This window comes from Hyalella azteca, unplaced genomic scaffold (genome assembly GCF_000764305.2).
Source record: "Hyalella azteca isolate HAZT.00-mixed unplaced genomic scaffold, Hazt_2.0.2 contig7099, whole genome shotgun sequence".
NCBI classification, from domain to species: Eukaryota; Metazoa; Arthropoda; class Malacostraca; order Amphipoda; family Hyalellidae; genus Hyalella; species Hyalella azteca.
The window spans coordinates 1-111,131 of NW_025937231.1; the positions used below are offsets into that span (position 1 = coordinate 1).

The 111,131-nt window shown below is 37.1% G+C and overlaps 4 protein-coding genes across 5 annotated transcripts; 2 read left to right on the plus strand and 2 right to left on the minus strand.

The window, feature by feature from the left end:
- Positions 1-14,612: 14,612 nt before the first annotated feature.
- LOC108664826 lies at positions 14,613-28,189 on the minus strand. The gene is made up of 8 exons (XM_018151520.2): positions 27,837-28,189; positions 26,273-27,274; positions 25,558-26,025; positions 24,806-24,975; positions 23,083-23,212; positions 21,700-21,840; positions 17,102-17,179; positions 14,613-16,187 (listed from the first exon to the last, which is right to left on the minus strand). The coding sequence occupies exons 1-8, from the start codon at positions 28,143-28,145 to the stop codon at positions 16,047-16,049; spliced, it is 2,439 nt and encodes an 812-aa protein (XP_018007009.1). The 5' UTR covers positions 28,146-28,189; the 3' UTR covers positions 14,613-16,046.
- A 21,153-nt stretch (positions 28,190-49,342) lies between these two features.
- LOC108664827 lies at positions 49,343-98,041 on the plus strand. The gene is made up of 30 exons (XM_018151521.2): positions 49,343-49,734; positions 50,359-50,505; positions 52,450-52,536; positions 53,141-53,343; positions 58,039-58,219; positions 59,146-59,340; positions 59,853-60,032; positions 60,802-61,016; positions 62,845-62,947; positions 64,136-64,249; positions 67,585-67,644; positions 67,847-67,943; positions 68,463-68,545; positions 70,855-70,929; positions 71,111-71,208; positions 71,779-72,112; positions 72,424-72,549; positions 73,189-73,292; positions 73,872-73,984; positions 75,250-75,318; positions 77,612-77,787; positions 79,193-79,348; positions 83,162-83,308; positions 83,634-83,770; positions 86,197-86,701; positions 87,153-87,225; positions 87,907-88,112; positions 95,083-95,284; positions 96,543-97,006; positions 97,377-98,041. The coding sequence occupies exons 1-30, from the start codon at positions 49,405-49,407 to the stop codon at positions 97,530-97,532; spliced, it is 5,136 nt and encodes a 1,711-aa protein (XP_018007010.1). The 5' UTR covers positions 49,343-49,404; the 3' UTR covers positions 97,533-98,041.
- LOC108664830 lies at positions 91,394-93,844 on the plus strand. The gene is made up of 3 exons (XM_018151523.2): positions 91,394-91,931; positions 92,218-92,438; positions 93,259-93,844. Exons 1-3 carry the CDS (start codon positions 91,565-91,567, stop codon positions 93,415-93,417), a joined length of 747 nt encoding a protein of 248 aa, XP_018007012.2. The 5' UTR covers positions 91,394-91,564; the 3' UTR covers positions 93,418-93,844.
- Positions 97,998-106,758, minus strand: LOC108664829 (TBC1 domain family member 13-like). Of its 2 annotated transcripts, none has more exons than XM_018151522.2 (5): positions 106,151-106,758; positions 104,741-104,802; positions 104,077-104,150; positions 103,614-103,739; positions 97,998-103,002 (listed from the first exon to the last, which is right to left on the minus strand). In XM_018151522.2, the coding sequence occupies exons 2-5, from the start codon at positions 104,755-104,757 to the stop codon at positions 101,855-101,857; spliced, it is 1,365 nt and encodes a 454-aa protein (XP_018007011.1). In that variant the 5' UTR covers positions 104,758-104,802; positions 106,151-106,758; the 3' UTR covers positions 97,998-101,854. The 2 variants fall into 2 exon arrangements, with proteins under 2 accessions (XP_018007011.1, XP_047737075.1); XM_047881119.1 differs by lacking the exon at positions 106,151-106,758 and adding an exon at positions 105,409-105,425.
- Positions 106,759-111,131: the final 4,373 nt, after the last annotated feature.

Below are 111,131 nucleotides of genomic sequence, written 5' to 3' on the forward strand. Positions count from 1 at the left end.
TATATTATATTATATTCCACATTGTATTATTAATCAAGAAACACTCGGAAACACTGTTGCATCAGAATTATTCATAACAACTGTAAAACAATGCAGGAAACGGTGACTCCGGGATATCGGATCAAATATTGAAAAAGATTATTTAATTGGTATTCACTAATTTGATTTTAAATCAACAAGGTATTTTTTCTGATATTTTGAAACGAGAGTTGAATGGGATTTCCATGTTGCATTTAAACTGTAGGTTTGAAGAGACATTTTTTAATTAACATTCACAAGTCTAATTATTAATGGGATTAAGGATAACAGAAATGATGGAATTCTAAAAGTGCTGGGATTATCGGGCTTGGGCAACGCCTGGCGGCTAGGCTGCTAGTTAATAATAAAATATCAGCAGTTTGATAATTAGGAATTCGATAACGACGATAAGCATTAATCAATATTTAGTTTATAACTTAAAAAAGGATTGTAAACAGATTTAATTTTTGAATAACTTGCGGACATAACCTCGGGTCATTCAATTTGCATAATAATTATCGCTATTTTCCCCATAGTTGACTCCTCAGTTGACACGGTGGACTCAGTTGGCACGGTTGATCACGAATTTATTTCGTTGAAACACCGTTGATCATTAGTTTATTTCGTTGAAACACCGTTGATCATGAGTTTATTTCGTTGAAACACCGTTGATCATTAGTTTATTTCGTTGAAATACCGTTGATCATTAGTTTATTTCGTTGAAACACCGTTGATCATGAGTTTATTTCGTTGAAACACCCTTGATCATAAGTTTTTTTCGTTGAAACACCGTTGATCATGAGTTTATTTCGTTGAAACACCCTTGATCATAAGTTTTTTTCGTTGAAACACCGTTGATCACGAGTTTATATCGTTGAAACACCGTTGATCACGAGTTTATATCGTTGAAACACCGTTGATCATGAGTTCATTTCGTTGGAACACCGTTGATCACTGAACACGAGTTTATTTGTTGAAACATCACTAAATCAACGTTATTTCAACGTGAGATGCCAGTTATGTATGCTTTTAACGAGCTGACTGCCCGTCACGGCAGCGACAGCGGCAGCGATCGTCCAACTGTCAGCCAGCGCCGGCATCGCTTCGTCAGGGCTTCCAATTAACGCAATCGAAGCTCCATTAGTTCCATAGCCATCTTGCTGGGAGGATTACAGAATTAAATTATTATAGGCTTATCATTTCCACTCGGCAGCCGAACATGCAAGTACAAGCCATCTTCAAAATATATATAACAGGATTCTTTACAATGTTAAAGAATCTAGGACAATATTTTTTTCTCGGTATAACTCGTGTTTTAATTTCACTAGAATGTTATTAAGTAATCATAGGATCCAAGACACGGTAGGTCCCTCATTTACATTAACATTAAATTCATTCACATTAATTAGCAATTAATTGGCATCAAAAATATTTTTGACTCGAACAAAGAGAGCAATATATCAAATTAGACGCCCTCTTTTATTGTTGCACAGCAACAAATCATTTCAAAGGACTTTAGCTTGAGCTTCTTAATGGAATATTCGCTCGTGTTTTGTTGCTGTGAGGCATCACATTGAAATTAATTAATGTTATCTAATTAATTGCCTGCGAATATTCATTAAACTTTGAGCCTCGTCAATTTGTGAATATAATTTACTATTAAGTAAGACAGATGGTTATTTTATTCGTTCATAGATATTTCAGCTGTCTTCTTGACTCCCTAATTAGGTTTTTAATTTCAACATCGATTTCAGTAAATTTATTTTATTATCCAAGCAAACTTATAAAACGATTTCGCTCAATTTGACTTTAAGTTCGGTGCCTGAAAATTTCCTGATGGTTAATTACTTCCAATTATTTTTCGTCTTTTTTATCTGTCAAACAGTCTCAAAGTTTATCGCTTCATTCAGCCTTCTTTTCTAATTTCATCGAACTCTGGAATTGCCTCTCCGTAATTCAGGACTCCTTTGATTACATTTTTATAGATTATTTCTGCAGGTTTTATACCTAAGATTAAATTGGTCGATTATCCAATCAGGTGAAGATACTGCAAATACCAGGGATTAATTTGACACGGCCTAAAAAGCAGATCAAACTACAAGCTTCGATTCCTTTTTTGCCTTATATTTTTTTCTATTTTGGTGAGTTTCATTATGCTGATATTTCAATACAGACAAAAATAATGCACGTTTAAAAGGGCTTCTTTCACGTCAGTTTTCTCACAATATGTTCGCGTCTTTTATTAAATAAACTTCCACACCTGCTGAAAATTCTATCTCTAATATTCTTAAAGTATTAACGAAACTACAATCTTCAAAAAAATAATCTTGCCCACAGATATTTTTCATCTTTTTTAATAATAACTCGTACCCCAGCATGAATATTAATTTCGGGTGTTTGAATAATGACACTTTTTATACCTTGATATTTTTGTGAATTTTTTCGAACGCATGAAGAATATGCGAGCATTTGGGCCCCACACTCGGAGAAATGAAGGAGACATTGTCCAGATATTGATGCTTCTTTTGCATTTGTGTGGGTCATCTTGACTCAGTTTATCACGACAATAAAGCGTATCAGTGCTACGTCCGCTCTCTCCTCGTGCTGTGTAGGTAAGAAAATGTGTCAATATTTTAACATGATGACATATTCCTTTTTTAGTGCAACACATTTTCGCCTTGTCCTCATGCTGCTGCTCGGCCTTGTCCCACATTGACCTCATTAGCAACTATCGCAGCGTTTGGTCGTTAATGAGATGTCCTCGCCGCCCCTCTTATCGCCATCATTTACACCAGGCTTGCCAAACCATTTTTTTGACAATTGCTGGAAACCATCGGCAAGCGTATGCTTTGCATCGGATAAATCATGGAGTTTAGTCCCTCTATGAACGTTCAAATGTGTACACCGCATTGCCGTCGTCATTTTTCAAAGCGGAGATTGTGATTTGATTAGATTTTCGAACATCAGTTCAGTGCATTTTTTGTCGCTCTGTCTAACTTCGTTGGGAGCAGAAATTTCTTTTCGTTTGTAGCTTGGTTCCGTAAAATTGCGTTTTCTACCTTTCCCTCGAAGAAGTCGTGGTCGGTCCAATCCGAAATCATCCCATGTCTTGGAATTGACAGTTCAGTTGTTCTCCAAGGAACAGGACAGAACTTCCATGTTCGAAGTTAGCTGGCAATGTCGGAACATTTTGAAATTTTCCTGCTCGAGTCTCCGCAGCCGCGCGCTGACGTAACTCGGATGAACGGCTGGCCGAAGAAATTTCCTTAATCTTGCTTGAGGTTGGAGCCATTTTACAGTGGGAGGTTCCATGGTATCTTGTACAAATCATCTTTGCGTTATGGAATAATAATTTTGCTTCAAATTTTGTTGCGATTTAAGTATGTTATTTAGCTCAAAGGATACTTTGTTAATGTAATACCACGTGTATTAACTTTCTATTGAGTAAAATTCAGTAAAAATTAGTAAACTCTTTTATTTACCGAACAAACCTTTTTGCTTGCTATTACTTTGTCTAAATTGTTAATAAATTTCTATTCTTCCTGGTTGAGATCGACATTATGAACTATTTTAGCATGCATGCACAAATTAATTTTTACTGCTTGAATCAAAGTAACGGTGTAGACTGTAATGTTCATGAACGATTTTCTCTACGAATGCATTTAAAAACTTTACTCAACAACTAATTCTACATTACCAGCATTTTAGCAGCATCGACGCGTTTTTACCGACCATCCCATGCAACTTCATGTTGCTCCCTGCATGTTAATTGAGTCATGGAATTTTCTGCGTATAGTTCCTTGTGAGCCCAACCTGACGTGCAGCCTCAAACGCTGCATGGGAAGCATTCTAATCTCGTACAGAGCCAGCAGCCGAGGTTGTGTGCTAAGTTGATAAAGTTTCGATGCAAGTTGATGAGCTTTTGATGCAAGTTGATAAAGTTTAGATGCATTCCAAGTTTCAAGTTTGATGTCAACATGCATGCGGCTTCATGACACGGTTGCGTGCCATGAAGCCTCATTAATGACTGGAGGAAAGTCGGACTACAAAAAAGAAGGAATTGTTCCTGTTTCTTGTGTGATACCTTGATAATTTTAACTATGAGTTGTGAAATATAACATTGAATAAACTATAGAATAGAATACGGAATAGTGGTATATTTGTGCCTAATATCATTCATACCTCATTATTCGTCATCGGAAGTGGTGACATAAGCATTTGTGAATATGTATGGAGTCTTAGACATAGGTTAAATTTAATATCAATTACAGTAATTTTTATACTTCTATCATTAGTCTGCTTAAATCACACGTACATCAAAAATGTCAACACAAAGAAAACGTTTTAACGATTTTATTCAAAGAAATTTGTTTATATTTTTCGCGTGTATTTAGATTTTAATTCACTGCTGATTTTGCTTGAATTGCATAGAATTTTTTAACAGTTGATCAAACTGGTCTCCAAATCGTTGTGAATAAAGACATGTTAAATTTTCTTGGCGTTTTCTTGCTTTTAAATTCTTTGTAATTTTCGTGCATTGCAACACAAACTTTTGGAAGTCAAATTATAGTTTTTATTCTCGAGTATCTATTCACACTTCATTATTCGCCATGTATTAGATTCTATATTCATGCATTAAAAACAGCATGCCAATTAAATACCATTTATCTGGCAGTCTAAACTAAAAAGAATCTGAAACGTTATTTCCTTCCACTAATTTTCCGTCAAATAGATTTAAATTTTCATTTTCATAAAGGAAAAGTACCCTCAACTCGGCATAAAATACTCATTTCTCCAATTAGGGAACATTTTTCCCTGTATGTTCTTTAAAATTTGTTCACAATTGACTCAAACTTTGAGCTGTGCAATGGAGGTAATGCTACATGACTTTAATTAAGTTTCTGGCAATATTCTTTTCTATATTCTTTATTCATAAGATCTGCGACAAAGTTCTTCAAAGCCGATTTGTTTTATGTGAGCTCCAAGTGTTCTTTGAACACAAATTCTCTATAGCTTTATTAATTCCCACAGAAGCCGGGAGGTTTTCTTCAAGGGCTTTCGATTTCTCATTGGTGGTTGAGCATCAAAGCTTGCATGCTTCGTGTAGCACTCCGCTGCCCCGGCCTCCTCCACAACCTCATTACCTTTAAATTTACATCTATATGAAAAATTCAACGCAAGACTAAATAGATTTTGAGCGACCGAGATTAGTTTTCTCGTAGAAAATTACTCGTCTCATATTCCATGCAAGTTCAGGCTCGGCTGTCTCGGTAGAAATTTCGACGAAGATTGTTAAATTGTTGCATTTTCCTTTAATGAGAGATTATAGGCGTTCAAGAATTTTTAGCTTTTATGTTGAAGCGAATTTGCATACAATAAAGTGTACAATTAATCATTGCGGAAGTCTCTGAAATTTACTTTAATTTTCTTAAACATTAATTTAAACTTTTAAACTTTAACTTTAATTTTCCGCTTTAAAAATAACTAGTGTTTGTTCGAAATCAATCAGACGGACACTTTAAGGAAAGGTCATTGAATACGAAACTTTAGAGGAAATTTGCTACTACTCTCGGAAAATATGCTCTAATGAATGCATTGTGCTTGTAAATTAATTTATTTATAATCTGTACAAACGTCTGATTGTACATATGCAAAAAAACGTAACTCTAGAAATGTGTGTTTTAGTATGAAAAATTCTGAATTATTCATAGTGAAAACAGGAAATGATATTAATATCGTCCGACAATAAATGTTAAATGTTCTTATGTACGAGTATTTAATTAAGTGATACCTATGTATTTCTATGATTTTTCGTTACATGTAATAATTATATAATAAGTATATATGCCTGACTTCAAGAAAAACTATCATGACTTACTTCGAGTGAGATTTTAAGTATAATAGTAATATATTAATAATAATAATAATAATAATAATAATAATAATCACATCGTGATCGTTTTGTGTGACTCACTCGTGGAACGATCCAGCATAGGTTTTGCCTATATTTATTAAAAGGATTTTCAAGTTTATGATTCTGTTTATTCGTGATATGTACATTTTATGAGTTCTGCAATATAAAACATTAAAATTGTGACTATACGTTTTTTCAAAGGCTTCTCGACGCATCTGAAACCAATGGATATTTCTACGTCTCATGATGAAATAACATTATTGTTTTACACTGCTACGGTGCAAGGAAACCAAAACGTTGTACGTGACGTAAACGATACTTTCGTTGAAAACGTTACGGTGCTGTAACGCTAACGCTAGTAATGCAACTGGCTTCACAGTAACCAATACTGGTGCTGAGGACGTTACTTTACAGTAACGCTAACGCTAGTAATGCACTCGGGCTTTACAGTTTCTCTAAAGTGTCAGAGACGTTGTCTCTGTACTCCGATATCGGGAAGCCATCAGAGGCAAGTTTGAGCTTATTGGGGCTTTGGAGATCCTTAGCTTATCTCTTGTAAAGCCTATAAGGATTTACGCCGTCTTAAAAAAACCTGAAGAATTTCCGATGAATTGAACTGCGCTGCAGGTTTGGCCAATTTATAAGAGCAATTCGTGTGAAGAAAAGTTTGAAAATGGTTTTGTTTTCGGTCGGGTATACGCGTATTGTGATCATCCAACGCCACAAGTTTGAGCAATTGTAGCTTCATTCAACATTATGCGCGATGCGCGTAATCTAAACCTTTGCTTTGTGGGGCGCGCACTAGTGGAGATATATACGCGAGAGTCTTCCTTGTGGTGCACAAAAACTACTTTAGGTTTGAGCGATTTACATCTTAGCTTTAACTAACAAAGGTTATGACATGCGTGACTCAATGTAATGGGGTAACGATTCACTGTATGCGGGTAACGAGGCAATGCAATCTGGTAACAATTCAATGTAATTGAGTAACGATTTGCAAGTGTTGCCTCTCGCTGCACATCGGGGTTCAGTGGCACGACAAATTCACATCACAAAAATCACGCTTAATTAACGCTATACTTATTTAACCTAATTTAAGTAATTGAATTCGTGCTTTAACCGAGATAAAACACTACGGATAATACATAATAACAGCTAAACTGTATGTTTAGCAGTATATTTATTCTTTGCAGACTAAGTTTGTGAATCGTACAGTATTTTATCGAGTCGTACGGCATTAAGTTGAGGCAATATCAACTTTTTTTACGAGTATGACAAAATTTTATCTAAATCGAATATTTATGACTCAGTGATACATCATTCATTTATTCATCTCATTTCCAGTCGTTGTTCCATTTGAATTTCACGATCTGGTACACGTTTGTTTATGCGCTTGCATCACTGCTAGCTTTATATTTTTTCAATGGGGGTTTTTCTTGGGGTTGAATGTAACCGCATTGTAACATTTAAAATTGATTGATTCCATTCGTTGCCGCAGACTTGTCATTTCTTCATTTAATAGCCAATTTCTTATAACTGGTTATTCCTATTCTTCACCTCAGCCTCAAGGCTTAGAGACACAACAATCTTGTACGCGTCACTTATTTCGAATGAATATGCCATGGAATTTATGCAATTGGCCCTTTAAATAGACCTGTTCAGTGTAGCTAGAAAGTTGGCTCTGAAATTCGTTGAAAGATTGAAGTTAAACAAGGATATTCTGGACCATGTGGGTTAATTGTTCGTACGTGTGTCAAGTACGGGTATAATATATCAACTTCTTTATTATGGGCCTGTGATGTGAATTTAAAACGGCAATACGTTAAAATTCATGCATAATAATTATGTGCGCGCTTGCCTGAAACGTCGAATGTATTTTTCTGTGTTTTAAATGCTCATTGAAGAGAAGTAATCCTAGCATGCCTTCGGGCGTGTGGAAATCTGTATAGATCATATCATCATAATATGTATAAAAATATGGAATTAGTTCTATTTTTATTCTGAATCAAGTCCACACATAAGTCCACGCAGAATGTACAGGCAAAATCAAGTTCAGAAACTTTTTTTTTTTCATGAGAAATTTAGCCAATGAATGTGTCGTTCCTGACCGATATACGAGCTTAATAGAGTTTGACTTCCTCTTTCTATATGCAATGAAAACTTTTCGGGATACATTCAGTAAAAATTCGGTCTGCGAGCTTTGTCCGAATGAGATCGTTTGGGCATCGACGTATTATCTGGTGAAAAAAGCTCTGTGGACCTCAGATCACATCACTACAGGAGACGAATTACTTTGCGCATGCGGCAGGTCCCGAAGAAAGCACAAAGCTTCACCCGGTCTATTTTTTGTACAAAGACGCGTTTGCTGGACTCCCTAATGCTTTGGCAGAGCCAACGCGTTATCAGGTTACCAGGAAGCTCAGGTTGCTTCCATTAGCAGAGAGAAATGTTCCAACGAGTCGGAACTGAGATCAAATGAAACGCTCTCCTCTGCTGGACTCGTACATGCAAGTCGTTTTTGGGGTCAAACGTTTGTTGCGTCCGAGTTGCTTCACGATGTAAGCGTTGCTGTGATCCCATGAAATAATTTTTGCTAATTCTCAACGATGACTTTATATGTGATACCACTAACATTTCCGTCAAATGGGCATTTTTTTGTACGGAGCAAGACAGTCTATCTTAATTCATCACCACTCAACACTTCAGAAGTTCAGAGTATTTAGATTGTTGGTGAGAATTGTTGAATTTTACCGTAATTCAAGTCTTACGCACCTGTTTTTTCGGTTTCTAACGAAGCTGATGCAAGGTTATAGTCTCCAGTCTTTAAAAATAAGCTATACCGTAGTATGAATCCGTCATTAGATGGCAAGTGGTATCCTATCTTTCCAAATCAAGTTTGCGTTGTAATTTGACTAAATGCATTATTTATTTTCAAGGAGCTTTGTAAATTTAGAAAGCCAAATCAATACTTAGGCCAAATCGATCGAGCCAAATCGATCGACAAAAAGTTGCAATCAAATGTGGCAACATTTCGTAGCGAAGTTTCTATAGCAAGTTATTAGCAAGTAGCGACATTGCCGCAGCGTTGCCAGATGGTATATTTCTATACCAGATTTCACAAATCTGGTATTTTCAGACGGTGTCTGGTATGAACATTCTAGATCTGGTATATTTGCCCTAATCTGGTATTTTTCTGGTATTTTCTGACTTACTGCAAATTTACTGCATTAAGTTCCACCTCTGAAGTTTGAATTTCCTCCAGCGTAGGCGTGAATTATATAGATTACCTTCAGAGTGGCGCGACTAGAGGTTTCCCGCCATTTTTGGAACCGCAAGTTTACCGCTTGATAAAATAACCCCAATTTAATTGTTAACATTTAACAGAAGTGCTTGGTGCAATATGAGCATGAGAGTGATGATCTTCGATTGATTACTGATCAGTGATGAACTGATGATATGGCCTAGGACGAGTGAGGATGTCGAACCGATCTCTGCGACGCAAGCTTCACCATTTTTGTTTGGTGGTTTTGAATCCTAGATAGTGCCACTTGAATTCTGGGGTGCCATTCAACATTTCACTGATCTTGACAATTATCATCCATTCAGAGAACTGGCTGCCTACTGCATCACTTGTCTACTTTGACCTGTCTCCAAAGCATTCGTGGTAAAATGAAGATGACCTGTTTCCGTGGCTTGCTCATGTTGAGCGAAGAAGAAAAAGTGCCACAATGACACTGATAAAAAAAGGAACAAGTGTCAATGTAATCAAACACAGGAAAAGAAAAGTGTCAAAATGTTCCAAACAGAGGGGAAAAAATATAGCGTGTTCAATTTGGCTAATTATCGTCAAGCCAGATAACTGCACAGTACATAAGGTAATTTTTTTTCTAACCAACGTTTCTGACGAATAGTTTCATAAAATTTGGAGGTATTCGTCTTTTTTTGAACGATAGAATTTCTGGTATATTTCTGGTATTTTGAGCTAGGCAATCTGGTATTTTCGCCAAGAAAAAACCTGGCAACACTGCATTGCCGACATCCACACTCACAGGCGGGCAGCAGAAGTGTCGGACGTGTTGTGCCTCTAAGGCGTTGCATGACCGGTAAATTTTAGTTTGCCTGTTAGTACCATCGAGAAACAAATAAGTATCATCAGAATACTAGCGAGTTTTTGTGTTACTGTTGACAGGCTGTGTGAATGTTTAGAATTTCCCTCGTGCAAATCTTTGGTATCTCATACTGAAGGATGGACAAATAATGTATTGCATATTAATAGGTTGAAGGTGATTCTAGTAGATTCAAGTACAATCTAAAGATTGTACTTTATAGCTTATAAATCGATTCTTTTATGCTGTGTATATGGCCTACTACAGTTCGTGACTTCTCACGAATCTAAGCTGTATTCTAGAAAATTCTCGTAACTCGAAATTCTTTAGTAGTTTTAACTTTGAAGTGGTTTTCTTGATGGCGAATGGTTGCTCCATCAATTTATCAAATATGGAACCCCATTTTCCATCTTTCTTTTGTTTTGTTCACGCTAGGTTTTTGCATGGGTGGCAATATTTGGAACGAAGATTTACTTTCGTAAAATTCACAAAACTTAGTTCCTAAGAATTCCGAATAAGTCGTTTGCTTTAACGTAATTTCAGACCCTGTTCATGACTTGGCGTTTGCAAAATTTTCATTGGTTGTGTTTGAGATTTGTTGAATTTATACAAGTTTTTGTGCTGATTTTTAAGTTTTATTTTGTAGTTCTAACACGCTGCAATAAATTTGTGGCTAAATTGGAGGATTTAGTTAGTATAAATCTCTGGCTGCGATTTTTCCACAGATAGCGGCATAGCAAGTCCTAATTTGAATGCAAATGCGTTACATTTCTTGCGCTCACTTGATATAAGAGCTTTTGCCAAGTAAACGCATGAATTCCATTCCACTAACGCGAAACTAAGCCCTTGATTTATTTCATTTGGAATGACCTAGAGGCCGTAGAGTAGACCTGGCCTAACTTTACATTGTAATCCACTACTAATAATCCATCGCATCGAATTCCCTTTTGCCTCATGTAGGCACCGTTGCAGAAAACACAGTTGAAAATTTGTAAATTTATGCGTTTTGTTTATGATAACTATCTGCGAGTTCTGTTCATTCATGAGCACACTATTAATTTTCTCTGAATTCGCAGGTCTGAGAGGAACTGGAGCGACGACGCAAGCAAGGCACCGTGGCGGGCTTTAGTCCTGCCCACTCCAAACTCTTGCAACTATTCACCTCACATCCTGGATCGTCGTCTGTAAGTTTAGGTTAGTTTGTCCTGCAAAATTTGGTGTAAGAGATACGCGTTAATTAATTTCGGAGCGCTTTTCCAAGTTAAAACTGTTGTACAAATAATTCTATTATCACCTGGCATCGTTTGAACAAGGGAAATGAAATAGGAATTGACCTCGCCGGCGTTAAATTTAAATTTAAAGTTGAAAGGGGTCAGGGGCTCGTCGGTGTAGCAAGTCTGCTCGACTGTTTAACAATTACGAAGTTTAACCAACTCGCGCGTGAGGGCCGTACAGGCAGAAGTATTTACGTGATGTTTCGAGGTCGGTACATTGTTCAACTCTTGATAAACTTGTTTAGAGCGCCATTTTGAAGAATTAGTTTATATAATTTAACAAATAATCCATTTATTAGAAGCGTCACGTCGACAACTAAATACAATAGAAGCGATAACTTGTTTCCTTCATTTACGTTTATTGTAACTAAACGGCGCGGGATTTAATAATGTCATGGAACGCATTTAATTCAAATATATTTTAGTCCCTATATATGTTTAGTCTCCTTAATAATAAATGTATTTATTAAAACGAAAAATATTTACGCTCTCTTGTAACGTGTGGTTTATAAATAGTAGACTATGTCGCTGTGCTTATAAATGCCAATTCTGGCCTGACATTAGTGAGCACCTAAATTCTGAGTAACGATGCTCGGAACAGCGTTAAAAATTTTGTTTAGGAAGCTAACTTTGTGTTATTGAAGCCAAATGGTCTGCCAATTGGCCAAGTAATGTCTCTGAACGGGGGTTTGAGCCAAGCAGGTAAAAGATAAGAACCACCTAATACGCAACTTCCTAATTCAAGTCTTAACAACTTCGAATGATAATTTTTCCAGGATTAATAAAGTTATGCTTCAACAAATTTTGATGGAATCAGTAGAAAGATTTAATGTTAATGCTTGCAAACAATAGTTACTTGATTCGCGCTACGCTATCTATATTCTGAACAGAAGACATTTTATTAATAAGCTTGCTAATCACCAATTATAATCGTTTAACATGTTGACTCCGAAGCAGTCTATATGCGTACCACGAAGTGTAATGCTCCAGGACGTAGTGGAACATAATTCAGGGTTGCCAGATAAACTAAAAAAAAAAAACGGCCAAGTCCGCGAACAGAAAAGGCCCATAACTCAATAAACGAGTATTCTAGTACATCTGCAGGTTCCGGTGTGAATATCCTTTTTTTGCAGGTTTTAAAATTTAATTAGGAAGTATCAAATTAATTGTATCATAAATTTTAGCTGGCAAACGCAATTGAAAAAAACTGGGTCGTGGAATTCGTCCGCAAAAAAAAAAGACTTTATGGAAACCCTGTTTCATGAGTGTATGAAAAATGAAATAATAGTACAAGATGAAGCTATCGGAGTCAACGTGTTGATGCTCTAAGTTTTTTTTAGCTCATTTTCTCATATATGAAAAATTTGCACTATTGTGCTCACCATGTCTGTCTGTCTGTCAGTCCGTGACTTCATGTTTTCGTCGATGAGAAAATGCGCTCTCTGTCACTCACTGCAGTGAGTACTGAGTTATATTTTTTTTCAGTTAGACTAGTGGTAAATACCTGGTCGGGATTCAACTCACACCAATTTATTTTAAGCACGATATCAAAACTTTTTCAACTCAAATGATCACTTTATAAATTGGGTGAATGTATTAGTGGGTGAATGTATATTATAAATTGGGTGAATGTAGAATGTATTACTTATTGGATATTTTTTCATGCCATTCAAGTTATAATAATAGTGTTCAAGTTATAATAATATCCTCATCAGTCATCACGAATTGAATGACACGAGTTGTTAACTCAGCAGCAGCTGTATTCCAACTACCATGGTGGCAGGAATAAAATGATGGCCAGATTGTGGCAAGAGAACGACAAAAGCGGCCCAAAAAGAAGCCAAAACGGCCCAATACATGCAAGTCAATTTCAAATTTACTCTTCGCACTTTCAACTTTTTAGACTTCTTTAAATTTTGATAATTACATTAGGCTTACTTCGTTCTACCATACAAGACGTGAGAAAGAGCGAAGTTGTTTAAGAAATTTCGTGGCTTTTTATCTCAGAGACACGTATTAATTTGAAACGTTATGACTCAATCGCGCAATATTTCCTACCTTTTCTATCATATCTATCTCCTACTTTTTATACCAAGGGTCCATGGCGGATAAAAATCTTTCCAGCTGAACTGAAAGACGGAACTTCTCGTGGGTCAACCTCACGGTTGAATTAATGGTTTCAACCATGGGTCAACCTTATATAGTTCAACTATGACCACGAACAGCCAGAAAGAATGGAGCCACGAAATTCAGAAGCAACCTCTTTTCAAATCTGCTTGAGCTAAATAAATCTAACGGAATTTTGAAAATATAATCTAAAAATTGTAATGGGCATCGACCAAAGTTAAGAATAAGTGTGAATTGCGACAACTTTAGATGATAAAATTCAAATTTATTCATGACGAATCATCATATAGCAATGGTTATCATAAATATCGGTTAATAAAAACACCTACCATAATGATCTGTTTTGAAAAATATTCGCCATAGATGCGAATCGTAACTGTAAACTCGTGGTATGTGAAACGTCTTTAATATTTCTACTCAAGTGTCGTGATCATGTTGACATACACCTTCACGCAACTAAGTCTCCACACTCTATAGAATAGATAATCTAAGTTCTATTCAGTTTTAACGAATGGTGGGCGAAATCTTGCTTGATCGTCGTTTTTCTTTTATATTATTAATGTGACGACTGATATCGTAAGCCACTTGCATGTTCCCAAACTAAGCTTGCAACGTAAATTTCTTACTTCATAAATTGCTGTTGCATTGAGCCAGTTCTATTGGCTTGACGGATGACTCAGTTCTCGCATTCTTAATCTATAGTTTGATCGCTGCTTTTCTATCGGGATATCAGCAATTGCAACTGAAACGCGAGGAGGTTCATGGTAGAATTTGAATATGTGTTAATTCAATGACCGCATGATAAACATAAAAAACTTGTGTCATGGAGGCTTTATGGCTACATTTTTCGTCAAAAAATAATTGGCTATTAGCAATGTTATTATAACTAACTTAACTGACCTTTTACTGCAAAGTAAATCATATTCCTTTTAACGTATCGGTGAGGAATTTTTTTCAGATGCGAGTGATAACCATCTAGAACAGTCGGCAGCATCCAATGGCGGCCTAATTCAAAAACCGTCAAGCGTCATCCACGAGTGTCCAATTGGAATTAATTTTCAATGATGCGAAGACTAGGCCGTTGGGTAATTTATAATTAAGTTAAGTCCTCTTTGGCAACTAGAAGACCTCGGTGGCTTTGCAGCAAGTGATCGATTAGGCATACATATCACAAGACTATTTTATTTTATTGACGGCCTTGCACATGGCGCTCAACTTCATTGCACATGTTAATGTAGCTGCTACCTCTGGCAACTTTAATAAACTCTTTCGAGTCAATGTATATTTTATTCATACGAGAAAAGTGCCTTACGTCGCTTTATGTTAGCATAACTCGCAATCTTACCCAACAGAAACGATGTCATGATGACATGTAAAAAACATGTCACGCCTAGTAAGACCCGTGACTTGTCTCAATCACTACACAGAGTTATGCCTTTTTCCACTATAATACAATACTATTCTACCATTGTCTATAAGAATTATTACTTCCAAATATTAATCATATAGTCGAGTACCTACTAATAATATAGCTTGACGTAACTTTTCGATCTGTTTATAATTTTTCGTGACCTTACGTTTAGAGAAAAATGAATTGCTAATTATGTTGGACCTTTGTTTATCCTTTGCAGACTATCTTCATACAGAGTGCTTCAAAAGAAAAAAAATTGCACACATAAAACATTAGTGAAAAAGAGTGATTACATTAGATTAACAGCCTGCAATAACGAAAGTTGGAAGGCTGAAAGTACTTTCATTGCGTCACTTTTTCCCTTGCAGCCAATTACCAAGATGTCATCACGCATTAAATCGTGGGTACTCTTAATATATGAAAGTCCCTTCCTTATGAAGTGCCTATTGTAGGGACCCTTACACTGGTGTGATTTACCAGCTCAAAAAGCATCTTGTATGTAAAGAACAAATCAACAACTCATTTACCAGCAGAAGCATAGAAACAGAACAGGCGAGGAAAGCGACAAAAAGAAAAAAGTATCAACAAGTTCCATACGTTCACGAGGCTGGTTGTAATTTCGCGAGACACAATATGTCGTCACACGTTACTACGTTTGGTACTTGTGGTAATTGCCAGAAGCGACAAACGTCTTTTTATTCTCCGAATTTGATACATTTTGTAAAAGTCCAATGACTCGTTTCAAAAAAATTACCTATGTATTGATGGCTGACAGAAAATACGAGTATAAACAAACGAAAAATGTTACAAAAAAAATAAAAAAAACTGCGGGGTAAATTCCTTTGACGTTAGGTAATTCCAATATGCTAACTAGGAGGTCCACCGTTTTTACTAAAGCATGTCATTAGTCATTCGAGCAATCGTGTTGAGTGACGAAATATGCCGGTGTTCTGACAGACATGAAGCACTAAAGCGACTAATATTTTGCCATGAGGTCGATGTTATTCAAAAGCCACAAAAGTAGCTTATAGGCCATAGTGCTGCCTGGTGCCATTCATAAGCAATAAAGGTAGCTTATTTTCCATGGGGATCCCTAGTATTGCGACTGGTGCCATTCATATGCCACAAGGTTTGCTTAAATGTCGTAGAGCTCCCTGGTATTGCGCCTGGTGCCATTCATAAGCCACAACGGTAGCTTAAATGCCATAGAGCTCCCTGGTGTTGCGTCTGGTAGCGACGAGGATGTCGTCCACGGACACTCCTCGGAGCCGCGCGATCTCGACAGCGACGTGCAAGGCGTAGCCAGGATGGGCGTTACACTCGCCTTGTTCCCGCACCTGTGCGACAAATTGAAATGCTAAGCAAATTCACGGCGTGCGTACTAAATTAGACTTGCAAATTATCAGTAAATTAAAGACCGAACAAAAAGTTAAAAATAAATTAAAATCAGCGGCATATGTTGTTAATTAGAAGTAAATTATAATAAAGGTTAACTTTAATCCCGATAAATAGATATAAACAGTAGGTAAATTTAAGGCATCTGTTGTAAAATATAATGATGGTCTAATTTTGTGTAACCTAAAAAATTAAAAATGAATTCAAACAGCAGGCAAATGCAGATCATTTGTTCTGAATAAGAATAATTATTTAAATAAGAGGAACCTGAAATGGTACAAAATAAATTAAAAAAGTTGGCAAATACATAGTAGCATTTGTTTTAAATAAGGATAATGTTAGAATTACCAGGAACATGAAGTAGGAAAAAATAAATTTAAACCGTAGGCAAATACAAAGCATTTGTTCTAAATAAGAGCAATAATATAATTACGGGTACACTGAAGACCGAACATAAATAAAAACGTAATTGCTAGGCAAATTGAAAGCAATTGCTGCTAAATAATGTTATTACATTGGATTAGAGGATTGAAGAACTAACTTGAGTACTTGTTGAAGTTTTGATCTTTTTAATCAAGTTTTTGATCTTTTAAAAAGATCAAGATGAAAGATTTCAACTAATCATAATTTAATAGTATAATTCTATTTAATAAAAAACTAAAATAAGCAAAATGTTCTAATTTATCACAGGGAGAAACAAGAATAACAACGTTACTTTTCTATAGTTGAGTTCTGATAAAATGGTGTAGGTGATGTGTTATAAAGATCTGCTTAAAACGTACATGTAATTTGACATTTCCGAGCAAAAGCAACAAAGAATAACAAAGTTAAGGAAGTGTCAAGAGTTGCAACTCACGCAGTCTGGAGTGAAGAAGGGAGCGTCCGTCTCAAGAAGTAGACGGTTCAGAGGCATCTTCCTTACCACGTCACCAAGCTGATGGAAGAAATTCATCACATAAAATCACGTTATTCGCTTCAACAAAATCAGTTTCCTAACACAGCTTTGTAACCGACAACGCGTAGCTAAAATCACAGGCTCAACTTCTCGTAACTAATGCTGGGCCATACCATATGGTTATGCGCAAGGGTTTTTGTTAGAGCGATTATTTAATGAAGCCCATCGCCGATATTTAAACTAATCCACCTACTGGCTATTACTCTTTCAAGCCACGATCTTTACCCAATCAATTCTTCCACACCAAAAAAATTTTCTTTGATATTCCAACACAAAAAACTGAGATCTCGCCAACTATCGAACACCTTTCAAGACGAATGAACCTCAAGGTTTTGTTTAGGTAGAGTTGATCAATCACCTGTTGTACAAATAATAATTAATAGTTCAATGGGATGGTCAACAAACAAAACATAATTAATAGTTCAATAGTCAACAAACAAAGGAGTCATGCCAACACAAGCGTTCCTCAAACATCAGGCAAGGAGAGCTCTCTGTGGCAGTCACTAGCGGTCCACCAATTGTAACGGACATAAAAGTGAACAGCAAAGAGCCGCAGGAAATTCACGCAAATAAGATCAAAATGGACAATACCATAATCTCGATAAGTATGAAGATGATGCAGGTGTCAGGCTTGTATCATTCTCAAATACCAACGACACGCAAAAAAAGGAAAAATATTGAACTTTATTATCCAGGCCATAAGGAAATGAAATTCGAAATGAAGCGCTACTGCAAAGTTGGTAGTTTGAGTAAAACTATTTTTCCGATTTTGTGGAGTTCATTGCTGTACATATCTTTATTTGCATCGACATTATCGCTCATCCAGCTTTCATTGATGTCACCAACTGGTGATGCATTCAACAATATGGGTTTGATAATATGGAACGTAAGTTTTGTAATCTTATTCAATTTTGACTATGTGTGGTACAATTTTTGGAACTCCACAATTAAAACGATAATGAGGAGTATTGAGCTGAATCAACCAAGCCATAGTAACCTTTGGCAAACTTTCGTTTTTTGGCAGCACATGGCGTACCTTTTACTGGGATTTGCGGCCCTTCTGTCCGATTTCAGTTTCTACGTCAACGACGATCCTCTGTCATTATTTTCTGAAAAGCTCAGACTGTTACCAATGGTGCTGCTCTGGCCTTATGTTTTCATCCTGGACGCTACTGAACAAATGTTCTTCATGGCTGCAACATGCGACATGTGTAAAACTTACAAAACCAGACTGGATCGCATCGATGCAAAACACAGCAAGTACCACAGGTCCTACCTAAATATCTATGGAACGATTAACCGATCAAAACATGAACCGCCTCCTGAATTCTCTAACAGCGCGCAGAACTTATCAACCCAGAGCTCACATGGTTCTTGTCATCAGAGCTTATTGTGCGAGTGGGCGGAAGATCTCAACAAAGAAATACAGCATCTCGACCGCGAGGCTGACGAAGTGCATGAACTAGCAGGTCACCTCATGGCTGTCATGGGATGGCCTATAATACTACGGTTAATTTACGACACCGCCTCGACCAGCATCTCGCTGTACTTCATCGTCGATTGCTTACTCAGCGGCGCCCCTGGGCTGACAAATTACGTGCTGATTTTTCTATGGCGCACCGTAGGCGCTTTCCTACTTGCTACGAATGCTGATGAGGTCAATAACGAGGTGAGTACAAACGTTCGTCGAAACCTTAAATAACTCCGCATAAAAATAGCATGGATTTATCACATTAATTCTTTTGATCCGAGAAGCTCTCAAAAATCCCAAAATAAATAACATATTATTCTGCTCAGTTACTACTAACTTTAAACAACATGAGTTTCAGAAAATTTGTTTGATGTGTAACTAACAAAATTAGAAATCAAACGCAATAAAAAGTAGGTTTTACCCGTAAAATATAATACCCAACCGTCCCAAGAAGGTTCAAGTTTAATAAGCTGATTTGTCATAAAGGCTATACAAAAGAGACGTTGTGGTGCTCGGATTCTAATGTCACTTCAATAAAAAATTTGCTATAAAAATAATGACTATACTAACAACTGATGGTATCTGTATTCTAGAATTTGCGAACAGACGATGGAGCTGGAGACGATAGAGTTTTTATAAAGAAAGTGAATATTTGCGTTTTTTCTTTGCTTTTAAATTTCAACTAAATGAAAATATTTCGTTGAAGCGAACATTCAAGATAAGTACTCTCAATGTAACATCAACATTAAGTGACATCACGACACAAATGATCAAACTGCGATGTTGCTATTCTAGTCAACAGAAGTCAAATCGATTCAAGGTAATGACAAAATCAACAAGGTTTGCCAAGCATAATTGCTGAAGAGCGCTTTGTTTTTACTGAGCACACGAAGCCAAGTTCTCGATGATTAATAAACAAAACAGAGAATTAATAAGAGCAGAGTATTGATAAACGACAAGATACTTTGATCGTTAATGCATGAAGAGATGAAGTATGATGTTCTCAATGAGTGCGGGAATTCATAAGCGCTGCATGAAATGATTCGCAACTTTGAGCCCTCATCGGAATAGCACGTCTTTTTTTAAGTGCTTGTTATGACAGTGTAGAACTGTCCGTAAAATAGAAAAATGATCGGTCCGTGCAGCTTATTTTCATGCCCACGTAACCGTCACAGCAACAATACGCTTACAATAATTCCTTTACAATAAGGTGGATAATAAATCAATTCTTACTGGGACGGTTAGAACACACTGCCCGTTCAATTACTGAATAGCTTTGTGTCATCTTTCAGAGAGAGCAAGCTTGCAGAAAACTGAAGCGACTGATTAACACCAGCCCTACATTGCAAGCGTCCAAAATGGTGGGTCTGTGCAGATCAATGAAAATTTCGAAAATTTTTACACGCATCCGCCCGGGTGTGATTAGTCAATAAAGATACACACATGACCTTTTAAACAAGCGTTTCTGCCAACTAACATGATTTTAATGAACTACAGAGACCTTGAAAATTTCACGCTGTTCACCTGTCAATACAAGTAATAAGTAAAATTATTATACCAACACTATTAATTTTATTTAATTAAGAATTGATTGTTTAACAGGCAGCGCAGGTGCGAGTGCTGCTCGAGAAGCCGGTGGTGTTCAGCCTGGCCTCGTTCGCCTCACTCGGCCGCGGCACCTTCGCTACGGTGAGACTTTTATTGTGATGATATTACTGAACTATTCCTATTACCCTCCTATTGATAATATTTCCATATTAATCCATTAAATAGGTTCACATCAACTGTCTGAGTAATTACTCTGTATCAATATCCGCAACAGTGATTCTTGAAATGTGCTTGACGAAGAACACTTCTTGGCCGACATAGAAGGCATTTTATGAACTGCATGTAAGAATAGATACTCATTTTAATGAGATACATAATATTGTGCAAAATTCTTAATAATAAATGTTACAGTTGGCCGGCTTCGCCGTCTCGTACACGGTGGTGGTGCTGCAGTTCAAGACGAGCGCACCGACCTGCGATACTCCACGATAGAGGATATAAGGATACGAGTTCACGATAGGGGATATATATATATAAGATAGCGAGCACGGCAAGGATAGCGAGCACGGCAAAGATAGCGAGCACGGTAAGGATAGCGAGCACGGCAAAGATAGCGAGCACGGCAAGGATAGCGAGCACGGCAAGGATAGCGAACACGGCAAGGATAGGGAGCACGTTAAGGATAGCGAGCACGGCAAAGATAGCGAGCACGGCAAGGATAGCGAACACGGCAAGGATAGGGAGCACGTTAAGGATAGCGAGCACGGCAAAGATAGCGAGCACGGCAAAGATAGCGAGCACGGCAAAGATAGCGAGCACGGCAAAGATAGCGAGCACGGCAAAGATAGCGAGCAAAGGATAGCGAGCACGGCAAGGATAGCGAGCACGGCAAGGATAGCGAGCACGGCAAAGATAGCGAGCACGGCAAGGATAGCGAGCACGGTAAGGATAACAACCCAAACAAACCTAACCAAAATATTCATTTTGACACAAGAGTTTAGTGCAGAAACGAAAAGAGTCCCCAGAAAGTAACCGCGAATAAACTTTTCACAGATGTTCTTTTTGAAATTTCTGCATGGAAAACTATCTTTTACAATACCCATTGCAGGAGAAATGTTTGGAATGCGTGATGGCTTCAAATACTTCTGCAGAACAAAGATGAAAAATAAAAATTTTTCATAAAACGTCTTCTGAAAATTTGCATATCTACTGAAAGAAGTACGACAAAGCTCTAGAAAATAGAATTTTTTTTTTAATTTGACTCCTGCAAGCAGAGAGAGATTGCAAGGAATTCTTTGGACGTTTTTTTAACAGCCGAAGTTTGAGAAAACAATGTTACAATACAATACTTCTACAGTAGAATATTCTTTGAATATAAAAGAAATAATTTTACCAGTTTGCCTCGACAATTCTGAGAAAAATGATGATTTTCACTTGTCTTTCCTGACAATCCCGATGAAAAAAATGGAATAATATTCACCAGTTTGCCTCGGCGATTCCTAAGACTGATGATGTTCGTGAAGCCGATGAAGCAGTTGGGGAACGCCTGCAGCCACTCGTAAGCTTCGTCCCAAGTGTCTGTGAAGCAGTGACGGTGCATCGGAGTGTCGGCCGGCACGTGCTGTAACATAACCCAGCAGTGTTATGTCTCTCAATTATTTGGGACTTGAAGCAGTTCGTGGCGCTTGAAAAACGAAAACACGGCCAAATAAAACAAAGCCTGGCGTTGTACCAATTTTACCAGCGCCATTCGGGCAAAAACAATCACGTTTGAATTAAGCGTGATTTCAAGCAAACTGAAGCCGATGAGATTACAAACAGAAAGAAACAAGTATAAGAAGCTTCTGACTTAAAGAATCATGTAAATAACAAAAGTGAATAGATAGCGTGTGGTATAAAGCTTCATAAGAACATAAGATGTACAGGTAGCTGCTCGCCTAATGAGCCAACTTCAAAGGACTTCTTTTTCTGGTAATAAATGTAAATTAGGCCAGGCTCGAAGTATACCCAAACATTGGTTAAAGAACCGCGGCCATCGCGGTGTAGGAAATGCCCGGCCCAAGCCAGGATTATTACTAGCCTATATATTGACTATATTGACGATAGTGAAAAAAAGTGACGAAATCGAAATGAATTGTAAAAGCCTACAAGCAGGGATAATATTAGCAGACAGTATTGGCTGATAATATAAACCTGATGTACTTTTACCGGCCAGTAAGCATCAGGCAAGTATAAGATGACAGTATTTTCTCCTCTGTAGCCGCCAGTGCATAGTTATTAGTCTTGGAGAGAATTAAAAAGTTTGCGCTCGGAGAAAGAATATCGAACATGACAAAGATAGTGAGTTTGAGGAGGTTTTTGATGAAGCAATTAGTGCAATTGTTGTCACTATAGCTGAGGAGGTGAAAAACTTTGTCAGTCAACATAGAGTGTGGGTGAAAGAAAGACTGGGTAGGACGGAAAGATAATTTGGCACCATCAATAGACTTGGTTGCGTTAACACACTATGGCACAGAGGCGTACACTGCGGCTGATTCAGCCCTACAAGACGCAAAAAAACTTCAAAATTTTTGACGTCATGCTCGCGCCGCTGCTCACTCCACGCCCCCTAAGGCTGAAGCCTACTCCTAGTACTCTTCTACAAGTGCAAATAAGCCCGACAATTACCATTGGCGAATATTAGCCAGATCTACTGGCGGTTAGTATCCCTGTGTGTACAGGCACCTTAACGCGTAGATCACAACTCGCAAGGTGACGTTTGAGGCTCGCAAACCTACTTGAGGATCTGCAAGGCGTGGTCGTTTTATCGAGACAAGTTAACCTGCTCGAGGATCTGCAAAATATAATATCAGGACTCGTTAACCTGCTTGAGGATCTGCAGAGTGTCGTCGTGGGCGTCGCGGCAGTGTATCACGAGCGGCTTCTTCAACTCCACGGCGATGGCGAGCTGCATCTTCAGAGCGGCCTGCTGCACCTCCACGTCCACGTTGTTCCTGCAACGAGGCAGCATGAGTACAGCCTTTACAGTTAAAATTCCTGTACAAGTACAGCCTTTACAGTTAAAACTCCTGTACAGCAACATAGCAGGATTAGTACAGCCTTTACAGTTAAAACTCCTGTACAGCAACATAGCAGGATTAGTACAGCCTTTACAGTCAAAGGAAAAATGAACGAATTTACGAACTCAAAAGCGGTACGCTCAGAAAAATTAACGCGGAATGCGCAAAAATATTAAGGACGAATAATAAGGAACATGACGACGCAGTTCAGGGAAATATGACAGCGATATTTTTAAAACTATATCAGAGATTCCATATATATGCAATCTCCATTTAATATTATAAGAAAGACAAGCGAGAAAATTGAAGAACGAGTGGCAGTACGAATACTTTAGATGAAATATTATTAACCCTATTGTATTACTGGTAGAGGTACAATAAGGGACTCTGGATGCTGAAAAGCTTAGCATGTAGAAGTTCAATACAAACGAGACGTCTAAAGCGACCGCTCAGTTACGTGCGATGCCACATTGAAATTTGTACGACATTGGATACCCGATCGCTTTCACATTTGATTTTCCAATCGGTTTTCTATTTTCCCATTTGCGAATAAACAAATTGGAAAAAAGTATATCTGATATTTTTGGGGGGTTTCATTCACTAAATTACACATAAAACTCTTACGTAAATCAGCGGGTGTAAATCACAAGAATAATAAAAAGTAAGTTACGATGGCCATGGTTGTAATCCCCGTCTAAATTTCATAGGAACAGTTGTTATAATAAATATTTATAAGGGATACAGGCAACTGTACACCAACTTTTTACGCTTTGCTAATTCCATGTCTTGACAACCCCAGGCTTGTCAGCATGAGAATGTGCAAGTTAAAGGGATACATCATTATATAGAACTTTTCTATAGAAGCATCAAGATCCATAGGTCAATAATTATCCTATATGAGGTGCTCACTCAAAGGTACAGATTTAACCCTCCGTCCACGGATACACATTCACCTTCGTTAATGTTAATTGTAAGTAAAAGCTTCGTAACTAACGTCACTTTACAACAAGTAATAAAATAACTTGTGAGAGTAGTCGAGGCCGATCTCGCCTAGCAGATACATTTACAGTTTTAATATTATTCATGTGTAAATTCTTCTTCCAGGCGAGTGAAGTTGAAACTACGTTGATTACCAGTTGATATCGTTGAAACGACGTGATTTCAACGTCATATGCCAGGTGGGTACACAGAGTTACAACAGCTTATGGCAGTAGTCGAAGTTGATTTCGCACCTAAGGATATACATTTACCGTGTTTTGTTATACATGCATAAAGTTTTCGTATCTACGGTCACCATACAATAAGTAATAATAACTTATGAGATTAGTCGAGGCCGATCTCACTGCTAAGGTTATCATTCAGCGTCGTTTGTTATTCATAAATAAAGTTTTCGTATCTACGGTCACCATACAACAAGTAATAATAACTTATGAGAGTAGTCGAGGCCGATCTCACTGCTATTCGCCGTCGTTTGTTATTCATACATAAAGTTTTCGTAACTACGGTCACCATACAAGTAATAATAACTTATGAGAGTAGTCGAGGCCGATCTCTCCGAGGGCGACGACTTTGGGGTGAGCGAGCGCCTGTTTGAGGTGGTGCATCTCGTGCTCCCTGAAGTGGTTGCTGAAGTGCGGGTGACAGCCAAACGCTCCCCACACCTGGTCGTCCTGCAGCAGACGCTTGTACCACATCGTCTGCACAGCAGCACTTGTGCTTATTAAGTGCGATATTCATATTATAAATATATTTTATATTCATAATATAATTATATTCTTATAATTATAGAAAAATATATCATATTTTATATAATAATATAATAGTTATGACAATTCAAACATTAGAATGAGTCTAATAGAGCAAGTACATTTTCAAAGTGTTTGAAAATGAAACGTTAGAACATTAGAGAACACATTAGAAAAAAATGTAACAGATCAAACTTTTAGTCTATTGTTCAAAGATGGTATATACTTTTATTACAGGCGAAATAAATACAAAAAATATGGACTACCATTACATATATTTGTAATATAATGGATGGTAAAGGTAATATTATCGATATAATATTATAACACGTATGGTTCATACGGTTGAGAATTGCTTCAAGTATTGTTGGAATTCAAATATTTGCTGTCAGTAACCTGTCGCAGTGATTGATCAGAAAAAGCCTCTCCGATACCTGCTGAAAGGACCATAAACCACAATCCAATACTTTGTGAAAGGACGTAAAAACGCCACTCCAATAACTTTTTAAAGGACAATAAACCATTACCCTTTACCTTGTGAAAGGAGTCAGGTTGACAAAACACAGCAATGCAGCCCTCGTAAGAAGCAGGAAACTTCAGCTCTTCAATGCTTTTCTTCTCCATCACGATTTTAAAATCAGACAAGTTGCCAGAGTGGTTCACCTTATTGAACAGGAAGTCTAAGTGACAATGAGTATCAATGAAGCCAACAGAATAAACTTCCTTTGATAGCGATGTAAAGTCTTGCACAGATCTGCTATGTGACGTGTTCATACCAGGCGATGCCATGTCAGACGCTGTGTCTGAGGAGGAGTTCATGTCACTGCCGTCAAACGAGGCGGTCTGATTGGCGCGTTTGCGTTGTAAGAATTGGCCCAAACTGAAGGCAAAACTATGCTTTGCATTGGATTCAAGCGGCGTCTTGTGAGAGACGTTCACAGACTGCTGGTGGCGATGAGCGCCAGCTCTTAGGTCCACTTGAGACCAACTTTTGAATTGGGTCTGAGGAAAGGAAGTTGAAAAATTACGTCAAACATCACAGGGGTTTCACATAATATAGGTACCACTACCGGTACAGAATATAGTCTTATAAATTGTGCACATGTTAACAAAAGTTTATCACAAACATACCACTACTGGCAAAGGCCAAATAATCTAACTTGGTTTTGAATTATACTTCATTATCTGACAATGAAATAAGTGCCATTAATATGACTTTCAGCATACAAACTTATATTAAAAGTCTCACGTGGTGATCAAATCCCTTTGAACTCTTGTCGTTAGTAGAACAGCCTGGCAGAGGCGGACACGATTTCGTAAGACAATGACCAGCTCCAGCAGACACCATAGAAGATTTTACTGGAGTCCTATCAGCTGAGGATTCATTGATCCATTCACTACTTTTTTCCTGATATGGTTGGGCTTTGGCAAAGCTGGAAATCTTGAGCTGCATACCCAGGGCAGCAGGAGAAACTTTTTCTTGCATATTAATTCTTGTATTATTCCGAGACAAGAATGGGAGTCTTACTTTAGGGTGAGACTTGCTTTCTGAAGTAACAGGGTTCCACTTGTCCCAGAAGGATTTTTTACCATCTATTATACCAGCAATTGACTTAGAAAGTTTGTCTTTTCTATTAAAGTTTAATTTTCTAGGAGAAATAACCTTGTCAAGAGTTTTATAGTTGTTGGCATGAAATTCAGGAAGTGAAGCCAGAGCTACAGTATTTGGAGATCGAGTTTCTAAACTTTTCTTCTTGGACAATTCAGAAATATGCACAGGACTTTTTAAAGAGATATCTGGAGGTAATGGGATCTCAGAAAAACATATTGGTGACTCGTAATGAAGAGATTTTCCTGTATTCTCTTGAACTTCCTTCTGATAGTTAGTTGATGAAGACCAGACTCTTGAGTCAATGTTATTTAAACTAGTGCCAGAATAGCTAGCTTCATCAAAGCTCCAGGTAGCACTGGCAGAGAGAGCTTCTTTCTCAGGGTCAGTCGAAGACTTTGTCAGAGGCACAAAAAATGGTGGAGGTTGAGTGACATCCACGAAGAAGCTTGCCTCACTCATGTAAAGCTGATCAAAATTACTAGACGTGTTCATTGCACTTGTCTGGAGAAATGAATGTTCAGCGGAATCAGAATGTACAGGAATTTTGGGCAACTTGGTGATATCTGAAGAGTCATCTTCTTCTTGAGATTTGTAGGATAAATCCAAAGACATCAGAGAATCAGATCGATTTGCATCATCCTGTGAATAATTAATTGGTCAATAAATGCATGGTTTTGAACAATGATATATACCTAATTTAAAAAGTGCATATCAGTGATGCTTTAGAAATTGGCAAAAGAGCTAGAGTGCATATAGGTACTGACTTGTTGTCAGTCTTGTAGACAAATTGTTGGCACAGACCCATTAAAATTGGAGGCACAGAAACATTCACATTGTTGGCAGAGACCAATTAAAGTTAGTGTACATGTTTTCATACAAGGATTTGAAGTTTTTCCTTCCAAGAAGACAAAGGAATATTATTTTTCAATTAAAATATATTCAGTTGAATAGTATATAATTTTCATTAGCTAACATGGGTCATTTGGCCAAATTTATATGTACAAGCACCATAGCAATAATTTTATGAAATTTGAAATGTTGAATAGGACATAATATTTTCTCTTCATTGCATCCTACTTTGATCATTCTTGTAAGGTACGTATCACAAATTAGTTAGGACCAACAATAATGTATCATTATATACTGTATATATACAGTAAATAAATATAAGAATGACATCATGAATTCACTTTCATCTTACTTTCACATCAGAAGGACCACTGGTGACTAGACTTTTGCACAAGGTGACATCCTGAGATATTTTCAGAGGGGAAATTCCAGGAAAACTTGATTTAGAATTCCTTTCTTGCTCTCTGGATTTGATCTCATTCAGTTTCAGATACATTTTTTTCCTGTTACCTCGGCTTATAAGAGGCAAGAATTTTGGCTTGGAGACTTCAGCAGTATCATCAACATCCCTGCATTTTGAATGAAACTTCTTCAAAGATTCCTCATTCCTACTAGAAGAATGCCTTTTCTTATTACTTATAGATGACCTTTTGGAATCCATTATAAGACAACTACAATGATGGTATGGAACTTAAAGCATCTGCTCAGCTCTGAAGAAAAACAGTCAAATTAAGAAAAAAACACAACAATTTACATAAATTAATAGCAAGAGTATTGTGCACATTTTTGAAGATTAAAAAACCTATAGAACCATATATGTCTTTAATTACCCATTTCAAGTATTAAAACAGAGAACCAGTGTTTCAATAAAAACATTTTAACCTAAAAATAAGGTCTTACAAAATTGGAATACTACCTACATTTTTCCTTTAATTCTGCCACTTAATTTAAAATAATTGACATATACCTAATTGGCATTTGGCAGTTCAAGCCCATTATTGCCTAGGCTTGAAAAGTCCTGCAATTTTGGTGTCCTGTTTTAACAAACCATGTCATTCCCATAATCCTAATAAAATCTAATTTTCGAGTGGCTTTCAAAGCAGACAATTTTCAAAACCTGAAGACTGTACAGGTTAACCAAAGTGGATGGCTTGAAAGAGCAGGTAAACATACATAGAATTGTTTAAGTGCCGAGATCAATAGTGACTCCTGAGAAGTATAATATGCCTTTGACAATAAACATGGACCAATGTGCTGTGAACAAGATTAGACAAATAGGAAAGTAGAATGATGTTGACAAATGATCATGATTTTCTAATCTTCAGCAATTGGATCTCAGAGAAGGCTCTTAGTATTTTGACTAATGATTATTGCAGACATAGATTCAAATAGCTTTCCCTAAATTTAAAATACCTACTTGTATATCCTAGATGTGTGAAAAGATTGAGAAATAGTAAGCTAGTCTTTCTCTGCTACAGAAAAATTTTCAATGAACAGACACATTGCTAGCAGAAGTCAACTAGACTACAAACATCACACAAAAATCCTCCACACACATCACACAAAATTCCTCCAGACAGCACACAAAAATCCTTTGCACACATCACAAAAAATCCTTCACACACATCACACAAAAATTCTCCACGCACATCACAGAAAAATCCTTCACACATAACACAAAAATCCTGAACACAAATATCCTTTGCACACAGCACACAAAAATTACACATATAAATAGCGCTTTGAGCGTTTTTGCTAATAACTTCTTACCATGAAACATTTCATAAACAAGTTTAGGCTCATTATAAAGCTCTTTGCAAGGGCTATCGAATGGCATCTCCGAAAAAAATTCCATATGCTATTCGTAAGGTTCCAGACACAAAATAACAGCCTCCTGAATTACCCCTGGAAACAGGGTAATTAGGGACACTAGAAATAAAACAATTTTAAAACCTATGAAGGATGAAGGGTGTACTCATCCATGACTAACAGTACTCTGAAGTCCTCCTCTTTCTTTGTAGATGATGTGGACACTGGACATAGGTATAATAAATGACATTTTATGTGATTTTTACTTGTTTTTCTTTTATTGATATTACCATATCCATATATTACTATATTATTGATGCGATATTGCCGTATCCATGGACATGCCATTGAGCATTGACAATGACCTTGTTCACTGCAAGCTTCATACCAGCAGTCGTACAGCATTTCTTTTGTATCTGTAAGCTTACAGGAATTTCGCACCATTTTAATTGAGTCAAGTGAATTCAATATAATAATAAAAACATACCTGAAACAGAAAGGAATATTTTACTGACAATCATCATATTTTTTGAAGAAATAAATCATAGTTTAGGTGAACTACTTTCCATTCTATGTTGCCCGGTGCACAATTCTATCAATGGCATTCTATGCACAATTTTTTGATGACCAATGATGCATTAATTTTTTGTAAAGTTGGACTTTTTTTGCTGAACAAGATAAATTTAATCAAAATTCATTGTTGCAAATTGATTTTTTTGTTGACTGGAGCCTTTGCTACCTGAGGTTCTACTGTAAATGCGTTTTTAGGGGTCCCTTATTACGCCAGGGGGGTGACCCTTATTAACCAGTCATGCAGAAATGGCCACCAGTTTTGAGGGGAATGAGCTACAAAAATTTCATCAATCACGTTTTTAAACCAACACCTGTGTGCTACTTTTTTTAAGTAAAATTGTTTAATATGGCAATTTTATTTGCTACAGACTTTAGCAGAGGTATTTTTTCAAAATCTCACTTTTCACACTTTTTTTTCATGGATTTTTTAGAGGTAGTAAATGTACAATTTCTAAACTTGCTTTATGCTACATAGATAGGAAAAATGTTGAACTTTATAAGACTATTTTTATTTTTGCAATATTTCAATTAGTTAAGCGGCTCCAACATCTCTACGAAATGTTGGAGGACTGTCCCTTATTACCCCATTTGACAGTAGTAGTACATTAGTCTATCCCCCAACACCACTTCTCTTGGTGCATCTACACAACAATAACTAACTAAACTTGGTGTATTAAGTTAGGTTATGATATATACATGATAAACAAAACATGCACAGAACATAAAAAACTAGGGTGAAACCATTGTTTAAAATTTGCACTAATTTAAATTAAATGCATTTATTAAATTGTTTTTTAAATAATGTCAGGTCCTGTAACTTGCTTTTCACCATACAAGGCTTATTTCAGTGATAAAAAATGAAATAAACAACCACAAAATTTCCCTTTCAAATCGGAGTCAATAACATAATTTTTGCAAATATGTTAAAGTATTTCCACTTGTTTTAATCAATTGTTTCACAAAGGTATAAACTGTGTAGCAGCTATTTATTTTAGGCCATTTCTTCAAGTTCAGCAATGTTCTTCAAAGTGAAAATCAGGCAGAAGTCACCTGGGCATGAGACAAAATAAAGTCCTGATCGCAGACAGTTTCACACGCTTCAAGGGGAGTGTCTGTTTAAATTTTTTAATTTTGGCTTTTCCGTTTTTTTAATCCCGTCTTAAAGCTGACATTCTGCTCTATTCAACGGTACCAAAATCATTTCTGTAAGTTGATTTATACGTTCACGACAGATCGCGAAAGGGTGTGGGGTGGTGGAGTTCTTTCACATTTAGGATAGGTGAAAATTCCTGGTAGCGTACTTAAATAGCTAGTCCACATAGGATGTGCTTCAGTTACCCGCCTTCAGTTGTACGGGAGGGTTTGCATGTCGTCGTTCACACTATCCTTGATAGGAATTGAGCTCCAGTATTGCCTAGTCTTGCATTCTTGCCAACTTGAACACTTATTTCGAGGCGCCTGCGACTTTGTCAGGCTCTACTGAACAATTAACTTATTGTCACGGCAAACCTATGTCCTCCTAGAGTTTTTAAGCTACAGCAATGAGACATATACCATTCGATGTGCAACAAAATTATCTACAACGGAACACGGGCGTTTTTCTAATTTCGTTATAGTTTGGCTTTTATTCCGCAAAAAGGGGGGTGGCAGGGGGGGAAATCGAAAAATTTTCCGAAAATTTACGAAAAAGGCTCCCACACCCACAAAATGAGAAATCCTAAAAACCGTCGTGTTCCATTTTAGATATGGTCTTTACGCATCGAATGATATGTGTCTCAATGTCGTAGCTTGAAAATCCTAGGAGGAGATAGATTTCTATGGTACCGTACCCCCCTTTGTGGCCGTTTTTAAAGAATTTCACGTTTTCTTTCATTTTTGTCGAAAAATTCACACGAACAAAAATGTCTTAGAATTCTGTTTTACATATGTGTACCAAGTTTCAGAGTGATCCATCTGTAAATAGCTGAGATAAATTTTACCCCAGACGCTCCCCTTAAAAGCCCATGCCAGGGGCCAGGGACACAAGACCCCAGCCAGTGATTTTGGGCAATTATGTTTACTAAAATTATTTATTAATAAACTTAAGGCTGAAAAATTTTCTAAATACCAATAGAGGAGGAAATGCTTTCATACAAAGCACACATTAGAATAACAGCCTAATCTTGTCTTATTATTAAAAGATTGCTGTTCAATACAATAATTTCTAAAGGGTAGATAACATGTAAACTTTTAGTACTTCGTTCATAAACTTTTAATTCTTAAATTCCTCAATCAAATTAGGTTGTGTTTAAAAGGATATATGCAGATAAGATGCAAGTTGTAATTATCCTGAAAAATCAACTTGAACATTGATACTCTAATTCTTAAGGAATCCCCTACATAGAAGTCACATTACCTATTTGCTCTGAAAATACCATAGCACTTGTATTGCTGCCTTTAATAGAAACATTCTATTTTATAAATAAAACTGAAAACAAGTTTCTAACAAGTCTGAAAACAATTTGTTGTTATTCTGCTATAATTTAGCCCTACAAATTAAAGAAGATACTTTTAAACTGTATCAGATGAAAGCAATGCCAAAATATGAAAACATGAATAATGGTAGTAGAGGTGTGGACCTTCTGTTTTGTGCGAGGGCAGGGGCACTTGGTGTGAATGGATGTACATACAGATGGAATGAGAAGAGGGAAGATGAATGTTTTATGTGTGATGGGGATGAGAAGGAAACTGTGGAGCACTTGTTGATGAAATGTGGGGCGTATGAGAGAGAGCATCAGTCTATGATGGAGGTGATTCTGAATGAGGGAGGTAAGATTAACAAAGTGGGGTATGAGAGAACAAGTGTAGAGTGGATGGCAATGATTGTGGGTCTGTCTAAGGGAGCAACTGTAGCTATGTTTGAGAGTATGAAGAGATTTGGAAAACATGTGGAGGATGAGGGAGAGGAGGAGGATGATAAGAGTGAGGTCTTGAGGAGTGGAGGGTTGAGAGAGGGGAGGTGGGAAGGCAAAGGTGACCATGCTGAATTTCAATTTTTTTTTTTTTGAGATGCAGACATGTACGTATACCTGTATGTTTTAGTCTTTTAGGATTATAATGATTACTTATTGATTGAACTTTTTGTTACTGCCAACTGTGACATGAACTTTTAATTTTTTCAATGCTAGTAAAAGTTTTTATGCAGTGTGAATGACCAATTTAAAGGTCTTGACTGGAGATCAGCATACACCCAATTTCAATTAAAATTTCAATTAAAGGCCACAGCTTACTTCCAATTCCCTGGTCTAGTTCAAATAATTTTATTTGACATCCCTATGATAATGCATGTATTCACGATACATTACTAGTTTACTCATAGGACTCAAAAATGAAGTGTCCAAAGAAAGCATGGCCACTGCACTATGCAATGTGCCATGGTTGGCCACCCATAAATAACTTTTTAGGGCAAAAATCCCATTATTACATTCAATTTAAACTTGCCCTTATAGCTCTTGCCTAGTATCTTGTGTAAAAATTAAGAAAAATTATACTTGCATGCCTGCAATGTTTAATAATCATATGTCACACAAACATTCCAACTGACAATTTAAAAAATATTTACCAAGCATGTTCTGCACAGAATGTGTGCAACTTTGGCCTGCACTTGCACAGTAAGTGTTTGACAGTATGGATGGCCTGCACAGTGTGTGATAGGTTAGGTACATAGCGCAATATATCAGATTGGTTGCAGCCTAATCATAAACTATTCTTAACAGTTAACAATTAGATAGGAGATAATTCACTTAGCAGCCTAATAGCAGGAATTTCACAGCCCCTAAATTTTCAGGAAAGCTATTTTAGGGAATGTCAAACATAGTTAAAATAAACATTCCAAGTTTTCAAACTGACATAGCTTTAAAAGGTTCTGATTCTCAAAGCTTAATCATGGACCTTTATTCTCAATTATAAACTAGTATAAGGTACAATTCCAGCATGATTATCTTGCAATTCAAAAAGTGCTTAGTTGACAATTTGAGCTTTACAATAACCTAGTTTACCTAAATTGAAAGTCTAGATCAAAATTCTATGGTAGTCCAACTCCTAGACACTAGATGCAGGTGTGGTGTCACTGGTGTGGTTGTGGAATAAATCTACTTTCCACTATGAGTCTATGACTGGGCCCTCATGCTCCTCAAAGTCAAAGCCTGGAGGACTAAAGATTCCCATTCTGCATTCCCCATGCCCACAGGCCATGGCCCACCATTTTAATGGTACAACTATGAACTATTGAAGCTGAAATTACACAAGGTTATTTACCAGCATAGTGGCAGAGCAGTGAGTTTTTTAGACCCTTCCTCAAGTTCAACGTTTGATTTTGAGTCCTATAAGATAATAAGTAGACTAGCAAAGTATCATGGATACCAGTATTATCATACATGATACATACATAAGATATTGGTTTTAATCTTGCATAAATAAGGACACTAGTATAAAAATCACTCGATTGCTTAAATTGTATTAAGATTGGAATTTTACTACCTTTTCTGAAATTTTGTGGCTCAAATGTGACCAATTTTTAAACCATTTGGAATTTTGCAGCCTGATCATGCACTTTTGTTAACAATTAAAAAGGAGGTAAGTCATCTGGTGCGGAAATCTTGCAGTTCCAGAAATGGCAGGACAGGAAAGCTTTAGTTGCAGCCCTAAGCCTAGAGGTAGTAGATGTTTTCCATGCTTGAATTGTAAGTTTATCAAGAATTTAAAAGCAAAGAAAACAGCCAAAAAATTCACAATTTGGTAAATGAAAGATAGGTAAAGAATGAAAACATTTTGGACTTTGGAGTTGGAGTCCAGCTCCATTGTCAGTTCAAAACTTATAAGACAAGAAGAATCAATTAGAAAACTAAAATTCACATTGAAGATAAAAACTTAAATTGACTAAAGAAAAAAAAATACACATGAGTGATGAGGATGATGAGGTGACAGGCAGACAGGCCTATCTATTTACCATTTCGATTTCAATGGGTCAGGTCAGCCAGTCAGGGGATGGGGGCTGAAGAGCCATTAGGAAGTGAATGCTGCATTTATGATTTAAACAAGCTACTGTTTGAAATTATAAGGTATTCTAAAATTATTAGCTGATTTCTTTGCTTTCAAATTTTTGACGGGAAAATTAAAAAGTAACTGATTCTAAAAAATCTCTGGTTTGGCAATATGTTTAATAAATTACCTTTACCAGTTACCACTTACTAAGTTACCAGTAGGCAGTAGTTAGTGCTACTGTCCACTTGTAGTCTGGTAACTTAGTAAGTTGGTTACCACTAAGCTAATTAGCTATAAAGCTATATCTTATGAAGCCAGTTAATGTAAAGTGTAAACTGAAGTGCAGACTGCAGAATTGCTAGATTGCATGGTCCATAGTGGCAAAGCAGAGAGATTTTTAGACTCTCCCTCAAGTTCCTTTTCAAGTCCTATATGTAGATTGTAGACCAGTAAAGTATCCTGGATACCAGCATTATCGTACTTGAGAAATTGTTTTAAATCTTGAGTAAATGAGAAAATTAAAAATGAACTGATTCTAAAAAAGCTCTGGTTTGCCACTATCATGATTGCACCTGTGAGCCGAAGCCGTGACCCATGCCACACAACCACTAGATTCTGAAGTTACTCAATACTCATACTCTTATCTACTAACTCTAGTCAGTAGCATAGTGGCAATTTGGCAAAGCAGAGATATTTTAGAATCAGTTCATTTTTAATTTCCTCATTTATTCAAGATCTAAACCAATTTCTTATGTATGATGATCAGATGATGCTGGTATCTATGATACTTTACTGGTCTACTTATAGGACTCACAAATGAACTTGAGAGGGAGATTCTAAAAAAAACTCTCTGCTTTGCCACTATGTTCAGTAGTCATCATTAGTCATAGTCAATAGTCATGGTCCATCATCCATGGGCTCATACCTCATAGCCTCATGGGTCCTTCCTAATTCTGAGTTTCTTACTTCCTCTTTCTATGTCTGGTGACAAGTGATAACTAACAACATTGTCGCTACTCACTTGCCATTGCCAGTTTGCCCAATGCCCACTGCATGGTTGAATTAATAACCATGTTACAGTTCAACCATGGCCGGGCCGGGGCGCATAGTGGCAAACCAGAGATTTTTTAGAATCAGTTCATTTTTAATTTCCTCAAGATTTGAACCAATTTCTTATGTATGATAATGCTGGTAGTATGTGATATCCATGATACTTTACTTGTCTACTTACAGGACTCAAAAATGAACTTGAGGGAGAGTCAGGGTGGAATTCTAGAAATGGAGGTTTACTTATAAAAAAGCTTTCCACCCAAGGTGGAATGCTTTCCTTAGCTTAAGTTAGCTACAGTGCTCTGCCAGCCTGCCAGGTGACTGACTATAAATGAAAAGGAGGATCAATATTGGACAAACTGTTTCAATAGTATAGTACCTCAGAATAGCTCAGATTTGTTATAAAATTGTTTGAATGTCTCTTGTTTGAGAGATATTCTCTATTTTTCTTTTATTTAATGGATTTTTTTAAATTTTTCTAGGCTTTTTGTTTATAATGATCAAGTTTAAGTTAAGTATTTAGTTAACCAGTACTGTTACTACTGTAGTACATATACCATATTTGGGGGCGGGGCTTATGGGCACAACCAATCATAGTGGCAAAGCAGCAATTTTTTTAGACTCTTCATCAAGTTCATTTTTGAGTCCTATAGGTAAGTAGACCAGGAAAGTATCTTGGATACCAGCATTTTCATACATAAGAAATTGATTAAAATATTGAGTAGATGAGGAAATTAAAAATGAACTGATTCTAAAAAAATCTCTGGTTTGTCACTATGCAACCAATCACAGCTGGAAAGCATCCCCATCAACCAATCACAGCTTGAAAGCATCCTCAGCAACCAATCACAGCTAGAAAGCAGATAACATTACAACTCCATTAACCAATCACAGCTGGAAAGCTGGAAGGGGCTAAAATCACAATCCCATAAACCAATCACAGTTGAAAAGTGATAGGATATGTATAATGTATATAATAAAATGGACCGGAAGTGGAAAGTTCCTGGACTTTCCAACCTTTCAGGTCCTGCTTTCCAATATGCTATGTGTACTGGTTAATTTAATATCCCTCTAGAATTCCAAAACTCTCTGCTTTGCCCACAGTGCTCAGTGCCGCATTAGTGTAGGTATGCCTGTAGTCAGTCAGTCAGTGTAGTGTATGGTCACAGCTCACAGGTCACGGTGACTCGGTGAGTTGGTGACAGTCTGACACCATACCAGCATTACCATACATAAGAATTTGGTTTAAATCTTGAGTTAATGAGGAAATTAAAAATGAACTGATTCTAAAAAATCTCTGGTTTGTCACTATGTCTGACAGACAACAATTTTAAGAGGCAACCATATAAGACGTGCAACACTCGGAAGTGGAGATTTGAAACTTACAACCTAGTCAACTCAAAATGATGGTATCATAATCTAGTACCTAGGTATTAAATGAAGCTACCTAGGTAGGTAAATGTTTTTACGGTTCATTGAAAAGCCAGCTTATGTTATTTTTCGAGTCCAAATATTTGATATAACTACAGTCTACCGGTTTTCAGGAGTGGCTGGACTACCAATTACAGCTCGGGACTTGGGGAGTGGTAAATGGTAGGTAATGACCATTGAGATTATTGAGTCACTAGCTTAAGTTGACTTGGCCGGTGCGTAACCGACTGACCGTGCGTCACAGACGGAACACGGAACTATTCAGTTACTGCCCCCACTTTTCTTCTTCCTACGTTTCTTGAAAATCAGGAAGATCATAAATGTCGCCTTATTTCAGAAAGGGTGCCCTGCAGCCTACATGTCAAAGCTAAACGGTGAATTAAGGTAAGCGGTAAAGAAGTGTAACTAACGTCAATTTGCAGACTTGAATATTAATTTTGACGTTTCTTCTAATTCTCATTCAGATACTTGTAGCCATGGCTTGTAGGTCAGTAGGTGATGGGCAAGAAAAGTATTAAAAATGATTCTACGTAGTACAATATCCCACAAATATAAAATTGCTCTCAGTAGTACCCAATCGAGGAAGTTACAATTTCTGTTTTTTTTATTGGCTCGACCAAATCGACATTTCTGCGACATTCATTACGCAAGCGACAAAGCCCGCGGATATCAAGTTTCAAGTACCCCCAAGTGTATCATGCATTCCACTCGGAAATGGTCACGTCGAGTGAACTATAACCCTTGGTTAATTGAAATGCCGCACTCTACATGTAACCGAATCACACCCATGGTTGAACCATGAATCACACCTAGGTACGGTATTACGTTATCTTTTTTGGAACTATGCTATACGTTACCATTCAATTACTTTATCATTTACGTAATATATCATCACTACGCAACGAGATGAGCGTTTACAGAATTTTTTGTCATCATTTCCAATTCAAACAGAGATTGCAGAATTCAACGTTTCTATCACATTATTTTGAGTACGAAAACGTTCAGCTGCTGAAAATAGTACACTCTACGACTTTTTATGTACTATGTCAATCAATGGTAATACTAGGCTATTGCAATAAGACGGAGAGACATGAGCACATGACAAGTAGGGCGTAACAATTACAAGGTGAACGATTTTTTACATTCCATGTCTATTTCAAAAGATTTTCTGCAAGGAAATATACACAATTGCGGTTTGCAACTACTATTAATGGCAAACAGCCAGACACAGCCGTAATAGGAGCGCCAGGATCTATTTACCGGTTATAATATTTTTCGCCAGATTACATTATTCGAACTTGAAAATACCAAATTTTAAAAGGTGATTTTGCGAGTTTGGATTTGAGTTAAAATACTTATTACGTTTGTCTTAATCTCCTGATATCCAGCCAGTTGAAGCTTCATTGATGTTGAATTCAAATGATTTTAACATAAATGGGTATTTTGCCATGGATTGTTACACTTTCTGAAATAAGGAATTCAAAAGCAAAGAAAACACCAAGCAAATTCACCATATCGATATTGAAAACGTTCGGAGTCCAGCTCCATCATCAGTTCGAAAAACTAAAAATGAATAAAATCATATTATTATATCAAAATTCTAAGACTGACATAAAACCTAAACAAGACCTTACATTATATCAAAAAAAAAAAAACAAGACTCGATTGGAACAACTTAGTCCTAGGGTTCACGAAAAGAATAAGAAAGCCTAGTTTTCTTTGCTTTCAAATTCCTTGTGAACTTGCAATATAAGCAGACTGATAATATAAGTACTTTCTGAAATTATATAATTGCTTACTGCTGGATAAGAAATAAGTACAAAGTAATCATAGTCAGCAGCAACAAGTCCGATTTACATCATCATTTACATCATTTGTGGACCTGCTAGATACTTGGTAGGTATAAGATAAAAATAGCCAAGCAATCGGTATCGGATTTTAACGCCTATATAATGATTTTGTTTTCGATATTCTCAGCTACATAATCGAAACACGACCGCTCATGGTTTGAGGTTGTATTTAATCTCGTGTGCCTTGCGATATACCTACTGTAATACACTTTCTTAAGTTGTTAGGTTCACTGCCATTAAGGATAATGATAACAATAAAATGAATTGTTAGAAATATTAAAAAATGAACTGAAAAAATCGATGAACGCAAGTGTGTTTGTTGTTTTATAACTTGATAACATTTTTATGTAACTCTGTAAGATTTTGAAATTAATCGAATTAATGGGACAGATGATAGATGAAGTTAGATGACATATGAACTGAATAATCTTGGCTTACGATGGCGCATGAACTGACGACAAATGAACTGAATAATATCGTATATTTCAGTAATACATTAGAAACAATAATCTTCATCAATATATCTGCGTGATTGGCAATATATATATCAGCTCAGAAGTGGTATAAGAGCTATCATGCCGCTGTAGTGCAGTGCGACCACTTTTGATGAGACATCGAGATGAGAGGAGCTAGCAGTGGGTTCGAGCCTTAGGTCAGTTCATTTTTCGATATCGCTGGGGGCGGCGCATGGCTTTCGTCAACGGTGGTACTTCTTTCCACAATGGCCTTGGGTTGGTGTCCGTAAATGATCGATGGGTACCTTATGCCTTTTATGTATGGAATTTTGATGTCTTTAGTCGTTAATGTATACGCAACGCGGATCGACAAGCTGTAATACCTACAGGGAATCTGGAAAATGGTTCTTAGTCGATTCATTCGATTTCTCTCTACCAGATGTTTGACCTCTCACTACATGCTAAGCATTACTTTATCTATATAGTATAGAGCTGACCTAGGGCCATAGTAACTCCTTCATCTAAGCACTGGCGGTTTAGAAGGAGTCTAAAAGTCTAAAAAACCGGTCTAAATCGGTTGCTGTGAGCGATTAAACCGGTCACGAAAAAGATATGACTTCACTGCAATGAAACTGCCAGACTGTACACCTACCAACGTTGCTATGAAACTGTATGAAAAATATGAAACTTACAACTATTTAATTTTTGTTAAATAATCCTTAATAATTTATTCATAGATCAGACAACTTGTTGCGACTAACGTTTGTACGAACTCAGTATAGAATAAATTCTCAATTTTTCACCATTTTACCATCTAGAATCCGTTTTCAGCACTAATCATGCCTCAAGCCAGTTCTGCGATGCATTGCTGCTTGTCATTTAAGATATTTTTGACATGTCATTCAAGATACCTCTGGCATTATTCTGCCTGCCATGAATTACATTTCCGAGGGCCATTCATCGTCTAAAGTTTATGCAGCAGCGGTCGCTCCAGACATCCGTCACCGGGTTGCAGTCACCCTCTTAGCTGAGAAGGAGATTGTTGTGCGGCGTAGTTGCGTTAGATTTCGTAAGCCCCTCATCCCTTAATACGAGCTGGATTGATGCTGTGAGGGCGCGGTCCTGCAATTAGAATAAATTTGCATGCTGCTCCTGTTTGGTCGATATTTGCTTGGTCTTTCGTTAGTTGTGCATTATGTTTCAGCTCCGGACTTCAGCTAAACTTTGAACGTGTGCTTAACTTTCATACCATGGCAATTTTATGTTCTTTGACTTTTTAAATTGCAGATTGATTCACGGTCACTATCGACGAAAAAGATAATTTCTGTTCATCGAAAAAACTCAAATTTTTCGAAAAATTTTTATAGCACAACAAATTTTTGCCTTGAGTTGCATAACGCTTGTCCGCAGCTTCTCATCAAAAAAACTTGTTTGTCCGACAACAGTATTCGTTTGATTATTGTTACCAGAAAATGTTCCAGGAAATCATATCGCCCATGCACTTAGTGTTGTAACTGAAAGCTTACGCTCGTCGCTCTCATCGGAACTAAGAGTGCTTCGTGTTGACGACTATGCAACAAGAAGCTCACGTACAAGTAACATCGGCAGCTCGTCCCATAACTTCGTGGATAAAACGTTCAATTTGTCGATATTGTTTCGTTTCGACGAAGAAAACATCGGATTGCTCGTAAGCGGTGCCTGTTTTATGACGCGGCATTGAGGACCTGGCAAAAGGCGTCCATTGTCGCTTCAAGTATTTAAATTCAGGACAGAGAGCATTGCGCCATTAGCGACAAACTCCGAAATGCAACAGTAAGGAACATTATACAAAAAATGTTACGTAATGTGACAAACACTATGAAGAACATCGGATGCGTCAAGTATTCTTAGTGAAAACGTCTGCAATTATAATGAACTTCGCAGATTTCAGAAATTTTAATTGATTTCTAATAATGCCGAATGAATAATAATTAATTAAAAATTAAAACCTAAAGTGTTCATATTCCTGAGCCTCTTATACTACTGTTATTAAGTAGTTAATTAGATACCTACTTCATTTTAGCTACATAGGTACTACTTAAGTCCACTATAAGTTATTATCAATGCTGTGACATTTATCAATATTTTTAGCGCATTTTCTCATTTATGGAAAAAACGCCCTATTGTGCTCATGTCCGTCCGTCCGTCTGTCTATCCGTCTGTCTGTCTGTCTGTCCGTGACTTCACGTTTTCGTCGACGAGAAAATGCGCTCACTGTCACTCACTGCAGTGCGTACCGAGTTATATTTTTTTCGATCGTTGAAGCTTCTACTGAATGAGTGCTGATAATTTTACTTCATATATGGCGAATTCCATAAGATTTCGGCTGCGCTAGACCTTTCTTAATTGCAATGGCCTGCTCTTAGTGCTTGTACTCACTCATGAACATCAAAGTATTCAAAAATTTGACGTGAAATATTGCCATAGCGAGGAAACCAAATTATATCCTAGAGGAAATAAAATAGAATGTATATTTATTGAAATAAAACATAATTTAATAGTAGTGAATTTATAACAATCTAAGAATTGAAAAGTCAATATTATAACTTTTCTGGTAGGTAAAATATTGGACCCTAATTTACAAAAAAATTTATTTATATATTGAAAACCTGAGTTTAATTTTTCATCCTAATCAGTAGGACTGAATGACGAAATTAACTCATGTTCAGCCATACACATCAAAGCGGCCAGAATTTGAATGAACAACGGACTAGGGAATGTGAGGGTTTGGGGTCACGTGAACATGAGAAACGTTGACGAAATTGCATGAGAGAAAAGCAAGTCTGAAACGCAATTCGGAAACGTAACTCTAAAATACAACTCTAAAATACAACTCTGAAACGTAACTCTGAAACAACTCTAAAATACAACTCTGAAACGTAACTCAGAAACTCAACTCTAAAATGCAACTCTGAAACGTAACTCTGAAACTCAACTCTAAAATGCAACTCTGAAACGTAACTCTGAAGCGCAACTCTAAATACAACTCTGAAACGTAACTCTAATACTCAACTCTAAAATACAACTCTGAAACTTAACTCTGAAACTCAACTCTGAAATGCAACTCTGAAACGCAACTCTGAAACGCAACTCTGAAGCGCAACTCTGAAACGCAAATCTGAAACGTTCAGTACGTAAATTGAATTCGGTTTAAATTATCGAATCGTAGGCATTCAGATGGCTGCTGCTTTATCCGGACTCTTTTTTGAAAAGGAATTTAATTTTTTGGAACTTTATTTTCGAAAGAGACCGGCCGCCTGGTCGCTGCCGGGCCTCTGTGAGAATTCAATTGTTTTTAACGCTCAAGTTACAAAATGTGATTACCTATTTTCTGGGGAACGAATTAAGTCTTCTATTTCATGCCATCACTGCGATGAAAAACGTACAATAAAAATGTAAGAGCATTTTTCTTTAGCCTTAGATTTTGCTCTGAAAAGTTAGAAGGATTTCATATGCCTGCGAGTTTAGCTCCAACATGTCCAAAATGATTAAAATAATTTCCTTGACCTTTACTACTTATTTTAAGGAAGCAGGCAATTCTGAGACGCGGGAAAATATACAAAAAGCGTCGATATTTATCCGGCACAGAGTGAGTAAAGATAAAACGCGGATTCAATAATAACAAATTTTAGTGCAAAAGTTGTCTAAACTTTACGTGTGAAATCGATTATCAAATGCAAACTATTTTTATATTACCGTTTAAGTAAAAAAGGCTTGCTTTACAAGACACTGCAGCAGTGACTGCATGCTGCTGCAAGAGTGACACTGCAACAGTGACTGCATGCTGCTGCAAGAGTAACACTGCAGCAGTGACTGCATGCTGCCATAAGAGTGGCACTGCAGCAGTGACTGCATGCTGCCATAAGAGTGACACTGTAACAGTGATGGCGTGGCATGATGATATAAATTAAGTCATGCCTCAGAAGCCAGACAGGCGACATGCCACTTGATAGTCCGGCAGCTTTGCTCTGTGATCGCGCGGTGACCTGATCCGGTCATGCACCCTCGATCACCTCAAGGCAATTTATTACAACTAATTCAAGATATCTACATAATATTTCAATATCATTGATTTCTTGATTGAATTATTGTGGCTGCTTTAACCAATCTTTAGAAAATAATACGAGCTGTTATTCGAAGATGATCCCCGAAATAAATTACTCGAGCTTCACGGTTGTTGTGGGTTTTTTCAAACTCGCTCTGATTGCGCTTCTACTCACTAAATTTCGATGAAGGTTCGCGAGTGTGTTGGTTTAAACATTTGATTGATACGTCTGTCTGCTCACGACATTTGATCCGTGCTTGATCAGACACAGCATCTGGTCATCACAGTGCATTGCAGTGTTCGACGACACTCCAGTGCATCCCGGGCACCGCTAGACACCTGTCGAGTACTGCGGGCTGCTCACATGGTATAGGTAATATTATGGGATGACTTTTTATTAAATGAGGCAATCAAATCTCTACGTTGTGGATACGGACATTTTTTAACGAACTTGCTCCCGAAAACGCAAGGTAATCTTAGGGAATTTTCGGTGAAGGTCATGCCATGAATTTTATCGTTTATATTGCTGGGTCGGAAGGTGCTAACAGGAGTTTAGTCCTGCTGGACCTGACAGAATTGGGCTGAAAATATCCTGTCATCAAAATATTTGAACATAAGATCAAATATTCAGGATAGTTGTTATGTTAAGACGGCATCATGAAGCCAACATCTGACGAAGTATTGGATTGAGACCAACAAAACGGGCGAAGAAACTGTATAAGAATAGATCAACGTACCAATTGCGGTGAATTTATAAACATTTAAGCAGTCTTCTGACTGCCAGTTTTTTGTGTGGTACCTGATAATTTGAATGAGATGGCCTATACGTTCATATCGTCATATGACCAGTGACATAAAAATCATGTTTCAACATGCTTGAAGAGTGGGACGATTGGTAAAAATCGAGAATTACATTATATAATTCAGTCCACTTACTGACTATGAAGCAGCAAAAATAATTTCGGCTTTTAACAAAGTAGTCTAATATGTCGTTCCACTTAAACACGTGTTGCAAGTTTATGGTGCAATACATTTCAGCTGCATGTAAGTGTTGAACTCCTGAAATACGTTAGCACTGTGCAGATATCATTAGAATAATATTTTTTTTTCACTTCCAGAAGCCAGTAGTAGATGAGATTAGCAAGCGGTTCGGTGAAGCACAAGTCGATATTTTGGCTCAACAGCTACCGGGAAAATGCAGTGGTGGCTTCTGCTCAGCTCGTTCCTGCTCTGCTCTCTCGGTGAGCCGTAATATCAGCGTTTATATACATCACTCTTACCATTGCATCCCTCATCCATGGTTTCAGTACCATTCCTCTTACCCTTCATCCCTCATCCATGGTATCAGCACCATCCCTCTTACCCTTGCATCCCGCATCCATGGTATCAGTACCATTCCTCTTACCCTTGCATCCCTCATCCATGGTATCAGTACCATCCCTCTTACCATTGCATCCCTCATCCATGGTATCAGTACCATCCCTCATCCCATTGCATCCCTCATCCATGGTATCAGTACCATCCCTCTTACCCTTACGTCACTCTCTACCATTAGCAAATCGTAATCACCTTCGTGACTTTGTTTGTGAGTGTGAATCTATAATTGAAATATGCAGCAGCTATTTGAGTGCGTATTCAAAATATATTTGCATCAAAAAAATTATGTATCTCTAATTCCTTGTGAACAATTGTAAAACTTGCTTGATGTTGATATGATAGTGATGAGTTGATATAACAGTGATGAGCTGATATAATAGCTATGAATTTATATAATAGTTATGGATTGATATAATAGTGATGAGCTGATTTAATAGTGATGAGTCGATATAATAGTGATGAGTTACTCAATAAAGAGCTGAGACGGTACAAGGCTTGAGTACAATTGACCATTACAACAAGAAATAAGCAGAGTTGTTATATGATCATCTATTAACTTGTACACCGAGAGTTGGAGCTTTTGGCTCTATTTTAAAGTATTAACGCTGAGCATCTCTAAGTACCGGTAAAAACATTAGGAACATTAGAAACTTTCCTGAAAACTTTGCCTTAAACAAAGAACAATATATCTATCCCAAGTTGCGAGCGCGTCCGACATGAAGCTTAGATTGGCACACCAATTCTTCTCCATTTAGATTTTAGAACAAGAAAAAATGTCGAGTTCCTGCACAGCATATGTTCAAATATTACTATGTTCAAATATTACTAAAGCCGTTCTCTTGGACTTCAAGAATTAAACTCTTCTTGGACAATAATACTGATTTTTAATTACTCCGATACGATAACTTAACCGCGGGTCCTTGAGAAACTCGTGTAAATCAACGCTGTTAGAAATTCGAGAATCATGCCACCAAACCACGTAGTTCGCGCAAGTTTGCAAACTAATTTGCTTTTAACGGCAGCCACGTCTCAAAAAACGTCCGATGTGTTCTAAAGAAAAGTTAGACCGTTAGTAGAGCTACAAGAAAAAGCTATCGAGCGCTCCAAAACTGCAGTGTTCCCTCGAGAAGACTTAGAGAAGATGCAATTTCGGCGAAGGGCCGCACTTTATGTTTAAAAAACGAGGAATGATGTCAAATAAATTCAAGCTGTGTCACATGCGCATAATGGCACCGATGACCGAAAATTGTAGGAACATTGAACTCTAAGACTGCGTGAGACTTGCATCTTTATAAATGTAAAACGATGCGTGATAATACGTCGTGAGATCTGAGATCTTAGAATTTCGTGTTCTGCAATGGAGGATGGACCTAAAAACTGCTGCTGCTCTCGAAATTTGTACCGGTAATGGAACGCAATTGGCTCACATTATGAAACGAGCAATTATTTTTTCATTTTAGATTAACTGAGGCTGGAAAGTATATAGTTCTTCTAAACGAGACCCAGGAATTATTTAGAAATTTTGAATAGTCAGTTAGATAAAATTTTCTTTTTACTTTGCTTTGTTCCGAGTATAAATCCTCGCATAAGCTCTACTGTCACATAAATTTCCCCCTGAGTAACAAGTCCCTGTTGGAAAAATACGGAAATGCTTCGCTAATTAAAGATTATGTTGAACAAAAAAAATGGATATTTGGGTTTACTTTCTGTGAAAGGTTTAGACGCGTTCGAAATAAACGAAAATCTAAATGAAAATAAATAAAAATGAGAGTGACAAGAAGACTACTGAAAGAGACAAACGATAGAGACAAGTGAAAGAGACAAATGAAAGATACAACTGAAAGAGGCAAATGAAAAAGACAAACGATAGAGACAAATGAAAAATGCAAGACAAAATGCATCGTTAATTAAAGATTATGTTGAGCCAAAGAGGCGCACTTTTCAGCAAAGGTTTGGATCATAACTCACGTGACGTGTTCGTAATTGCAGCTCGTTGGCTTCACGGCATAACGAGCTCCACTAACTCAGTCGCTTCGCAATGAAGCGACGCTTACAACACCAGGGTTGCCAGATGCTGGCAAGAGAAAACGGCCCAATCAACTCACTAGAAAGGCCCAAAAAGGCATTAAAAGAAATTTTTTAGTGAATTTGCGATTCGCAATCTATGAATTGAATTTTCCATGTTTAAAATAAGCTGAATTCATGTTTCATTTAACGAAAAGTATGATACGTTTCAATCTTTCAAAGATTTTTATCTGACAAATTGAAAAAAGGCCCAGATCGTCGAATTTTGGCCGGAAAAGGGCCCACGCTGCTCACAATAACAAGCCAAGAGCTGCACCCGCTGCAAAATTGGCCGTAAATTAAACCCGTTCAGACGGTTATGGAGTTGCAGCAAAGACTGCAAAAATAGCGCCTAGCTGTGATGATGAATGCGATTTCATGCCGTAATGCCGTGTTCGGATGATTATGCTCTGTTTTGATAATGCAGTTCCGAATTTAAATTTCTTTTACTCGGGATGTTGATAACAATGCTGAAACTCAACGACGGAATTGATATTGCAAAAAAATGTTCAGTTCAAATACTGACAAGTCTATCCATTCAGCTTTAAGATTCACTATCAGGACACTAAGATATTAATAAATTTTTATTTCTTTTAGATTAATTTTTCTTTAATTAATTTTTAGTGAATACTTTCTTTTGGGTTTAATTCAATCCAATCTTAAAGTAAATTATTTAATCCACAAATTATTCATTATATCAAGTTACTTAATAAACCATAATGATAACTATGTATAGCCGGTGTTGGATGCCCTGTTAAGCCTGGAGTTTTATGCCCCGTTAAGGCTGGAGTGTAATACACATTTATACCTCTTTAAGGCTGGAGTTTAATACACATTTATACCTCTTTAAGGCTGGAGTTTAATACACATTTATACCTCTTTAAGGCTGGAGTTTTATGCCCTGTTAACGCTGGAGTTTTAAACACATTTATACCCCTTAAGGCTGGAGTTCTATACCAGGCAGGAGTTACGGGCTGGAGGCGCAGGGTTTGGACGAGGCATTGGAGTACCGCCACCGCTTTGAGGCTCGTGTGGCGGTGGACCTTGGCGGCGTTGGTGGCCGCGGCCACGCCACGGCGGGCGGGAATGTGGCGGGCGCCGCCATCCGTGGCGTGTTAACGCTGCAGAAAACTAATAGCCAAAACATCGGCATGCAGGTGGCCATGTGATGCCATATGATGCCATGTGACGCCATATCATATTATGCAATGGCAATGCAATATGATGTCAAATAATATAAGATGTTGTCAATTTATGTCGCATCATGCCATGTGATGACATATTGTGTCATGTGATGCAATAATGTATTGTATAATACATGTTTAGAGGATGAAAATGTGAATTGATTATGTAAATTACATAATGCGATTGAGTATAAATGTGATTGAATACACAATGTGACTTCCAAATGTTGTAATGTTTATCACAAAATTGGCGTATACTTGAGAACATCAGCGTTTTGCTGTCACGGTTAACTTTGTTTTCACTTTTCCATTTATAAAATTATATAAATGACCTTTAAATGAATTTAATTATATTTCGTTAAATCCAATACAGTGATTTAGAATTTTTCGAAACTCCCTACTATTCAACATTTTCTCCATAGTTTTAGAAGTCAATTGCCATTGTAAATCGTTGAAACATAACCCTATCGCTGCTTTGCAGTTGTCGGAGCTGGAAGTTATTGGAACATAACCCTAGCGTTGCTTTGCAGTTGTCGGAGCTGGAAGTTATTGGAACATAACCCTAGCGTTGCTTTGCAGTTGTCGGAGCTGGAAGTTATAGCAACATAACCCTAGCGTTGCTTTGCAGTTGTCGGAGCTGGAAGTTATAGCAACATAACCCTAGCGTTGCTTTGCAGTTGTCGGAGCTGGAAGTTATTGGAACATAACNTGCTTCTGTTATATTACTAAAAAATATAGAATTTACAGATTGAGCTATAAAATACACCCTTCGATGGCAGCACATTGAACTGCCGGCTCCAAAACTTGCTCTTAATATATTCTTTAAATTGATAAATAAATTTTGGTATAATGCTTGAAAATATTTGCCTAGCAAATTGAATGGTTTAGTTGGAAGGGTCTTTATTATTATATGATTATATATAAGAAACCAACATTCATCCGACTTATTGACAGGTACATTATTGAGTCCGCGGATGAAGCATCGCTCGAGGCAGTCCGCAAAACTCGTCTAGTTCACGACATGCAAAGCTCGCGATACCAAGGACGTAAATCACCGCACGGCCGCCGCGTTTCCTCTTTCTCGTCTGATAAGATCATGAAACTCACACGTGTCATCGACCACGATGATTGCATCAAGCAGCCTCGTCTTATTAGATCAGCGTTTTCGAATTTCACGGATTTCGGCAAGCCGAGCATGGGTCGGGGCTTGCAGAGGCAGAGCACGTATACTTACTACGTGCGGGGCAACCCGCTTACCCGCTACAGGGTTGAGCACGTCAGCGTTCAGGGCTTCTTATCCTACAATCCTTACGGCTACAAAACTGATCAGCTCCAGATGCTCACTAACCAGGTGGGTGTGGTTGCGGTTTGTATTATGTTTGTTTGCTGTTTTATGTGTACTTGCGTTTTGACATATGTATGGTTGCCATTAAAAAAATTAGGGTGCAGTTTTTTCTTTCTAGAAAAGACTTACTTTGCAGATTGTTTGATATTAATCTACAAATAATTCCGAGGATTAAAGCGACGTTAATTAAATATTGTATTCGACGCATATTTTCTGACGTGCAATATCAGCGATGGTTCAATAATATATACCCTTATAATTAATATTACTTTTTTGCCACCGCGATTGAATATTATTTTATATGCGTGCCTCTATTTAATAATGGAAATTCACTTTACCAGTACTTGAAGTAAGTAAAGAATTAGAGATCGTTAATGAATTAATTGATGAACAATTAATGCGAATAATTGCAGTGGTGATCGGTGATAACTTACCTACTTCTGTATTAACCTTGCAGCAGATGTTTTATTAAACAAATTATGCTACTCCGACGTAATTTCTGTATAATTACTGTATAAAACTGAAACTTTTAGATACCGGTGCACGAATCGTGGCGGTGTTTTTGTATCGATGAACTATGATGTTACGGACGTCATTTATAAATCCTTAATATAAAAAATTGCATTTCAGACGCTGCTGCTGGATTCGGTGGTGCACGTAGAGCGCGTCCTGCAACCGCACGGACTCCTTCGCGTGTTCCACACCCTCAAGCACGAGGTGCTCTCTCCCTATCCTGAGCCAGCGAAGGATCCTGAGGACTGGATCATGTACACTCCGGTAGGAATTGGGATATTTTGACAGAAATTGAAATCTGAAGTAGGGTGGTTGAAGAATTGAAGTACAACCATTGAAGTACATTAATAAATTGAGTATATGCGTACAATTTATGACCAGAGAGTGCATTTGAATTTTCAAGGAGTGGAACAATTCTTAGATGACGTTGGTAGATCAAAAGGCAGATTTAGCAAATAATAATATATTAACGACGTTTCGAATGTAGCAACATTCATTTTCAAGTTAAGAGAAGCATTGAATAGTGAAATTTAGATTGCTGGAACCGTCTTAATTTTGAATTGGACCCCAGCTATCGATTTCCAAGCTACCGGATTTGTCTAAAATAAAATTTGAGATTGTTTGCGTAAGGACTTTCTGGCTTGAAATTTTTCTGTTGTATCCTATTTACGTGTATTATGTACTTATATGTCCAACCAAATTTCACTATTCAATGCTTCTCTTAACTTGAAAATGAATCTTGCTACATTCGAAACGTCGTTAATATATTATTATTTGCTAAATCTGCCTTTTGATCTACCAACGTCATCTAAGAATTGTTCATTTCCTTGAAAATTCAAGTGCACTCTCTGGTCATAAATTGTACTCATATAATCAAGAAATTTCTGCCATCTTATAATAATAAATTGAGGTACACTTCGGTAGTAATTGGAATAGCTAGGCAGAAGTCGAAGTCTGACGCAGGGTTTGTTGAAGTATTGGAGTATAACCATAGAAGTACATTGAAATAAATTATCGTAAACTCCGGTAAGAATTAGGATAGCTTGGCAGAAGTTGATGTCTGACGCAGGGTTGGTTGAAATATTGGAGTACACCCATAGAAGTATATTGAAATAAATTTGAAGTACACTCAAGTTATGAATTAACACTAAATTTATGAAGGGTATGAATTAGGATAGCTAAGCTGAATTGAAGTCTGAAGCAGGGTGGGTAAAGTATTGAAGTACAACCATTGGGGTACATTTAAATAAATTGAAGTATATTCTGGTAAGAATTGGGATAGCTAGGCAGAAGTTGAAATCTGAAGCAGGGTGGTTGAAGTGTTGAAGTACAACCATTGAAGTACATTGAAATAAATTGAAGTACGCTCCAGTAAGAACGCGAATTGCTAGGCAGAAGTTGAAGTCTGAAGCAGAGTGGTTGAAGTATTGAAGTACATTAATAAATTGAAGTACACTCCGGTAGGAATTGGATAGCTATAAGCAGAAGTCTAATTCTGACGCATGTTTTGTTGAAGACTAAATAGTAATTGATAATACCAATTTTATTACTGATCTTCTTAATTTAGCGGATTTGAATTTTTATAGGACTTGAAAGTTAAACTAAGAAGTTTCCCATTGATATTTAGAAGTAATATTACGACTTTTCGAATGCACAATTATTACAAGTAAGGTAAAGGTTTAAGAACGCATAAAGGCATTTCGAGACTCTTCATTCGCTTTATGATTAATGATGTACACGCTTGAATGATTCTTGAGGTTTGAAAATAAATAATATAAATACCAGAAGAAGTAACCGTTATATCGTTTTTCATTTTTGTGTAGCTAGTTATTTATTAATGATTTTGGAGCTTTGGATTATTCACCTTCTAGGAATGTAACATTCAACACGCCTTGTATTTTCGATGTAAAATCACTAATTCACTTTTAAATGCGTCAAGGGTTGGATCATCTACTCCTCAGTATATGTAACTATGAACTAAACGGATAATTGTCTATTAAATAATAAATTTTTACTGTATGGAATGACATATTAACCACCTAGTAACTTCCCATCAATAGGATATTAATGAAAAAACTTCCTTATCGAAAACACAATCGGTAGCACTTTTAATGAATTGTACGACGATAATTCATGAAACAATTTGATATAAAGAATTTTTCTTTCGGGTACATGAATCTATTTGTATTGGACTCTCCATACATTCAGTTCACCGCACAAGGCATCCAGTCTGTGTATTGGGAGGAAGCTCTCACAGGCAACAGAGTTCCTGAGCAACTGCTACGCAAGTATCAGGTGAGATGTTCAAGTATCCTGAGCAACTGCTACGCAAGTATCAGGTGAGATGTTCAAGTATCCTGAGCAACTACTACGCAAGTATCAGGTGAGATGTTCAAGTATCCTGAGCAACTGCTACGCAAGTATCAGGTGAGATGTTCAAGTATCCTCAGCCACTCCTACTGTACGCCAGTATTAGGTGAGAATAAAATGGTAATATAAACCTCATTACTCTAATGGAATAATATTTAATAGTTTTTACATATGAAATATCATTCGCGGTCAAGTCATAACAAGTTTTTATTAAATTCTAAATTTTATTAATATCTTATTAAATGATATGGTATGATATAAATAGTAAATAGGATAATGGTGATTTCGAGCTTATTATTGTCATGAATCACTAAATAAATCTCGTACAAAAATTTTTAGACTAGATCTGAACGTCTATTGGCTGGATAAAGGTTTCTATTCAACTGAAACTGCAAAATGTCAAAATTATTTGCCAAAGTATATTTGTAAGCTCCTTCTCCTGTAACAAAATAAAATTCATTCGAAACAATTTTTCCTAAAAAGTTGTTAAGACAATCAATTTAAAATCGAAAAATTGTAAATTGAGCAGCAAGACCTGAAAAATCATGTGAAAAGTAGCATGGAGAAGCTGCGCAGTCCCACGACGGTGTCTGCAGCAACAGAACAAACAGCTGTAAACGGCAGCTCTGCAGGCGAGGCTGCTGCACAGCTGCACGCTGCTGCAAGACTTGCTGCAGCTCTGCCAGTTACTGCTCTGCAGCAACTCTGGCGCGAGGTTGCGGAGGATGAGAAGTGAGTTATGCTAGAGTTATATCTCTCTATAGTGAGTTATGCTAGAGTTATATCTCTCTATAGTGAGTCTGTCTCTTATACACATCTAGATGTGTATAAGAGACAGCCCTAGCGTTGCTTTGCAGTTGTCGGAGCTGGAAGTTATTGGAACATAACCCTAGCGTTGCTTTGCAGTTGTCGGAGCTGGAAGTTATTGGAACATAACCCTAGCGTTGCTCTGCAGTTGTCGGAGCTGGAAGCTGGAGAGCATTTAGGAGAAGTTGCGTGCAACGGAGCAGCGAAGTTGCCGGTGCAGTACAAGAGCTTGCCCGTTAATATCTCCAAGCAGCTGGAGAAGCCTTTCTTCTTCTCCTTCTCAGAGAGAGACAGCCCGAACGTTAGTATCATTATGGCTTTAACTTAGTACAAATGTTCGATGAATTTCTGTATGCACATAATATTAGTAAGATTTATGAGTGTCATTAAGAACAACAGTTTGGGCCCTATATACTATTGAATTATTTGCCCTATATTCTTTGTTTTTAATTTTTCACTGAGCCAAAAAATATCTTACAGAAAGTGTGCCCATTATATAAATGCTTTTGCTATAATAATTTTAAAGGTGATCTAAAGATAATATTAGCTTATTCCTTACATATTACTTGACGACTACCATCTCTCGGAAATGTTTATCCCAATAACAGCTATGATGTGAAGAGCGTGAACACTACAGTATATTATTGCGTCAAAATTACATTATGTGCGCCGATATATTGTCTCTTTAGACATTAGACAACTGCACTTAAAATTATTATTATTACTAAAACATTACTGTAATTAAAAAATTTTGACTTGTTATGGCAAAAAATTTTGAGATCTTGCCATCGTTCATTTTGAGCAGAACTTTCGACTGGAGGTTCCAATGGATGACTTGCTGTGGATGATCAACTTCAGAAAAAGTTTAATCAATAACATCCACAATTACTTGGTCCCTGCCCTCGAGAAGTTCAACGAGAATCAGAACTTTAACCTCCATCAAGCGGACAAGCAAGCATCACTCATCCGAGTCCCTGGTCAGGTTCAGTTAACCGAAGACACTCTCTTCGGCAAGTGCGGCGTCTGGTGAGCGGTTATAGGCTGCTTTTTGCTTAGAATCATTTCTAATTGTTTTTGTGCTCTTGGCAAAGGTTTGAGAATTTACGCTTCTCTGCGTAGATTTTATTATTATTATTATTATTATTATTATTATTATTATTATTATTATTATTATTATTATTATTATTATTATTATTATCATCATTATATCTCTCTATAGTGAGTTATGCTAGAGTTATATCTCTCTATAGTGAGTTATGCTAGAGTTACAGTACATCTCTCCGAGGCTGTGGTTCCGGAACGTTTTTGACCCGTTGCCCAATTTGAAAACCGTGTTAAGTGGCACGTTCAATTGGGGGATTTCCAGTAAATTAGGGGTTTAGATAATTTACCTTAGATAAATGTTCTCATCGAGAATATTTATGGCTTAAATTAGAGCGTTTCTCCCACCATTACTCTTGAAAATTGATTAGTCTATCAGAAAGAAATTTAACCAAAGGTTTTGGATCATTGACATTAAAGTTTAAAATGACCATATTCCTTGAAATTTTTTTCCAATAAATTATGAAAAACTGAAAGTAATATTTTTAGCGTCACCAACAGAAATATATCGCTCAAGCCAAAAAGTTGTAATGTTAACTAAATTATTGTAAATACTATGTATATCTCCGCTCTACTTTTTTTACTTTAATCGAAAACGAAATCAGACGAAAAAAAGTTGCCTTTAATTAAAACTAAATCAAGTTATTTATACATGTTTTCTTTAGATAGTAATGCACAGCGTAATATATACGTTTTTTATAAATTAAAAATAATTTTTCATTATATATGTACTTAGGTGTTGGTAAATATCGGTAAAATGTAAAAAAAATTGATAACCTATTGATGGGATCACCTCAAAGAAACAAGCAATATAAATTCATTACGTGACTATGCAAAAACGACAATTTTAAGCAATGAACTGACTTAAAATGGGTATTTGGTGCTGTACTAATAGATCATTTGAAGCTCGCGAGACGAGGCATGATAAAGAACAATAGCCTTTCATCAGGAGGCGCCAACAATTTAAACCACCAAATTTCTATCATGGAAACAATTTTCCCGAGCACCGAGATTCATTTGCATAGCAAATATCACTGAAAATATTCAGGGAGGTGGTCGGGACTCAGATAAAGAAACTTGGAGGCTGTAAAATGTCCCCACTGAGGTGGGACTAGAAGGTGCCACCGCGGGACGCGTTGTAAGTCCTGACATCTTCTTGGCTAAGTGGCCTCAATTATGCGCTTACTTGCGTAGTGTTGGGCTCCTGACGCGAGTAAATTTCTGCGTGTTTTTGGTTGAGTTTTTGAATAGATCAAGACGGAGTTTTTTGGTTGTTTTAAACGTCTGTCGAGATGAGAAGATAAAGAATTTTTTTCGACGTTACGTTTTCAGGACATTATATTAGCATAGATAAAAGAGTAAACTTGAAAGTTTATGTATACTACGTTTTCGCACAAAATGTTTCACATTATTGGAAGGATGTTTGATTGGTACTTGGCTTGAAGTTCTGTTTTCAAGAAAAAATATTAACATAAATAAAATAATTAGTATGAAATTATAAGAATACTACAAGATTTAAGACGAATACGACGAAGAATTAAAGATGATTGTAATGATGATTAATTTGGGTTAGATACTAGGAGCACAATTTTGATACATTAAAGCAAATAATTTTTAACTTCTGATCAGCGAGAATGTCGGTCAGTCTTTGCAGTACCCTGAATAATATATACTGTAGTTGAAACATTAACGGGATAATAATACTTATAAAACGTTATTATTCAACTTTACTCCTACGAAATGATACAACTGTCGAACCTTGATGAACTTTGATATATTGAAGTAAATTCCTCAGTAATTAAAGGGATTAAAGTCGCTGTGAGTGAGGCACACAAGCTTCAACATCCTACAGGATTGCAGTGAAGCCTCCATAGATGTTCAGCGAGACGTTAGCATCTCCTGCAGCGTCCGTTTGTGCTGTGTTGGTGATGTTCGGGGCTGTGTATGTGTAGTGGCGTTTGTATTTGCTGAATAGTTTGTACTTGCTGAATAGTTTTTCTTTGATGAATAGTTTGTATTTGCTGAATGGTTTGTATTTGCAGAATAGTTCTACCTGCTGAATATGTTTTACTTGCTGAATATTTTGTATTTGCTGAATAGTTTGTATTTGCTGAATGGTTTGTGTGTGCTGAATAGTTCGTATTTTTGTGACTTTTGTATCTGTGTATGTTACTGTGTGAGTATCTGTTGCAGTTTGTTTGTATATGTTTTTTCTGAATATCCCCCTGAACTGTGTTTTGATTTATATTTCAGTTTGTGTTTGGTGGCAGCTTTTCAATAACATTTCGAAGCTCAGTTTCGAATCATAATCAGCATTGTTCATGTGCGCTGTAATATTATTTGAATTTTATTATATTTATGATCAAACTTATACATTTTAACAACGCTGTTCCATCAATGACACTCCCACTGTACACCTGTTGCCTCATTAACTTCACGCCCGCAACTGTACGATCACAAAATGCAATTGTATGTTTGACTGTTTGTAAGAGTGTATAACATAACATGGCTATCATAAAAGTTCGATTGATGCACTAATTTTTTTCACTTCTTTTATCGAGTCTAAGAGTATTTTTCGCTTTCATATATTGACTAAAAAGCAGGTTATCGAAATAATATTTCACTATAATTACGACGTTTTCAATGTTACTACATTTACCAGCATGTTACGCAAGATTTTAGAAATTAGATTTTGGCCGCATTTGCGTTCACGTTTTCGGTAAATTAGATACTATACTATTCAAGAATAAATATTCGAAAAATTATACCGCAAATAATTTCGAAGTTCTGACAAATCAAATAAGGAATTTCTGCCATTGCACTTCTTACACTCAACTAATTTTGTTGAATTTAATCAATAAATGTAAAATGACAATGTTGATACCATTCGTCCCTTGATATTTCCTGATTGATGTCTTCCTTGTTGAAAGATAAGATCCTTCACATGCGATATGTTCATGAGCATTTCCTTGTATTAGCCTTTCCTGTTTATCAAGTCACGCCCTTGGTGACGTCAATTAGCGTAGCTATATGAGCTCTGCCATCCTCTGCCGGCCCAAACTCGCGTCCTCGGGCAAAGCGATACCTGCGTTCCCATTGCGCCACTCATCCACCGCCATCCGCAAACTGTCGTCCCCGGCCAGTCGTACATTATGTAAACCGAACTGTAAGCCGAACTATAATCCTGCAACTCTGCAAGTATATTACATAATCGTTTACGCTGTCCCTCTATATCCTCGGATCCAGCTACGACCGAATTACCCTCAGGTCATACTTAATTACAATTCACTAGCGCATCGTCCACTACCAAATCTTAACCTGTTACATAAATTTAGCCATCACATACAATTATTCTCAAACAGGGTCATCCTGCACTCAAGGCAGTTTTTGCCTTTGAAGGGGAATTTGGTCGGCAAAAGGACGCATCAGTGCTAGATTCGGTACAATGTCCGCGCAGTGGGCAAGAAAATGTTACTATTTGGACAATTTGACCCATTCATTTATTCAGAATGTACACAGGCAGGTGTTGCTGGAGGTGTTCGCCAGCAGCGGGTCGGGCCCGGCAGGGTCGCTGGTGCTGCGGCAGCTGACGCCCATGCGGTCCGTCGGGTCCGCTGCTGTCCCCAAGACCCAACACGCGTCCCTGCTGCTCGCCATGGCCTCCAACATCCCTGACCCCAGCCTGGCCCGGCAACTCATTGTGAGTTATTGAACTTATTCTAGGTTATTTTTATATTATTATAAATTTGAGCATGGATTAATTGACGATTTATATATAATAATTTAATTATAAAGATTCAACAGAGATTAATGTATTTAACAATTTAAATATTGATTAATTAGTGATTCGATCATGGATTAATTAGCTATTTAAACGTGGGTGCTTCGAGCGTTATCAATACTATTCGTAATTTAGCTGGCCAGCTTTTGGCCGCGCTTGCAAGACTAAGTGTTTGGTTTAAGCCGCCGCCCTTCTTCAATCAGGACTAGAGAGAAGAAGTGTGCGCATCTTTTTGGAAGCAGATGGTTGAAAATAGGAAGCTTGACCCAAGCCTTTCCAGCGTTGCTATGTGTGACTTTGAATTTACATTCGTCAGACTAACTTATGATCTTTTGTTAATTCATGTGTGCTGATATCATGCAGCAGTGTCCTGTATCACAATCTATTAAAATATTCATCTGTACATTTCGGCAAAGAAGTATCACTGTGAGGCTGTGAATTGTTTTCATCCGTTTGTGTTATAGGTAGTGCCCGCGGGTAAAATCCCTAATGGATGTAAATGCTACTTATTTGCCCGCTTGATTATCGAAGGGCGAGGTAAATTTCTAATCACAAACTTGATGCGATGAGGGATGAGGACTCTGCATCTGGTTAGGTGACGTGAGCTGTGCAGGCTGCGACAATAAAATAATATTGAGAACATCAAGAGACGCAACGCTTGACATATTTTTAATCTTCTTCAATATGATGAATTTGGATAACATTTATTTTCATTTTTTCTGTTTGATTAAAGAATACGATCATGACAATTTCCCTGAAGGTAACATTTTTTTGTGATGTTGAAGCGGTGTATTTTTTTTCTCCAAACCCAGTGGCATTATTTTCAAAAATTATTTATTCCCTAGCAATACCTACACTCGGTTGACCTTGAGGATGACGTCATCGTGGGTGCCATCGTCTACGTGAGCGGCGCCAAAATCCTGAAGGGGATGTGCAGAAACGCCACCATGGCCGTGCCCTACCCGCTGTACGGCCAGCAGCAGTGTCCTCTGGACTACGTCGTCAAGAACTTCGCTGACTACCTGCTCGACAGGATAAAGGTTTGTGACAGCTGCACTGTTCTCTGCAGCACATGGTCGAGAACTTTGCCGACGACCTGCTCGACAGGATAAAGGTTTGTGACTGCTGCAGTGTCCTTTGCAGCACATGGTCGAAAACTTTGTCGACTACCTGCTCGACAGGATAAAGGTTTGTGACTGCTGCACTGTTCTCTGCAGCACATGGTCGAGAACTTTGCCGACTACCTACTCGACAGGATAAAGGTTTGTGACTGCTGCAGTGTCCTTTGCAGCACATGGTCGAGAACTTCGCCGACTACCTGCTCGACAGGATAAAGGTTTGTGACTGCGGCAGTGTTCTCTGCAGCATATGGTCAAGAACTTTATCGACTACCTACTCGACACGATATAGGTTTGCGACTGCCACTGTAGCGCAGTGGTTACCCCACATACATGCTGAATTAGAATTTATTTATTCCATTATAATAGCATCATTATTCTAATTGGTAAATAAAATATCTTAAATTCTCAAACATTTTCTGTTTTGTCCGAAGAGTGAACGTGGAGGCTGGACAACGCGCGCCACTCTCATCCAGACATACGCAACGCTCGGGCTGCACGTCAACACGGAGACGCTAGCGATGATCGGACGTACAGACGTCAACCGCATCGCGCGCACCACCGCCATATACGCGCTCAGCCCGCGCTACCTCGACCAATCCTACAGACAGAAGGTGCGGGTGTGTGGTATAGTAGTTTTATGTTCTATGTTTAGTATAGTTTTATGTTTAAAGATGAGCGCTGCAATGCATTGATTGAGTGAATATCAGACCATTTGTTTTCTTTTCGTTAGGTAAAATTTTCTTTAGGTTTCGATGATTTTTGCCGTAAGATAACGATATTCTGGGGTAAATTATTGATAGAGCTTTGTTCTTCGCTCAAACAGGCTTGAGTTCGGATAACATTAAATGCTAACAATTACAAAGGCCACGAGTCGCTGTCATTTGTCCGAGAAAACTTGAATTAGATTTTTATTTACTTCTTTGTCTCAATAAGTATTATTTTATAATTGTCTTGAATCTTTTTACGAAATAATGATCTGAAGTCTAGACGTGAAATTGTCGCCGTTTTTGGTGTTTTTTTATAGCAAAATATCCTTTTACAATTAAAAATTCACTTAGTTAATGTTTGTAATTAATTGACGATTACTTCAAGCGCATGTACATGTACCTTATGAGTTGATAACTTGTTCTAATTTCGATGGCAAAATAGAAACCTAACCATGTTCGAATACAAAATAGCTGTTTGAAGAATCAACAGTCGATTTGAATCAATCGGTTAAAAAATTTTATTTTAGTATCTGATTCATTGTTCCTCTTTGCCGGTTGTGTAAGTCTTTAGTAACATTACACTATCAGCATGGGGGAAATTCTTGCCAGCCTGACCGACCTTGCCAGCCTGACCCACTTTGCCATCTTGAACCAGCTTGACCCACCTTCTCAGGCTATGGACATCGTCTTCCTCAATGCAATAGACCCACATATGGGCCAGGAGGAGCGCCAGTCTTCTCTGGTGGTGCTGCTGGCCTGGAGTCCTGAGCAAGTCTACTGGAATGACCTGGCTCTGTACACCTGGTCTCTGAGATCCAGGCCCGTGGCCAGACTTATTTACAGCTTCATGCAGTCTGTTGCCAACAATCCTGCTATGGATCCTATTCAGTGAGTGATGATTCCTTCGCGGAAATTATTGTGACTTTGTCTACAACTCTACATAGCGATGCACTTTTACTCTTGTGTTTATGTGACTATTGTTTAGAGAAATTATATAGTGGAACTTTGTCCATTGGCGATGCACTTTTACTTCTGAGTGGGTCATGCTGACTCAGTTCGGCCCGGTAAGATGGTGTATCAGTGCTACGTGCAGAAAGTGTTTCACAATTTGGACAATATGACCCATCCATTCATTTGAGTCTTTCTTCAGCTTCCCGTCACTAGCTAGGATCGGAAGTAAATTAAGTTGCAGAACTTATCGTTTGATTGAAAAGAAATCAATATTAGAGTTCGCTAAACACACTCGGAGAAATAAGCGAAGCTTTATCCAAAATAATGATGCACTCTACCTCCTGTGTGGGCCATCCATACTCATTTCGAAAAGGCGTATGAGCGTACCAGTGCTACGTATAAAGTGTGCGCCACACACAAGTTTTCTTAGATAAAGTGAGAAAAATTTGATATTTTGTGTACAATTTCGTGAATTTCGTTTCTATATTTACGAAAAAAACTTCGATTCATTGATTAGACTTCCAGGAATAGAGTGTGCGACTCTCGCACATTACACGTAACCAAAATTTCACATTGAAATCTGTATTACATGGTGCATCTTCCTTTTAAATTTGTATTATTCATAGTACCGAGTTATGCATTAATTTTTATAGAAATTTTTAGACTATCGATCCTTTTATTGATCAGCCCGCCCCAGTCTTGTGATCGCTGCAGATGATTAGGACACTCTGACGTTTATGAGTAGATTGGACGATGACCACGCCTATAACACACCTATAACTCTCCTATAACTCGCCCATAACTCGCCTATAAAGGCTAAATAGAAGATAGCGATCTCGGGTAGAATTATTATCCATGACTCTACGATGGCCGTCTGCAATGTCTGTTCTCCGTTCACCGACTACCGGAAGCGTGGTTGAGGTAGTTTAGACGCTCATTTTCAGTAATATCCTTAATTCACATTGGACTACGTAATCGTCGTACCGATCGTAAATGCTCAGTGATCACGAACAAAGCCACACTGGGTTCTGAACTCCAGAAGACGCAAAATACCCCATTTCCGCATTACTCTCCATGACACAAAAATAATGTAGAGTTTAGACAAGCTTTCTCTTCATTTTGGAATTGAACAAGTTTCTTGCGATGTTCGAGGCAGCATTCGACGAAAATAATAAAAAAATTTGTTTAAATTGCTGCAATTGATGATTGCTGTATATATTAAGCTTAAGAAGAGATAATAATGAGTCAATTAGAAATTATATATACTTTTATTATTACTGCTACATAGGATAAACGTGAGAGTACGTCTGAATAAATTATTGTTTGTTACAGTTGTAATGATCATTTCATGAGTGATTAGATGCCATAACTACATGTTTGATTGGTTGCCATAATGTATGAATGGTTGTATAGCATGAATGAATGGTTGCTTGCGAAGCACACATGAACGATTGCTTGGCAAGCATAAATGAATGGTTGCTTGTCAAGCATGAATGAATGATTATTTGCCAAGCATTAATGAATGATTGCTTACAAAGCATGAATGAATTATTGCTTGCCAATCATAAATGAATGATTGTTTGCCAAGTATGAATGAATGATTGCTTGCCAAGCACGAATGAATGGTTGCTCGCCAAGCACAAATAAATGATTGCTTGTAATGCATGAGTGAATGATAGCTTGCCAAGCATAAATGAATGATTGCTTTCCAAGCATGAATGACTAACCATTTCATTTTTTATCATTCAATTTGTTGTTCACCCAGAAGCACGTACGCAGCGTCAGCGCTGCTGCTGGCGCGCCCCATCAAGACTCCGCTCGAGTCTTCCTTTAGTTTCCAGTGGTCGACAGCTCATGCCGGCAAACAGGTCATGGGGATGCCAATGAAAATAATATGATATTTTAATGAAAACATTGTGTGACACGAGTAAAAGTAGCAAATATGTGAGAAAATACAAAAGTTTAAGTAATGTGAATATTATAGCGTTCATCGTTGGTGGTGGTGGTTGTGGTGGTTAGAGCTTGTTTCATGTAGTTAACATATCAATGCAATTCAGAACGTGATGTCAACGAATAAAAGTAGATTAAACCATTACATTTTCTTAAAAGGAAAGTAACCCTCGGAATTCAAAGCGAAGTTGAGCAGAATTCCGCCGAGAGATATGCAGTTTATACTCTATGTTTGATTACTAATATTCAAATGATGAATTAGTGAATGCATGAGCCATATTGGTCTTTTCATGGATCACATTGAAATTAATTGCATTCGCTGCACGCATTGACAAAAAATTAGAGCTGAAAAAATCAATGCATAATCATATCATGATGCTATTCTTAAGTGTCAGTACGGCAACGAACAGTCGGTTATCATTAATTCGCTGAGATAGAAAATAAACTAAGAATTTCAAAGGAAAGAAAATACCCCCAAAAAATTGGCAATAATTTAAATTTAAACGTTTTCAATGAAAATGTAATTAAATTTCAATTAATTGACTTAGTACTCTCTCTGCGTTTATATTAGCGAATTGTCTCACTGGTAAACCGATAGGCTCTTGTGAATAATAATGGGCTTAAAAGAAGCATTTTTATCACACTTCCAGTTAGCTTCACTTCTTGTCGTTTGGCTGTGTTCCAAAAATTTTATAATCGACATTTAACACACTTCTAGTCTTCTACCTGTCCAATCGATCTGAAATTTTGCACAATTGCATAAAGTTGGAAACAGTGCATGAATCAATACACAGAATCACCAAATAAGTGGTCAATCAGTGATAACCAATTAATTCTGTTTTGAGGTCCTTATCCCCTATTCATTGTACATGTATAACATCGGAGACACCTGCCTCCTTAGAAGTGTGGTCTTCAAAAAGTACTTTTTAAAAGCATATTATTGAAGTGAATGTTAAATAAACTTTATCGCCGACAAGTTGATTTTGTTGAATAAGAAAGATACGAAAATTTTAATTATAATTTAATTTAATTCTAATTTAAAATTTTGAATATTCACACCAGAAAAGAAAATGTCAATTTTAAATGCCAATAACGTCTTTTCTCAGCTGAAGCTGGAAGGACACCACGGGTGGCTTAAGTTTCCCCCAGCAGAGCGAGCCAGCCAGATGTACAGAGCGGTCAATGCTGCAGCCGGTCACTTCGACTTCAACATCTTCGAGGTGACCAAGAATGTTTTTATTATCCAAGTTTATTATTATCATTATTTTTATTATCGAAGTTTATAATGTTTCTAACACGCAATTTGAGTGCAAATATATAATGTTTATATAATGTTTGTAACACGCAACTTAAGTAAAAACGCTATAGTGTTGCTTCAAGTGAAACGAAAAGAATATTCATGGGAATTAAAATGACTAGGTATTTTTTATTAATTTAATATTTTTAGCGCGAAAAGTAAGTGAAAACCCACCTTATTGTAGTTTTAAGTGAAACGAAAAGTATATTCTTAAGAAATAAAATAACTAGGTATTTTTTATTAGTTTAATATTTTTAGCGCGAAAATTAATCGTAAACGTACATTGGTGGAGCATGAAATCAGAAAAAACTGATAATATTTATGAGGTAAAATAAGTATGCGTACTATATTTGGCGCCATGTTGGCTGTCAAATGAATGTAAACGCTGCAACGAGGCTACTCGCATGAAATTGTGCTTTCTTGTAAAGTTGCTGGGCACTGCATATTATTTTGAAAATATTATATTGCTTTGATCAGCTTAGTCTATTGCGTTATATATTTCTAATTACTTAATAATAGTGACATTTTTCCATATGGCATTTAGTATAATTTTAATTAGCGCTTTTCACACCTTTGGGGATTTCTATGCAAATCTTAAACTTGAAACAAAGAAGTGTGTTATGGTGCCAAATATCAGTCCTGATATGATATAGATTGCAGTTCATTTTTATGTCCTCAATTTACAGGCGCTTGACGCATCTTAATTGATTGATGCTTCAGTTTTTCTAATTATTCTATTCTACGTTTAATCATGAACTATCGCTAATAAAAATTTGGTTTGCACCAAAGCAACGATTTTTATGCTTTTTAGTTGCATTCAAATCCCCACGCATTACGTTGATTTATATAATGAAAAGGCCGCTTTTAACCTGTGATCCTGATCATTGTCCACATTCCAACGATAATTGTTTTCAGTAACATGATCATCATTCGAAACTTCTGCAGTTATTGCCACATTTCTTCTTGTTTCTTATTAGCTTATTAATCAACGGCAATGTTGTTATGTTATATTATGTTATGTTACGTTATATTATGTTATATTATATTATATTATATTATATTAGGTTATGTTACGTTATACTATGTTGTTTGGAGACCCGCCCAAAAGCCAGTCGGCTGACGTGGTCATTGCATGCAGAGAAAGCCATAGCCATTGCCTCTATCATAGCCAGCGCTAGTAAATGCTATCAATAAACTGCTGCTGGAACTAGTTTATAGCGTCAATACTGATGTTTTATCGACGCATTGATCTACAGGCGCTTCATGCAGCTAATTTGCTAACAATTACAGGAAATTGCTACGCTTATCGTGCGAAGTCTTGTTCGATGTGCTAATCAACAGTTGTAATGGGGATTGATTGATATGCAAATAACGAAATACTAAACGTTTTAATCGTATTTAAAGTATTATAGCATCATTGATACGATGCCGTTCAGACAAAGATAATTGAATTCATCGATTTATTTCTCACTTCGTTATAAAAACGAAATTCATTGTTGGAACTCGTTGAACTTCGTCGTTTTGTTTGTCCATTCGTTATAATGACGAAATTTGTTAGAAATTAGTTTTGATCATTATTTCGTTATAATAACGTAATCATTTCAAAATTATGCGTTTAGTTTGAAATTTCGTTATAATGACTATATTCTTTGCTGGAATTCGTTGTTTAAATTCTTTGTTTAGTTTGTCATTGCCTTAAAATAATGAAATTCCTTGAAAATCCATTGTTTTGTTTTTGCCATTCCGCTATATACATATGGAATTCGTTGAAAATTCGTTTTTTAGTTGGTCATTTAGTTATGATAACGTAATTCGTTGTTGGAATCCATTGAAAATTCGTTGTTTTCTTCCTTATTTGTTAGCAAAGCTAACAATAAAGTCTTTGTTTGTTAACAAAGCTAAAAAACAAAGGCTACTTTGTTTTTGTTAGCAAAGCTAACAATAACAAAGTATATGTGATAACCTCCCTAAAGCAAAACCCCCGAGCGTTAACTCATCTTGCGCCTGCCACGAGCCTCTCGATGAGCGCAACGATCTGTACGTCGCGCGTCTCGCCATTGATCTTCATACCGGACCTGCCGTGTCACAAACTAGGGCCATTTTTTAGCTCTTCGTCCTGAGAGTTGGCACTTTGCTATTAATTCTGTGAGATGTCTTCTGGTCCTTGCTTTGTTTTTCTTTCTCTGCGTCATGTTTGGGGGGAACTATTTTCGCCTATATTATCTATGTAATATATTATCTATGTATCACTTATTATCTATCTATCGCCTACACGTTAAAACTTGACATTTAGATTTTTTTACAGGAAATTTTTTTCCAGTTTTTTATAAATTTCTGCATGCGTTTGATATTATGATGGGACGCGTGTTTTTATCGATTTTCCCCAAGTGTTTGTATGTAGCAAAATTATCTCGAATAGCTTTTGCCTGGCAGTAAGCCGTAAGCTTCATGAGGTGGCATTCCACCGCTTACTATTTTATAAGCGCAACGCTAGTCGACATAATACTTCATTCATTCACCCGAATGAGCTTCATTCATTCACCGGCTGTTTGGATTCGCATAAACCGGCTTAGTTTTTTATTATATAACATTTTTTTCCTGTCCAACAATAATATTCCTACCTAAATTAATTGCAGGTCTGTTCTTACCTGACTTGTTGTAATGATATAATTCACTGAAGAACATAGGTACAAATTGGTTCTATTATTTAGGTTGTTTTGCATTTATTCTTAACCGTTTTATAGGATTTACATTTCTCGAACTTTCTTTCCCTATATTTCTCACTTTTAAGATAGTTCTATGAATTTATGAGGAGTGTGCCGTTCTATTGAGCGAACAATATTTCTAGAATGTTTGCTGTCAATAAAACAGGCGCAGTTAAAGTTTAAATGTCGGATTAGAACTTCGTGGCCGCACGCAACGTCCGCTTTTAAGGAATCAATTTCTCTCCTAACGCAAACTGTAATAAATCTTCAACGACATCAATTAAGATCAATGTTGGAAATTTTGCATTCATGTGAAACCTTCTCATAATTTTTCAGTTGGATTGTTGGGTATTGCGTATTGGACGGTGATAATTGGGTGCGAAAATACATTGATATTTCATTGCCTTGTGGGTTCGACTATATTTTAGAAGTCTATTTAGATTGATTGCTTGCCAATGTACAATTCAATGCATGAAGGCGTTTGCTTGTCTCATGAGGATCGTTCGATTTTATTGTTCTTTATAAGATTGAATCTTGTTTATCTTTATTCAAGATGGCAACGGGCTTCAACCACTATCCTGGCGTATCGTCAGTCATGGATCAGTCAGAGTCGGTGAGTGACATGCAGAGACCGGACATGCAGAGAGCAGATATGCAGAGACCAGATATGCAGAGACCAGATATGCAGAGACCAGATATGCAGAGACCAGACATGTAGAGACCNGACTTGCAGAGACCGATATTAGGTGAAAACACTCGTCATAAAGTATGAAATATTTATGTTTAGATAATTTTTAATCGTTTGTTAACTGCATGTCAAGCATGGAGAGGCTGAGCAGTCGCCGGAAATGAAGCTCCTGTTGAAGTTGTTCACCTCGGAGGTCTTCTTGCCTGTGGACTTCGCCAAGTTCGGTGCGGTGTTTTCTACCCATTGCTTAAAATAAGTTTTGATTTTACAGAGCTAAATTCATTTAAATTAGCAAGCACCCTGTGTATTTAATTACCTGCTTATACGTTCGCTAAGTTTTTTGTCATAATAAGGCTCGTTAGAGTTCTAATATTGCAGCTAGTGGCTGTTACACGCTGTCACCATTAACTTGCCAATCGGGATTGCATAACTGAATTGTTTCCCATGTAAAATGTATTATATTTTTGAGAACTAAATAGCATTTCTTATTTGAGAATAAAAATGGTGATTTTATGCCTTAATACTCATGTATTGCGGCAATAATATTCTAGTCAGTGGCTTCTGTCCATTGTCGCGGTTAACATGTGATTTGCGATTATGCAATTTCGCTTGTAAAGATTATTATAGTTTTTTATGAGGAAATTAACATTTCGGATTAATAATGGTAATTGGTGGTATGTTACCAAATTGTTTCAATTATAATATTATTATTACATAATAATAATTATGTTAATTGATTGCAGGCATTGGTCCACACTCATCTTGCCCGTTGTGCGAGTTGTTGTGGTACAAGATGGGACCGTGTGGTACTGGTGAGGTACACGAGGTAAATAAACTACTTCATGACCACGCAATTCAGATAAACATTCATTTATCAATGTAGCCCATCAATGAAAAGTTTTTCTTTTCGCTAGTGATGAGCAAAATCGAAATCACAACAGGTCATAATTTTAAAAGCCAGCTCCGAAAATGTACAGTCCATGTCTCGCAGTAAGCTGTTATCGAGTTTATGTTATTATTTGCGGCTGAAACATGAAATGCAGATATCTGAATGATCTACCTTGCATATTCAACATGGTTAATGTTTTTTGGGGTTGAAGTATATTTTACAACATAGTTATGGGCCTGTACCAAATATATTGACAATACGGTAGACGGTAGTTCATTTTCTTTAAAACTGTTTATCTCTTTTGAAAACTTCTTATTTCTGTGGTTACAAGCATTTTTGAAGTCAGTTTCACTCATTTCATTCAGTAAAAGTGAAGGCTCCTATTTTACAACACTTCTCTTTAACTTCATTTCTTGTTTTTTGTTTGTTTGTCTGCTACAAATCTTGTAATCGAAATTTAACACACTTCTACTTATCCTATCGATCTGAAATTTTGCACACTTGTGTAAAGTTGGAGACAATGCATGAATCAAATGTTGAAATAAATGATTTTAAAATTAAATTTTTTTTTCAATATTAAAAAATTGAAAAAATAATTTTGTCAGCTAGAAATCTTATAACTGATATTTGACACACTTTTTCCTGTCTAATTGATCTGAAATTTTGTCTAATTGATCTGAAATGAAGTCAGAGGCAATGCATGAATCAATTAATAGAATAAATAATTTTGAAGCAAAATTTATATATTAAAAAAATTTATGTATTAAAATAATTGAAAAATTAATTTTTTAATATTCGAAAATTAAATGAGAAATTCATTGTACATCTGTAAGATTGGAGACACTGGATTCTTTGGAAGTGTTGTCTTTAAAAAGTAATTTTTAAACGTATATTATTTTATTCTAAGGAATATTGAAATTCAAGGCTTAAATAAATAACACAGGAAAGCTCAAGCTCCCCATTATGTTGGGGACCACCAGGTTCGCATGAACTGTTGTCATGAATAAAAGTCCTTTCTGGTCAACATATACTTGAAATCCAACACCACAACACAGATATAAAATTAGGCAAGGTTACAAAGTTCGTCGAGACAATCTGGAACAAGACATATTTAGGCCGAATAGAGGGATCCTTTCTGTCCGCTCTCTAAAATCCGAATGAATCCGTTCGTACGACACTCGTCAGCAAAGCTACGATTCTCTCTAAAACAATCTTACAATTTTTCACATCCTAATTAAAATATATCCTTTTCCTATACACCATACATCAAGATAATACACATTATTGATCCTCAATAATTAACCTAGCCCTCTACATATTGCCCCCCACCAAGTGCAATACCCAATTGCACTTGAAAAAAACCTTATCAATAGACAATACAAGAGCATTTGTGTAGAATCACGTATATCTTTACACTATTTACAATACAGAATGAACCGGATTATGTACATAATTTCCATAGGTCTTTTATTAATAAACTAAGTTTCTAAAAATCGTGCTAAACATCAAGCTCTAATAAATTTGTACTAATAATTTAAAACATCACAGTCGGGTATACATCTTATACTCTAGTGTTCTTGGTTGTACCCGAGGATACTCGGTCACTGGACCATGAGAACGTGTAGTCCTGCGATACAAGGACGCATCAGTAGGTAGTTCCAACAACACATCAGATGCTTCGTTGATAACCAGATCGTTTACTCTTGATTCTAACGGACTTCTACGTTGCCAAGTGTCTTTGTTCAATCTAAAATTTGTTACATTCTCTCTAACACTTTTCACATGACTTGATATATATTCTTGATAAAATACTAGATCGCGTGTCACTTTCGCTTGCATCTTCTGACGTTAATACATCAGAAACATCTTTCACCCACTCACCATTCAAGATTTGTGACACTGTACTAATCCTATCCACAAGCTCCTCTTGCACTGACAATGATTGTTCAAGCCATAAGAAGAAACTAGAGTCGCCGGTCAATGTACTATTAGTCTGTCGCGACTCACAAACACCAATAGGCGAGAAACGGTCAGTTATATCTAAAACATTCCTGTCTAACATAAACATCGGAGTTGATAGCTTAAATTGATTGTCGGCAGGTATACCGTTCAACATTACTTCTGCATTCTAATCGTCAAAACTCCAATTTATCGCTCTTTGTTCCAGAACCAGGTCGTCGTATAACATTATTGGATATTAGAATATCAATAATATAATTGAAATATATAATGCGTTTACTGCGCAGTCGCTGCACTTCAGGGAGCTGGCGTCTGTAGAAGCATTCCTGCCTAACGAGATGGGTCTGCCTGTTCTGGCTGAGGTGAGGCTACAGAACTTCAGTTGCTACATAATCAAGTATTTTTGCATTATTCTACGTCTATTTTTATTCTCTTTGTCGTCCATTACTTTCTCAATTAGAAAGTACAAGTCTTTTGAATAATATTAAAAAATACATATGTCCGTATGGATAATATATGTCAATACATATGTCCTCGCCCCAGCTGCTGAGCCCCACTGTGCTGTACACCAACTCGTCCGTGTCAGGCTCCTCGTGCCGCCAGCCCTTCACTGGCAACTTCAGCCTCAACACAGACATCAAGTGAACAACCTCATTCATGTTTTGAATACTTCTTGTAGAGTTACAATGGTGCTTTGGATGGCAGTAGGATTTGAAAAGGGGAATAGTTAAAACGATAGTATTAATTATAAATATGAAAAGAATCACTGATTCCAGTTGCTGAAGTCAACACAAACAAAGCAATGGAGTGTAGTTTAGCTTATTCATCGTTAGCAGAATTCTAAATAAAAGAAACGGATTTTTGAACATCCATCTCATTTTCATGCGATATCTTCCACAAATGCAATTGAGATTCACCACTGTGAACATATTTTTTTCCTTTTGATGATAATGGCGTGCCTGGGTTTTATATGATGCTTAGATTAATGTGAGATGGAACGTAGAGAAATGTTTTTCCTACAGACGCCTAAGCAAAGTGAAAGCGCGGGTGATAGGATCGTGACTGAGTTCTAGGTGAAGCTGAGATTAATGTGTAGAAGAACATATATTTTTTTCCTACAGACTGCTAAGCAAAGTGAAAGTGCGGGTGATAATACCGTGACTGAGTGTGGAATTAATGTGTGGAGGAATACATGATATTTTTTCCTACAGACTTGTAAGCAAAGTGAACTCGGTGCTGCGTGTGATGGTGCCCTGGCTGGGCAGCTCGCTGGCCGTGGGTATAGACACCGAGAAGACGCTCTCTTTGCCACTGCAACTGCAAGGATCTTTTGAGAAAGTTTACAAGGAATCAAGTGATTCTGAACCTGTACATGGCCGGAGTGTGAACTCTGCGCGTCTTCGAGAACAAGACGAGGAAGAACATGGCGCACAATGGACGTCACGACGTGCATCTTATCGTGACGACGAAGATGGAGATAAAAGTTATCAGCTTCCCCGTCGACTTTCTTTGCAGCTCGACATTCGACCGTCTCGTCAGGACGAGGTTACAAAATATCAACGATTATTTACGTATTTATTTATTCTCTACTCGGGCACAAATGTTCTTATGTGGGAACAAATTGACGTTAAAAAGAAATATATTTTATCAATACTCATGAGTTTACAAAATATTAATTATGAATTTTATCGTTTCGCTAGTTTACCAGTGGGGTAGAAAAAAAGGAAGAATTTCCAATCCGAATATTATTCCGAGAAGAAAAAAATCCTTTCTATGTCTGAAACCGAACAACACTCATTTTTGACATTTACAAGTTGATTGCACTTTAATACTGAATATTTATGATATGCCTGCAGATACCCGTTGTGTTCGTTCAAACCGTGCCACTCATCGTCATCAAGCCTCTTCGTCCTGGCAACGATGTCACCAAGCTGGAAAAGTTGCACGTCATCAGAAATGTGAACACGGAACCCATTTTACAGGTATTTTCAAATAATATCAAACTGCACAAATGCGGCGCAATCATACCAGCTCAGTTAAAATTATCCTTTCATCGAATTATGTAATGATGAATTACATTGTATGACGAATTAGGTAACGACGAATTTACCTAAAAACTGAAAAAATATTTTATATTTTAATTGAGCAACAGAAAATTTAGGTGCATTTAGCAAAGAAAAGAAAATGATGTGGCAAAAATAGTAGTCGAAAAATGAATGTTTTCTGGGCTAAAAACTATGTTGTTATGAGGTTTGTTCTGAGCTAAAAAGTATGTTGTTTTGATGCTTCCGAGGTTTTCCTACTCTACACAATCAATATCATGAATTCAGTTGGCATTTATTGCTAATTTTGCTATCGTGATTACGTTTGTATTTCTTCCTGTTAAGGTAGAACAAGCTTACGCTTTTTACCTTTTTTATCAAGCTTTTAATATCTTCTGCGTGCATCAATATGACTTGGAATTTTTTTTCGTATTATTCGCACATTTTGTACGTGTTATTAGCCATATTTAGAAAAATAATAAAATTGAATAAGAAATTGGTAGAATAGCAATTTTACAGAATTCTTATTCCGTTACAAATTTACGCGTTATTTTAAAATTAAATTATTTTTTATTGCAGACCATAGACCTCGGCTCCGAGTTGACCGGCAACAAAATATCCTTGTCATACGAAGGCGACTCGTCGTCTCCGTTCTCTTACAAGAAGATCATCGATTTCGTGAGGTGAAATCGAGGACCAGTCGTGTACTTGCTTTTTATGCTCGCTATTGTGGGACCGTTGAGTGTCCAGATCCTTTTTACGTTGTTTACACAATAGGTATAATGTTTAAATGATTATTTAACGTCATTTTAAGTCAATTATGAAATATTTTTATCCTTATGTCGTTAATTCATTAAATTCATTTCAAAATAATGTCATTGATGATGAAAATGGCTGCGAAATTATTAGCCCTTGATAAACAGGCTTCTTTGAATTTCAAATCTGATGGAAAACTGTGAATTATTAGCCTTATGATACCTATTAAATTCGTGCACAATATTTTAAGGACGTTTAGCCTTGTGGAAAATAGATAAATAACCTCTAAAACGAATAATGCCCCCCAGAAAATACATTAAATTAACCTCACAATTCCTTAATTACGCATTATTCACTTAAATGTTCACCTGAATTATTCACTAATAATGTCCCCTTAAAAACTCAATAAATGCACCTCACAATTCCCAAATTGCGCATTATACAGTGAATGCACTAAAATGTTCAGCTGAATGCAACTCCTGATCTTGCCTGCTGTCACCCACCAGGTCGCCGGCTGAGGTCGTCACGTTGTTGGGGGCGCGCGACGCTAAGTTCGAGCGCAGCGTGCTGAGCTTAGCGCCTGCCACCGAGTCCTCTACGAGCGTCCTGCTCACGCTAGGTCAGCATGGCGTGTGTACATTTGTTACGTCCTAAAAATCTTTATATGTCTGATTATTCTATGGATTTGCATCGATTACATTTTTCGATGCATTTTTTCTCTGGATATGCATCGATTGCATTTTCGATGCATTTTTTTTCTTTGGATATGCATCGATTGCATTTTCGATGCATTTTTTTTCTTTGGATATGCATCGATTGCATTTTCGATGCATTTTTTTCTTTGGATATGCAACGATTGCATTCTTCGAGGCATTTTTTCTTTGGATATGCAACGATTGCATTTTTCTAGGCATTTTTTCTTTGGATTGGCATCGATTGCATTTTTCGATGCATTTTTTCTTTAGATATGCATCGATTGCATTTTTCGATGCATTTTTTCTTTGAAAATGCATCGATTTACTAAGGTTTTAATTTTCCTTTTATAGGCTGACATAAGGGAGCGAAACTCAGGTCGCAAATTCTGCTTGAAAATTTGCCATTTATAAGCTGACATGAGGGAGCTTAACTTATTCTCAGGTAGTTTAGGTGTACTGCACGATCATCTTTTTACATCAAGTTAGCATTAGTTATGCAGATTCGCTCCAACCTTTAAATCAATACATGTGAACATTTACTCGCTGTAAGTTATCATCACCTGTATAAATTCTCTACAGCTTTTAACTCAACACAGAGCAGCAGTACTATCAGTGAGCATTTTACTAGAGAATGTAATAAGGCTTATCGATCAAAGCGTTTTAGATTAATGCTGCCTGCATGGTGGAACTTGCGAACACATCGTTGGAATTCATTTGTTCTATTGTCTTTTGTGAGTTGTAATAGTCTTCAAAGAATACAACTGTTATTACAAACAACTATACAACTGTTATACAGCTGTATACGACTGTTATTACAAAACTGATATTAAAATTACGATAATTTATATATTTTCTTTATTGAATGATAACTATTAAATCTTGATGATTTTATTTGAAATTCATTTGATTTGATTGTGTTTCCGTAGAGGAGATGTACTTCTAATCAAAACACCCTGGGATGTTTCAGCAAAAATGATTATGATGCGCATTAAATTTTCTAATTGATTAAGATGCTGAGATAATTGTCAAAAGGAAAATATTATTTGAATAACTTAAGGTAATTGGTATTGGTAAATTGAGGTAACTTAAGAAATAATGCTCGCTTAATACCGTAAAATATCACATTCATTTGTATTATACCTGAGGTTAGTATTTCCGTATAGTATTACCTTCACTTCATTGTTTCCAGATACCAGCGGCTACACACCTATTGACTCCTTGGCCGGCCAAGGGACGGAGTGTCACATTAACAACGAAGGTAAAAATCATCAGACAGACACATCAAAAACTTAACTAATGCATTCAATGTTCTTATCGCTTCCATGAAGTCCCGATTCTCATTTTTAAATTTTCAGCGTGATAACCCTTACTTTGTGGTCAATCGACATCCAAATACTAATTTTGCAACACAAAATTATATAACCCTGAAATGAAAAGAGAAAATTTAGAGTAACTAATTTTAAGGCAACTAAATTACTCTATAAACACTCCACTCACGAAAGTGGTATTCGAGAGACGCTGAAATATTACATTGAATTACATTTCCTTTCTGATGAGAACGACGGAGTAATATTTATATCTTTGACAGAAATTTTGTTCCATATAATTGACGGTTAGTAAGAAACTCGTATTAAGCAAAAAAAGTTACTTTAGCCATTCAGCCCCAATTATTTGGTTTACATTTAAAGGTGAATGGAGTTTTTGAAATTGGATTTATGATCATATTTTTTATCTAATTCCAGTCGCTATACTTGCAAGGATTTTAACAGGCAATCTTGGTGCAATAAAACCGTCACTCTTCTCGAACCACATGATTTGTGGAGCGCCTCCCACTCGTTCTTCAGTCAGAATTTCGGAAATTTATTATTTGTATTCCCGCCTCCTTCCCCATGCCAATACTCCACCTCCTTCCCCATGCCAATACTCCCCCTCCTTCCCCATGCCAATACTCCCCCTCCTTCCCCATGCCAATACTCCACATGCCAATACTCCCCCTCCTTCTCCATGCCAATACTCCCCCTCCTTCCCCATGCCAATACTCCACCTCCTTCCCCATTCCAATACTCCACCTCCTTCCCCATGCCAATACTCCCCCTCCTTCTCCATGCCAATACTCCCCTTCCTTCCCTATGCCAATACTCCACCTCCTTCCCCATGCCAATACTCCCCTTCCTTCCCTATGCCAATACTCCACCTCCTTCCCCATGCCAATACTCCACCTCCTTCCCCGTGCCAATACTCCACCTCCTTCCCCGTGCCAATACTCCATCTCCTTCCCCGTGCCAATACTCTACCTCCTTCCCCGTGCCAATACTCCACCTCCTTCCCCATGCCAATACTCCACCTCCTTCCCCATGCCAATACTCTACCTTCTTCCCCATGCCAATACTCCACTTCCTTCCCCATGCCAATACTCCACCTCCTTCCCCATGCCAATACTCTACCTCCTTCCCCGTGCCAATACTCCACCTCCTTCCCCGTGCCAATACTCCACCTCCTTCCCTGTGCCAATGCTCCACCTCCTCATGGCCTCGCTAATTATAAAATTTTACGAATGGTTTCCGTCATTTATCATTAATCCTCTATGGCTCCAAATGTCTGGAATATTGTACCGATTATTTACTGACTACTAATAGGTTTGGTTATAAATGGGCCACTCAATACATTCTTTGTTTTTTTCTTGAGTGAATTGCTTGAAATAATTTACATTATTTTATGGAATTGATTTTAAGTTTTAGTGTCAGTGAGTGGAGACTCCGTTGGTGTTGGCAGGCAATGTTTCTGCTGTTAGTTTATTGCTTAGAAGCATTACAGTTCATCCTTTTCAATTCATCCAGTTCAATTGATTTTAAAATATCATTATTGAAGTCAACATTGGCATTTTCAATGAGTTAGTTTGTCGTTAACGTCTTTTTATATTTTTAATTAATCATTGTATTAAAAATCTCGTACTATTTCAAAATGCCAATCAAATGGTCACATGCACTTTAAAAATTTGTTATGCATTGATATTCTTTCATTGAGAGTAACCAAGAATCACTGAAAAATCTCAATTTGTCTCATACATTTGGTTTATATTATAATATTTTTAAATTCGTATTGATTCATAAATGTTGCATTTTGCAATTTATTTTTACTTTTGGGCTTGTAAATACCTACAAATTTGCTCTCAAAGTTTCCTCTTATATGCAAGCAATTCCCTGTAAGCCCCATCGCAGTAAATTAAACATTCTGTGTAATCCCCGGGGAGTTGTTTTTCTGCGAAGTCTTTTCTTCGATGCTGCTTCTCTGACGCGTGATTTTTAGGAATTTTCATTGCATTCTTTCCTGAGTGCTCACGAATGGCTTGCCTATCAAACCATATCACAGCTACATCGTGAAACCCATACATTCAAAGTGCAAAACTCCTTAAATGTGCGAATTTATTTTATATGAAAACCGACTAGTCTTAAATATTAATGTCACCTGGTACAATTGAATTGCAATGTTCATAGTAATTTTTAATAATGATTTCAATAATTTTGATGCTAACATTGACCGGACTTGAACAGGACAATTGGTGTGCCCGTATCCTGCGAAGGTCACAGTGACAGCTCAAGTGAAGTTCCCAAGCGGGAGCTCCATGAGCACCGAGCTGACATTATACCAACCTGCTCTCCTAGACCAGCTCTATAACTCAAGCCTCATGGCCATCACTTTCCAGTCTTCCGGCAAATATTCATCTAAGGTCAGGACTCGGGAATTGCAACAACACTAACCAATACTAACTAATTTTAATTAGGTATGTATCAGAATAATCTAGGGTATATTTTAATATTGAGACAATACTTACATCCTCTTGAAAAGCTCTATAAATCTATGCCTAAGTTCAAGCACATTTGAGTCTGAGGGCATCATTATTGAGGGCTTCTGGGTTGGGCGTTTTGGTTTTCAGTATTCATATAGTCAATAGAAATTTAAAAGCGAAGAAAACTCCACAAAAATTCAGCATTTCTCTATTGAAAACGTTTCGGAGACCAGCTCCATCATCAGTTAGATAAATCTAAAACGCAAATACAGTCAGAAAATTAATAAAGTTTCGGGTCATAAGAAAAAACAACAGAAGTTAAAACCTAAATTTACAGGCAAAGGGCAGAATAATAAAGAAATCCTATATATTCACAATTTCCAATGGATTAGAACTGTAGGCAGCATTTAAACTAGGTTCTCTTTAAAAATATACAATGATTCCAAAATGCGCAGATCGGAAGCACCAGAACTATAAGCTAAAACCTTAAAGTCAGTGTCGGACACCGGAACGTTGCACTGTTCGGCGTGAGTGCGCACAGCCGAATGAGGAGGGCGCGATAGTAACTGCCCAGTTCTATAACTCAGTTCCGGTGTCCGACACTGACTTTAAGGTTTTAGCTTATAGTTCTGGTGCTTCCGATCTGCGCATTTTGGAATCATTGTATATTTTTAAAGAGAAGCCTAGTTTAAATGCTGCCTAAAGTTCCTATTAATTAGAAATTGTGAATAGATAGGTATTTCCTTATTATTCTGTCCTTTGCCTGTAAATTTAGGTTTTAACTTCTGTTATTTTTGTTATGTTTTTTCCTATGACTCCAAACTTTATTAATTTTCTGACTGTATTTGTGTTTTAGATTTATCGAACTGACGATGGAGCTGGTCTCCGAAACGTTTTCAATAGAGAAATGCTGAATTCTTGTGGAGTTTTCTTTGCTTTTAAATTTCTAGTAAATCTGCGATTCAAGCAATCTAGTGACTTCATATTGTAAAATTCTGAACCCTTCATGTATTATTATCCGCCTGCAATATGTTGATTAAAAATTAAAATTGTTGTTTGTTGTTGAAATATCACCTGTTTTATGTTTCTTGTTAAAAGGTCAGAATTTCTTTTGATTCTTCTTGGAATATCGCTTTTCCCTCGTTTCTTATTGAAATACCACCTTTCCCTCGTTGAAATATCACCTCTTCTCTCTTTTTTAAATACTACCTTTTCTCTGTGTTTTCTTAAATAACACCATTTCTCTGTTTTCTTTTGTTGAAATATCACATTTTCTCTTCATTTTGGTGGAATATCACCTTTTCTCTGGTTTCCTAATGACCCACTTGGCACCCACGACCTGCAGGTGCAGATACTAGGCAACCTGACGCGCCCCGTGCCGCTGTCGCTGCCGCAGCTCTCTGAGTGGCTGGCCGCTGAGCGCTGCCTCAACGCCTCCGCCAGCCTCGCCGTCTACACCGGACAACCGCAGCCTGATCTGCCTGCTGACTTCACTCTCCATGTCAGTTATTGAGTAATTCATTTAATAGTGGTTTAAGTTCAGTAGTGTTTATAAGATAAGTCACTTGTGTATCGCTGGGAGCTAATTTATAGGTATACAAGAATTGACAACGCCTTAACAGAATGCTATCTTCCACTTGATGTCAGTCCTGAAACCATTTATTAGTGTTTTAAATTTAGAAATGTTTTAAGACATGCTAATTTTGTAGCTCTGGAGGCTTAACGTAAGGAAATTCATTTGGGGAGTTAAACATTCTAAATTAATTTAATTCCATACACAGGTGACGATTTTCACTATGGAATAAACTTTAGGCAATCAATTTAAAAATGACCATTTATGGGTTTTGTTTCCTCCGTCAAATTGGCTTCATGCTGGCGCCACTACATACCCGCTCAGTTAATTAATATTCGGGGCAGAAGTCTGTTCCAAACAAAGCAACAGAGCAGGTTTGCACCAGGTTAAAACATGCCGGCCGCATACCAGGAGGTTACAGCATCGTCGGAGGCGAACGATCTATAAAAAATAAATATATCTATAAGTATAAAATACAAGTAATGCATAATTTATAATCATAATAGCTGAGTCACAATCAGATAAAGAGGTCAAACTTTGAATAATAGATTTTTACGGGTTCGACGTTTCTTGTTTTAAATTTTTTTTCCGAAAATAATTTCTTGCAAAGGATGAATGAGTCGATGTCAATGCTGCGCAAGCTTCAAGAAATAGACATAGCAGCTACAATGGAGCTTTGAAATGTCTTCCCTATTTTAATGAAATTAAATTTTAGATTGGGGTATCGAGACTGATAGCAATCGGCAGATATTTAGCGGCGATATTACTCATTTCCAAGAGAAATGACTTCCCTGAGCTTAAGTTTATAATTTTCCCCCTCACGGCGTCCAAACTGAAGGCATTGTGACACGGGAAAGATTGAAGGAAGTAGCAATGGCGTCTAGCCGAGTATTTGTTTGAAGCCATCTTGTCACGTCAAGTATTTGTTTGAAGCCATCGTAGAACGTCGAGTGTTTGGCGTGAGCTCCAGTCTTGCTCTGAGCTTAATGAGGCGGCGTTCTCGACTTCCTACTTGCTGCTTACAATTCAAACACAAAATAACTTTCTATCAAATGAGAAGTTATCGAAGTTGCGAACTGATTCCGACGCTGCTCTCCAATTTCTTCTGTTAATCAAGAAACTTAGCGGCTGTTTTGTTGGTTCGAGGCATTGTGCTGCGTGTTAACTTTAATCTGCTAATCGCTTTGTTCGTTCGAGGGTTCAATTCATTATTCTTCATTAACAAATACGAATATATGAATATTCTTCATATGTGATTTTGCGAAACTATTCCATGTTAGTTTCTCAGCGAGGTGATGTCTGATCAAAACGGCGATGGCTCTTTGAATGCTTCTTATATTTTTTTTCATTATTTTATTAGTAATGTGAAATGATCAAGATCAATCGGCGATGTGGTCGAATACTAAACTCACTTACACGTTCACAGTAAATGGTAATTTCAACCTCAATAACTCTTCACTCAGCACCATAACAAATGTTCACCCTGTACAAAATTAAGTGCATAAACTTCATATATCACTTATGTTTATTTAAATGGTGTTCCTTAGCTGAAATTTTCTCAATACCTTCATTGTTATTTCCCCCGATGTTCGTTGCTCAACGAGTCTTTCTTTAAATCTATAATTTACTGAACGATTCTCAATTTCTTCAATTGCGTGAACTGTTCATTTCCTTCCCCGATAAACCGAACTCACAGTTCAATAAAACTGAACTTCAGTTATCAAAGTTACGCACTTGTCGTTGGATTAGAGCGTATTTTGGGTGCCTGCTCTCTTTCAGCTTGATTGGTTTGTTGGCAAATTATTGCATTTTGCATCTTATGGGCACTTATGTCATCTTATGAAAGGAATATTTTTTGGATTCGTTGGGGATTTTCCATGAAAGTTTTCTAATAGGTCTGAAAGTTTTTTTTTTTTGTCCACTGGTAGTCGCTGGTGAAAAGTCAAACTGCCGTACCCGCAAGCACACAATTGGGTTATGGTTAGGCTTTGTTTCGTTTTAAATTTGTAATAATTTCATTTACGTTAGACATGAACAGGAATAATTTTGATACAAAATATTTTCTGGAAGAAAATTTTACTGTAAAAATTCTGACTTGCCTCAGAAAATCGGTTTTAATTTTCTGACCAGAAATTTCATTATGTGTCCACCACATGAAATACTTAGCTGCTGAAACCCGTCATGAATGCGTTATTCCAGTTCATTTAAAATTCATAACACTGCACTATTTGTTAACGAGTGGAACTGTTCCTGTACGCCTTGCTTTAAATGCATCAACGGTCAGGGTTCTCCTTCACCAAATCTTTCTACTCGTATAGAATTAAATAAATTCGTAATTAAGTCATTGTTCCTGTTAACACAATTCCTAATTAGATGATAGAACATATCGTCTAATTATAAATACACACAAATCAGATAGAACATAATCATTCTCTTCGAAAATCGATTATTGAGCAATGAAAGTCTTGCTATCGTTGGCTTTAAAATTAATGCCTGTTAAACATTAATGAACGTGCGAGCCGAATAATATTTCGCTCAACAACGCTGCACAAATATTGTCAAATTTATCATGCATACCTAAGTAAACGCAAAGGCACAAGCGTTAATACTAAACTCACCACCCGTCTTTCCATCTTTTAAGAACTTACATGCTTGCTTATTTAAGAGTCCAGCATTGAGTGAGCCGTTCAAAGGATCCAATGCTTTTTTGGGTGAATTCTTTTATGTTCACTTGTCTACTTCCAGCCCAAGCTCAAGCACGAACGCCGTTTTTTTTGTTATTTTAATTTTAATTCTTGTTGTGTGCAGAGTTCAGGAAGAGTATGGGTGCTGCTCATATCTTCTCATTCTGGTGTCAAATGACGTAATCAAGCTTAAATCAAACAGTTATAGTTTTTACTGACGACATTGTATAGTGAAGCTAGAGCTTTATTCGTTGTTCAATTATAACAAAACGTTGAGAAATACAGATTATTGATGACCCACTCATAAAAATATTTCCCATTTCGTAATCGGGAGGTGTCGTCTGAGGGAGTCTAAGTTTCATGCAGTCAATCATCTACCATGAGTCCAAATGCGTTATAAGTGGCAGAAGCTTGACTGGTTATGGGTTCTGTATGATTCTTGAACCAAACCACTTTTGCTCTTCGTGCTTTATCCTAATTTCCTAATCCTGTTCTTTGCAAAGTTTGCAACACGCCCTTGTCAATAAAGCATCTAATGAAATTGGAAGATGTCCAAGCTTATTCTGCTAATATAGGAAATAGTTATGGAGCCTTCATGTATCTTTCTTCTATCGAGCAACGAACAGGATATTGAACATTATCAGGGCCTTACGTTATTTTTAATGATACAAATCTCCACATTCATCGCATTATGGGCCCGGTAAGTAGTTGACTACAAATAAGAGCCTGGTATACCGTAATAAGCTGCAGTTTCCCTTGCATCTTGTTAGCAATTTCTTGCCTCATTAGCGCTGGAGTTCCAAACTCGGTCTGCAACGGGGCGGAAAAGTCTAATTGAGCTGGCAAACTTATCTCTAATTGCTCGGTAGCAAGCAAATTGTTTATCGATTTACTCATGATATCAGTACTCGATTGCTGATCCATCGCATTGAAGGTTGAGAGCAGCTTTGATACTTGTACCTATTGTATAATTACGTTTATGTATACATATTTCTGTACGGTACAATTTTCAAAATCATATTTTGTGTTCAATATTTTGATGCAATTCGACATCCAGGCCGTGGCGGGACTGACCCCAGAGCGGTCACAGCTGCTGCAGCGCAAGGCACAGTCTGCCTGCGCCGCCGACCTCCTCGAGCCCAGCGTCGCTCTGGACGGTCTGGCGGTCTATGATCTGATCGATGTAACAACTACTAACCCTGGTGTGAGTAAAACTCTATTTAAGTTTGTGTTCGGGCTAAATTGTATTAAGTCATCCGTACTGAATAGATGCTAGAGATCTTTTTGTGCAATACTTATAAACATATTTGCTCTTAGAGTGAGTCTCGGTATTTGATTCACTATCATGTAACAAAAGTGAATGAGTTTGATAGTAAATTTATTATAATTAAAAGTTTTTAAACTTTAAAATGTGTTATAATTAAAGGTAGTTAAACTATAAGTAAAACTCATTTAAGAGCCTTTCCTATTTCACATTATGAGAAATTACGTAATTTTCCACTTATTATATTTGTAATTTTGATACTCAGAATTTGAGTGTATTCTTGACGCCGTGCTGGCGAGCGATCAAGAACCACTTGTTTGCTGTGATGTATCCGAACGTCGAGCCTGTCTACGCATCCAGCGACGAGGACACGAGTCAGAGCGCTGCTCTGCACGCCAATCGGTGAGACATCTGGGATTGATTTTTTTAGAATTTAGATATTTTCTTCATAATTTGACTTTTGATCCTAATTTTAATATTTTTTCATAATTTGAATATTTTTTTTATCAATATTTGAATATATTTTTATAATTTGAATATTATTACAACACTTCTCTTTAACTTCACTTCTTGTCTGTCTGTCTGTCTGTCTGCTACAAATCTTGTAATCGAAATTTAATACACTTCTACTTATCCTATCGATCTGACATTTTGCACACTTGTGTAAAGTTGGAGACAATGCATGACTCAAATGTCAAAATAATTGATTTTAAAAATTAAATTTTTTTTTCAATATTAAATAAAAAATTTGAAAAAATAATTTTGTCAGCTACAAATCTTATAACTGATATTTGACACACTTTTACCTGTCTAATTGATCTGAAATTTTGCACACTTGTGTGAAGTCAGAGGCAATGCATGAATCAATTAATAGAATAAATAATTTTGAAAAAAAATTATATTTTAATAAAAATTTATATATTAAAAAAATTGAAAAATTAATTTTTTAATATTCGAAAATTGAATGAGAAATTCATGGTACATCTGTAAGATTGGAGACACTGGATTCTTTGGAAGTGTTGTCTTTAAAAAGTAATTTTTAAACGTATATTATTTTACAACACTTCTCTTTAACTTCACTTCTTGTCTGTTTGTCTGTCTGTCTGTCTGCTACAAATATTATAATCAAAATTTAACACACTTCTACTTATCCTATCGATCTGAAATTTTGCTCACTTGCGTAAAGTTGGAGACAATGCATGAATCAAATGTCAAAATAAAAGATTCTAAAAATTAAAAAAAAAATTTCACTATTAAAAAATTGAAAAAATAATTTTGTCAGCTACAAATTTTATAACTGATATCTGACATACTTTTACCTGTCTAATTGATCTGAAATTTTGCACACTTGTGTGAAGTCAGAGGCAATGCATGAATCAATTAATAGAATGATTTATTTTGAAAAAATTATATATTAAAAAAATTTCTATATTAAAAAAATTGAAAAACTAATTTTTTTAATTCGAAAATTAAATGAGAAATTCATTGTACGTCTGTAAGATTGGAGATACTAGATTCTTTGGAAGTGTTGTCTTTAAAAAGTAATTTTTAAACACATATTATTTTACATCAATTCTCTTTAACTTCACTTCTTGTATGTCTGTCTGCTACAAATCTTATAATCGAAATTTAACACACTTCTACTTATCCTATCGATCTGAAATTTTGCACACTTGCGTAAAGTTGGAGACAATGCAAGAATCAAGTGACAAAATAAATGATTTTAAAAGTTAAACTTTTTTATTTCAATATTAAAAAAATTAAAAAATAATTTTGTCAGCTACAAATCTTGTAATTGATATATGACACACTTTTACCTGTCCAATTGATCTAAAATTTTGCACACTTGTGTGAAGTCAGAGGCAATCAATTGACACAATACATAAATTTGAAAGAAAATTATATTAATAAAAATTTAAAAATTAATTTTTTTATTATTCGAAAATAAAATGAGAAATTCATTGTACATCTTTAACATTGGAGACACTTGATTCTTAAGAAGTGTTGTCATTAAAAAGTAATTTTTGAACGTATATTATTTATAATTGGATTTTTTTTTACATTTCTATAGCTTTTTTATTTGGATGAAGACTTGTGGCGCCGGAAGCACGTTCCAGCGTGAGCTCTGTCAAAGACTTTATGGTAGAACGACCCAGGCGAATGTTAGAAGCATGAATTTAAACTGGGTCCATAATCAGGAATATTAATTTGTGAAATGCTCATAAATGAAAATAATGTATTTGCGAGTTTATTAGATTCTTTTCGAAGTTTATGTGCACTATCTGAAAATTTCTCAAATTATAATCGCAATTGCTGGGATCCTTCTTTTTTTTTAAGATTTTCTCCTTTTTGTCCAGCTCTTTATGACAGCTACTTCAATGGTTCACGTACTAAAAAATTGTCGCTAGTTTGTGTTCTTCATCACTGTTACTAATTGTTTTTTTTTTTGGGGGGGGGGGGTTCAAATATTTCACTGATGTCTATACAACAGTTAATAATCGGAGAATCATTCTTGTTTTTCAAAGCAATTCCCGGTACAGATGCCCTAGCAGAATATTATTTTTGACGTTGTTTGCTTTTCTTTGGTTTGTTCCTAACCTTCAATGCTATTATTTTTGTTAGCCACACGTGTGCTTTGGTTTTTTTACTCTCTGGAAATAATTTGACTTCATACATGGAGTATTATTATCATTAGCCATAACATTTCTATCGAATTTACTCGTCTTTCATGCCTGCCTGTCTGCAAAACCCGTCAACGAAAGCAATGATTTATTATCTCGATTTTTTCATTTACTGTGATTTTGCGTTTAATAAATTGATCTTTCCAGATCACTCTTGACGAACGAGTGGAGTGCGGAATGTCGCTTCTGCAGTCCAAACTGGCGAGCCTACGACTTGAAGACTCCAAGGAATATCGAAACTTCAATTTTCGCCCTTGCGAAACAGACGGACTTTTACAACGACCACTCAAACCATCTTGACATGACTGGGACACCTCTTGAATCAACTGGCGATGCTTGGGTGGACATAGATACATTAGGACCACAGACCTATCATAACTCACACGACTCAGATTCTACCACCGACTCTGCTCCCCAAGGAACGTGTTTCACAGACAATGGTAGCATAAGAACTGCTGATGGTTTGTCTTTCGACAAAGTTTATACAAGTTGCTACCAGCTTGCCGTTGCCCACTGTAACCGGGAGCCTAAATGGTACGTCTTCACGCACCTCGATCCTCTGGCAGGACGCGCAGACACGCGTTCTCCATTCTTCCGCTACCTGGACGCAAACTTCGACGTTGATGTGTATCTTGGCTACCGCACCTTATCTGTGCGTAGAAAATTCAGTTCAATTTCTCGATTATAAATAAGGGAAATATGATAAAAGACTGGACAATTTCTGAATAATATATACTGGATATATGACAAAAGACAGGATATAAATGAAAAATACTAGAAAAAATTTATCGATATCAATAGCTATGATAAGTAGTGATACTCCAGTTTTGCTCGTTGTAGCCGTTCTCTGGTTTCTTACTTTCAAGTATCAAATTAATACATTATAAAATTTTCCATTGAAAGTAATGAACAACATGAGGCTAATTTTTAATTAATTGAATTTTTTGGTAGTGATAGAACATTTTGAAACTCATTCTGTAAATTTTGGTTGTTAGCTTGGCACATTTTGGCAATTCATGATCAAAATTACAAGGATGAATCTCATCCTTTTGCGTGGTAGGCAGTAACGTGAGTATCATCATTGTCCTCCATCGCTATTTCAGATCAACGGAGTGGCGCCCTATCGAAACACGGGGGTTTTCCCTATCATGCATCCCGTGAAAAAACATGCAATTGGTGAGTTTATTTTAGTTTCAACAATCATATACTTAAACTCGTTTCTTGTTCGTGCATCTTTTTTTTTTGTCATTTGTGAAGCAATACAAACTAATTTGAAACAAATACAATACAGGCTTCAACCGTGGTGACCTCAGTTGACTGGATGGATGTATGTGAATTTTTCACGTACTTTTTTGACTCAGCGATGCTTGTATGGGCATTACCTAAATAATTTTTTGGATTCAATTGTAGTGTTAGACATTTGATGCTGAAACACCATCGCGCTGCATGACATGGATATATTAGTTGCTACTAATTTTTCATGTGAGCCTCAGCTGAGTTCGGTTACTGCACGAATAATTGGTTGACATTTTCAGCTGTGTCAAGTTGAGCATTGAAAATAACCGAGTAAATAGTACGAACGAATGACTTGATCGTATGGCTATAGGTCTTTTTGTCAATTGTTTTGCAAAAGAATAATTATTTTTAATAGTATTGATGTTTTTTTATCTTAATGGTCATCGACCTATTTTATTTTTCCTGTATTAACTTTGAGATGACGGTTATCGATTGTGATAATAATCCACTTCAATCTTGGATGTGTTTCAATCCACTAATTATTTCTTTAATGTTCTCGTAACTACTAGCGTCAAAATTTTCATTTATGTCTGTATAACTAACCTTTCTCTTACTCCCCAGGTTTGTGTAGCTCCATCAACAACGGGGACTTGATTTCATGCACCATAGACGGTATCGTACGTCTGACAGTAGGGCGCGTCGGCGGCAACGTAACGCTATTGGGCGACGATGAAGTGTGCGGCATGTGCGGCAACAACAACGGCGACCCGACGGACGACAACATCGGCGCTCACATGTGCCGATACTCCGACCTCTCCTTGATGGCTGTGAGTTGACAAGAGTGACAAAACTGTTTCTCTTGGTTAGATTGATTTTTAATTATTATTATAACAAACAAGAAGCGAACTTTTGTGTCAAGGATGGCTGGAAGGTGAGTTGATAAGGCTGAGTTGTACGGGGGCGGAGCGGAGTTGACAGAGGTCCTCGGTGAGCGCCTAAATCAGCCGCTCATGTCCCCTTCGGATAGGGGTTTGAAGGGTAGCCCCACGGCAGCTTGCTAGCTTGGTATGACTTGGCTTGGCCGACCCCTCTCATACTCTCAGGCGATTTCAGCGTTTATTAGGCCACTGGCATGACACTGATTCTTAACATCGCAGAACATTTTCAGCTTGTTGTGGTCACGAACTCGTGACTCCTTACTCCAATTTTGCTTTTTTTTGCTCGGCTTTCTTGCCGATTCTGACCAGAAACTGGTGCAAAGAACTGGGATCAAACCCATACCTCTCTGCTCCAATCCTAGTACTCTGAACCATAAGCACTGGGCAACCCTGCCCTATGTAGGCTACTATATATACCTAAAGTCGGAAAGGAGATTCTGACTATAAACAGATTTCGGTCTGGTGGCCAAGCAATCACGGAATAACTTTGCGCCGACTGCCGAGTGTAGCGAATCATCGGCCAAAGCCTATGGTGTCTCAAAATTTTGTTATCCTATGAGCCTCTCCTAACAAATTGTGTGTGTTATTCTAAGAGCCTCTTCTGTGGTCTAGGGCATAATTTGTTCAGGCATGCGTCTTCACTGCATTTGCTTCGTACCGAATACCAGCCAAGACTTATTTTCTGACAGTTCTTTAGTGTCTAGAAATTAATCATCTGCTTGTCTACATAAGCGGCTTTCGTGCAAAAAAATTAGCTTTATCATTCGGTGTGTATAGAAGGTAGAGTCTGGTAGATTTATAGGACATAAAACTAGTAGATCTATTGATACCTAGTGCTGTGCACTGTGCTATCAGCTACCTATCTGTTATGTGACTCTTCAATGTTTAGGAGATCTGCATTCCTGAAGTGATTTTGTATATTGAAGCCAGTTAAATGGTCAATATTTAGCTCATTACCTTGCTCCATACAAACTTTACAAAGCTAATGAATAGACTTATCAATAATTGTTTACCCAAAAATCCCTAAGTGGTAAACATCACCTTGGCCTGTTGGCCATTATTGAAGGCAATTAGTGCCCTTTTTAGCCATCCATTATTATCCATATACTGTTATTGTCAGTAGGCTAATTGCAACATAAAAAATTACAACTCAAAAAGACAAAGAAGCTGAAAAAAATAAAAAAAAATCAAATAAATCAAAAAAATCATGAAAAAATAAAAAAAAATCATTGATTTTTGATTTTTTTTGATTTTTTTAAAAAAATAAAAAAAATCGCCAACCCTGGCTTTATGTGATAAGACTTTTTAGCGCATTTTCTCATTTATGGGAAAAATGCATTATTGTGCTCGCCATGTCCGTCTGTCTGTCTGTCCGTCTGTCCGTCCGTCCGTGACCTCAAGTTTTCGTCGACGAGAAAATGCGCTCTCTGTCACTCACTGCAGTGAGTACTGAGTTATATTTTTTTACATGGGCCAAGCCATTTGCTACTCGTTCGCTGGAACTCAGAGCTGCAGTACCCCGCGTGAAGATAATCTATAACCAATATCACAATTGGAATCAATTTAGAATTAATGAACTCAAACGCAACTTAATCTGTTTAAGTATCATCTCGCAATTGTTCTGATAATGTTGGTACAATATTTGATAAATTGTGCATCTTACACGAGAAGCAAGGAAAGAGAGAAAAAAAGCCAGATACGGTATAATGCTCTCTTCAAAGGATATTCATGTGTACGTTGTTCTTATGTGATATGAATAAATAAAAAAAATAAAATTATAGAAAAAGTATTTGCCGATAACTTTTCGCAAGGATTTTTCACGTGTGCTCGTTTTTGTGTAACTCTGATCTCTACATCGCCTAACTTTTTTCAGCTCTGACGACAGATTTCCATGCCCGTATTGGTATAATTATTGCTCGATGTTTCTTGAGCTTTCATTGCATGCTGTTTATTTAGTTGTATTTTTACATTGAATGAATAAGATTTATCATCTAGTATTAACTTATCCCTGGAAGCGAGCTTAAATCACGCGTGCACTAAACTCATTTCAGGTCTGCGATGGAGATAACATTTTTCGTCACTTGTAATGAGTTGCGAGTCAGGGCAGATTGCTTCCCCCTTGGCGCCAGGCAGAAACGTTAATTGTACAGCGCGTCAGCCACATTATTGTGTCGATAAGTGTTTCTGGGGTTGATCTCTTACGACTCTAAGTCTACCTCTGAAAACCTTATTTATTTATTTCTTTTTAGCGCATTTTCTCATTTATGGAAAAAAGGCTCAATTGTGCTCGCCATGTCTGTCCGTCCGTCTGTCTGACCGTTTGTCCGTTTGTCCGTCTGTCCGTTTGTCCGTCTGTCCGTCCGTCTGCCTGTCCGTCCGTGACTTCACGTTTTCGTCGACGAGAAAATGCGCTCTCTGTCACTCACTGCAGTGAGTACTGAGTTATGTTTTTTATTTATTTTTCGCCTTCTTTGTCACGGTCGTCCTTGTGTGTCCATTGAACTGTTCTTGTTTTTTTATTTCTTTGTTGTTGTAGCTTTGAATACACTTTCATAAAACCATAAATAAATATTGTATGTTTCTCTCGACAGCAGAGTCTTCACAAAATTTTTTCGTGGCATTCAATAAATATTTTAATTTAAATTGCTTCTTAAAATTTGTTTTCTGGTGAATGATGTTGTCAGCTACAGCAATGCCTTTCACTAATCTGTCAGCTTATTGAGTACAACACTAAATCCAGCTGCATAAATCAATGAAATAGTTCCAAATTCCACGATTTAATTTGTGAAGGTTAATTTTCTACGTTTCAGAAAAATGCGCGTTGTCCATCGAAGTAAAATCCTACTTTTCTGTTTCACTCGTAATTATCAATATTCGTCTAAATTTGATCGCTCGAGAAGTGCGATATTCATAATTACATACAATGATGAGGCGTATAAAAACGTTCGTTCAATCAAATAATGATTTTTCAACTATTCATATATAGATAAAAACGTGAAATAAACCGTTACTCTAGCATTTCTAGAAGCACTCATCTTTTTGGGTGCCTGCAATAGAATTCGAAATTTGTTAATTGAAATCTATGATGAAATTTGGATAATTGAAGCATGAAATCTCTCTCATCATTAATGTTTTCTGAATTACAGTCTTGCAAATCGCATTGCATTTTCAAGTATTTGATCAACATTCGCCAGTGGATGTTGAGGTCTTTTATCGCGTCTTGCGAAAGTTTAATATGCTTCTCGATTTTAATGTTGTAAGCGGTATTGTACCTCCAGTCAGGTCTCGAAAAATAATTTTTATACACCTGCAGGCAAAAAATGTTTTAAATCCTGCCAAACATGACTGAGTTGCTCGTCTTGGAATGGCTCCAAATTTTGCAGGCGTCTTGGACAGTGAGAGATTCCCCACTTTTGTCACAACTTGGAACGAGCGATAGGAATCTTGTCATGGGAACGGAAAATCCTGAGCCTCACCTGCAGGAACGCTTCGAGGGATGCTGTGCCGGTAATTCCGACCTTCTGGAAGCAATTCGCCGAGTAGAAGAACTAGAACACTCGTGCCACAGTTGGAACTGCGCCGGTGAAGAAGATGTTTTCCATGCTCCAGATAACGTGGCCAGTGATAGTTCTGAGAGTGTCTATAGAAAGCAACAAGTGCACGATTCTAGGAATACGATTATTACTCACACAACTGAAAGGCAAACAGGTGAGGTACTGAATAAGGTTCTAGTGAATATTTCAGGCGTTAAATGGTTCATTTGGCGAACAATTTTTCGAATATTTGGGGCGTTAGTTTGTAATTCAAATATTCTGGATATAATTGTTTAAAACGACAACTTGTTTACGGAGATTTTTTTATCCTTATTTGCCTTTGGCTGTATATTGCAATTGTAAGTTTGAAGCGTTCAGCTTTTGGCATCATTATTTTTGTTTAATTTTCCGGTATTGCATAGTTTCCTTCACTGCCCTTGAAATACTTGTTGAATGTCCAGACACAGCCACCGTCCGTTCACCGACCCTAGCAAACAGTCGTGGCTCGTTGGCGTCGCTTTACCTCGGCCAGTCCATTGAAGCAAGTTCGTTCTGCTCGTTTCTCGCCTACAAGATCATCACCGAACCCAAAGCCGCGGTGCCGGTGCTGCTTGCGCTTAATGCCACCACATTCTGCAAGACTCAGTTCAACTGCTCCGCCGTGCAGACTCAAAAAACAATGGTACACGAGTTTCTCAACGAATTCTTGTTCATAATTGTAATATTGCACTATTCCGGTGACCATGCATAATTACTTGACACACATGAATGTTTTAAGGTAAACTTTTGTTTAGATTGGATGACTAAGCTAGTGGGTCAGCGGAAATTTCAACGCAGATTTGAAACTTTTCATGGATGTAAAGGAAATTAACTCCAACTCTCTCGTGTCGTGTCATGCAGAATTTTATAGAATTACCTCATGGGTATTTATCAGCATTGTAGTAGAGGTTATATTTTTCATGCATCCTCAAGATGTGATCAGCTATAATTATTCATTCCATACACAATTCCATTATATAAAACTCGGAATTTCGACAGGAGCTACAATTTTTGAAATTGGGTTGGGATATAAACTGCTATTCGGTCCGAGCCTTAGGTTCAATGTGTACGATCAACATGTTTAATTAACACTGCGTTGGGTAAACCTAAATTCTGTGTTTTAGTTGGACTAAAGTCAAGCTAGAAAACATTATGAAGGAGACGCCCGAGTGATGTATTCCGAACAATGTATTCTTGCTTGACCATAATTAAGGGTTTTTCATGGTGGTTCGGTCCCGGGGCCGTACTATCAAAACTCGCCGAAGTGTATGTAGAAGCCAATTTCTCGTCAGCGTTTGTTGGGTTTAGCTTGGAATTCATCTGTGATCATCTAATGGTGGCACGAACACTCAACTATGTTTGCTAGTAAGGGTACCAGACCACACTGCGACCGTACCGACGCCTGACGAATGACAGGCCGATACACCTTATATTTCCAATTACTTCATAGAATCTGCGTGCAGGTAACGTTGTACGGCTGGCAGTGGACGGAAGTGCCTCCGTTGGTTCTGAAAGGAATTTCTGAAGGCTTCCTCTTCGAACTCTCAGAAGATTTCGTTGCGAACCACGTGCAGCACCGCCTTCTGGAGCATCCTTCCGCGTGTCGCATGGAGTCTTCTTAGAATTTAGAAATCTGATGTTATCCTGTTATTTTTGTCAATATTCATCACCTAATCTCTCTGAACAATTGGTGCATAAATATGGTTTATCTTCTATGAACAATCGGTGAAAATATGGCACTGACAAAGAACAATTTGGGATCGCTCTGTGTCCGATGCCGTGGTTTTACTATGGATATTTTATCAAATATAAAAAAGTATGGTGCTAAAATACTGATGTATAAGCTACGCACAGCTTCATTGGTGTCTCAAATGAAGCAAATAATACTTCGGTTGAACCATTTTCTATTTTAAAGAAATTCTTAGTCGTACTTGGTGCCCATAAAATTAGCGAATAAGGTTAAAAAGCCTTACTCCTGTAATGCTATTTTGAGAACGTGTAAAATTTGGAGACTGAAATTTCTCATTTATGGAAAAATGCACTATTGTGCTCGCCATGTCCGTCCGTCCGTCCGTGACTTCACGTTTTCGTCGACGAGAAAATGCGCTCTCTCACTCACTGCAGTGAGTACTGAGTTATATTTTTTTATTATTGGAGAGTTTGCAAGCTTTATTTTCTATAATCTTGATTGTGTGCAGGATTGAGCGAACTTTACGTAGAAATCATCCGCAAAATGCATATTGAATTATGTTGGAAGGAAATGTAATTTTATTATTCGCATGGACATGATGGCTAGTGGTTACAGTTCAGAGTACCAAGATTGGAGCACAGTGAGTTGTGGATTAGCTTTCAGCTACCTGTGACAATTCTGGTCATGTTCGGCCAGGTAGCCGTGCTTACGCAAAGCAGAATTGGAGCAGTAAGTTGTATGTTCGAGACCCGCAACAAGCTGTAAAGATTCTCCGATGTTCAAAATCAGCGACAGGTCTGATAACCTAATCAACGCTGACGCCAGAACTACTATCACCATTTTCTCTTTCATGACATTAATTGTAGTCTGCGGAGAAGATAGCTCTTGCAACATTAACTTAAGGCATTTGAAGGAAAACTAAAAGCATCTCCAAATCGGGTAACATCTCAATGAATTAGTTTCGAACTATATTTTCTAATTTTAATGCTCATAAATACATCGAAATGAAACTTGGTGTTGCATTTTCCTTCGTCTTTTGTATATTCTGTGAAGTTGTTGTTACAAATTTTTGCCTCGTACTAGCGCGAGACAAAATTTAACAACCATCGAATGAGATTGTATACGGTAGCGTTACTTGATTGACGCATATGCAGGATTAATTGCTGCTTCTTGATTTTGCCTTTAATTTTCGTTGTATTCTTTAGGTGGAATGATCGGGAAGAACAAAATTTCCTTACCCTGCAAAGTACTGTATGCGATCTAGATATCGCTGATATTTTTCATCTATATATCATCGATTAACTCTACATTTGAATTGTGGACTTTTTACTTGAAGATTATTGCTCAGCGTATTCGCTTATTTGGATTGTAGTTGTTGATTTCCATTCACTTTTTAATTTAAAAGCTCATTGTTAATTTCTCATTCCAAAACGAGCGTTTGCAGTTGTTGAAGGTGCCGGAGGAACAGCTAAAGGTTGTAAAGAGCGTTTTTCGCTTTCAATAAAAAAATACAATTTTCCAGTTGCCGTGGACAAGGGACATGACTTTGTTAGCTGAAACAATTTTTTCTCGTCTTGTACCAATTTAATTCTTGCAGGCGTCGTGGACAAAAGACATGTCGTGTCCGTGGGTACCGGATCTGGAGGCGCAACTGAAGCTCGTACAAGAGTACCAAAATGGACCGAAGTGCTCGAGGGCAGGCATTCCTATTCCCTGGAAGTTCCCCGAGTTCCCAGACCTGCCGGACGCTGCCAGATTATCGCTGTCCACTCCTGGAATTTCGTTCCCCGTGCGTCCAGGTGAGCGAATCACCAGAAAAATTTGCCATTCATGTAAAAAAATCTGGGGCTTCGAGGACAGAGGTCGCATTTATATTGCATCTGGAATCACACTTGGGAAAGATTCCCGTCAGACGATAGTTTGAATTTAGAGTAGATTAGATTTCGTGAAAGTTTGACGCGGTAGGTAATGAAACTTTTCTCTGAATTAACAAGAAGTCAAACATTTAAATAAGCATTAAGAAACTAACGTGCAAAAAAGGTTTAATTTTACGTGACTTTTGAAATCCAAAATTGTTCCGTTCAAATAAATAGAAAATTATGAGACGCTATAGCGCCATTCACATTGGTTTCAGAATGGATGATCACTTGCCACAATGATCCCTATATTCATAGATTCATTAATGGCAAGCGAATATATTCATTTGCTTACCACTAATGAAAATAGTATCCAATTCATATTATTTATCTCAACAAGTCATCTACCATCTGTTGTCACCAGAAATCAATTTATTGTGCATTATAGGTTTCCGAGGTGTCAGCCCTCTGATTCTAAATGTGATGTGTGTGATGGTTGTTTTTATCATAACTATTATCTCGATGATTATTGAAGAGTTAGCCTCGTAGACTTGGCTGCGGCTGCCCATTCTACTCTGAAAATATTTGGTTGAATTCTAATAATTGTTAATCATGAGAACTTGAACTGCTCTATCATGCATTTATTGCCTAAACCATATTCATTGTTTTTCATCACACGATCTCGATCAGTTGCCGAGCACAAATTTATTTAGATAACGAGAATATACTACGATACATTTGCACTCACGGAGAACGTGGGTCAAGTGTTGCTCATTAAGGTAATGGTGACATTGATAAATTGCAGAACCGTATGTCTATTCCTAAAGAGTACACGAAATAGCTCCATCATTAGGCCACCACTAAATGTAATATAATAACATTCAATTTATAGTGGTGTCAGCATTGAAGAGAATGCCATGGTTAGCCTTCTGCCGACTGTAGACTAGACTTGGCAGAATTTTCACAGCTAGCTGAGTTTCTCAGCCCGCTGCTTCATCCCATTACAACTCGGCAATCCGAATGAAACTATGAAGATTTTGCTTTCGTGGTGTACTAAGTACAACACGAACGTGTTGTAAGTTTCGAACGTACTAAGTTACGTACTAAGTTTCGAACGCTTCCATATTACGAGTTACAAGGTACAGGGAAATAATTTGTACGTTAAAAGTTATCATTTCTACAGAATCTGAATTTTCTTCAGATGAACCGAAACCCGACCACGATTCATCGTCTCGACCGTTTCCAATTTCGTACACCTTGTCCGCTGTAGGCGAGGACGGCAGGCAAGTTTGGAAGGAAACACCAGAAATGGAAGAAAATTATCCGCATCTAAATCCTGAACCATCAACTTTTGTACAACCATCGAGAAAACAATATCCAACTCGCAGCCAATGGGCATCGCAAGGAGACCCTTTATATGAAAGTGAAATCGTCCCAGAACCTGAACTGCCGGCTCAAATTGCATCAGAATTAGACATGAGCGTAAAGCAGACGCCACACGCTAAGTTATCAGCAAATACTGATGATACAGACGACTGCATCATCACAGCATATCGAGTGGAACAAACATACACGCTGCCCGTCGAGATATTGGTCGCCCTCAACGCTACGCAGCTCTGTGATACCAAGAAATATTGCAGCATGACAGAAGGACAACTCGTTACTGTACGTACAATTTCTGCCACCCCACACTTAACTTAATTGCACATACTTTCAGACCGATCGTGATTTTGTACTTAGAGGATTACCGCGCGTCTTTTTCACTACATTTTCGTTGCTCAGGTGGACGCAGCCAAGTAGAAATACGAAGATTCTTTCTTTGGGTTACACAATATTAAGCAATCGCTGGTTGATTATATGCTGATTATTTCTATCACATGCGTGATTTTCAATGCATTTTCGTTGCTTTGATGTACGCAGCCAAGTACAAAGTCTAAGATTGTACATTTGATTTATTCAATATTTTAAAGAATTTGTTGAACTTATTTTCAAATATCTTCAAATGCAAGGTTTTGAAATAATTTTCGTTGGTCAGGTGAACGCAGCAAAGTATAAATACTACGAAGCTCCACCTGACGTTTACCACGCCATGCGCTGGGGCTACATGACAGAGCTGCCGGACACCAGCGGCGGTATGCTCACCACCATGGAGCAATACGTCGCTCAGTCCTGCCGTAAGAGAGATCCTTGAGCAGTAATCACTTCAATGCCCGACTAATCACGGTGAAATAATCCTAGGTCTACTATCGCTTCAACCACGGTGAATATTCCCAAGGTCTGATATATAAATCGCTCCAACCACACTGAAATAACGTCCATGTCTACGAAAATATTAATCATTTCAACCGCAATAAAAGTCTAATGTTTGATATGTTAAGCGTTTTGACTACAATGAAATATCAAAATTTACGGATATTATCAATGTTGATTCAACTTTAAATATATGATATTGAAAGTTTAATTATTATTAAAAACACTTTGCCCACTTCATTATTAAACCCTTCGCCCACGTGTGCATTCCGTGTTGTCTACGCTCTTTTAACATGAGCCCGCTAACTAGCTTTACTGCCAGTAGAGGAAGGACATCTCTTGCCTTACTTTTAATTAATTGAGAGACCAAAAATACCCAGCTGGATTGAATAGGATGAGTTTTTTCTAGAATAAAGGTCGAGTTGTTTTGAGATTATATTTTCTTCAAGTTATATTCTTTCATTATTTCCTTAACCGACTATGTAAATAGGAATTTGGCTTCAGGATGTAGCAGTTAAAAGTATTGAAGAATTTATCTTGAATCATACATTTTATTTTTCCACTATTGCTATCGTAATTTGTTGCCCTTTCCTTAATGCTGCAAACTAATTACAATATCCAGAAGATGAATGATTCTCAATAGTATTGCATACAATAATTTGGTTGCTAACTATTGGTTGCATGGTGACATGAACTTGTCAAGGTTCTTCAGAAGAAATAACAGGAAAGGGAACTGCTAGCCATCACGAAATAAAATCCTAGTGCGTGCATGCCACCACATAGGCTGATTCGTCGCAATGGAGTAAAAAAACTTCCGAACAACCGCAACTTACACAAATATTCTCATAACGTTATTGATGCTTACCGAGTTAGGCGCTTATACACGTGGTAAGTTTTAGCCGCAAGTACCTTCCACTTCGAACATCGGGCTAAAAATTAAGAGAATAAGTATCAATTTTTATTAGAAAGCATCAATTTCATCTACCTTTTCAAAATTTTGTCTAGAGATCAACAGAAATTAGCCCAATATTCGAAGTGAGAAGTACTTGCCGCTAAAACTATGGGTTAAAACTTTCCCGTGTATAGGCACCTTTATTCCCACACGCACTAGAATTTGATTAGTTTAAACTACGGCCATCGAAATAAACAGGAATAAAATTTGTTTCCCAGGACCATACACAGCCTAGGGTCAAAGAGTTAACACAATAACAACGTTTCATGGAACAGAAATTGCATCAGATTTTACGGCCTGCGTTGAAACAAGAAAATTTTTCATATAGTTTCTAGCAAATTGTGAGATAAAAAAAAAGTTTGGCTGAATCGGCTTTGGGCCTTTATCTTACTTGGTAAACTGAGAATATTTAGTATTCTCTTTTACAATGAGAATATTTTGATGAAGTGAAAGAATATATAAATATGATATACGAGGCATCGGCCTTTCTTACGACAGCCAAAAATATTTGACCCGAAACATCATTCCAGTAATATAGAGTGTAATAATAGTAATAGTGGAATGCAGAATAATTAGATCTAGGCAACAGAGAATTCAGACGATTCTACTGTATTGCTATTGAAGAAATTCATAGCTATAAATTTCGACTGAGTATTGAACAATAACTGGACCAAGTCATAGAATACAGTACAGTTTTGATACAAGTTCAATGATGAATTTGTTACTATTTCTTGCCGCTTCACTGAACTAACAAATAAGAAGTCACACAACGCTATGATCAAGTCTGCTAATACACTATTTAAGATAACATTTATTTATATATGATATGATTACATGAGCAATAGAAGGAATATTTGAGAATTGGTAAACATATTCAAGACATCAGACAGGGGAACTCGATATCTTCATTTGTTCAATGTGAATTTATCAGGTTTAAATGTAGTTCATATTTCTACGCAAGTCAATAATTTGAACAGCATTGATTTTCATGGTAGTTATCTTTCGAAGTCTCTTGCGTCTCTAGATTACCTCACTTACAACGTTTAAATTCTCTCGCTTATTCTTTATGTTATTTGTTTCATTCTCAATTTAACATCTCATAATAAGCACAGTATCCCTTTTCACAAACTTGCACTCCTTTTTTAGTTTTCTAGTGCTGTATTTCTTGTTTTTGGTGTCACCCTTACTATTACTATAGAATAATTTATGAATTTCCCCAGAGGGATTCATCAATTACCCCAGAAAGTAATTGATCTTCAGTTTAGGAACCACAGCTCCTAATTAGTCAGGAAACATTAAGAATAAAGCGGCCATAAATGCTGCAGTAATATATCAAAACATAGCTATGAGATACACTTGCATTGCTAACCCAATTAGAATTAATCGTCAACGAGAAATAAATCAATTTGAGCGTTGGTCATATTAGAATACTGATATATATTGGAAACAAACGAAGATAACATTACAATCAAGTATGCGAGAAACACTAAAGTATAATAAATAAAGCCAAATATAAAGTCGAGATTTATGGCTGATGATTCTACAAAGATCTAAATGCAGACAAATCGCACGTTGAGATCTAAAATAAATGGCGACACAAATATTTGGCAAGCGACTACAGTGGTCGACCACACCAAAAAAGTATTTTTAGTGAAGTCGAGACCATCTATAATGCAGGGATCATCGAGAACGCAAACAATATCGGTAGGTTAAAGGGCAATTCAGACGATCAGTTACAGGCCTACTACCGACAAGTCAGAAAAAAATTTTCACGATTTAATTTCCTCATAAATTAAAAAATGAAAGACTTAAATTAATAATTAGTTATGAGAGGCGCGTATATAGCTGTAATATTCGAAGAATTTTAATTAAAATTTGTTAACTTCAATACTCGATTCTGTTACAAATTTGAAAATACTTAGCGCCAGTTGATGAATCAAATAATGCCAGAACCACTAAGAGAATTTTTTTACTTTTGAAATACCAGTAAGTGTTTATGAATCTTTCCAGAAAAAAAGCGTGAAAAGCGCATCAACAAAAAAGGGCATAATAGATACGTATATATGAGTCTGGAATATAAATTTATAAAGTCTAGAATAACTTAATAAGTGTCACATAGTGAAGACTATCGATATCCAGCTCATTGATCAATACAAGTCAGGTTACCAAACATAATAAAGATACAGTGCACGCACATAGTAAAGACTTCACATTCACTTAATTGTTCCAGAGCCACTAACAAGCAACGTTCGAAAAATTGTTGATCGTACTCCTCAAACAAATATGAATGACAAAGTCTTAATCTGAAGAACAATGAAAGAAGTGAGCACCCACGAATAGTTCAAGGCTGACGGATTACAATTTGTATGCTTCATCTCGGGCTCTAAGTCGTCAATTTCGTATATAAACCTGAATCTGCAGCTCTTACAAATCGCAGTAATAGTCTCACGGCAAATGCATCGTCTTAGTGGAAACAAAACATATGAAAAACAGTATAGTCTATAAACTAAGTAACATATATATAGGTATACTTTTACAAATTGAGCATCAACATTGATTGTTAGTAATTTCGTCTTGGAAAAATCTATCCTAAACCTATCAATTATATGAAAATTACGAATAAAACGGAACGCGCTGATCACGGTTCTGCTCACGCATTAAGTCAATCAGAACGCAAAACAATGAGGAATAAAAATATATCAAAATAGCACATGACCTGCAAACTTACATCACGAATTGCCGTTGTGAGCTTCTGTATATGAAGATAAATATGGCGTCATAGTAAGAAGTCTCCATCCAGGTTTGAGGAGTAGTGACAGAGAAGCTTCACTGAGCGCTGATAGTTTCATCAGACATAATGTAACCATGGTAGCACAAGTAACACATGGATGAGAAATGAGTAAGCAGTTATGCTGTCTTACACATAACGCGCATGTAACCATGATGCCAGGCATGAATGAGAAATGGCTTAGGGAAGGCTTTCTTACAGACAATACTACTGTACATCATGATGAGTTATGTGCAGGGATACGTCCAGTTTGTGTGCTGAATTGAAAAGCTAGTACATGAGGCACAAATTCTGCATCAAATTCTCAATTCATACGATGTACATCTATTACTTTCCAGTTCCAGTAATAACTCTTGGACTCTCACTATATTTAATATAAGTAGGAGTTTTGAGCGCTTCGGCATACCATACCAGTTTGAGGTTACATATATTGATATAATTGCAACTATACAGCCTCAACTACAGAATTAAGTTCACAGAGAGATGAAAAAAACTTTGGTTGCACCAGAATGTCAACGTCAAGTCAGGTTACGAGACGATCGGAGAGCTCAACTGCCTTACTGATAATAGCACCAACATCACAAGGAGGATAATTTTGCAAGAGTTTGACGTTACTGGCGAAATCTCCAGAAAGGAGTTTCTCTCTTTGAAGGACAATCATGGCGGTTGCAAGAAGTAGAAGGCACCTGTGGCGATCAGGACTAGCGAGTACAGAGTCCCACATGCGAATGACATCAGGCAGTGGGAATTCTTGCGAGAAGAGGAGGGAGAGCCATCGGAAGGCAAAATACTGTTCTTTGATTCCCTGACAAGTAAGTTGGGAGGATGTGGCGGCATCTTCGTCCTTGAGGCAGCTCATAAGTCTTGTCATGAGGCGACCAATGCCGCTCTCACTCTCGTCCAACGTTCGTATGAAGAGATCTCTAACATCGGCCATAAGAGATGTGAAGAGCCAGAAAGTGTCGGCCTCTGCATGCTCAGCATCTGACGGTGCTGTCGCTAGCACATAATACAATGGTCCTATTATTTCGTTCATGCCCTGCACATATCCTTGCCCAGGGTTGAGCTTTGCATAGATGAAGAGCAATCGCTCTAAAACCTCCCAGTGTGCTTCGGTCCCTGGAGGAAGAGGTTCTGGAGGCGGGGATGGAGATTTGCGAGTACCAGATCCTCTCTGACGTGAGTATGAAGAGGAAAGTTTGTCATGAAGAGGGGCTGAGTGCAAAGGGGTATGAGTGACTCGTGTACATAAGCGCGGCGTGTCTGCACGAGGATGTGGAGTAACGCGCTGGAAGAAACACATGTCAGGACACAGACGTTTAACGTCTTTGTCAATCTGCCCCAATACTTCATTGTCTTTGAAAAAACTAACCCACTGTGAATCAGGGCTCAAGTTGAGAGGATGATCACTACAAAGACTGTTGCTACTGCTACTGCTGTTAGTGATGGAACTGGTATTGCTGAAGGACCTTTTGTGCACAGGTAAAGATGAAGGTGTTTTGTTGGTGTTAATATCAGTGCCGATGCTGGGAGTGTCAAAGCTATTGTTGTGCCGGGAGATGCTGCCACTTGATGTCTCCAGCTCACCGATATCTGAAGGGCGGCTGTTGTGCAGAGCTTCACTCGAAGATGATGTGCTGCTGTTCATACCCCCACCAACCACTATGTCATCTGCAAACAATTGTTTTTAACATACTTAATATTTAAATATTTCCTTACAAGGATCTATAAAAATTTTGTGACATAGCACACAGGACAAAATAAATAGCTTAAAATTTTCAATGTTGAGAAATTAGGCAATGTAGAATTTGAAGGTTTTGTGACAATGAATCCATTTTAACTAGTGGAAATTTTTTAAATTTAAATGTGTGTTCAAACCATGCTACCCTACATGACTTAGTCTATCAAATGGAGAATACAGATCAGATTTCTCATCAAAAATATATACCTATACCAAGGATTTAATTGGAGTCCACAAAAACAAACACTACGTACATGGAAAAGCTCAAGAGCCTCAACCACAGGGCGTGATACTGCTCGCGTCTATTAACAAGATGTTTCAGTCCACAAGAACAAACTCTACATGTAGAAGCTCAAGAGCCTCACCCACAGGGCGTGATACTGCTTGCGTTTATTAACAAGATGTTTCTGTCCACAAGAACAAACACTACATGTAGAAGCTCAAGAGCCTCACCCACAGGGCGTGATACTGCTGGCGTTTATTAACAAGATGTTTCTGTCCACAAGAACAAACACTACATGTAGAAGCTCAAGGGCCTCACCCACAAAGGAGTGGTACTGCTTGCGTTTATCAGCAAGATATTGCAGCCAGCAGGAGCGGTCCAGAGGCAAGTAATGCAGCAGCAGACGCCAACACAGCGCTCGTCTGCCTCCGTCATCTGGGATACCTGCAACAAATTAACATTTAGAAAACAATGCCTTTCATGAAGAATTTTCCTAATTATAGTTTGAATACCAATGTCCAAATACATTTATTATTTAATACACTTATACATTTATTATTTAATTCTGGACATACGTAATTGTAATCAGTCTGAAAAGATACATTTGTATTAATTTAATTGGAACCTCCAGCCAAAATTTAACACTACTAAGAACCAAACAAGAATTAACTCTACATACTCTAGACAGCCTTGTCACTAATATCATAAGCCTTCTTCCAGTAAATGGACTTTGTGGCTGAATTACATGGCAGCACAGAATTATTCATGACACCAAACCAACCTGCAAAGCAGAGCTCCTGCAACTTGCTTAGATCAATCTTCTCTGCCTGCAAAATGCTGTCAAATTCTGCCAATCTGAATGTAAACAAAAAAGGCATTTGAGCAGTGAATATTTCACATCAGCCATAACCTTAGGTTACAATAATTTATCTCAATCCTATTATATGTCTATAAAAATTGGCTTCTTCTACCAATTTCATAGGGTTCTAAAGCAAAAATTGTTGGTAACATGGCAAATAAGTTATTTATATTCACTTCTAGAACTTATTGTTTTCAAAGATCATGCTGCCAAAAACTTCCGAGCAGGGATTAAATCCTCAAGCATTTTAAGAAGCACTGAAACATGAGTCATTGCTTAAAACACTAAAAATATTTAGATCTAAAATATTTAGATCTTTTCATCAATAGGGTAGAATCACACATTTATGATGAAATTGATGTTAATGATATATTCAGATGCTAATTTCTTTCTCTCTTCTGAATCCATCATTTAGGTACGTACCGTACCTACACTAAAATCCTAACTTATATAATTCAAAGAGAAATCATCAAAGTTAATTCTACTCTAAAATTTTCAACCTTAGAAACAAGATGCAATTAGAGAACTTGTACATATATAGGTACTAAAAAATTGTATTACAATAACTTTTATTCAGTTTTCGTACCTGACTTTGTAAGCCATGCTCTGGTATGGCAAGATGTATACAAGTCAACCTCTGCATCAAATCTGAAAAAATACATTTGGTTATAAACATACCTACGGTATATAATTATTTATTTAGTCTACATGCAAGGGGTGTTAGAATGGGCAGAATGTTTGAGGCACAAGTGTTTTTGATTCATTCAATGATTCACACATAGCTCATAGATTCTGCCAATTTTTCCAGTTTGGGTACTGACCACTGCCATGCATGATGGTAAAGCAGATGCTAGTCCCACAAGTAGACCAGATAAGTATCAAACAAACCTCAAACAACTTGAAACGAGACTTAAGTTATGAGAAAAGCTTACACTGTTTGAAATAAACATGTGCACAATTCAAATATTTTATATCCATTCAGTGCATTTAATTATTTTATATGTAGTCTTATAATTGTAATTGTTTTGTTGCTAGTTTTAAATTCACATATTCAAAGATTGAAATTAAATATTATAATTAGAATATTCATATTAGGGTGGAAAATCTTTCTAATTGCCTAAGAGGTCAATCCAATCTCAACCTCTCAATATACAGGGTGGGGTAGAACCGATTGAGCAGTTTGAGGCAAAATAAAAGAGTAATGGAGGCACATAAAGAACAAAGTTTATTTTAATTGAGGTTAGCATAACATACCATTTATAATACTTATGTTTTGAAAACAATATCTGGAAGATGGTGGCCATTAGCTGTAACACACTGTTGGAGTCGTTCTCGGAGGAGGGAGTAATCGTAACGGTGAATTCCAAATGCTATGCTGCAATGTTGCAAAATTTCTTGCAGCCCAGGATGGAAAACATTGTAGAAAATGAAGCATTGGGAGATGTGTGGTTCCAGCAGGATGGTGCTACAGCTCACACGGCCCCAATGTCACTCAATGTTTTGAAACGCATGTTTCCCGGACGTCTGGTGTCTCTGAAGAGTGATTTACAGTGGCCTGCGAGGTCACCTGATTTGAGGACATCTAAAAGAGAGGGTGTTCAGAAGTTGCGCTGTTAGGGGCACTACTAACATTCGAGCTCTAAAGGTCCGGTAAGACCAATATAGTATTGGCTTTTAAAAAACTATTGCTCGTACAAAAAAAAAAAAAAATTGGCTTTTATCTTGCGGAAAACTAGTTGAACCAACCTAACAGCAGGACAATGAAACACAATACCAATCCAGCTAAATGAACTCTAAAACAAGTGCACACATATTTTACAATTGAATGAGATACATGATGATGAGGGGTTAGTGTAATGGGTGATACACGGGAATGAGAATGGATGAAACACAATAAATAAAGAAATTGCAAGAACCCTAAAACCCTATAATATATTGATGATCAGTAAAACGTTATAAAGGGAACAGTGAAAATCCTATACAACAAAAGGCTCACTAAACAGTTTGCATGTTCCAGAGACTTCCAGGATCCACGGCCAGTCCTTGAGCAAAGGACTCTTCTCTTCTTGGTATCCTGTCCGTTCTCACGGCTGAAGAAAGGGTAAGGTTCTGGGTTCACCAGTTCACAGCTTGTATAACTTGTGATTAACTGACAATGCACCAAGAATAAACACTTGCATTTGCTTGGACTAAACACTTAGCAAGATAAAAATAGCAATCAGTTGCAAAGGTGAAAGGTGGCAAAGAGGTGAATTTTCAGCACAGTTGAGAACAATCACAAAGGTTGCTTATTCTCCCGACCTCAGATTTCCAATTCTGGCTCAACAGGGAACCACTGAAATACATTGCACAAGAGATCACCGGTCCTCCAGCATCACAGTCAAAGCAGCGAGTGCACAAGACATCAATGCAGTTGGAAGAACAATTACTATTGCCAATTACCAATCACTGCTCATTTGTGCACTGTTAGGCAACTGAGACCAATGAAACTGGTGATCCATATAACATGCTGAAATCACATAACCATGCAACAATCTAGAAAACAATCTGTGCATAGGCTATTTATCATAATTGATGATCTGGAACGAGAAGGGATTAGGGAGAAATGCATGAGAGAAGGAATGGCAACACAAATACATGGAGCAAAAAGCTATTCCCTCACAGCGCTCACACCCTACCACAGCTAAGGGAACGGATTATTGCAGCAGAGGTTATGGCCATACCTTGCCATATATGTGAACGTGCTGTAGGAAACTTCCAAGAACAACTCCAACAGTGTGATGCAGCTAACAAACACCATCTTCCTGATATTGTTTTCAGTACATAAGTATTTTAAATGGTACCGCCAACCGGGGCTACTCGGGACGGTTTTGAGCGTTTTTTGTTAATAACTTCTTACGATGAAACATTTCATTAACAAGTTTAGGCTCATTTTATAGCTCTTTGCAAGGGCTATCAAATGGCATCTTCAAAAAAATTCCACATGCTATTCATAAGGTGCCAGAAGCAAAAAAAGTGTCCCGAGTAGCCACGTCGAACGGGGCTACTCGGGACACTGGGAATAAAACTTCATTTTAAAATATTTGAAGCATGCAGAGCGTACTCATTCATTACTAACAGTACTCTGAAGTCCTCCTCTTCCATTGTAGATGATGTAGAGGTAGAATAAATGACATTTTCTGTGATTTTTACTTGTTTTTCCTTTATTGATATGATATTGCCATTACATTAATCACCGTGAGATCTTTCTTGTGTCTGGAGACAGTTTGATTATCACCTTGTTGTTGTTTCCAGATGATTTGTCAGTTGCATTGGTTGGAAATGATTTATATTGTGTTCGTTTGGCAGATTATCTAAGAGCTTTATTGGTGTTAGCATTAGCAGGAGTAGCTGTTGGTTGGATCAAGCTGTTTGATTCTTGTTCAGATTCCATACCAATCTGCCATTTGTGCCTTCTAGTATTAGGGGACCCTTCTTGTATGTCCATGCTTGACCTAGTTGTTCCATTGTTTGCTATCACCTTAGGCTTGGGTCGATTTCCAGTCAGGTTTTCATCTGAAGATGCTTGGAGTCCAGATTGCACGAGAGGGCCAGCAGGATCTTATGTTGGAGTTTCCAGGACAATGTTCTTATCATCACTGTTAGGCATGTCAGACTCTGACTCTGCCATTATCATTATGCATTTATTACCTTCAATCACAATTCACAAGTAGTAGCAAGTAGCAACTTACAAAGTTAGGTATACAAAAAATGAAATAAATGCTAATATAAATAAAAAATATAATAGAGCAATTAGTTAAAGAAAAATAAATATAATTTATTTATATTTTTTTCAATAGAGGAACAGCAATGAAATATGGGCTAATATGAATAGAACAAGTTTGCACAGCAAATAGCAACAGCATAAATAAAGTCAAAATAATATTGATGTTGATAGTAAATACTTTAAGTTATATTACCTATACCAAATTCCAAACCTCAAGTCAAAACTATGCAGAAATCCTAACTGATTGGACTTGGGACACAAAATATACACTTGACACAGTTCATAGTATATGTAAAGATAAATGCAAATGGGGAAAAAAACAACAAAAATCATATTGACAAGTTGTTTAATGATGTGGCCAGGGTTTCAAGAAAAAAATACAATAATAATAATAGCGGTTTCAGCATTTATTAGGCCATAGGCCTGTAACATGTTGCCGATTCTTAACATCGCAGAACATTCACAGCATTTTTGTGGTCTTGAACTCGCAACTTGCTGCTCAAATTCTGCTTTGCTTAACCGCCCGGCCTCCTTACTGATTCTGACCAAAAACTGGCACACAGAGCTGGCCTGGGATCAAACCCACGCCTCTCTGCGCCAATCTTGATATGCTGAACTTTAACCACTGGGCCACCACTTAAAGAATAGAATAGAATAGAAATGTCGGCACTGAGGAAATAGGCCTATGGCCTGTTGCCGATTCTAGAAATTTTCGTGACTTGATTCACGAGGGACCCGGCCTTTGGAACCCGATCTTTCCATAACTGACAATTGATTGAGATAGCTGCTGGACTTAATGCCTGACGCCTGGTCCGTAATTTGCTAGGCATTTTAAGACTGAACATAGGGTAAACGCGGTATATTCCAACATCGTGGGTAATTCCGACACGGTGACACCTCTCTATTTTTTCCTTTATATTAAGCTTTGTTTTAGTTCCATGCGTTCGTTTAAAGTTAAAATAGTGACGTCATACATTTGCGCGTCAAACTACTGCCAAAACTCTAGGGCTGGGCCATCTAGCAGGAGAATGTTGAGATCCAAAGAGAGACGGTGCATGCCACCCAATGAGATCATCGAAAAATGTGTCAAAGTTGACAGTTGACCTTGCTCTACCAAATAGTGATAAACTGTTTGTGTAGAAAGAATATTATGGTTTGAGACTCTAAAATACGTCTGTGAATATATTAGGAATCCTTCAAGTATACTTGTATTTGCTGATTTCAAGTGGTAAATAAATTAATAGATGATTAAGTTGAGAAATGGATTTAGACACATAAAAACTAATTCTGACACAACTTGAATTGGACACTCAGCTCGTTCCAAGCTGTGTGCAAAAATTAAAATTTTCTTAATTAAAAGCTTAATAACTGTTAATTAAAAGCCTAATTAAGTAGTGCTCAATATTCAATAGTGTTCTAATTCAAAGCCGTGTCGTATTCCAATACAGCTCACACAGCGATCGGAATTTGAACACGTGGATGTTGGAATTACGTATATTAGTACAATTTGAAGCGTGGTCGGAATACGTCTCACCACATGCCAAATATAGTCACACACAGTGTCGGAATATAGGGATTTGGTAGGTTTGCATTCTAAAGGCTTTTAAATAAATATGGCAACATTTTGTGACGTTTCATTGTTGCTGGTGCCGTGGTGCATTGTGCGGTGTTTTGAGAGTCACGTAAAGCAAACAGAACTCGAGTAACGCATACAGTTTTTTTTATAGTTTTTCATTTCTTGATGCATCCTTAATGTGTCGGAATACAGAACTCACATAACGCATACGTTTTTTTTATAGTTTTTCATTTCTTGATGCATCCTTAATGTGTCGGAATATACTGCGTTTACCCTACATAGTGGCCATGGTCAGGAAGATGCAGCGTGTACACTGGAGGTTCGTTTTTGGATGTACGCCAGTGTGCCAGGGAAGAAAGTTGCCAATATGCTTGCTAAAAACGGAAGTGTAACCCTCGCCAATGCTGCATGTTTGACACAGGCACACGTACTTTATGATTGATGCCTGGCGATCGTCACAAACACAAGTGCTTTATGATCTATATAGCCGATGCCCAATGATCAACACTGATGCGCGCTCTCTGCGATCAAAGTGGCCGATGCCAAATGATCGACACAAGCGCACGCGATTTACGATCATTTTAGCCGATGCCCAATGATCAATACTGATGCACGCTCTTTGCGATCAAAGTGGAAGATGCCTAATGATCAACACCAGCGTGCGCGATTTACGATCAGTTTAGCTGATGCCCAATGATCAACACAGAAGCACGCTCTCTGCAATCAAAGTGGCCGTTGCCTAATGAACGACACAAGCGCACGCGATTTACGATCGGTTTAGCTGATGCCCAATGATCAACACTTGATGCGTGCTCTTTGCAATCAAAGTGGCCGATGCCTAATGATCGACACAAGCACACGCGATTTACGGTCAGTTTAGCTGATGCCCAATGATCAACACTTATGAGCGCTCTCTGCAATCAAAGTGGCCGATGCTTAATGATCAACACAAGCAAATAACACAAAATATGGTAACACTAACAATATGGTATTAACAACACAACACATTGCAACACAAAATATCACTGCACAACAGCACTGCACTCATCACAACGTATCACTATACAACACATTATAACACACCCTAACATGACATTATATTATAACATAACATATTATAACAAACAATATCATAGCACAACATATTACAACACAACATAATGTAACAACATTACATAACTCAATGCACTGTAACACAACATAACATAAATAAAATAGCATGACACATTGTAATGACATGACACAATACATTATAACATAACTAATCATGATATAACACTATAAATCATAACATAACTTAGAACAACAAAACAAATTATACCACAACATATCCTAATAAAACCCATTATAAGACATAACTCAACCCAGCACATTATAGCACATCATAATATAGCATCAAAAATTATAACACAATCAAACATGATACAACACATTGTAACACAACATAACATAACACATGATACTATATCAGATCACATAACACAACCTAATATAATAGAATACATCATAACATGAAAAAATTAAAACACAACAGAACACAGGACAACAGAACATAATATAATACAATATATTATGTTGCATTATAATGTGATGTGTTATGTTATGTTGTTATACTGTGCTATGTTATGATGTGTT

Coding starts and splice junctions, on each gene's coding strand:
- LOC108664826 (XM_018151520.2), bottom strand. CDS start 28,145: ATGGATTCCAAAAGGTCATCTATAAGTAATAAGAAAAGGCATTCTTCT. Junction 24,976..25,557: donor AACCTGACTCCTTTCACAAG/GTAAAGGGTAAT, acceptor GCTGCTGTGCAG/ACGATGTGGTACAAGCGTCT. Junction 21,841..23,082: donor CTCTGCAGATCCTCAAGCAG/GTTAACGAGTCC, acceptor GTTATGTTACAG/CACGTGCCGGCCGACACTCC.
- LOC108664827 (XM_018151521.2), top strand. CDS start 49,405: ATGCAAAGCTCGCGATACCAAGGACGTAAATCACCGCACGGCCGCCGC. Junction 58,220..59,145: donor GCCTGGCCCGGCAACTCATT/GTGAGTTATTGA, acceptor TTTATTCCCTAG/CAATACCTACACTCGGTTGA. Junction 67,944..68,462: donor TGTGGACTTCGCCAAGTTCG/GTGCGGTGTTTT, acceptor AATTGATTGCAG/GCATTGGTCCACACTCATCT.
- LOC108664830 (XM_018151523.2), top strand. CDS start 91,565: ATGACTGAGTTGCTCGTCTTGGAATGGCTCCAAATTTTGCAGGCGTCT. Junction 91,932..92,217: donor CACAACTGAAAGGCAAACAG/GTGAGGTACTGA, acceptor TTGAATGTCCAG/ACACAGCCACCGTCCGTTCA. Junction 92,439..93,258: donor TGCAGACTCAAAAAACAATG/GTACACGAGTTT, acceptor ATCTGCGTGCAG/GTAACGTTGTACGGCTGGCA.
- LOC108664829 (XM_018151522.2), bottom strand. Junction 103,740..104,076: donor GCAGGAGCTCTGCTTTGCAG/GTTGGTTTGGTG, acceptor AATTTGTTGCAG/GTATCCCAGATGACGGAGGC. Junction 103,003..103,613: donor GCAGTACCACTCCTTTGTGG/GTGAGGCCCTTG, acceptor AATTGTTTGCAG/ATGACATAGTGGTTGGTGGG.